The sequence below is a fragment of the Macrobrachium rosenbergii genome, chromosome 14 (genome assembly GCF_040412425.1).
Source record: "Macrobrachium rosenbergii isolate ZJJX-2024 chromosome 14, ASM4041242v1, whole genome shotgun sequence".
NCBI classification, from domain to species: domain Eukaryota; kingdom Metazoa; phylum Arthropoda; class Malacostraca; order Decapoda; family Palaemonidae; genus Macrobrachium; species Macrobrachium rosenbergii.
The window spans coordinates 45,557,126-45,699,770 of NC_089754.1; the positions used below are offsets into that span (position 1 = coordinate 45,557,126).

The window sequence follows — 142,645 nt, forward strand, 5'->3', positions numbered from 1 at the left end:
GTATTTATCATTGAATAATTAAAATATGCAAGTGCAGGATAACTAGAGTTTTGGATTTTATATGGAAACATTTCTACCAGGTACCCCTCAGGTTTCCCCTGCTGTTTCACTCAAGCGCAAATACACTCGTAAGGTTGAGTCACAGCGATCTCTCAAGATGAAAAGTCTTGCTTCTAATTTTGCTGCTAGTCTCTCTTCAATGGCTCCAACTCTTACATCTCCTTTGCTGACCACCACCAGTGTTGGAGAGACACTTACAACATGTAGTGCAGAAGAACTCCCAAGCATTCAGAACAAAGTAAGAATTTTTTTATCTCATGTGAGTAAACTGTATTGAGTCATTTTTACTTTGAGGTTTTATCATTATGATAGAACATTTTTCAGACTGACTTTTTATTGCTGATGGTTATGATTCTTGAAAGTTGAACAGTAAGTGTGGTTATCACTCTTGAAGTTTGAACGGTAAGTATGCCATAATAAGGTCAGAATCCTTGAATAATTTGCATCTATCAAGAAGCACTTTTATGTATTCTGCCTCCCTTATTTTTTGAGATTTGTGAAGTTTAGCACTTGCATGCTATTATGTTGTCAAAGTTTCTTTTTCATTATCACATTGAGTTCTACAAGAATATTTGATAATATTTATATAGAAACTAGACTTATTATTGTTAATATTAAAAGGTATTGTTTGTTTGGTATTTGTAAATAAAGCCCTTTTTCTATTTTTTGTATAACCTGCATTGTAGATGTTTTCAAGGAGGTATCCATCTGACTTAAAAAATGAAGAAATGAAAGACTCTAAAGTCAGTGTCCATTTAACTAGAAGAGGGAAGATACTAGACTTCCTGTAAAATGTGTGGAAAATAAATGTTTGGAAAGGTTTAATTCCTATTGTTTTTACAGGACAGTAGTATATTGAAATTTTTTCATTTGATCCCTACTTACAGTTTACCAACTGTAAATGTGTATCATTGTTTAGCTAGGAATTCAGAGTTGGAAGAGAAGCTGGCCACTGACTCCTCAGTTTTGCAGCCAGTATGTTTTTCTCTTCAGAACATATCCAATGCCATTCATTGGTGTGAGATTGACTTTGAATTCTGCAAGAGAAGTGCTAGTATGTAATCAAGGTGAGAAGTCTTGGTAGAATAGTATTTATAAGATGAGGAATATGAATTGACACAAGTAGTTTGCAGCTTGTGGGAAAGGAGGTGATTTGATGGGACTGATTTTGTCTTCTAAAATGGCAGTTGAGGTTAACATGAAGCATGCCTGGTTTTGAGCTCTGGCAAATTAACAGTGTTTAATGTAACTGAATGTACTGTACTGGAGTATTAAACTATTTAGTTATATAATATTAGTAGAGCAAAGTTTATCCTCCATTTTCATGAAATATTGTATCACCTGTGTGTTGAATGATTGGTTTATGAATAAGTAGCTGTGGAAGTTGTTTTTCTTTCTCATGGTTAGTAGTAATGCATTTTTATTTATTTTGGTATTAGTTTTTTGAGAATTTATTTTTATTGGGAAACTATGTAAGGGTATGATATTTGTAACTATTCATAGGTTGTATGACCTCTGTAATGTTTGGCTGTTAAGGTAGGCTTTTAAGAAATTGGGAAATATGTTGAAGTTACAATAATGACAAAGATAAAATCTTCATTAGTCATATATTTTTAATGCTTAATTTCATTTAATTTTCCTTTGATTATGAAAAACAGCTTATGAGCCTGCATTGTCAGGACAATGTATTTAGGAATGCTAGTACATTCTAGGGTAATATATAAGAAGAGAAAGTAAACATGGTAAAGAGTTTGAACACAATATTGTGGTGGGAGGGTAGGTTGTAGATGTATTTCCTCTTGTATCTTGGTGACACTGGATTTTAAAGTAGGTGCAATATTAAGAAACCAGTAAGAAGTGGAATGACAACAGCCTGGATGAAGTGGAAAGAGGTTGCATGACTATTGGCAAATGCAAGTATCCATTAGTAAAAAATATAAAACCTTATGGCACATGCATAAGGCCAATAATATTCTGCAGTGGGATGAGTTCTGACCAAGAAAATAGGGGATTTTTAGTAAAAGGTTGGATTAACTTCTGATTGCAAGGGGAAAATCATGTTTCAAATTAGTAAGTGGTATAGAGGTATTCATATCCAGAGGCTTGAAAATAGACTGAGATCTCAAAATCAAAGAGTGATATACAGTAGTTTGGACATCAGAAGGAAATAGGAATATGGAATCAGAGCAGTAGTAGATATGGAAGTACATTAGTAGGACAAATGAAAGTACAGAAAAAGGGCATGCATAAAGATTTAGACCAGATGGAATTAAGGCAGAAAGTACAAGAGAAAAGATTGTGGAGAGAACATAATTAATGGTATTGCCTTTATTATAATACTATCCGTGATTTACCATAGTTGAAGAGAATTTGTAGCAGCAGTGGGCAGTTGAAGAAACACTATTTGGAAAAGAAATTTAATTAGTATTTGTGAGAGTGATGGTGTGTGGTATGGTACTTTCAGATTATTTATTGTTATATTCTAGGAGTATTGAAGGCCATTTAATCAGAAACCATATTTAGACAAATATCTTTTAGAACAGTGTAGTAGGCATCATGGAAGGGTTATTCATTTTCACTTTTCATCTTGAAGATTACTAAAGCACCATTCCATGAAAAAATAAAGTTTAGAAAAATGCTTGTGAAACCCTTGTCCTGGCATTTTATGGTTAGAGTTTCCTGCTTATGTATGCTTAACAAGTTTTTATTGTAAGTGGTTTTTTTTTGAATGACTATTAGTTCTCACTTTTAATTTTACTGCTTTATGTTAAGGAGGCTCTTTTTATGTTGATATTTTTTATTATATGACTATTATTGCCATGCAGTTTGATGCCTTTGCCATTGAAGTCCTAGTAGATTTTTTCTTACGCTTGTGTTGAGTTTTCACACAACATTATAGTGTCTCAGAGAAGTCTTTCAAATGTCAACTGTGGGAGAAAAATTAGTGCCTTTTTAAAGTATGAGATGGTGTGCAGAGTATCGCTTAGGTTTTAACTCCCCAACAAAGACTGATATTTTCCTCATACAACATCTGAGTCCATTGTGGGAGGTATTGACTAACAAAATGTGAAGAAGGTAATTTTGTTGTGTACAGTACTTAGTGTGTAGTCTTGGTGGTGGAAGGACTTAATGTTCATACGCGGAGCAAACCTTCGGCCTTAACATTTGGATAAATCTTCTGGCGCCAGCTGGAAACCAGTTTAAAAACAATAAAAAACCATACATGCAAGGAATCTGTGGCATCTGGCATCTGATGTGCATATTTTCTCTGTGGGAAGTGCATAGGTGCCATATCAAGTACCACATGAATTCATGGAACTGTATGACTTTTAGCATTATTGATCTGACTGAGTTGTTTTTGCAGGTTTTTCAGATACAAGGTGATATTCAGTTTTCACTAAGTAGCTTGTCAAACTCAGTATCATCCCATAGAATATACTATGTAATTTAGAATCCTAATACTGCAACGGAATTAAATACTACAACTTTATTGCATCTTTGTTATTTTAAAAAAGGACCAAGCACTTTGTCACAGACACTTACTGTACCTCATTTACCAAACAGTTGATAGTGTTTGTCCAAAACAGTTATACATTAACACCTTTACACCATACCAAAAACAACATTTCAGTGAAATGCTAACTTAATTTCCTAATAAAGCTCATATCGTAAAGCAAGAATGTAAAGATTGGTAGTCTAAGTAATTATTACAAGAAGTTTCATATAAACCCATTTATCATGTAAATGTTTGTATTCACATCTGTAAATGTTTCTTGGAGAAGAAAATAGTCTCTGTGTGCCCTTGTGGACCATGAGGTATGTATTTTTTCACTGCCAGACAGGCACAAGAAAGGCATCTGTAAAGCAGTGGTATATAACCTGTAGATTTGATTTTTTCATGTTTTTCATTTTCATGGCAAGTCCTTCGGCAGTTGTTTTATCAGCTTTCACAGGTGTTAGATTCTAGTTGTCCAAGCAAAGCCATATTTTTGCAAAATTTTGAAAGGTGGAAGGTATTCTTATACTGTATATACATTCAAGTTTTGTTACTTTTCATGGAGTGAGTCACTAGTCATACTCAGAAAAGATATGATGTAAACACTTTGTTTATGATAATGTTGTAGTGGTTCCTGTATCTAATCAATGTGTAGACTTGATAGTAATAGACATAAGTGGAGGGTAGATGGACAGCCAGCTGGTCATAAGCTAATTCTAGAAGCATTGGATATATTGAAGGTGCAACAAACATGCCTGCATTACTTGTATTTGCTTTGGTTTCCATATCCTGCATGCTTTTTTTCTCCCTCTTACCAGCAAGCGGCTATTACTGGGACTACTCTGAATGTCCCTATGCCTTCCCCTTCTACCTCCCCAGTGTCTTCAGCCGCTTCATCAACTGTTGCAACGATATCCCTGGGATCAATAGCCTCGGTTTCACGTCAGAAGTATAAGATTCTTCAGTCTTCATCAGCTAACGAGGATCAGTATCCTTTTCAAATCTCAGCACCAAATGTAGAAGAAGACCCTTCATCTGATGCCTTATCATCCTTTGACAGTACATCAGGCATATTTACAACACTTCCTGTTCCAGTATCTGCAGCTTCATCATCTGGTATCACTTTTCATTAGATGTTTAAAAGTTCCTTGTCCAAACCCTTTTTCTTGAACCAAAACATTTGACAAATGAACAGTTTAAGTTCTGGCATCTCAACTTAATGGACAGTGGAGGGCTGGCCTCCCAGTAAATGACAAAATCTGATAAGTAACTAACACATGGTAGTATAGCTTACACAATACCTCTGAGCTTGTTTGTAGTTATGTGGAAATCTGTCATTCTTTCTTCCTGCTCTTGGTATGTAAGGTGATTTCATTTCATTTGATTATATTATATTTTTATTGTGGAGGTACCAAAGCACAGGTATAAGTTAGTAACTGCTTACTTTGAATAAAATCAGTGCAGTGCATACAGTACTTTTATTTTAATGATGCCTGCGTTTATTGTTGCATTTGTTTTTGTATTCAAGAACTTGCAAAACCTTCCTCAGTATTTGTCATTATTGGTATCTAAAAAGAAAGGGAATTATCACTAATGTCATAAAATAAGCTTCATATCAACAAAGCCCAGATTGTTGTAGTTTACCTCTTTTTCTAACAGATGCAACCATCAAAGAAGTGTATTCATATTTTGTTTTCCACCAAATCCTAATATAATAGCTATTTTGATTTACATTCTTCATTCAAGAAAACAATTGAAAAGATCCATGATCAGAGTATCATGCATATATAAAATTACATTTGACAGTTGCAGATGTGGAAGTGATAATCAGAGTAAAGTTGTCCAAAAATGTTGATATCCGTCAAACACCTTAAATCTGATCAGGTACAGTGTTATTGTAATACATTACATTCTGAATTACACGATAAACTACGTAAACTTTCCACTTGATTTTGAAATGGACACACTTATTTGAGTCAGAGGTGGTCAGGAATTGTATGATTATAATGATGTCAGTCTTTTTATAATGTCACACTTGCATTCGTTTTGTAGATGCATTGTTTATATGCACAATACAGTAATTACTTTCCTTGTTTTATTTGTGCATTTGTATATGAACTAAGAAATGCACTTCATAGCATCTGTATATACTTGTTAGTCATTGATGACAAAGAAGTACAATGTTATAAGTTGAAGATTATTTTTTTAAAAAAAAAACTTTATGTGGATGTGTAGTCAAGAAATTTACCCTCACGTATGTTTGAGATGTTAGTCATTGATGACAAAGAAGTACAATATTATAAGTTGAAAATTAATTTTTTTAAAAGAAAAAAAGTTTTTGTGGATGTGTAGTCAAGAAATTTACCCTCACATATGTTTAAAAATAAACTACCTTTAGAAGGCCTATGAAAATGAATTAATCTTTATGTATAAAAACATATATGTATTTAACAAAAATTTGGTGCTAGTTTAATTACAGATTCATTCATACTGAAGTGTAAATGTGGCACAGCAAAAATACACTTGGAGAATAGTTCAGCAAACACACTTGCACTAGACTTCCTCAGCCAGCTTGCTATGCAGCGAATTCTGCTAGACATAAAAGATCAGATTTTGATATGAAGTGCAGGCTGTTTATAAAACAGACAAACATACACTGTATGTTCTAGTTAGTGGGAGAAAGGTACATGGTGGGGCTTCATGGGCCAGTTACACATGAAACAAAGAAGCCAGGATTACAAGTTTAGACAGGGAAGTGTCAATCATGTTTGTTTCAGAATCTGCTGTCTAGGATGCTTGCCAGGTTGTTAAGTATTAAATATGATTTATATTTTTCCAGACTCAAACACATACAGTAATTATCACATTCTGATAATTGAAGTCCGTTAAGTTGAGGTGCCAGTGTATTCATAAGATGAACTTGAAAAACTTAATATTTAATATAAGAAATGTAAAGTTAGATCCTGATTGGTTATTATTCTGATCAGTACTTTTCAGCTCCTATGCAAGTGGTGTTTAAGCTAAAAAATCACTTTTTGAACCTCAGATAATGTATGTGATTGTATAGTCCTGTTGAAGTACTGTTAAGCTAAAGGTGAAGAAAAATTTTTGAAGAATTATTTCCCTGGATGAAATTTACTAGACAAGTATTTCTCTTTAAATAAACAATTTTAATATATACATAATGCAGAGGGACAAGAAACTTAAAGGAATGGATTAGGGATAAATGGAACTTGATTTTTGTAACTGTGGTACAGTTGTACGGCTCATATTTTAACCTCATTGGAGCTAGAGGAAGAAAGAGGAAATAGGAGTCACTGCTGTTCTTATGAGCAAACCCTATTTTGGTTTTATAATTTTTTATATGAAAATCATAATATACTACAAATTGCACATTATTACATCATGAACTTCAGAATCCAGGGCAGTTTGATTTTCTGTCAACTTCAGAATCCAGGGGCAGTTTGGTTTTCACTTTGACAAAGTTTACTACTGTAAATCATGCAGACTTCCATAGCTAAATCAGATATTCAGTGGTTTCAGCTCATTGTATTTGTGTAAAACATTTCAGCTTTATTTGGTTTTTGGTATTCCTTCAGGTATACATATTTTGAGAATTTTATATACATAAAAAGAAATGTCCTTGTATTTAGAATATGGGATAGTAGCATCTCTTTTGTTAATATAAATATTATTAACAATTTCAGAGCTTTCACAGCTATAGTATGAGTTACTTAAAGGAAATATCCCTTCATAAAGTTTGTCATTTTGTGTATATAATGTGCCCTCAAAGTGCATGTACACTACCATTTACTGTTATAGATGAAAAAGTATCAATGAAGGGTATGGTAATTCTGAAAAAACTGTTTTTAATCATCCATTTTCATGTCCTTATATCTCAGAAGATTCACCTGCTCAGTTTTCTGCTACATCACCTTCCTCCCCCACCTTGGAGCCCAGTTCCGAGGGAAGTCCTATACTGCGTCAGAGACTGAGTGTAAGTGCTATTAACGACTCGAGTTTTCCCTTCCAGGGTCAAGTTGCCATCTATCTTCTTGCATGTAGAAATGAAAGTGATGATATTCAGTGTAGGGGTTAGATTTTTCCAGAGATTCAGTAATAGATAGCTTCATTGGGCAGGATTAGAATGGTGATGGTATTGAAGTTTCTCACTTCTGAGGAGGAATGGCTTATGTAAATGAAAGTTATTGGATGTATTGATCAGAACTGGTGGTATTGAAGTGCCTGGGTGCTGTAATTAAAAGATCCATGAACAAAGACTGTGTATTTCTTATGTCATTGCCTCAGTGTTAGGCAATGGTTCCCTTCATTGTAATCAGTGCCATTAAAAGCTGATGAACATTTATCGCCATCAGTAATATTGCTTACATTCCACAGGATCTTTTGAATCCAGACATATGGAACCAATTCTGGGAAGAACTTTGGCAAACAGTTTGTTTAACAAATCAGACTTGTTTATGATGTAAAGAGAACATCCTAAGTAGTGAGATGTACAATATGTATTTGTGTTTGCAGTTTCTTTTGATCATACCTAGAGGAAGATTTAATGTACCATATCTGACTTAATATAATACAGTACAGGTACAAGATTTCATACAACAGACCCCAAGTGATAATTTTTTCCCATAGATTATCTTGAGGAGCTATTTTTTTTTTTTTTTTTTTTTAAGTAACACTATCTGCTGAGTACATATTAAATGTTTGAAAGATGAAATTCCTATAAATGTATAGAGGTAAATTCCTATAAATGTATAGAGGTTGCCTTGCAACCCATCCTTTTTTTCAAAGGAAATATATTTTAGGGAAGAATTCTATAAGAATACTATCCAGTTTCAATAGCGTGAAACCGACCCAAAATAAATTAAATCTTAGTAGTTTTCTGTGGGACAAGAGTAATTGAACTGTTGATTAAAGTCTAATAGTTTTTAAAGAAAAAGAAATTTGTTTGGTATAGTGTACTATAATGTTGTGATTTTCCCTTTTTCTTTTGAGTATTATTGAAAGTATTTTGCGCATGTGCATGTGTAATGTTAAAAGCTTAGTTATTGTGCATGTCAATGGTTTTATGCTTCAAGCTTTTTTAGTTACTGCATTTTGTTTACCTTTACTTTGAGCCTCCTTTTCTTTATATTCTCATACTTCACTACCATCATGTCAAGTTTCTGTATTGTTAATAATATATGTATATTTTTGCATACTTCTGCTGGTTGAAGTTTCTGGTGAGCAGGTTAGACAGTAAGTAATAAGAAAAATAGCTTTTCTTAAATGTGTATGCCATTATCCAGGGAGGTCTTATTGATTTTTGACATAAGGGAACTAACTTTCAGTAACAATTTTCAGCTTTGCTTTGAATAATTTTGCTGTGATGCATCACATGGTAAGTTATTGAAATGTGCCTTCAGTTCATTAAACATCTTCATATGTAATTGTGAAAGGTAATCCTCTCATATTGTGTACAACTAACCCTTGCAGCTTTTCATACTTATCACAAGAGTTCCTCCTTCGTAACAAGGTTTGGTCAAGTTATTTTCCTGTATTTACTTTTGTAACAATAAAAGGGAAATCTGATCATAAACATGTATACAAGTACAGACTCTTGTTTTACATAGACTTTAAGGCAGTTTACTGAGAATTGAAATGGGCTGTTTAATGTATCATGCCCTTGATAACACAGCACTAAGGGTGCGTACACATGGTCAAGCAGCATTCTTCGGACAAACAGTTACCATATTGTACTCTGTAGTATGGTGATGTCATAAATGCATATTTGAGATCTGACCTGGCAACAAACTGTGCTACCAGATATTGATGTATACCATAGCTTATACTCCATTTCCCAGTTAAAGTCTGGCCAACAAAGTTCGGAACCAATGCCATTGGTCAAGATGCAGTGTTTTAACTCTGAGCCGAACATTGGTGTTGTGGTCTTCAAATTTTTTACTTTGCAACAGACTGAATTTATGCATTACATATCTGGCCCTGTTGTGTTAGTCTGTAGTGATTGCTTCTGACGTCATCAGCACACCTTTACTTTTCCTATTGTTATCTGGTAACTGTTTGTCAGATGAACAGTGTTCAACCTTGTGTACAGTACACACCCTAAGCAAGCTTTTGCCAGCTGTCAGTCAAATAGAATTTACACTCCCCTCAACCTTTTTAGACTCTTCTGCTGCTGAATTGGACTGCCCAAAAACTTTTTCTCTCAAAATAAATCCATTAATCAAATACTACCTTATTTCTTTGCAGGGTAATCCCAGTTGCACAAACTTGTGCCAATTAGGATCATAAAGCCCTATTGCACAGCCCAGACCTTCTGTGATGCCTAACAACTGCTTACTTCATTAGTTCATTTTTCTGTGTGACTTAGCTATGTCAACATTGCTGCGTGTTCCTTTCCAAGGATTTAACTCTACTGTACAGGGTTTTTGCCATTGTGGCATCATGTAGTATCATATGCAGAATGTTGCATTTTGCCTTTATTTTAATGGTTATTCAAGGGTGATTCTTTTATACATTGTATGCAGAGTAAAGAAAATGAAAACTGTAAAAAGTTGCAGTCCTAAAAAGTATATGTTCTATGTCATTATGTATGAAGTTTTTAAGCCAAACACGCTTTTGTACTTCAAATCATCAAAGGAGAAATTCTAAGCCAAACCTAAAACATCAAAGGAGAAATTCTAAGCCAAAACTAAAACATCAAAGAAGAAATTCTAAGCCAAACCTAAAATTGAGATATTGTAAGTATCATATATATATGTTTTATCAGGTTCAACTTCCTGATCATTTAGAATGGAGATAATGGAAACAACAGTAAAGTGTTGAGAGAAGACCGTCTTTTAAACAAGATACTGTACATATAGTAGGCCCACTATTGGATTTATGTAGTTATTTTTTAATATTAGGGGTATCCTACCATCTTCTAAATATTCTCGAGCCCTTGAAGTTTTTAATTCTAATAAGGACCCTCATAAATTATATTCATTTTTAGTTAATGATACTGGTATTAATAAGTTTAACCAATCTTTAGTAAAAGAAGGGAGTTTAGTTTTATTACGACTAACAGCATCTTCATCTGCAGTAATATACTACTAGTAGGGCCTTTGGAGTGTTAATTTCACAATTTTGCTGACTTGATAATGTTTGTAAGGTAGGATAAAACTATATTTAATCCTTATATTGTAACATCATAGAAAAATCACTAACATTTGACAGAGGTAATTCTTTTGTGAAGACTAGAAACATTATTTAGGAGTTTAAAGAGCTTTCATTACTGGAAATATTGTAGCAAATCACACCAGTGGATATTTGGAACTGTGTACAGTAGTCCTTTGTAGGTCTTTGTCATATATAGTATGTTGTATTGTTCAGCCATTAGAACCCAATGCCTCAGTTGCAAAATCTCTGCACCACTTCCTCTTGGTTAACTTATGTTTATTTTTTTGGCTTCCTATTTGCTGTATTTCCTGCAGTTATACCAGTAGTTTGGAATTGGCCCACCATCACTCCTTGGGTCCACTCAAGACAAATGACATTTGATCATACACTTCTCTACCTTGCAAAAGGTTGTTACACCAGTTACTTAGCATTTTTATTTAGCAGCATGACATATGAAAAATGATGGTTTGTGTGTTACCAAACATCTTATTAAAAAGATATATTTTTAATATTTATATACATTTTCTTATTTTCTGTGGTACTGTTTGCTGGATTTGATAATTTGTTTTCTATATTCCCAGGATAACAGTAATCTTAGTAGTGTCAGCAGTTCACCCGGAAAAATGGCTGTAAAGAGTGTAAATTTCACTCAGTTGGGTAACATTTCTAGCAAAATGATAAAGGAAGTTCCTCCTATGTTTTCTCCACTGTCAGTGTCTGTGACTACAGCTGTTACCACTAGTGCCACAACTAGCACAACAACAGCCCCAGTAAAAAAAGTATGTATAATTACCTTGTATTTTTGTTTCCATTATTTAATTATGAGGAAGGTTTTCACAGAGTTTGTTTCCTTCTTTAATAATTAACCCTTAAACGCCGAGCCTCTATTTACAAAAACGTCTCCCGTATGCCGGCGGCGTTCGGGAGTTAGCGCCGAAGCGGAAAAAAAGTTTTTTTCAAAAAATCACAGCATGCTTAGTTTTTAAGATTAAGAGTTCATTTTTGGCTCCTTTTTTTTGTAATTGCCTGAAGTTTAGTATGCAACCATCAGAAATGAAAAAAAATATCATTATCATATATAAATATTGAAATATATGACAGCGCTAAAAATTTTTTTATAATTTTATACAAATCGTGCTGTGAGCAAAACGGTTAAAGCTAACAGGTTATAATTTTTTTTTTTATTGTACACTAAATTGCAATGATTTTGGTATATAACAAATTGTAAAACGATCAAAGCAACACAGAGAAAATATCATCACAAAATGATGCATGAATTCGTAACGCGCGGACGTAAAAAAATGTTTTTTTCAAAAATTCACTATAAATCGAAATATTGTGCTAGAGACTTCCTGTTTGTTGAAAAATGAAGCTAATTGATTGAATATTACTAGACTGTAAGTGTTTTAGCTTACAATTGCAGTTTTCGACCATTTCGGTTGAGTTAAAGTTGACCAAAAGTAGAATTTTTTCTATTTATCGTGATTTATATGAAAATATTTCAAAACTGATAAAAGCTACAACCATGAGTTATTTTCTGTTGTATTCTACATGAAATTGCGCACATTTTCATATATAAAAGTTTATGTAACGACTAATATAAAACGGTGCAAACATTACGACAACGTGTGAAAGAATTTCTGAGATGTTGGTCGAGTTACCGCGGAGGTAAGGAAAATGTTTTTTAAAAAATTCACCACAAATCGAAATATTGTGCTAGAGACTTCCAATTTATTGCAAAATGAAGGTAAATGATTGAATATTACTAGAATGTAAGTTTTAGTTTTAGCATTTTTATAATTGCAGGTTGAAATTTTTTACCATTTTTAAAAGCTACAACCATGAGCTATTTTCTGTTTAAATGTTGACATTTCGAAGCTTAAAAGTTTTGGACTAATGTAAATGATGCAAACATTTATCTGAGATGTTGATTTATGTGAAAAATATTTCATAAACTGGTAAAAGACTTACAACAAAATGAGTTATTTTTCTAAGAGTTTTAGCTTATATTCATTTTTACCATGTTAAAGTTGCGCTTGAAATTTTGGCATTTCCATATATTTAAAACTTTATGTTAATGACCAATAAAACATTTCCATGCAAACATTGTAACGACCAATATAAAACGTGCAAACATTACGACAACGTGAAAGAATTTCTGGCGCGGACGTAAGGAAAAAGTTTTTTTTAAATTCACCATAAATCGAAATATTGTGCTAGAGACTTCCAATTTGTTGCAAAATGAAGGTAAATGATTGAATATTACTAGAATGTAAGAGTTTTATCTTACAATTGCGTTTTTTTACTATTTCGTTCGAGTCAAAGTTGACCGAAGGTTGAAATTTTGTCAGTTATCGTGGTTTATATGAAAATATTTTCAAACTAATAAAAGCTACAACCATGGGTTGTATGTTGCTGTATTTTACATGAAATTGCGCACATTTTCATATATAAAACTTTATGTAACAGCTAATATAAAACAGTGCAAAACTTACGACAAAATGACGAAAAGAATTTCTGAAATTTTCGGCCGAGTTACCCCCGGCGTAAGGAAAAAATTTTTTCAAAAATTCACCATAAATCGAAATATTGTGCTAGAGACTTCCAATTTGTTGCAAAATGAAGGTAAATGATTGAATATTACTAGAATGTAAGAGTTTTAGCTTACAATTGCGTTTTTCGACCATTTCAGTCGAGTCAAAGTTGACCGAAGGTTGAAATTTTTTGTAGTCGACGTACGGTACATCCACTCGGCACCCAACAGACAATTTTAGTCGACGTATGATACGTCCAGTCAGCGTTTAAGGGTTAATAGTGTCACAATAATACTTTGGTTGTATTATGCTACATTATTGGCACGTTGCTTTTTTCAGATTGTTGGCAGTACCATAGTAACTCCTATGGGATGGAACAAGAGAGGTCGACCATCAACAAAATCAAGGCCATTGTTACATAGTCTAACTACAGCTAAAGTAGCAGCAGACATTCAAGGAACAAGTTTGGCATCATCCTTAGGAAATGTGATAAGTTTAGGAACGACAACCAGCCAAATCAGTGGTCGTGGTGGCATTGTTAGTGTCAGTTCAAAAGGAAGCACCCCAATCACCACTTCCATCATTTTATCCAGCTCAGATGCTGCAACTGATACACACCAGATGCCAAACCTAAGAAGTAAGTCTTCTATTCAGTGGCACCTCTCTGCTGTTAACAAATTCTGTTACATGTATAATAGAAGTGCAATGGTAACTTAACACAAGGCCTGACATGAATAGGAGATTGAACCACAAAGTAAGCAGTAAACTATTCTTTGGAAAGCTTGAGAGTTTAAGGAAATGCTAGAAAGCATTTCCAGAGCTGGAGTTAGAGGGGTACAGCAAATGCTTTTTGTATTGATATAAGAGGTTGTCAGGGACAGTGATGATAGTGAAGGATTTTGGTTATTTGCTTACTCTTGTTTACATTTATTGGCTTTTCAGCCACTTCCTGATATTTTTGAAAGTTATGGCCTTAGAATCCCTCAGACTTAGCACCTTGCTGTTGGATGTGGGATTGCAAAGAAATGACTCATAAAATGGCCCAAAGTAGTATAACCCAGTTTCATGGTACACTAAATCCCAGTGGATCTGTATGCAGTTAACTGCCTCCCTTTGTATGGGCATACACAGTTGGCTGCAAGGAAAAGTAAAGTTGGGAGGTGGGAGGTATAAGTATAAATAATGGATTCCTATGAAAAATGTCAATTTTGATTGAAAAATTTTTTTTTTTTTTTTTTTTTTACTTACAAACCAGTACTTATAAGGTTAGATTGATCAAGAAGCTACTACCCACACTGACTGAAACTTGTAGGATCCATCTTGAAGGGCTCCAGGGATTGAGATAAGCAACTAGACCTATGGCTCTGAAGTAGGGAATTGCATATATTATACTGAAATCCTGCAGAGAATCCTGGAAGTTGTGAAAACCACAAAAAACTGTCTTCAAGGGTAGAAAAATGCAATATGTGAGAAGACTTAGACAACGAAGAGTTGGAAGAAACATGATTCCAAAATCTCAAATAAGCAGAAACCACCACTTCTGAAGCAAAAGAATCAAACCATCAAAGAAAAGTATCACTAAAAAAAAAAAAAAAAAAAAATTTAAGTAGGAGATATGCACCTCCAAGTGCCTGCCATTAAAACTGAATATCTATATTCCTTGTACAATACAGAACAAAAAAGTAGAGGGAGCCTCCCATCTCATGGACATGCACTCCTTGTTCAGGTCTCATTGTATCCTCATATTAACAAATGGCAAATTTGAAGATAATTTACATTGTCCCCAAATACTTTTATGCAGCTTAAGCCAGTGAAGCTTGGAAATAAGGATTCAAATTTTAGCAGTCTCCAGGACACATGGTAGCCATAATGTCAGTTTTTTTTTTCAGCAGTAAGGCAGTGTGGGTGTGGAGTGTTAGAAGTGGGAATATACTATAAAGATTCAGGTTTATATATCAAGGAAATTGCTTCAAATTTACAGATATGAATGTGCCACTCTGAGTATTAATATTCCAGTCACAGGTAACTGTTTCAGGTAACTGTTTCTCATACCTCCCTTTCTGAGTGTTGCACTCTAATTGGAAGTAGCATATGATCAATTACAGTAAGATAGTATGCTCTTTTCCCTGAATTTACAAAGCTGGGACTGGTTGAAGGTTGGGAACAGAGTTCCAGATTTTGGCTTTCATATTTGTGCAGAGGATATAGGTAACTGCCCACTCACAAAGTAGTCATAGGGTCTTCTCTTAAACAGTAGGTCAATATGGGATTGTAGAGGTGGGAGTATTCCATAAAGGCTTGGGTTTTGTATATTTAGGAAAAATGTAAATTATTTTCAGAATTTGCTACTTGCTCTTATGAGGATATGCTGCCTTCAAACTGGTGTCACTGTGGGTGGACCGAGTCCTTCAGATGTTTTCCAAGAGTGCTAACACTCCAGCATGGTGGCTTTTTGGCCAGAATTTCACATTGGGTCAGATGGAGAGATACTAGAGCCAGTTTCCCTGCATACTTACAAGACTGAAAAATTAATACTCAAGGTGGACGTAAACAGCCATATAAATTAAAGTCAATTCTTCCCCCATTAATTCTCCACATAAAGACAAGGGTTTGTATCCTTGTAGCAACAAATTGCAAATTTAGAAGCTCAGTTGCATTTTTTCATTGATACACGGACAGTCCTTAATGTATATTCCCATCTTCAACACCCCACATTGCCCTGCTGCTGAAAATTGATGCTATGACTATTAGGTTCAGGCAGTTACTGCAAAAGGGAGACTCAAAATTTCACACCATGTTTCCAAGTTTCAACTGGCCCCAGCTGTGCAAAAGCATGTCTATGTGAAGACTCGGGTTTGTATATCTAGGAGCTGAACAAGGTCGAGTACATGTCCATTAGATGCAAGCCACTCCTTCTACAGTACTTTATTCTTTGCCTTTTAAGAACATGGATATTGCTCATAGATGGTTTGGCTTTGACACTTTAGGAGTGGTGGTTACTGCTTCATTTGGGGTTTCAGAATCAATAGATTCTTCCTCCTCCACCACCCTGTCTTAGTCTTACCTCTCATTGAATTTTTTCATCTCCAAGGCAAAGTTTTCTGAGGTTAATTCCCACTGCACTTCTCTTCTAGGATTTTCTGGAGATGTATAATGACCTTCCTCTGCTTCTTCAGGGTTTAAGTCTTAATGTATACACAACTCCCTGCTTCAGAGCCAGTCAGTTAAGTCTGGGGTAGTAGCTGCTCAATCCATCTCACCTTAATTGTGATTTGGACTGTGGTATAGGTAATGGGTTTATAAAGAAAAAAATGCAAAATTAATTTTTGCATACAAACCCATTACATATAATCATAGCTCCCACTTCCAAATTTTGCTTATTCCTTGCAGCCAGTTGCCCCTGTCCATATAAAGCGAGGTAGTTATACTTGGGGATCCATTGGAAATGCAAGGAGCTACATGTCAGCTACTGCTTTTGTTTGTTAAATCAAACAGATGTATCTGGGCTTTCATGTTTGTATGAGAAAAATAATTTTGTTTTTTGAATTAGCATTTGATGAAATCTGAAGTATTCTTGGCCAAATTGTTTTTGCTGAACGTAATGTTGAGATTTTATAAATTGCATGATTTGAAAAAAGTTAACCCTGACTTCATTACAACTGTAAGTTGCAGTTTATGAATTTCTTTGGGATGCACTGTAGATTTATTGCAGGCAAAAGCTGCTTTGAAAGTGTTAATTATACAGATCTAATTTATAATTTGTTTACCATTTGTAACCAATATAGATTTCAATAGCTTTTTCATGTAACATTCTGCAGTTCTACCCTAGATTTTTATCAGTGAAAGAAAAAGTATTTAAAAACATATGCTGTTCAGTAGGTGTCTATACTGTAATGTAAATTTATAATTACAGGTGGCAATAACCATAGTCCACGTGGAGGGAATGCAGGAGTCAGAGTTTATTCAGGCAGTCCAAAGGCAACTCCACCATCATTCTTACTGACGAATGTATCTTCAGCCTCAAATGTACGAATGGCTAGTCCTTCTATGGTCATAACTAATACAATGAATTTACCATCAGGGACACCTGTAGTAAGCTCTAGTGATACAAACACATTATCTCTTGGCATGGGGTCTGTAGTTGTTAGTGCTGCAGGAGTAAGCAGCAGTGGATCTGTGGTTGGAGCAGGAAGAGGAAGAGTTATTCTCACCTCAAGTCCACGATTAATACGTTCTTTTGTTGGACAGAGTGCTCGCACTATTACTACAACCCGAGCTTTAAACACACGCCCTACAGTTATGTTGGTTACTACGGCAACCCCACCAACAACAACAACTACCTGCAACCCAGTATCTCGAAGAGCATCAACTCTAACCACAGCTTTGACACCAGCTTCAATTGCTCTCTCCACCAGTCAGACTTCTTCCTTGACTGTTGCTTCATCAATCCCAATTAATTCAATGAATAAAACTGCATCAGTGCCAACAGGGGAACTAGCACTCTTAGTTGCAGCATCAGAAATGAGTGAAAGAGCAAGCGATTCTACTTCTTCAAATGATTTGAATATATGTTCTCTGGGAAATACAGTAAGGGGTGCAAAAAGTCCACCAGCTGTATTAATTACATCACAGTTAACTCCACCTGAGGAATCCCCTACTGTTCATGATAGTGGTAAAATAGTTGTATCACAAACTTTCACTACTATTGCAGATATGCAAAGTTCTGTTGATCCATGTGTTACCACAGTTACATCTACACTTGAAAGTAGTTCTTGCCCTTCTGTTTCACAGTTGCAACAAATAAACATTAGTACTGCTACATCAGGGACATCAATTAAACCAGGGTCCTCTTGGGGAACACTTACCCCAGTTACCAAACAAGGAGAGACTCCCATATCATCTATACTCCCTGTAACCTCTACTATTTTAACTAGCACCAAGAAGCTTAATTCCTGTAATTTATTATCAAGTTTAAGTACAGGAAAACAGTCAGGTGTAACAAGTACAACTAAACAGTCTGGTGCAATTACTACAATTATCACAACTACCAATACAACACAAACAACAGCTCCTACCACTTTAGCCAGTGCAGTAACACATACCTCTCATCCAGTCATTGCTTCAACATCAACCACAACAACTCAGGCTTCAACTTCTACTAATTCTGCTGTCAGAACTATTAATACCAGTACTTCCAAGTTGTCATCCATAGCTACAGTTGGATCAAAAACTATTATAACTAGTTCTAAGAATGAAAATATTGGCTTGAAAACTGCTGGTGCTTCACCGGTTTCTCAAAGTTCTGTAAGTGACAGTGAAAATGGATGTAGTGTAAGTACCTTGCCTTCAGTTAGTAATGCTGGAAATAGTGTTCAACCAGACCTGACTAGTGGGAGGACTGTGTCAGGTGTCACCGATGGAACAAATGTCGTTATTTCTAGCATTTCTAAATGTCCCTCCACTAACGATAGTAAAAATGTTACCAGTGATAGTAAAACCTTTATCACCAGTGACAATAAAACTGTAATTACCACATCATCATCATCCTTTGATGGTGCAAAAGCTTCATCTGATCCCATCACCAAAATGACTATTACAACTAGTGGAACCAAAACCATTGTTACCAGTGCATCAAAAACAGCTGTAACAACAAGCCCAAATAAAGCTGTCCAAGCAAATAATGCACCAAAAACTACTATTTTTACAAGTAGCACAAAATGTCCAACTACTGGTACAAAGACAGTTATCACTACTACTAGTGTCAAGTCAACCACTTCATCAGAAAGTAAGAGCAAGTCTAATGTTATTGGTAAAGCTTCTTCATCCAGTAGCAATACAAAGTCTACAACTGTTAGTAGCAGTAGTACTACAAAGGTTTTACCTTCTACAACTGGCAGTAACTTGAAAGGCAGTGGTAACCGTAATACAGCAAGTGAAACAAAGACCCCTACTTCTGGAGGTAGTACAAAATCTTCAAGTACAACCTTAAGATCTAGCCAGGGTTCCAAAGGTGTTGTTACCAGGACTTACAGAGTGGGTCTCAGTACTAGAAGCAGAAGAAGTGCAGGGTCTGTGCAAGAGGAACTTGACAATAGCAGTAGAAAATCTAGTACAAGAGAGTTATCACCATCCTCAAAGAGTCTCGGTCTTAAGCGTGGTCGTGCTAGAGGTAAAGGGAGAAAGTCGAGGTAATCTTTTTAATTTCTAAAATAACTCGTCAAAACTCGAGCAGTGTGTATGCGTAAGTGAGATTAGACTGTGTATGTTTTGTAGCCATATTTGCAGATCCACATATAGTATGCGAGTATTATCGTTATCAGTAATTGTCAAAAATTGTATTTATAAATATATTACACTTCTGTAAAACAATGGAAGTTACAATAAATTGTTTGATGAATGTTTCATTAAAATATTTTGGTATTTATAACCTTTTTTAGTTGCACAGAGCTCAGTTCTTATGGAATTGTGAAAGTAGCCATAAAATATGACAAATTTATTTTCCGAATTATATTTTGGTCAGCTCTAAACTGTTTTGAATTATAAGTAAAACCATTTATCAATGTGCATAAACTTTAACTTCAATTGGAAACTATTGCTTTTGCTTTTTACTACCAGCGAATATTGAGCATCATTGTCCATACTAAGCCAAGTTACCAACTTTTACTCTGCTTAATACATACACTTGAACATTGCCAGATGAATCACAGAAACCAAACGATCACATAGCCATTAATCATAAAAAAGAACACAGGAATGTTTGGAACTACAGAGGAGAAGATATCACTGCTATGGAACTACAGAGAAGATATCACTGCTACTCCAAAACTGAAATTAAAATGCCCAACAAAAACAATAAAGGTTCCTGAAGATGAACATGAGACGCGTTTGCAATGTAATGCTGAAACAGATTTGTAGCTCCATTAATCATAAAAAAGAACACTGGAATGTTTGGAACTACTGCTACTCTAAAGTTGAAATTAAAACGCCAAACAAAAACAATAAAACTTAAAGATGAACATGAGATGCTTTTGCAAAGTAATGCTGAAACTGACTTGTAGTTCCATTAATCATATAAAAGAACACAGAAATGTTTGGAACTACTGCTACTCTAAAGTTGAAATTAAAACGCCCAACAAAAACAAAGCTTCTTGAAGATGAACATGAGATGCTTTTGCAATGTAATGCTGAAACAGATTTGTATTTCTAGAGACTCTTAGGTGGAGCAGACAATTGAGGGAGACTGGCAGACAATTGAGGGAGACTGGTTTAACACCAAAAATGTAGTTCAAACTTCTGGGAAAGAAGTACAATACAGTATTGGGATTTGGGATAACAAGACAGAAACTGATATCGAATGAAACCTGGGATACAATACGGAATATCCAAAAGCAAAAGGTACGAGTAGACAAACCTTAGAGAGGAGATAAACAACAAAAGTAGAACATGCTAACTAACTGAGTCTAGATTAGTGAGGTTAATGAAAGATCAAGAAGAGAAGAAATATTGGAAAAAACAGGCTGATGATGTTGAAAAAGCCATGTATTCAAGGAGTGGCATTCGGCTAGTCCTCATAATTATTTTATTAAAATACTCTTAAGTGAAATGAAAGAAAACAGAAAATACTTGTCAAAAGAGGAACAAAGACAATGTAAGGAAGAACATTTTTGTCGTCTCATGAATGAGATATGAGGAAGATAATTTAAATAATAAACCAGAAGCTCTTTGAAATTAATTCACATTTTCTGAAGAAGAGAAATCCATAATAGAGAAACTTGGAAGCTAGAAACCACCACATTATTATGGAAATCTACTAGGGATCTTAGCTGAAACTGAGCAACACCTCAAATACTATCTATACTACTATCTATACTTGGAATAATAAGGGAGAGGAAACAATGCCTGATGACTGGAAATTGGAAGCCATAGCAAAGGTACCAAAGAAAGGTGACCTGACTAAGTATGCATATTCTCAGTAAGCTGGAGAAAGACTGATAAAATGCTTACAGATGATGGCTTTAAAATAGGCAGGAATTGCATAAATCAAATATTTGTTGGGACATAATGTGTAGCGTAGTATGGATTTTAAAAATCATCTGATGGCTTTGTTGATTACAATAAGGTATTTGACAGTCTTTACATACCAATATTATGGAAGGTCTTGCATAATTATGGAATTCTTGTTGAATATGTGAAGCTAACTGAAAATATCCATGAACACAGTCAATGTAAAGTTAATGTTGACGTGGTCTTGTTAATTACATTAAAAAGTGGGGTGTTACAAAGGACTATTATTTCACCATTGCTCTTTGCTCTTCAAAATTTAAAATGAAAAAAATGGTTGACGATGGAAGAGAAGGATTGGCATGGAATAACGATAGAAAAACCTGACAATATGCAGATGATGACATTTCAATTAGCAAGATGCCAATTATACACAAAAGTTGCTGAATAGAATGTATCATATATCTAGAGAAGAAGGACTCAAAGTAATGAAAGAGTATGCACAAAGGGACAAAATAACATTAGATGGAAAAAGATTAATGCAGCTGAACCTTTCTTATAGACAGGAACAGTGATGTACAGTACTGGTTCTCAAGGTGAAATTTAGAGAGACCGAAATAAGCAAATCAAACAATCAGCGGGCTGAATAAGACTTGGAAATCAGACTGAAACTGCATACTGTACTACAATTAAGATTGACATCAGACTGAAACTACAATTAAGACTAATATAAGTTTATTACAGTCTAAATCGTATGGAAAAGAATTGTGGAATGACAATGAAATAGTGGATCTAAAAGATTTTGTCAGTTTGAGAGGAAAGTTTTAAGAAACATTTTATAAGTTCAATGGCAGGATAGAGTTAGAAATGACACTAAGGGAAAGAAATTATACACGAGTTTCATGCATAGTGAAATGATAATGATATAGAGATGGAGATGGCTTGGACATGTCCTTCAAAGAACCCATGGGAGAACAGTACAGTACATAATAGTAAATGAATGAATATGTCATGAAATACAAGACTGTAAATCTGGGCACTGGGGGACTTTTAAACCCATGTGATGTACCATCGCAAATGAAAGTTGAGTAAATTAACCAAAACAAAATAGAAGAAAACAACCAAAATAATGTTTCTCAACTACAGGATAACAGACATTCTAATAAACATGAGAAACAAAAAATGATTGTACAGTAACCAAATTTTGTAAAAAAAAAAAAAAATCTTGAAACAAAGCTCATCAACATTACAAACAACAAACCAACAAAAGAGCTCATCTCAAAATAAGATACAGTACATCAAGAGAAGAAAAAAGCCATGGATCAAAATGAATATGTAAGGGAAGTATTCAACCCATCACAAGTACTTTTGATTTTGAGGTCAAAGAAATCTCAAGACCCTGGTCATAGTGCTACTTCTTGTCAAGCTTGATACGTCCACTTCAACTGGTACCAGCAACAACCTGCATATGCCCGGCAGATCCCCACAGGAGTAATCCAGGTTTCTGCAATTACTGCATGTGATTCCTCTGTGATACAAGCCTTGAACTTGTAGGATGCAATATTGCTAAGGTACAGACACATGTTGAACCATCATAATGCCAAACATCCATGAGGTAGGACTAAAGCACTACCATGCAAAATTAAGAAAAACCTAAGTATTGTATGTTTATACAGTAACATGAAATAAAAATTTAAAGCACAATTAACAAACATACACAATGAGGATAAAATGCAAGTGCAGTCAAATGTACTACTGTTGAGATCAAAATGGAGATTCTCACTCTTGGCTGACAGTATTCATAATAATGTAACAAAAAAGTAAACAAAATCTGACCAATATATCAAAATTTGGACATACATTTTCATGTAAGTAACATTAAATTTAATGCCGTTGAACCAAGAACAGATAATGTGCATGTGTGGGTAAAAAAAACTGCTTACACATTTTTCTGGAACTAAACAGTCAGGTGACAGCTTTTAATGGAACTTAGCCCACTTTAGCTACTGATATGTCACTATGCTCCTAGCTTGAAATATAATACAGGAAGGCAGAAAAACAATAAAAAAAAAACACAGTACTAGCACTGATATAGGAGGGGGAAAAAAAAGTTCAAAAGAAATACTAGCACTAAGTAAAAAGAAACACTAGCACTAAGTAAATTAATTTATATTAAGCATAATTTGAAAAATGTTTGCACAGTAATTAATCTAGACAGTACTACTGTATACAAACATTTTCATTTGAACAATACATGTACTATCAGTATGACAGTAAAGTGACAATGCTTATTTCACCAAGAACATAAATTCCTCCTTAGGGTCCCAGTATGTGGACTGTCTCTAAATTTCACAAATCCATCACAAACTCTTGGCTAGTCCTCTGTTATTTTGAATTAAGTTCTGCAGTCTTGTTAACAGATAAGGGAAATTTACAATGCTTCTTCATGAAACAACTAGCTGCTTAGACTTTGACAGTGCTTGCTGTACTGGACTACTTTCCATATTGGATCCCTTGGTGTAGCAGCATTCTGTTTTTCAAACTGGGGTTGTAGCTTGGCCAGTAATATTTTCTCACAAAAATGCACCAGTTATTTGTACTGTTTCAATACAACCCATAATATTTCTCATGGAAATATGTACACAATAAAAATATGAATCCTAAACCAAGTGGAAGAAAATTTTATTCATCAAAATGAATTTTAAGAAAACAATGAATTAAAACATCAAATCTTTGTAATGGAATAACAATTGAGCTATGCCATCTCATAAGCAATATAAAAGAAAAAGTATTTCATGATTTTACTCTTGCAAAATTCACAAGTAATTTTCATAGGAAATACATGTTTATAAGCAATTATTACTCTATAAGTAGGTACTGGCTACAAAGTGCCTTGTGCAGCATGGTTTGCAGTATTTAACCAGACCACTGAATATGTTCTTCTCAAAGAAAAATGAAATGGCAGCAAGACAAATCTACAAGATTTCATCATTTAGGTAAGAAGACACCAGAGAGGATCTATAAAATGTATATATAAAAATTACCAAAACAGCTGGAGATGAAAGGAATTTCGTAGAAAACCTGTAGTTTTCTGTTTCTCAATTTTCATCCATTTCTGAAAACATTTAGTTGCTCTTTCAGCCTATCTTTCCTTCTGTTTTCTATGGCTCCTTTCCACCTAGCTATCCAATTTTTTTTATAATTTCACCATTTTTCCACCAATTCTATCTAAAGCCTTTAATTATGTTGTGCTACTATTTTTCCCACACTGCTATGAACAGCCTTCAATTATTATCTTGCACCAAATTTTTCCTACACAGTCATCCAGTGTCATAAATTATATCTTGGTCCCTTTTTTTCAAAATAGCCATCTAATATCTTTAATTTTTATTGGCTTTAACTTTCACTTCTCATTTTTCAACAAATTCTTTGGGCCAACTGTATAATTCAGTGGTAGGGTAAAATACTTTATAATAAATACCTATACCTATAAACTATGAGCATAAAATAAAGTATACCAACATACTTTCAAAACAATTCTATACTGAGCCGCCCCCCAAAAATATATTTTTCTGTAAGGGCATGCAAAAAATGTCCTCACATCTCTAATAACTGAACAAAAAATCATTCCACTTCAAATTTGTTTTGTAGACCTGTCTACATTAATCTTACTGAAATGATTGTTTTGGAGGACACAACAGTAAAGTTCCTCCCTGAACATGATGAAATAAATTTTCTTATATCACTAATAGTAATATAAAAAAATTATTTCTCATTAAATCTCAGTATATAAAAAAACTATCTTACTAATATCCTTTTTACAGGGTACTGAATTTTCTACTTAAAAGTTGCAAACTGTTACCAAATGATTAACATAAACTATAAGTTAACTATTCCCACAAACAAACTTTTAAAGCAAGAAGCTACCTTTGAGCATCTACAGTACTCTCTTTTACAAAAAAGTAATTAAACTATTTTAATCCTAAAATTGCAGATACGGCACCATATGACTGTGCATTACTAGATATCTGTGATTAATAATTTTTACAATCAGACTATGTACACATAACTGACAATGGTCATAACACAGACATTGATAAAATTCAATTTTGACCACATTACTATACATAAACACTTAATTCAGAAAAATATCAACAGAAATATTGTCCTCAATTTGTGAAAAAATATGTCAATTTCAATTTGAAAAGTAAAAACAATGATGACAACATCCAAAATATACTAACTTTTAAAAGGTGCCTTGATCTTTTTTAGGGTTAAGTACATCAGATCCCAATCCAAAACAAAATTCCAAAAAATTGAAGTAATTTCAAAATAATTCTCCATGGTACCATACCACAATCCCTGAACATTACCACTTACCATTTTTACTAAAGTTTCAGCAGATTACAATAGGTAATTATCTCTTGGTTACCATTTATACTAAAGATGAAATTTACTTTCAACTTATCTTTTGTTACTCCCATCTGCAGGGAAAGCTTCAATTTTGGAACACCTATTAAATATGTCCCCTGATGCCTTTTGGGTTTAGGAGCTATCCTCATTGTTCTGCTTCCTTTTCAGTTGCTACTTATCCTTGCTATTATTTACAAATTTTCCTCCACTTGAAGATAAACTTCCATCTTGACTGTTAATTATATCTAGGTTTCTTATAATGGTGTTGACAGTGTCATGTATTTCATCACTACTGGGCACTTCTGGCAACATATTATTCACAGAACTTTCAAATGCACTCTCTTTCTTGTCACCACTAAGGTCAACTTGACTTTGCTGACTATTAAAGAATTCAGCAGTTTTTCTGCATTCTTTATCAGGGTCTTCAGGTTGGGAGTCTTTTGTATTCTCAACAAAATATTTCTGACTTAGAACACATTCTGCATCCTGAACTGTTGGTGGTTTGCTGCAGGAACACTTTTCTTTTCTATGATCTGCTTCTTTCATGGAACTACCTGAAGTGCAGTCTTTACTTAGGGGCCTCCTTTTTTCCCCATCAACTTCTGAATCCCTTTGAGGCTGCACATACTTTCCTTCTTCTTTTCTGTTTGTGCCTGCTATTTCAACATTCAGCTTACCATTGGCTGTCTGCTCCTTACCTGTACTACTATTTTTTAAAATCTCACTACAACCATTTTCATGAGGGATACCTTCTTCTATAAATGGAGTTTTATCAGCATGTGGACTTTCACAAGTACTTGGAGCTGAAAAAATATACCTACTTAGTAAAAGTTAAAGTAATAAAAATGAAATAATGTACTAAATTTAACCATTAACTAAAAAAGTTATATTACCTGATTTACTGCAACAACTGACCTTCTCTAAATAGCACCACTCATATACTGTATGCCCACAATCATTATTTTTAAATGTCTCAAGACTGCAGGCTTTTGTCTAACAAAATAGAAAATCAGTAGAAATACAATAGTAAATGAGTCTTCTGGACCCACAGGCAGTCATCCAACATCAACCACATTTTTTTGTGTAGTCAAGAAATAAGGGTTTGAGAACAGTAGAGCTGAGAGTTGGGAATTCACTATACAAGTGATGGGTTTGTAGTTAAAAATTAATTTTGTATTATACATCAATATTAGGTAGTTTAAGTAGCATTGCATTATATAAAAATTCAGTTTGTTTCATCACATTCTCATCACTCTCACATGCCCGAACAGCAATTTTGGTGGGAGTTCCAAGTCACTGAATATCCCACATTGGTGACCTATACCTGATGGGTATAAAAGAGCACTCGAGGACTGCTATGTGCCAGACCAAGGCTCTGGTACCTCTGCAGCTCATAAGAACAAACCCATTACAATGTACAGCAAGATGCTTGTGCTTGGCAGGTGTTGAGTAATATGCTAATTGCAGCCACTTACCATTTATGTGAGACACAGAGGATAATAACCTTGGAATTCTGCATTTCTCAAGACAACAACAACAAACTGATGGGAGGAAATGGAAAGAAGAAAATGATTCCCTTATGCCCTTCCTCAAAGGTAAACTTGGCCAGTCATGGCTACACCAAAAGAATACATAGCCAACCACTTGTGAGTTAAATATCTTAAATAAAAATTAGCAAAGGTGAATTAGTACTAGGTACCTGCATTCAAATTAGATGATACAACAATATTACATTTAAAAGCCACAGAAGTAGAGAAGGCTCTGATTTCATGAAATAGACCTCCTAGCTTTGTTATCTGTTACATTACTATATGTAAATATGACTTGCCTTAACCAGTGCAACCTGTTTGCATTACCTTATGGAGGGATACAGTTTGGTGATGTAATGGTGATGTAAATGACATCCCCCCATCGACATCCAACTTCTAGCAGAACTCTTTAAAAAAGAGAATGAATTTCACTGACCTTTCTCCAAAATGAAACACCAATAGAGTCTTCACTGGGAGGCTTCTTGATCAGAAGCACCACAAAGACCACAATACAAGTTATAAATTTGGAAACGATAGGTACAATTGGCCTCATATGAATGTCATTTGGTAAACATGCTTTTGGTCTTGTGTTGCATGTTAAGTGACTACTATTTACTACATTGTGGAGTTTTCAGATATCTCCATTGCTTGTTGTAATGTGTATGTAGCCAGCTGCACCTATAAGACACTCTTATCACTTTATCACTTAGGAGAGGTAGGTGGCCATGGCTGGAAAAGAAATGAATTTGGTATGAATACTGAAATAATGGTCAGGATACTGAAAATAGTGACCATGCATCAAAGAAACAATGCCTCAGACTCATGCAAAGTGAAGTAGGTGACTAATGGATGTCTGTAGGTCTGGATAGTTTGTGTCACACTACTACTTGCCATATTCACTTTTCTCTGTTAACCTTCATGTGGAAGAGTGAGAAGTAAGAAGGAGGGCACTGAAGACTATGATTATTAGGCTTATTATATAAAACTTATTTTTAAAACCTTTTCTTATAAGAAACCTTGTTATTGCCACTCTAAAGCTAAAATTATATGAAACTAGCAAAACAGCTGACAGGGTGTCTCTGTTTGATACAGTAAAACTTCTCAAGCTGAACATCAGCATCAAAATGACAAATTTTTTATCAATTTGTATTTTTCATAACTACAAACCTAAGGTCTTTACATACGGGAAAAATCGCTAAGAGCTAGCTGGATCCGGTTAAAAATAGAACAAGGGTTTGGTGACAGCAGGGTGATAGCCAATGGGAAGAGAGTAGGCAGAGTCTGACCTCTCTTTCCCCTATTGTGCCGCATGACGTACCAGTCATCTCTTTTCAAATGAATTTGGAAATAGATTTGCAGTTCTAAAAACCATTTTTGATGAGCAAACAATCAATGAGGACTGCTTAACTTCATGAATGTACATCAACCTGCTGGAAAAGAAGTACAGGTACATGAATAAGGGGTAACAAGAAGGAAACCTTGAACATCAAATGAGACCTGGGATACAAATGAACAGTAGAAAAAAGCTAATGATACATGAAGACAAATTTCTGGGATACAAATAAACAAAAGAAAAAAACAAATGATACATGAAGGCAAATTTCTTTTTATTGAATAGAACATAAAAATAAAGCCCTAATTAGTTTCATTAGTAATTATTCCCTTCCCAATATGTAGCTGATCTTTCTTAGTTTTCTCTTAAAATGACAACTGTCCTATGGGGGCAATTATCCAAGGATCAACTGTTCCAGACCCAACATACAATGAGGAAAAGTTTGGTCAGAAAATTAGTAAATATAAAAGTAAGATGGAGACCAATAGGAAGGCCTAGGAAATCATTGAAAAAGGATTTAGATGAAGACCTAAACATGATGAGACTTCAGGCAGAAACTGCACAGGACATAAATGATTCTATACTACTACTGTACAATGATATATGCTAACCTATCAATCCCTTACCTCCATTTTTACTCTCTATTATCGCCATTTCACTATCATTTCTGGAAGTAGTCAATGAAGAATTCTCCTGAGTTCCTAACATATTCTGTTTAGAAACTGTACTTGATATACATGTGCTTCTCTTTCCTATTGTGCCATGGTACCTGAAATAAGTGTTCAGAGAAAAATAGACCTAATTATATAAAAAGTACTTTATGCCTAAGCATACTATATTTTAGAAAAAAATTATGATCAGCCATTACAGATACTTGTAATTCTTGGCAACTCTTGAAGTGCTGCGGAAGCCTCTCAGAATTATAATCCAAAAATACACTTGCACCATAAATTACATTGTCCTTTCACAAATTATTTGTAGAAGGTATAAATGACTATTATATCCTCATTTTCTAGGTAATATTCAAGTACAAAATAAACATCACTTGAGTTGCTTCCACAGAAAGTGATTACAGGCAGTCCTCGGTTATCGGCGGGGGTTCCGTTCTGGGGGTGTGATGATAACTGAAAATTGCCACTAACCGAAAATCGGTGATTTCTGGCGCTTTTTTGGCGATTTTCGGGCTTATCGGCGCCGAAAAGTGCCGAGTTTCGGTTATCGGCACCTCTGTTAGGTATGTATTGGTGCCAATACCCAATTATCAGCGCTGATAAGCAGAAATTGGCGATTTTCGGCGCTGAAAATTGCTGATTTTCGTCGCTACACAAGCGCCATAAAACCGGATCACCATTAACTGAGCCTGCCGTTAACCGGGGACTGCCTGTAATTATCATGTAACAAGTTGTCTGTTTCAGAACTCAAGAGTACTGCATAACATATATTACATTTTTTACTTAAATCTATTATAATTAATTTCCTTGGCTGCCTTCTGTGTCTGTGTGGGTCCCTCCCCTCCCCCCTATCCTCCCCCTTTCCCTTTCCCCCTTCACCCTCCCCACCCCATTTCCCCACACACAGACACAGAAAGGCAACCAAGGAAATTAATATAATACTAGACAGTTTCTGTCAGATCCATTTCCTTTCATGGAAGAAATCCAGAATCTGTCTTTGGAACCATATCTTCCACCTCCTGGAGAAACGCCCATTGGATTATAATGTATTCTTAAATCTTAAAGACCCCAGGATCCTGGAGCCTTCAGAATTACCAGAAGCCTTAGGAATTGCCAAAAGCCTCCGGACACACACACAGACACAAAACTGACGAACGAGAACTGGAAGAAACTCCGACGGTATGAAGATACCTCCAAGAAACTTATTGATCCCATTAAGGCAATTGCTTTTACCAAAAATTGTATAAGAGAAAAACTATGTCCTAAAAGTATTGGAAGAAGTGGCCAGACATGGACATGATGGAGGGAGGTAGAGAAGATACTCTGACACCATAGAGAAGAACCTGCAGAAAGAATACAGCAACTTAAGAAAAGATGTTGGGAAGATTTCTGCACTAACAGCTCACTAAATATCCAACAAAAGGTACGTGACCTCCTTGAGTTAGAGGAGTGGAAATACAGACGGGTGGTAACAAGGAGGCACAACAAGAAGCTATTCAATCTTCTTGGGGGCCCCTTGAGAAGCGAGCAACACAAAGATGGCTTCATCAACCTGGCAGGAAACGACCTTACCCAACACCAAAGGTTCCTCCTGAACCTGGGTCTACAGTGCCACTATGCCAGGAAACCACACTCCAAAGCCAAGAGAATATAAATGGATGCCCTTGTAGATCGACTTTTACAACTTCGAGATGCATTAAAAACCTAAGATTAATAGGCGGTACATCGACGACATATTCGTCACAATACAAGAAACCGATGATGCCAGAAAACTAGCATATGCGCTAAAAAGAAACTTGGTGCTCAACTTCACCACAGAGCACAGCCAACAGAGGACTTTACTGTTTCTTGACGTCCTGGTAAAACAACAAGGCCAGTTTAAAACGACCGTGTATACAAAAGCAACGAACACTGGCCGTTGCCTGAACACACGAGGAGAATGCCTGGACGCATATAAAAAGTCTGTAGTGAATGTCTATGTCAATAGAGCCTTCACACAGCACATTGTGGAGAGACATACACAATGAACTTGACAGAATTCGCCAATTGTTGCCAAACAACGGCTAGGCAGATCAAACAATAGAAACTGCAATAAAAAAGACAATGGGTGAATTTTAGCAACCCAACACGACAATGAAAAAAGAGGAGAGTCTGATTATTTACCATCATCTACATTACTGCATGGATCTGCATACAAGCACACTACATGGGATAGTAAACAGAGGCATAGCCCCAAAAGCCCCTTATCACAAAATAAGCCTCAGTATATATAATAAGCCTCACCTTGTAGCAGCCCTAATAATGAAGAACAGCACTGCTCCGGGGGGACTGAAGGAGATGTGCACAAACGTATACAAATTCATTTGCCCAGAGGAGATGTGTAAATCTCAGCCAAAATTACATTGGGCACACTACAATGACCCTTCAGAGACATATGCTGGCTCATAAAAATGAAGGGGCCATTCATCAACATTATATAGATGTTCATGACGGGAAGCCATCTCTACAAGAGCTGATAGAAGGTACCCAGGTCGTACATAGAGAGGACAACTATGCTTGCCTCTTGATAGCCAAAGCCGTAAACATTGCTATTTAGAAACCTACCCTGAATTTGGACCAAAAACTGAACTGTCATGGAATCTGGACCAAAAACTGAACTGTACCTGAGCTAAGACCTGGACCTGAGCCCAAGGCTGGAGGATGGACGGCAGCTGGGGGGATGCTGGAAGTTCCCTGGCCTTGGAATCTGGACCAAAAACCAACTGTACCTGAGCTAAGACCTGGACCTGAACCTGAGGCTGGGGGATGGGAGGCAACTGGGGGCTGATAGAAGTTCCCTGGCCATGGAATCTGAACCATAAAATGATCTGTACCCAAGCTAAGACCTGGACCTGCACCCGAGGCTGGAGGGTGGAAGGCAGTTGGGGGGCTGCTGGAAGTTCTCTGGCCTTGGAATCTAGACAACAAACTGAACTGTACCTGAGCTAAGACCTGGACCTGTACCCAAGGCTGGAGGATGGAAGGCAGCAGTTGGGGGCTGCTGGAAGTTCTCTGGCCATGGAATCTGGACCAAAAACCAAACTGTACCTGAGCTAAGACCTGGACCTGAACCCGAGGCTGGAGGATGGAAGGCAACTGGGGGCTGCTGGAAGTTCCCTGGCCATTGAATCTGAACCATAAACTGATCTGTACCCAAGCTAAGACCTGGACCTGCACCCGAGGCTGGAGGGTGGAAGGCAGTTGGGGGGGGCTGCTGGAAGTTCCCTGACCCTGTAATCTGGACCAAAAACCTAACTGGACCTGAGCTAAGACTTGGACCTGAACCCAAGGCTGGAGGATGGAAGGCAGATGGGGGGCTGCTGAAAGTTCCCTGGCCATGGAATCTGGACCAAAAACCAAACTGGGCCTGAGCTAAGACCTGGACCTGAACCCGAGGCTGGAGGATGGAAGGCAACTGGGGGCTGCTGGAAGTTCCCTGGCCACTGAATCTGAACCATAAACTGATCTGTACCCAAGATAAGACCTGGACCTGCACCCGAGGCTGGAGGGTGGAAGGCAGTTGGGGGGGGGGCTGCTGGAAGTTCCCTGACCCTGTAATCTGGACCAAAAACCTAACTGGACCTGAGCTAAGACTTGGACCTGAACCCAAGGTTGGAGGATGGAAGGCAGATGGGGGGCTGCTGAAAGTTCCCTGGCCATGGAATCTGGACCAAAAACCAAACTGGGCCTGAGCTAAGACCTGGACCTGCACCTGAGGCTGGAGGGCAGTTGGGGGGCTGCTGGAAGTTCCCTGGCCATAGAATCTAGACCAATAACCAGAATGGACCTGACCTAAGACCTGGATCTGAATCCGAGTTTGGAGGATGGAAGGCAGTTGGGGGGCTGTTGGAAGTTCCCCAGCCCTGGAATCTGGACCAAAAACCGAACTGGACCTGAGCTTAGACCTGGACCTGCACCCAAGGCTGGAGGGTGGACGGTAGTTGGGGGGTTGCTGAAAGTTCCCTGGCCATGGAATCTGGACCAAGAACCAAACTGGACATGACCTAAGACCTGGACCTGCATCCGATGCTGGGGGATGGAAGGCAGATGGGGAGCTGCTGGAAGTTCCTTGTGTTGGTTGTCTCTAAGTGAAAGCTACCATCTTTTTCAATAAAGACTAAGCAACTTCATCTATGTGATTTCTTGGATGCAATTAGAAAATAATAAGTACTTGAGAATTAAGCAATTTGGTTACATTACAAAGAATAACAATACCTGGTTCAATAATTCCATAGGAAGTGTTTCAAAGTATGCTTTATCAAATCAGTTGTAGGCGCTGACAAAAACAATAAGCAATGCAAAGGATTCTAGTTACTCATGAACCCGACCTTACAAAGTTGCTTTACAGTTCTCAAAGATTAAAAGTTAACAATAAACAAGGAATTTAAACTACTTTCTAACATACAGGAAACTATGATGAAGTTACGATAGAATAATATCAATGTAAAGGAAATCATTGATGTTAAATCTCAAACAAACCTGGAGTGAAATGTGTACTTCTTCTTTCGCTCTGCCAAACTCATGTTCATGGCATTGTGGGCCTGCTGCACAGCTTTTAAGAGAAAACATGTTTGAAGAATCCTGCTAAAAAAAATTATGAAAGCAAAATTTACAATCTTGAAAATGCACCATTTCCAACAAAATTTAGGCACAATTCACAAATACAGGCGGTCCCCGGTTTACGACAGGGGTTCCGTTCTTGCGCCGCGTCGTAACCCGAAAATCGTCGTAAACCGGAAAATCGTCGAAAATCGTCAAAAATCATAAGAAAACCTTACTTTTAATGCTGTGGGTGCATTGAAAACGACGTAAACTGCATTATTATTGAGTTTTACATATAAAAAACCTTCAAATTATGATTATTCTGCCGTTTTGGGGCCAAATTTCTTCCGTCGATCGGCAACATGCGTCGTAAGCCGGAACATAATTAAGCCGGGAAATAATTTCTGATGAATATATTTGAAAAGCGTCGTAACCTCGGAACGTCGTAAGCCGGAACTGTCGTAAACCGGGCACTGCCTGTACAGTATACCTAACATGACTTACAAAAAATTAACAATATGAAAAATTTTTAATCAATTTGTATTTTTCATAACTAACAAACCAGAGCTCTTTACATATGGGGAAAATCTCTCAAGCGCAGCTGGATCCAGTTAAAAATAGAACAAGGTTTGGTGGCATGAGTGTATCAGCCAATGGGGCGGAGAGAGAGTAGGTGGAGCCTGACCTCTTCTCCCCTTCGCATACACTGTGACTCGCCAGTTATCTCTCTAACCGCCTTCAAGCAAGATATGCACTGCCCCTTCTAGCATAGAAGCCAGTTTTCTATGCACTCCCTGTTCATTCTATGCCTTGGCGTTATGGTTTTTTCATTCTATTTTTGTCTATGTGTTTCTGGGATATATTGTGACTATCAGTGTGTGTTTGCATTCGAGATGCAAACCCATGAATCATCTAAGAAGGACTTTGCCTCAGAGGAAATGTCCTAGGGTAGGTAACAACCCATGATTTTGTCATCTAGCCTCTCTTTGTACTGATCCTCATTTGACTTGTAGCAGATGCAGATATAATGATTTAATACAGTACAAGCTAAAAATCACCTCCGGTACAGTCTCACTGAAAACTTATATGGTACCATCATCATCCTCATCATTATTGTCATAAATTAAATTATATTTTTTTTCCTTTTATTGAGTTATACATGAAACAAATTCTCTCCATTCTTTTCTGTCCAGTACACCACAGACCATAAGATCTGAGTTTCCTCTCCCCTTTTCCATGATATTTTGGGCCTTCCTAAAGGAATTCACCCTGCTGCTTCCATTTGTTTCTTTACCCTATCAATCATAATCAGCCTTAATTGTAGAGTTGAATCCATTCAAATTCACAAGTCTTTAACACTCAATTAACCAAAAGAGACTAGTGCTGACTAATGTGCACCTTCCATCAATTCCCCATCATGTCTGTTACAGCCATGAGAAATCTCAAAATCTTCAATTACCCAAATTTGGAAAATAAACTTATCATTCATCCTCGTTCTTTTTTCCAATTTCCTGTATCTCCAGCTATTTGATCCCTTTTCTCAACTGTTCTCCTAGTAATTACCTGATTAATCACCAACAGCTTACAATACTGTTCTTGCTTATGGTCTGCTAGCCTTTCAGCTCAATTAATGTCTCTTCCTTATTGTATTTTGTATTTTGCCCTTTTTTTTTCAGTTTACCACATTTGCCATAAGACCCTACAGCACATTAAACGCACCCTTATTATGTTCTGACAAGTATGGCAATACAAACAAAGCAATTTTTTTTTTTTTGCATTTCATTCACAAGCAAATATTTAATTGAATATCAGCATACAGGAAGCAAGTATCTTCCTAGAACATTAAATTTCCTTGACTAGCATAGGCAACACATTAACTAGCCTAGTGAGTGCAGAAACAGACAAAGCACAGACATACAGACAAATTTTACAAATAACTGATTGTACATTTCTTTAATGTTTGGGTTCAGATTGATAAATAAATAATTATTGAATTAATAAATAATAATAGTTACCAGTATCCAGTTTTTTAAAACAATCTACTTTTTGGACGATTCTATGTTTTTGATGAATAAGTTATAACTCTTCAGGCCACCACTAACGTCTCTTCTTGCTTAAGTAATGTAAAGAGTCTGGGAAACACGTCTGCAGCATCAATTTTGCGACGTGATATATTTACAATTTCACTGTGGCCTCTAGAAAAATTATTTGTCTAAATAAAATGTATTTTCAAAGTCCACTTTACTGGATACTGATCAACAGAATATGAGTCATCCAAAACATACCACTTAAATTTAGTTCAAGGATATAAGAAATGTTGACACTGTGTTAGACGTACCGGAAAAATGTGTTAGCGTTGTCTCCATTTGAATTACACAAGTTACTTCTAACATTTATTTACTCTATTTTCATACCAAATCTGTCTCCAGTTTGGCAGTGTGAGTCCCAGAGAGGCGTGTGTGCAATAATAACAGAAGAAGTATAAATTTACTACATGTGATTCAAATGCACTATAATTGTAGTTTGGTTGGTTACACTTATTACATATAATAAGCTCACTTAAGAAAGCCATACAAGCATGCATAAATTTCTTAATGAATGGAGAAGACAGATTTGACCTACTCAGATAACATGTTATTCACAGAGGTTTTGATAGAGGGTAGGTGTCAGAAAATGTTGAATTCTATTGCCTTCGGGATATGCTAAATGAAGCAGGTACTGTATTAAGGGCACTTAGAAAAATATGCTTCAACTTGGATGAAATGGAATGAGAAATCTAAACTGCTGGTAACATATAATATATACACATACGTACATATATCCCAATAGTACAGAGGTAGCGAGAGAGAGAGAGCAAAGACTTACAGTGGTTACATAGGGACTTCTTTATGCTATGGCAGCATGCCTAATGACAAAGGACAGAGGAAAATATGAAAAGGCAGTAATATAAAACTTTAAGATTCTTTGCCAGGGTTCAGTAGGTGTCTGTATTAAAAATTATGGAGTGGTGGGCTGATGTGGTGTTTGACTGCTGGTGATTGGAACGAAATCTAAAAGACTGAGATGGTTTGGCATAATGAGAAGGAATATCAACATCATAAAATTAATCAAATATATAAATGTTAACTTAATAAGTTCTCATATACATACACCTACCTTTGAACTAACTGCAAGGAAGCGGTCATGAGTATCAGTTGTTCGGAATTTCATAACATTTTTGGACAAAACCCAACCACGGCTTACAGGCTCTTCAAAAAATGTGACATGATAGTATTTCTGAAAGCAATGGAATTAAGCATAGATAATAAATGAACCAAGAATAATATGAGCTTATTACATTATTATTACAAGCAACTGTTTTAAAAGACTACGTTAAACTTCTATGTTCAAAAGCTTAAAACAGCCTTAACCTACAAGAACCCCTTAGAAAATAGAATATGTATTATTCTAAAAATTCCCTTATGCTGCTACAGAACCAATGCAAAATCTGCAATATGTTTTTAAAAGAGACTAAAGGAACAGGATGAATACTAGTAGGAAGGCCAAGGAAATCTTGGAAAAAGTGGATAAATGAAGACCTTGAGCTAATAGTTCTGGTAAAAAGAGCACAGGAGAGTGGAGAGAGCTCATTTCTCTCTTAGACAAATTATTTCCTTGGTGTTGGACTTTTTCTGATGTGAAAGTATCTCAGACATCCCAGGTTAACACGGAGTCACCCTTCCTAGTGGACAACCTCATCTACTCCATGAAGATGTTATAGTTTTTATTTTGTGTCTGTATGTTTTACCTCTAATTACTGTTTTCCACAAATTCTGTCTTCAAACTAAGATTGCTGTTGTTACAATTTTTACTCATAGTTTTGGGAGGTTTTTGTGAGTGGTTACCAGGCACCTGTTGGAAAACTGGATTGTACTGAACAGAAGTCTGCAAACCAATTGGTGAAGATAGGCTAAACTTCAGAAGTTTAGTTCCGGGAATTGTAAGTTACATTTCTTTGTGTGTGTAACTTTTTAAATACCAACCACGATGACATTAGTGGTGGTAAGGGAGCATGATCATATAGAAATGATTGCAGCTAAGGCAATTAACTGTTTGCCTACTGTTATGATACTGATCTTCTGAAATACTCATGTGAAACCATTTTGATATATTATTATGCTGTTACCCAAAATTTGTGTAAAAGTACTTTCTCTTCTGATGCTCCCAATATATTTAAGACATGCTTTTAATGCTTTCATTAACAAAAAATACTGTGCTTTCTCTAACTGGACACTGTCTTGGATTGTTTATTCATAACACTTTCTGCTATTTTCCTTCCCATTACACTTGTCAGTCTCACTTACCAGACTTGGTTAGTTTGTTTATGAAATTTTTTATATACAGTAAACCCCAACATATTCATGGGGGTGCATTCCAGACACCCACGTGAATAGTTAAAATCCACGAATACTTACAACGCCCTCAAAAAATGCTTATAACTGCCTACCTTGAAAATTTAACTACCAAATGTATACTTAAAGTATGATCTTACATCAAATATACCTTAAATTATTATCCTATTACTGTATTAATCTTTGAAATCATATTATTAATATTATTTCAAAGTCATCTTAAACATTAGTACCCATAAAAATATATACATAAGTACTTCTAACAGTTCCAGCCAAAACAGAGAGTTACCACTAATTTATAATCAACCAGCCTTGTGCTGGTTCAAAGAGAGAGAGAGAGAGAGAGAGAGAGAGAGAGAGAGAGAGAGAGAGAGAGAGAGAGAGAGAGAGAGAGAGAGAGAGAGTTTATCTCTTTAATCTCTCAAGGAATGTTAATCCATTTCTCTTTAAGCAACTGACAACAAAAAAATTTATTTTTGTTTTTTGTCTTCCAAAGATGTATTACCTTTACTATGCATTTTTAAAACACTGTGAACACACACACACACACACACACACACAAACAAAAACAGTGCGCATATGTGTTAATACCAACTAGTTAAAGAGACTCAAATTAGCAGTATCTTTTACTGAGAGAGAGAGAGAGAAGGGCTGAACTAAATATCTATTTACCTATCTATTTACTTCTCACATTCTACCCTTTGGTGAGAGAGAGAGAGAGAGAGAGAGAGAGAGAGAGAGAGAGAGAGAGAGAGAGAGAGAGAGAGAGAGAGAGAGAGAGAGAGAGAGAGAGAATTATTATTTTTATTATTTAATGTTATTATTTAATTTTATTAAACTTAATATTAATATTTGCAAATTAGTACCATAAGTTATTATTTTATCATAAAATGCACCCTCTAAACTTATACAACAGGGTTCATTTTAATGAGGTCCCTTCTGTACTCCAAAGGGGTCCCCTAAATGGAGGGGAGGAAATGCATTTTTTACCATCTGTTTCTCTGTCTTTGTGTTGCATATTATTTCACCTTATTACATATTATTTAATCTTACAGTATTATTATTATTATTATTATTATTAATCTTAATAATATTTGAAAATTAGTAAATCTTTTTTATCATAAAAAATGTATATAGTCATGAAAATAACATCCAAATACGCTAACTGGTGAATATTTCTTGATGAAAAAGTCTGCGAATTGTCAAATTCTTCACAAATAATTTAAAGATATGTTCAACCAACAGAAAATCCAGCGAATCGGTGAGTCCACAAATCGTGAGAACACGAATAAGGGGGGTTTACTGTATGTCAATGAGAAGTAAAGATTCAAGAATAGCACATTGACAAAAAATAAAAATTTGTTAAGGCAAAAATACTGGAAGTCTTATAGTCTTGTCAACACATTACTAGGCAACCCTCAGCAGTTTTCCAAATTATTTGTTATCCAACAACCTCTGAGACCTGAGATATTCATATAACACATATTGCAGTATCTTATTTTTCTGACAATTTTTTCAAACAAGAATAAGGCAAAATCTCGTACAGTATACACATACTTACAACATTTTTAGCAGAATTATCAAGCCAATTATGTATTTGGAAATCAGGATCAATATCTACCATAGCTGGCCACCAGTCTGTTCCTGTCACTCTTGCCCATACAACTGCAATCGAAAAAATCATAACAACTGGCTGATAACTCAAACTCAATAGTGATACCTGTACTACATTTTCTAAAAATTAGGGACCTTACCAATGTATTCTTACAGTATTGCCAATCTGATATAGAACTCATAAATAGAACCAAGTCCATAAACACCATTTCTGGCCCATCACATCAGTGTCTTGAAGATAAAAATCACAAGACAAAGTGTACTGCAGATCAAAAAACAATGCTAAAAGTGGTCACTGAACAACACGTTTTAAGTATGCACCAAGCTCATAAGTACCCCTCACTACAATTCCCATTCTAGAGGTAGAAATGAAGATTTAATGCTAGGTGGTGTTGAAACTAAGCTTACAACACTAACTATGAGCATAACTTATGGGTAACTATGCAAACAATGCACTTCACATTATTCTGATTGGAAAAATGACTCACCGATGCTTATGACAGACATACTAATCACAAACAAAACAATCTGATTCTTAAAAAGAAACTTACCAAATCTCAAATATGATAAAAATCAACCAATTAATCAATTCCTGCTGCACCCTACGGTATGTATACAGTGAACCCTCGCTACTTCGCGGTTCGACTATCGCGGATTCACGACTTTGCGGATTTTTTCCATTACGTATGTATATTATAAGAGAAAATATATAGCGGATTTTCCGGAAATTTCAAAAATAGTCGCGATATATGAAGACCCAAATATTTCATTAATTCCATTAATAATTATTAATATCTGCTAGTACTGTTGGTTCATTGCATTATGACATATAATTCAGTACAAAATGAAATTAAACAAAAGATTTTTCAGAAATATTCATCGAAAAATTAAAATTAAAAGTACCGCCATATCGGCAGCCATATTGCTAAAAAAAACAGCGATGTTTCATCATGTTACGTGAGAAGAACGGCTTGCGAGACCGACGCGCAAGGACTGGAAGCTTCAGTATATACCCACAGGCACTCGGACAAGGCACGTGAGTGGTACATAAGAGAATATCTTATCACTGTTGATGTTCCATCTTAAATCACTGTAAAAATAATTAAAATCAGAATTTACGTAAAGCAACTCAAGGATACTGTACACTCTTTCATCACCAGCTTGTCAAGACTTAGTCAAGACTTAGTCTCATCCCAAGCTACTGTGCTGTAGTACACACACCATCTCTCTCTCTCTCTCTCTCTCAATGAAATATGAATTACTGTATCATAAACTTTTATGTACAGAATTAAAAATAATTTCATTGATAAATATGTTTCTTTTAGCAACTAAAAAAATTATTTTCCTAATTATTTCGTTAGTAGTGAGCAGCTTCAGTCAGCTGATTCTCAGAACGTAAACATTACAAATATGGGACGATCTTTTTTATGCATATTACTGTGACAGAGATCAAAATAGTAATACAGTGTTTAAGTGCATAGGAAGTGTTTATAACAGTGTGGGAAAGGTTATAAAGCCTTTAAATATATACCATGTATACATACAGTATATGCCTCCCTAGGGAGGGGCCAATGCTACTTTGTATGAATTTCACTTATCGCTGGGGGTTCTGGTCCCCATTATCCGCGATAGACGAGGGATCACTGTATAGCCTTTATGAATTCTTGCCACAAAGGTCGTCATGTGCCAGGACCAAACACAGTTGTAACTCCATGTGCTTTCTTGGACATAAGAAGTTTTATTCTGTGCATTGGCATCACTTTGCATGAACTCTAAAATCTTAAAATTTTTACCTACTCAACTACCTTCTATCACCGGTTGATTTTTTTTATCTAAAAATAATCAACAATGTGCCTGAGAAGTACGGAAATTAACAAAATTTTTCTGCCAACTACAGACACCCCCCACCTGCTGCCAAAGGTGGGCAGTGGAGTAACAACAGGAAAAACAATTTACTAGACCTCAAACTGTTGAAAAAGAATGAACATGGGTTATTATCACTACAGCCAAGGATGTTCTGGTACTGTGTAAGATGCTAAGTTTGTTCACCTAATCAGTGGCGACTCAACGGTTGTTCTTGGATCTAAAGTGGACGTTGCAATTTTCACTCACAGAAAAGTGTCTGGATAAAAACTTTTTGCCTATGAAAGACTGGCTGACAATGTCCAAGCGCATAAAATTAAAGAAGTATGATTATGCAGTGTAAACATTCTATACCTTTACTATCTTAACAATGCACTAAAGTCTAGTTTCATTAAATTGCTTGTCAGAAAAGTTAAATTTTTTAAAAGATTAATACTGTGCAGTACATTATTCTTTATAATAACACAATACAAAATAATATATTTAATTCTCACCTGAGCCTAAAATGTATCCATTATATACATAAACATTTTCTTTGTTCCAATCATCTTCTGGTGCAGAGCAAACATTTTGGTTTTCATCTGAAAATTTAAAAATAAACTTTAAAAATTATAAAAAATTATATATCACACTAATCTAAAAACAGTGCTTATAGAAAAAGGGCACAAAACTTTTCAATAAGCATAATTCACTATGCAATATAGCTTTTGTAATAGTAATTGGAAACAACAATACATATTGCACCATGATTAAAAAAACCTTGGTTAATGTCTTAATCATCATCCATAAGTTTCTAAGCCTTCATACTTCCTTAGTTACAACTTTTCTGACTCTTTTTCAAACCATCTCAAATTTACAATATCAATATAAAAATGAAAACGTTATACAGGCAGTCCCCGGTTATCGGCAATCCGGTTTTTAGGCACTTGTCCAGCGACGACGATAACCAGATTTTCGTCACTGAAAACCAGTTATCAGCGCCGATCGCCTCTTATCAGCGGCGCTTATCACCGGTTATCGGCGCTGATAGCCAGGGATCAGTGCTATTATCACCGATTTTTGGTTAGCGGCGATTTTCGGTTACCATCATACCGTCGGGAACGGAACCCCACCGATAACCAGGGAATGCCTGTACTTCCAGCCAATTCCACTGGTAATGCATGTTACATATAAGTTAGAATTTAATTAATTAATATGCACAGAAGCAAACATTCCTTAGACTAAATGTGAATTGTCATACATTAACCAAGTGTACTAAACTTATGGTTTGTCTAATTATTCATTACTATTTCTTATAATCAAAATCCAAGCACTAGCATAAACAACTGAATCGAGAAACAGCAGTTTGCCAATGTTAGTTACCGTAATTATCATGTTTATTGAAAGTTGCATTATGGTTGTTGACTTACTGAAAACTTGCTAATTCTCAATGATGAATTCCATTAGTAAAACTTATGATTTTGACTAATCTTTCATGCAATGGAGAAGGTCTTAAGAAAGTATAGTACTGTACTGAATTTAAGCTGCAGATGCTGCAGCTGATACAAAATTACATAATGTGCATGCTGCAAAATGTTTTGGAATAAGAGAGAGCAACGATTGAAACTGAGGAAATCACACCTTTACGTAATTGCGTACTATTTGACTTTTGCAAATAGCTCTGTATTATACACACAAGCGTACTATTTGACTTTTGCAAATAACTAATGTCATATTGGTGTAACTAACTGGGGCCAACAGTTCTCTCTCTCTCACTCACTCACTCACTCACTCACTCACTCACACACACACATACACATACACACATCCTCCCAATAAATTTCAGTTTTTAGAATTTTGGAAAAGGGATTGTAATTTACACTGCAGTGGGGTCTGAATGCAGTCAGGCCATTACAAATATATTCTACTTCTATATATATAATCCTAAACATATTAGGCTTTAAAATTTTACATTAATGTATGAATAACAGGTGGTTATTCTACTGTTACTTCACAATAAAGCAAAAAGACTTTACTTACTGTGATTGAGCTCACAGAACCATTTTGGTGGTAAACTTGCTGGGTCTATATTAGGTGGGAGTTTCCTCCACTTGCTGCAGGTATCACATTGCACCCAACTATCATAAGTTCTCTCAACAATATGAAACAACTCTTTCTGAAATTAACATGTTTGTTATTAGATACATGACTCAATAATAAAAACTGGTTTCACTGTATCAATCAATTGCACAAAAACAGAAGATGTGAGGACACAGTAACAACACCAAAAATTTAATAAAAAATAAAAAATAAAAATGGATATTTTATTATTAGGCTGTTCAGCCAGATCTCAAAAAGAAAAAAAAATTACCTAGGCCCTCGGGGCAAAGCTGTCAAAAATATCACATACATGCAGGTCGTGGGTTAAGGCTTTTACATGTGCTTCCTTCCACCATACCATGTGGTCAGGTTTTTTAAATATAGCTAGGTCAGTGAGCAAATAGTAAAAGCATGCAACTGCCATTAAATCAGTGCTTGCTATTAGTATAACTAAAGGCCAGTAGCCTAAAATTCATGTAACTTAACAACTAAAAATAATACAGCACACTGTTATACAAGTTGCACAAAAAAGCTATGGGCACACTACATCACACATAAAGCACTTACAGACAATCATTACCTTATAAGCTAATGTCCTTGGTGAATCATAATGTTCACTTGCATCTGAACCTGAAGACAGCTGTGGCGACAATTTCTGATCACTAGCCACTGCCTCTTTCTTTGATCTTAGTCGCTTTTTTATATTTTCTGGAATAAGCATATTGTATATAGAAATATTCAGAGATGAAGCTAATTTTTAAAACTATTAAAAATAAAAAACAAGATATTTTATAGTGAAACCACCGGGAATTTTGTTTTAACAAATACATTCTTTCATAATAAGTAATAACTTGGTAAAATCATTCTTTCATAATAAGTAATAACTTGCTAAAATCATTCTTTCATAATATGTAATAACTTGGTAAAATCATTCTTTCATAATAAGTAATAACTTGGTAAAATCAAACAATAAACATTACCAAAGAGATGGTAAACTTAGATTGTTGCCTATCTTGACATTATGCTGTACTGTAGTGCCATAAAAAGTGGAATAACTTAGCCATTTACTGTGAAACAAAATAGAATCTTTTAAGACTTTAGTGTGTTGTTTACATGCTTAACCCCAGTCACAGCATGCCTTATACATCACACTGAGGATGGTACTAAAGGTTTTCTGTGGTATTCCTTCGGCCCCAGCTGCATAGCTTTCCCATTTTACATTTCATTTATTCCCTTTAGTCTCTTCCAATCTAGCTGCCCAACTCCAGCTTCATCTTGCTCCAATTTTCATAGCTCATTCAAGAACAAATCCTTTGTGTACCCCCTGCGAGAGTCCAGGAGTGTGACTCAGTGGTCTCATTAAATCAAATAATAAATAACAAAGAATCCAGTCAGAAACTGTTATCTCAACTTAGGGCATACATTCTTAAATGCCCACATAAGATTTGCACACGGAAGCATGTCTGTGCAAGAATTAAGAACTTAAGAATTGAGAACTTATCGAAGTAACTTACTTGTTTTTCTAATACAGAAATTCAGCATTCTGAAGTTTAATTCACATACAAAGACTTCTCTTTCAAGGGCTTGACAAGAATTTAAATATTCGTTAAATTAACTGCTAAACATAATGACGAGAATTATTACACTTCATTATAAGGCTTAAAAATCACTCTAATAACACAAGGTTTAGTCTCTTCACATGTTTTCCATTCAAATTCAATGGTTATCCTAAAAAAGTGAGCCGGTTCATACGGTAAAAGGTCTTTATGGCTTAACATTAAAATACACGTCACATGAATGGGATTAGTGGATTCCAATAATAACAACAGTAACAATAGGAGTCCCTGAGAAACTAAATATTCAGCTGGTCCTTTTGAGTAACTTACTGTAAAGCATCAAATCAACCCCTTAAAATCACTTAAGACTAATAAATAAAGAGTCAATTTTCCTGAAGAAAACCTCAATAAATCTTTCAAAATATGTAAGTCTGCAGTAAAAATGCACTTTAATTACTTGTTACTAAGGTGTTCCTCTCACTAACAAACAGAATGTTACTAATATGCTTTCTCCAAAGTTCCTCACTGGGTTCCCATTGGGGACTGCCTGGTTGTCAATATGACATTTTTATTCTAAAATAATGTTTAACACATACTTACCTGTTAGTTACATATAGCTTTAGTCTTGACGTCACGGCAAAATTTCAAAACGCGCGGCAGCGCCAGTCCGAATATCGGGTGATCGCCCTTACCTGCCCTCTGTCGGGGTACTAGGAACTATTCCAACATGCTTCAGAATAATTTGCCTACCTGTCCCCGTGGGGAGGAGGGTGGGCTTTCGTATATGTAACTAATAGGTAAGTATGTGTTAAACATTATTTTAGAATAAAAATGTCATTTTAACACATACAACTTACCTGTTAGTTACATATAGCTGATTGACACCTTTAGGAGGTGGGCAATGACAGCTAAAAGAGTTGTTGGAAACATTAAGGTTATTAATGTAGAAAATTTCTTAGTTCCTCACCTGCTAAGGTAGCTGATTCCACAGTTACTGCCTCAGTAACCTGCTATCCTCAGAGCAACCGCGGGGTATAATGACCTGGTCGCAGATTGCTTAAGCTGGGTATCAGTCACCTAGGACATGGCCGTGACAATACCACAAGTATGCCCCTGCTCAGGGCGCAGCACAAACATCATGAATTACAAAAGGGGTCACCCAACACCAAAGAAAAAGTATAACCATAAAAACCAAAACCAACTGTGGGGTAAAACTAACCAACACTTACCCTCACAGACAACCGTAAAAAACCTTCACACTCCAAAAACAAGTAAGTAAAGGTAGGTTAATCCTCCTTTACCCCTTTACCCATTACCGTGCCAGATACAACAAAGGGCCCTAACGTGCTGCACTTTCGTCAAACACTGTCTGCACTTTGAGAGATAATGCAAAGCAAATACAGACTTACACCTCCAGTAGGTTGCTTGCACAATATCTTGAAGGGAGAGGTTCCTTTTATAAGCGAGAGAAGTAGAGATAGCCCTCACTTCGTGAGCCTTCACTTTACACATTTTCAAATCATTCTCTGAAATATTGGAGTGAGCTTCAGAAATCAGATCTCTAATAAAAAAGGACATGGCATTCTTGGACATTGGTCTAAGAGGGTTCCTGACCGAACACCATAAGGAATCTGAAGGACCCCTAATATCTTTAGTCCTTCGCAAATAATATTTCAAGGCTCTGACTGGGCAGAGGAACCTCTCCTGCTCCTTACCTACCAATTCCGACAGACTCGGAATCTCAAAAGAGCGAGGCCACGGGTGCGGAAGGGGTCTCGTTCTTGGCCATAAAAAAAAAAACAGTTTGAAAGAACAAATTGCTTTTTGAAGCAGAGAATCCTACTCTCTTATCCAAGGCGTGGATCTCACTGATTCTCTTAGCTGTAGCTAACAAAACTAAAAAGAGGGTTTTCCTCGTAAGATCTCTTAAAGAAGCAGAATCCATAGGTTCAAATTTCTCAGACATAAGCCACTTCAGGACTACATCAAGATTCCACGAAACAACTTTAGCATCTGACCTCTTAGAGGTACCGAAGGATTTAATAAGGTCCGTTATATCTTGGTTATTAGAGATATCCAAACCTCTGTGACGAAAAACAGTAGCCAGCATGCTACGATAACCTTTAAGTGTGGATACAGAAAGGTTCTTATTCCCGAGGAACAAAAGAAAATCCGCAATCTGCGTCACCGAGGTTCTGGAAGAGGAAATGTCATGATCTTTGCACCATGAACGAAACATATTCCACTTGGACTCATAGACCTTGATCGAAGATGGTCTTCTGGCTCTAGCGATGGATTGAGCCGCTTTCTTCGAAAATCCTTTGCTTCTGAGTAGACGTTCGATAGTCTGAACGCAGTTAGCCGCAGACTTGACAGGTTTTCGTGAAATCTCCTGAAGTGGGGCTGTCTGAGTAAATCTACTCTGTTTGGAAGGCTCCTCGGGAAGTCGATCAAGAGATCCATGAGAACTGGGAACCAATCCCTGGACGGCCAGAAGGGGCTATCAACGTCATCCTGGTGTTGGAGTGGTGCTGAAATTTCCTCAACACCGCACCTAACATCTTGAACGGCGGGAAGGCGTAAAGGTCCAGACCCGACCAATTCAGTAGCATTGCGTCCGTCTGGAAGGCTGCTTGGTCCGGGACAGGAGAGCAGAAGATTGGGAGCCTGTTCGACTTGTTCGTCGCGAACAGGTCTACCAGAGGTTGACCCCAAAGTCTCCACAGCGACTTGCACACTTCTTTCGTGCAAAATCCACTCTGTGGACAGAACCTGGTGCTTCCTGCTCAAGGAGTCCGCTCTCACGTTGAGGGCTCCTGAATGAATCTCGTTAGGAGCAGAATCTTGTGCTTTTCTGCCCACAAAAGGAGGTCTCTTGCTACCTCGCTGAGGGAGTAAGAATGAGTGCCCCTGTTTCTTTATATAAGACAACGCTGTGGTGCTGTCTGAATGAACCAGAACTGTTTGTCCCTGTACGAAAGGTAGGAAGTGTACGAGACTCAGGTGGATTGCTTTCAACTCCTTCTTGTTGATGTGCCATTCTTTTTCTGTCGCATTCCACAAACCTGAAATTTCTTTTACCCCCAACGTTGCTCCCCATCCTACTTCTGACGAGTCTGCAAACAGTTCGTGGTTCGGGTTCGACGGAAAAAGAGAGAGACCTTTCTCTAATTTTCTTCGATCTAACCACCACCTTAGATCCTCCTTGATACGGTCCGAGATTGGAAAGGAGAAGGAGTCTGGAAGCGTTTTCCTGTTCCATTGCTCCCTGAGGTAGAATTGAAGGGCCTCATGTGAAGTCTCCCCAGGGGAGACAAACTTTTCTATTGACGCCAGAGTTCCCAGGAGGCTCATCCAAGCCTTTGCGGAACAGGTATCCATATCCAGAAAGTTCTGGACTTTTGCAGACAGTCCGAGATTCTTTGATCTGACGGAAAAGCCAGAAAAGGAACTGTTTCCAGTCTCACTCCTAAATAGATCCTGGATTGTGAGGGAGATAGGTGAGACTTCTTCCAATTGATTAGAAGTCCTAGCTTCTGTGTCAAGTCGAGAGTTACTTTCAAATCCTCCAAGCACTGAGACTGAGACTGGGAACGAAGGAGCCAATCGTCTAGATAGAGAGAGATCTTTATTCCTCTGAGATGAAGAGCTTTGGCAACAGTGGACATAACTCTTGTGAATACTTGAGGGCTGTGGACAGACCGAAGCACAGAGTCCTGAACTGATAAGTCTTCTCCTGGAAAACGAAGCGAAGAAACTTCCTGGACGCGGGATGGATCGAATGTGAAAGTAAGCGTCCTGCAGATCTATTGAGACCATCCAATCCCCGGACGAAGAGAATTGAGGACGGATTGCGTCGTCTCCATCGAGAAACTGGTTTTCTCCACGAAAAGGTTGAGAGAACTCACGTCCAGGACTGGTCTCCAGCCGCCTGAGGCCTTTGGAACAAGAAAAAGGCGGTTGTAAAAGCCTGGAGAGTTGACTTCTTCCACGATCTCTATCGCTCCTTTTAAAAGCATGGAGTCTACTTCCGCACTCAGAACCGAGCATTTCTCTAAGTTGCTGGAATATGCTGTCAAAGCTAAAGGTTCTGTTGCAAGAGGGGGCCTCTTGAGGAAGGGGATAGAATATCCTTCCTTTAGCACGGACGTGGTCCACTGGTCCGCTCCGATCTCCTCCCAAGTTTGCCAGAACTGCTGAAGTCTGGCTCCTACTAGTGCATGGAGGACATGCAGATCACTTTTTAATTGAGGGTTTGATAGCCCTGGAGACAAATCTTGCTTTGCCCCGGAAACTAGATCCTGTACGGGTGAGGGGCCTGCCACGAAAGGGCCTATTTTGATTAACTAGAGGACGAGTTTGCGCTGGCAGAGAAGGTTGAGGAGCTTTTGGTTTACGAGAGGATTGCGCCAAAAGGTCCTGTGTGGACTTCTGAGTAAGGGATTTTGACACTTCGGCCACAAGTTCTTGAGGGAAAAGGTACTTCTTATCCAGAGGTGCGAAAAGAAGAGCCGATCTTTGAGTCCTAGAAACTCCACGAGCGACAAAAGAGCACCAAAGTTGTCGCTTCTTAAGAACTCCTAACGTGAAGATGGAGGCTAACTCAGACGCACCGTCACGAATCCCTTTATCTAAGCAGGACATAACAGAAGAGAAATCATCGAAATGCATTCGAAAGACCAAAAGACTTTACCTTCCTACCCAAAGCGCCAATAGTCCAGTCCATAAAACTGATGACTTCCAAAACTCGGAAAACGTTCTTCAAAAGGTGGTCCAACTCTGAAGGAGAGAAGAAAATCCGAGCCGAGTTCATCGCAGAGAACGACGGGTAGAATCAACGAGACTGGAGAAGTCTCCTGAGAGGAGGCAGAAGCTCCCAGAGAGAAAACTTCCCCAGTGTCGTAGCAAGCCTTCGTCTTAGTAGAAAGCTTGGAAGGAGGGAAGCAGAAAGTGGTTTTCCCCTGATCACGCTTGTCTTCCAACCAGGAGTTCATTTTCTTTAATGCCTTCTTAGCTGAAATAGAAAGCACTAACTTCATAAAGGAAGAGGTAGGAGGCTTCGAGTCTCTTGCGTACTGAGAGAGGGAAGCCGGAGCCACCAGGTGCAAAATCCTCAGGAAAATTATCAATAAAGAAGCGAAGAAGCTTCTTGTAATCCAGCGAGAGGAGTCTGGTTGCGTCTACAGGAAACTCTTCCACAACTTCTTCCTCAGACGAAATAGGAGAAAAACCTTCCGCTTGCACACACACATCCTGTGAAGGAGGAGTAGGAGCCTGAATAAGAGCTTGAGGAGGAGCCTGAGCCTGAGTAGGCGCCACAAGAGGAGCCTGAACTGGCGCCACAAGAGGAGCCTGCGCCACAAGAGGAGCCTGAACTGGCGCCACAAAAGGAGCCTGGGATGGCGCCTCACCTGGCGCTACCTGAGGCGCTTGAGCCTGAGAGAGCGCCTGAGCCTGACTAGGTGTACGAGCCTGATCCTGAGCCTGAACCAAAGGAGGATCAAGAGACACAGATCGAGGAGGAGCTTTCGTACTGGGCGCTCCGAGAGCTCGAGACGAAGGAGGAGGCATCAAATACACTTCAGAAGGCTTTGCTGGAGAAGAACCAGGCCTTCGAGCCCGCCAAGAATGCTTCCAATTTTCTTGTGCATCGCTCGAAGAAAGTCATGAGTAGACGAGGATCCAACTGGGGAACGATGATCAGTAGAGCCAGGATCGTGATGAGGAAGAGGCGCAGAAGCCACTTTCAGGCTTACGTGAAACCAAAGGAGAAACACCGGAACGCTGCTGGGCAATACCGAATGGGAAGTCTTATACCTCTTGGCGCACTGTGAGCCTTGCGCACATGAGCCTTGCGCCTGGGAGAAGATTCTTCTGACGACGAAAATCTCTCCGGACTCTCCCAAAAACTACAGGAAGGCTGTGATAAGCGAAATGGCTTCTTCTTCTGAACCGCTGAAGGCGAAAGATTCCTGGACCTCTTCAATGGTCTAGACTCGTCTGGAAATCTCCAGCCTCTGCGAGGCGAATCACTGGAGCTTGAAGAAAGACACTTCCTTGAGTCGCCTTTCCAACGGCGCTCTGAAATAGCCTGGGAAACAACAGGACTGTTCGAGGGGCGGCTGCTCGTGAGCAGACCCCACTCGCCTCCCTTGGACTTTCAGCATGTCTTCTCCCAGGAGCAGGGAGCTTGACAGAGGCTTAGGTCTAGGAGAACGAGTAGGCCGAGCAACCACCTCCTCCACCACACTAACACTTTGCACTGCACTTAAATTATTCACAATATTTTGGAAAGAATCCATACGCTCATGAAGGGATTTCACGTTAACGCCAATATCCTCCATGGCGCCCACAATAAGGTTAAATCTGGCGTCCATCTGGACTTGATACTCAGACACGTAACGGGTTCAGGGATATCAGAGTCAGGAATAGGAATATTAGTAGCCACCGGGATATTAATAGAAGTTTCCTGCATAGCTAAGGGAGATTCCGGTTTCTGAGAGAGAGAAGAAGAACTTTAGCTAAAGCTTTCCTGGCTCTATCTTTCTCAAGCTTCTTTACATACTTAGATAGAGCCTTCCAATCTTTTTCAGTCATACTGACACATTCATCACACTTCCTCTCATATGAACATTCCTGACCTCTACAAGCCACACAAATTGAATGAGGATCAAGACTAGCCTTGACCAACCTCGTCTTACAGCCTTTGCTGCATACCCTAAAGGTATAAGACCCAGAATCTGACATAATTATCAGAAAACCTGACTAAATAGGTGACAAATAACTGGCAAAGCCGCAAACCAACAAGAGAGTACTTCACCAAGTGAAAACAGCTCGATGTAGGCAGATACAATGAAATTTCGCTCGAGTACCGACAACAATGTCGCCGGCGTGACGGCAAAATTATTCTGAAGCATGTTGGAATAGTTCCTAGTACCCCGACAGAGGGCAGGTATGGGCGATCACCCGATATTCGGACTGGCGCTGCCATGCGTTTTGAAATTTTGCCGTGGCGTCAAGACTAAAGCTATATGTAACTAACAGGTAAGTTGTATGTGTTAAAAGTTTGTTTTCCGGACAACATACCTTGAAGGGAACATTTCCACAAGGGAGGTGGAATATTTCTTAACAGGTTTGTAATTAATATGAACACTCAGACTAGTACCATAGCTGCAAAAGTCTTTATGTTTCATCACTTAGTTAAGGAATGGTTCACCTTACCTAGCTTATCATTTTATCGCCTTAATGAAAACTAAAGGGCAAACTTTTTTTGCAGAAGTGAAAATAAACTTAGGAAAGTATAATTTAGATTAATATATGGGTCTCAACCTTACCATCAAATCTAAGCGTATCTTTACTCCAACAATTTCTCTTCTTTGCAGCCTCCTTAAACCTGTAAAATTAAATGCAGAAATTACCACTATAAACTGCTAATATTCAAGCATAACAAATTAACATTATATCTACTTTTAACGAGCATGCTGCAAAGTAGCTCTAAGGACTTATGGTAATATAGATATAGGTATAGATACAGGAATTAAACCTGGCACCCTTGGAGTTGTCAATTATTGAGATTGGACACAATGACATGAATTCTACAAGACAGCAATCAAACCAAATATTGAAATACATCCACTGTTTCTTAAGACATCAGCCAAGACAGTCCAAGAAGAGAAAAATGGAGTAGTAAGAGGGGAAAAAATCTATTTAGTTACAGTAAACAACTATGTAGAGTACAAGCAGTCATGTTTCTGCAGTTGCTCCATGATGTATGAAACACCCACACACACACACACACATACAGAGTTAAAAACTGTGTACACTATGTAGTACACTATTTGATAACATGAATAGACTATTTGATTTAATGAGGTATTAAAATCTAGTCTCAACATTACATGTATCAGTATTCATTGTATAAAAAATAACCTTTAAGCAGCAAAAGTATCCTTGGATACCAGTAATATTTTTCTTACTGTAGGAAGTATCACATCATGGGTCTTTCCTACAGAAACATGGTAATGTATTCAAATCTAGGAGATATTGTAATGACCAATGATTATGTAGTTTGAGCTATTCTTACTAAATTCTTTCTAAGATATGCAATTACCCAAGAGTAAAATGTTGGTATAACACCAACCTCAAAAGCTTACACTCATCATCATACAGCTATGTGCACATTACCCAAGACACACGAATGCATTTTCCATAAATTTAATTACACATACATACACATTATGTCAATATTCACTACTCCCCATACACCCATAAACTACTTAAAAGACAAAGCTAATGCATATATATTAAAAGAATTACCAATCCCATAAAAATGAGTTAAGTTATTACACTAATATGACACATACCACTACTAAGAGTAGAATTACTATTATATTGTCGAGTATTGCCAGTTACCAAAAATACTTCCTAAATCCCAGCTCACACTCTCCCTAGACTGTTTTGATTCCAGCAACAGCCCAGGTCTACGAAATTCTAGCTACAGTTCTAACAAATTTTTTCAGAAAATGAAAAATATGCTGAAAACACACAATGCAATGGTATAAAAATCATTAAATACTCACTTGTGTGACTTCATCACATTTCTTGATTTTGCCTGAAACTCCTTCCTTTCCTATGGATAAAAACAAAAACTACTTTAGGTATTTTGAATCCAAAGGTATTTCCTCCTAACTCAAAGGAATGCATTAAAAGCATAATACCTAAGCTGTGATAAATAGTGGGAGCTGCTGGGTGCAAGCTTGTTTTTGATTTACTAACAGGTAGGGCAAGTTTGGATGCAAGGCGAGTTCAAAAAAAGTTTCCAATAAAAAGTTCTAGGAGTAAATATCTCTTGTAATAAATAATCAAAAAAGCTAATTTTGTCAGTTTATCTCTTACTGTTTTATTGATGCCTCATTCTAATGTTTTCTTAAAGTATTTAAGAAAAATTATCATGATTAAATTTTTTTATAAAAATGTCAAACTTTGGAAAAAACGAGCCTGAGAACATAGAATAGAAACGCATGGAATTATGATGGAATTCATGACATTAGTGCTCTGTTTATCGTGAACATGCTTAATTTAACATTTAATGGTTTTGTCAGTTATTTTCATGTACAGTTGGATAAGTCTGAACTGGAGTAAAAAAAAAATGTAAAACATTATTTTTCCACAAAATGAACCTGGTATAAATTAGATGTATCACCTCCTAATGGTCTCATAGGAATGTATGAATTCTGAGAATGCCCTGGAAGATTCCTAATACCACAATATTAAAATAAAACAGACAAAATTACAGTACAGTTTAGAGGCCATTATAGAATTGAGAAATCAGAATCTAGTTTTCAGAAAGCTTGTAATGTTATTTAAGGGTAACTCAGTTTATGATAAATGTTATTCCAATTTGGAATTCACAAAAGCACCCTTCAAGATGCTATTAAAGGAGAGCACATAAACAATCTGGGGACAATCTCTTTTAACAAATGAAGAAGAATCAGTTTGTGCATTTCATAAAAATCATCTGGATAAACTGGTGTAACAGTAAAAAGAACAAAGAATAATCTCCCTGGGCATGACTGCGCAAAAGGGTTCCTGAAACAAGGTCAACATGTCTCAACTATTCAAGTGGCCAGAGCAAAAGTCACTCACAATATCATCGAATCATATGCCAAGAACATACCATGTCTCTTGATTATCACTGCTGAGCTTAATTTGCAAGTTGTTTTCTTTAGGCAATATCCTTCAGGATGGTTTTTTTTTACTGTGCAGCCAACTTCAAGTCATTAAAAACAATCTTTTATCTTCATCTGTCTCTCCTTTTAATTTGTGTCTTTTAAAAAAAAGTATCTTTTTTTTCTATCAGTTTTCTGTCAAGCATTAATGGGAATAAAATTATGCAAAGATTACAACAAAAGGGTTGCAATCATAATTACAAAAACACATCACACGCTTCCCAGATGCAAACACGCAAAAACTAAGTAAGAGACACAGGTAAGGTAGGCTGACTTGAACTGCTGTGTATCACAATTTTACATGTTTCCTTGCAATTATATTATGCTGTGTTCTAAATTTTCCCACCTTGTTCCATGGGACTTGGTAGATTTTGTAAACATGCCACAGATTTTACTATACATATCTAATGCTGAATAAGTAGCACCCACCAAAGATGGACTGTCTGTATACTTGTTTTCACATCTACAACAATTCCTGTAGGGACAATTAGATATAAAGGTAGGTACATGAACCTAAATCCTTTTTCCCTAGTATTTGCATAAAAAATTAAAATTTTTCTATATACTGAAGTCAAATGTTTGCTATTGTATACTGAACACATATAAAAACTTACCTCTGCATTTACATCTTTATTCATAACCTGACTAATTACTTCACTGAAGAATTTATCCCACTTGTTGTCCACCTTCTTGACAGCTGCATTTCCATTTTCTAGGTCAGCGGATTTTGTCTTCAGCTCACTTTTCTTGTCTTTTTTCTGTGTGGATGACTTTCAAATTATGGCTAAAGTTAATATGTTTGTACTTAAGTCTATAAGAAAAAACAATTTAATAATTTCAATAAAATGTACAGAGTAGCCACAAAATAAGACTACAATATACAAAATATATATATATATATTTCCTTGCATAATGTGATGCTTCTGACAAGATGTGACTGTGAAATATGGTGCTACTGATGGTGGTAAATTCCTATTTGAACATTGGCCTATATAATTAAGACCTTAAAATCACTGTGAACTTTGGTCTATATAAGAATGACATCGCAGTAACTCTGCATAAAGGCCACACTAGTGGAATGTGAATGCCTGTTATTAAGTTTCAATCTTGTATACAGGTAATTTTAAAATCAAGGGCAAAGTTGTATTTCTATCTAAATGTGGACTCCTGTATGTATGACCTTGACATTACTGTACAATATTTATAATAGTGGAATATGTATGCTAAATACATTTACCATAATTATAACCTTTGACATCTACCTTTAGATCCACTGTATGAACAGTCAAATCCCAATCACCCAAATATGATTATACAGCATTGACCAAACTATCTGACTAAATACACAGATGGCTAAACCAGATGATGTGTTTCTGTCCCTTGCAATGGCATTAATTTGACAGTGTGTATGTGCTTCCAGTCAGTCTTAACTGCTCCAGTAATATCCATTCTAAACCATCTTGACAGACTGATCCCATTTAGTGATGTTTTCCTTTGCTGAATGCAACACTCTTGAACTGCATAGAGATGGTTTTGCATGAATGCCATATCTGCTCTGCATTTGTTTCCCCTACATCTCTCATTTTTTTTTTTTTTACGAACTTCCAACATCACTTCATGCAAGTTTAGCTTTTTCTCTAAGATGTTTCAATTTCAAATCGGACTGTCATAAGGTTGCTTTTTCGTGATTCTTCTCCAACACCTAGAATGAACATCACACTAACCTCAAAGGAAAATGCTAAACTATGGTATTATTTTCCCTTGTTGGTTTGTCTACACACTGCATTAGATATTCCTAGGTGTGTAAGTCTGTTAAACACTGGACTGCATCTGCAGTTCCTCCTTTCCAGCCTATGAGCAATTGAATTCCTAATCACAATGAACAATTTACTTCTGATAATGCTGCTCAGATTAATCTAAACCAGCCTGGGGTCAGAAACAAGCACACATTGAACATACGAATGTTGCAAGCAACAAATTTAAACCATTATGTTCATTAATGGGCTTAGTCACTATAATGATAAGCCTGAAAGCTCTGATAAGCTTGAGGTACCTGGGTGGTTATATTTTGAAATCTATAATATTATCTACTACAAAATTACAAGTCATAAATGTTTTCAATCTGATTAATACAATAATATAAAGTAATACAACACTATAACAACCATAAAAATCAGGTGATTTCAAATAATTTCCATTCACACCATGACTCAATATTATAAATTTACTAAAAGTTGTACATGGATTTCATCAACATCAAATATCAGGAAGCCCTCTATTTTACAGACATTGCTGGCACACGGTTAACGGCGGGCTCAAATCCGGTTTTAACAAACATTACATGATTGTCCAAACTTCATCAACATCAAATATCAGGAAGCCAATCAATTTAAGATTTTTTCAGAATCTTCATTTTCATTTTCTCCAATTACTGTACAGAATAAGATTTCTGAAAAACTGTAAGTTATCAAATACAGTAACATGTAAATTTTACTACTGAAAATAAACCCTCGGTACTATCATCCCCATGAGAGTAAAGTACGATACAAGACTACAGCTTACCGCATCTAGATTGAACAAAACAGTTTCAGATTCCTCAGCATTCTTGTTATTCATTTCCTTGGTTAAGTCTTGCTTTTGTGAGTCTGAACTACTCCAATCAGTTTCAAAATCAGGAATTTTCCTATCTAATGGTACTTCCAAGTCAATTTCTCTGTGGCCAATTCCTTCTCCCATCCTGTTGCTCTCCAGTTCTATGGAACCATCAACAGAAATGTCAGTGTCCTCATTTTCCAAATCACATAACTTGTTATTTTGTTCATCATCACAAACATTGGTTGTCTTTCCTAATTTCTGTTCTGAAAGTGATGAACTTGATTTGGATTCCTTTTTGTCATGACAGGCCAACTTAAGTGGTCTTATAACTTCAGGATCCTTTATACTTTTCTTTGCATCAATTTTGGATAATAACTGAAATTTGGATGCTTTACACTTCCCCTCTACTTTAGTTTTTGATGATGCAGCGGCTTTGACACTGGGCTTCTTATCAGTTTTAATTGGTGTTTTGGCTTTGACCATTTCTTCAAGTTTATTCTTATATGATCCAGATGCTGTTTTAAATGTTAAAGTTTTAGCATTTTCCTTTTTTTCAGTTGTGGACAGGGATTCACAATGACTTGTTTTCATTGTTTCACTTTTATTAGTTTTGTAAGAAATTTCACTCTGAGGCTCTTTCATTCTCTCCTTTCCCTTGTCCCCAGATACAGTTTCATGCTGATATTTTCTCAGACTTTCAGTTTCCACTTTGTCATTTTCTGATGTTTCCAACACAGATTTCTTCACATCACTGTTAATCTGATTATCCTGAAAACTAGGTCTAAGTAACTGCCTACCAGTTATTTTGTTTCCTCCTTTGCCTTTGAAACCTAACACAGAATGAGAAGGGGCAAATGGAGGTGCCTTCTTTATTACACTGCTAGAAAATTTTGGAATCTTCTTTGGGACTGAGTTTTCCTCCTTATCAAGATCTCCCTTTGCGATCTGAGTTTTGCGACCACCAAAAACGGGCACCTTTTTTACTGCAGGGACAACTGTTTTTGGGGTATCAACACTTGAAAAGTCCCTTTCCTTAGTTTCTCCATGAAAAGTATTCAGTTTGTTAAGAGGGCTACAATTTAATTCATCTAAAATAATTTTGGCATCTGGCACAGAACCAGACTCAGACTGTCCCTCTTTTAGAACTGGTTCCAAAGAACTGGCTTTGCTAAACACTGAGGGTGTTGTTGTCTTCCCAAAATCAGTAATATTCTTTCCACGACCATTTGTTAATCCGGTTTGTTCAAAAGAATCAGTTGCAAAATCTCCTTGTTCTGCTTTTTTGGTACTTGTGGTTGAATGAAAGGCAGCCTTTTCATTTTCCAAATAAATCTCATTTTCTGTGGAAAGAACAAATGGATCCCCATCAACAATGCTAGCCCTCTGAAAAGGCCCTCTCTCTTTAGAGCCTGCTTTGGCAAAAACTGAATTGAAATTACTTGCTTTCCTCAAAGCACAAGAGCCTTTTAATCCACCTGAAGTAGACTGGGATGATGCCAAAGACATATTCCGTGCCAATTCCCAAGGATTCAAGTCTTCTCTTATGTTCTCAGAGTCATCCATCCTGAAAAAAATATCAAATAAATATTCAAAAGCTCTCTCATCTATTTAACTTAAAATTAATATAACACCACTTAGGGAAATGGGAGATATACAGTAATTAGGGATGACCAAGGGATATGTCACACCTTAGATACTGTGTACACATACATTTTACCTGTATTCAAGCAGCCTTCACAATACAAAATTTCTCTAACATAAAACTTTGTCCCTCGAAACACTGTAGTGGATTTTTGGCACAATGGATCCTGGGTACATATCTAGACTAATTATTTCTGAAGATAATAGAATACTGTACAATGTAATTAACCAAGAAGCACTAAAGCCACCTTAACCTTACTTACACTAACAATGCTTACTTTCAAGCAAGTGCTGCCTTATAATACAACCAAAAGTTATAAAGCACCATCATTCATCTATTGCATGACATTTAAATGTATTAACTACAGTATAAAAAAAAGTTTGCTTAGCTATACAAAACAAGGCCTTGGGATAAACTTGAAATATAAACTTTTACTTTTAAAGTAATTTGTATTTTTCATAGGTATACAAACTAGAGCCTTTCATGTCGAAGTATTCCTCAGCGTGAGCTAGAATGGTCTTTGAAACTTGGTAACAGCCAGGAGCAGCCAGTTGCTGAGATAATGCAGACGACATATCTCTTGAGAGTAGGCCCAAGCTGACACCCATGTGAATGCTCATGTGAAAACCTGATAGGTTAAACTGTTATAGTCCTTTTGTAGACAAAACAGAGGTAATTCCTGGACAACTAACAGATGGGCATCTGAAAATACACATCCTTCAAATCCACCAAAACAAGAAGCCGCCATCTCTGATGGAATCCAACAAAAAATGAGTTGTATCAATCTTCATCAAGTCTCAAGCACAAAACTCACTCAATAGAGAGGTGCAGTCCCTTAACAATAAGTTGATTTTTCATCCAGAGCACCACTGCAAAAGCTGGGGAACAGTCATCTACAACTTCTAGCATATTCTAGTCAAACAATGTCCTCGCCTCTACCAAGTAGGCCAGGACTTGCAAGATCCTGGAGGGTAGGCTGGAATTAGAGAACTACAATACCAATGGGTTAACAACCAGGAGACGAAGCACCTACATAAAGCCAAGTGTACTCTCACATCTTTGCAGCAGATTTTTTCTGTTTTTAACTAATGAAAAACCATACAAGCATGTCAGATATCAACAAGACATCAAGTGTCAACAACTCAACCTAGAGCAAGTCAGACGTCCAAACTAAATGGCCCATTCCAACTTATGCTGAAGAATACTCTTTAGAAACCAATAATTGCATCATACCATGTAAATCATCATATGGACATGAATACTCTTTAGGTCTTCTTTTAATACAAAAGCTTCTGTGCAATTTTGTGGAATGACAAAATCTCTTCTTTCATATACAAACATTTTATGACACTAGGTATATGTTAAATATGCAGTGATCAACACTAGTTATATGAAACAAAATCATACAAGAGTGCATGTGGAGGTCTGATACATTCATGCACTTGATTACCAATGTTGTATACAGGCAGAAAAAAAAAATCATACCATCAAAGTCAACATAATTGTACACCTCCCTATACAGTTTGGTTTCACCCCAGACTGGGAATATTCCAATGGGTTATATAAAAGGCAAAGGTTTGAAGTCTCATATAAACAATGGATTAGGCAGGCATCATATATAGTACTGGGGTAAATTTTTACTTCAAACAATTATGTACTGTATTGCATTCTGGAGTTGAAATCATGATTTTCCTGTGTTTAATTGTGCTCTGAACAGTTCTGAGATTCATTCCATAAGAAAATGAGTGCAGTAATTTCAGAGATGCTGAACCACCTTGGACCAACCCCCAACCTAATCTGGGGTGGCGGGACCTTACCTCTGGATCCCCCATCTAACTTAAACACCCTCTAGGATAGGTTGAGTTAAATCCATCCTTGTATTTTACCCATTTTATGTTTTCCCCCAAACAATAGGTGGTAATCCTACAGTTTAGGGGTCCAAATTCATGACATTACATACAGTCAAGATCAACACAGATTTATCAACCATTTACTGAATCATGGAAAACAATGGAAAAATGAGCAGTTTATCTGCTTACAGAAGCTGTGATTGTAAAAAAAACAAAGGGAACAAAAGGGGAACGTAAATAAACAAAAACATGCCTTAGGGGATACAAACCCATAGAATTTTGAGAAAATCGTAAATCTCTGCTTCTGTAAGCAGAAAAACTGCTCATTTTTTTCAGATTTATCAAAAAGTGGCTGCTGAAGAGAAAGAGCCCATGCCAGGTTCCTACCTGGTTCCTGGTTCCTAAGCGTTACTCCACAAACACAGTTGTGGGCACACTGCAATATTTATTCCTTTTTTTTTTTTAATCTCTGCTTCTGTAGGCAGATAAACTGCTTATTTTTTTAGCAAATATACTTCCTGTTTGCAGATCTGTTGAAAGAAATTGAAAATAGTAAAGAAACCTGAACACACACACAAGAGAGCAGTGAATTTGGACCCCTAAACTGTAGGATTACCCAATACAGCTACCCTCACTTACCAATTATGTAGCCTGGATTGTAACATATAAAGGGGCCCAGTGTCTCTAAAACGACCCATTTGTTCATGAAATGAACCTCAGAAGCATTCAAAGCAGACTTTAAAACATAGGAATATTTTATATTCTAAACTCCATAACGCAATAATGGCATACAGTAAAATAAACAGACTCTTTACTTAAGATACTAGTCTATCCTAGGCCTAAACATGATAGGCCTAATATACATTAACCAAATACACTAGCAACATCAATCTGGCCGAGTCTAGTAGTTTAGCCTGGGCCTACTGTTTCTAGCTTAACAAAACGTGTAATGGGAAACCCTGACCTTAAACAAAATAGGTTAGGCCTATCCCTGGGGGCTACGCTAGCCTCGATTTTTAGCAGGGACAAATAGGCTACTCATGATTTTCACGAATGTGCAATGTGAAAATTCAAAAATTCGACGTAAACCATTTATATAAAACATCAGCTTGGGCAAAATTATTTCACTCCATTCTTTACAACTTGTTGCCTACGGTACTACATTAGCCTAAACTAGATTTACGGATCGGGTAAGCTCTAGGCCTACAGACTCACAGTAATATTATATTAAGTTTTAGCATAACTGCTTTTTTCCAAATTATAATTACACTATAGAATGATACATGCACTGGAAACATTATTACTTCAATAAAATCACAAAGCTATAATACCTTAACATTAGCGCAAGGTAGACTAGGCCTAAGGATGTACGCCTGTTTAAACTTCTCAATGGCAATTTGAACTATTATGAATATTACAGTAAACATGTAATAATGCATATGAAACAATAAAAGAATTACCTATCAAATTCACTCAGAAGAAAGGCTCTTACAATAAAAAAATATCTGGAAGAAATTAAAGTAACTTTTTCGTTCTAACACTTTACGCACTCAAAGTCAACTCCAAGAATCCCGCGTTAGTCTAACAGTTGCCACATATGGATTTATTTGTGATTATTTTCAATTTTAAAGAGTGATAAAGACTCCATTGTCGAGACGCTGCTTAAAAATATAATAAAATCGAACGAATAGTATGGAGTGGAAGTCTTAAATGTTTTATTTAACCTAAGGAATATATATATATATATATATATATATATATATATATATATATATGTGTATATGTGTATATGTATGTATGTATATCCCTAGGTTAAATAAAACATTTAAGTATTCCATTCCATTCCAATGTATATTCAGTACATACACACACATACATATATATATATATATATATATATATATATATATATATATATATATTAAATAAAAACATTTAAGTATTCCATTCCATTCCATTCGTTCGATTTTTATTATAGTTTTAGCAGCGTCTCCACAATGGGGTCTTATCACCTTTTAAAATTGAAAATAATCATAAATACATATAAGGCAACTATTATACACACACACACACAAACACACACACACACACAACACACATATATATATATATATATATATATATATATATATATATATATATATAGAGAGAGAGAGAGAGAGAGAGAGAGAGAGAGAGAGAGAGAGAGAGAGAGAGAGAGAGACTCAATCACTGCTTAGATCTTCCATTTCTTAATGATTGTTTAGGCATGCATGCTTTCGGGAATGAAGATGAAATTATAAAAAATGTCAATAAACTCATTCGTTCACGAACGAAGAAAAGAAGAGAGTAAGGAAATGAGTGACAAAACTGGGTGATGGATGACTATGACATTTAGGAAATATGAAGAGAACATTGTGATTTGTTTAGGAAAATTAATAAATTGATAAAACCCATGGGAAAAAATAATTACGCCAGATACCAACAGGACTTACAGAAAGTAGATGGGTGTTATGATTTGGTTTTTGGAATGCATAAATGGGAAAATTTGTAAATACAGGAAGCCGTTCCCACCTATTTATACTAAGACATGATACAGGTGGGGAATATAAATTCAATTTCTCAAACTGGTTGATGGTTTTGGAACTGACACCCAAGATATGAGACTATTGTTTAATCTTGGTTCCAACGTGAAAAGCACCTGTAAATACAAGCTCTACTAATGGAGATAAGCGCGAATTGTACATTCCTTGCGATTAAAAGACTGCTTGGAATTCGGTAACTGCTGATGCATCAAAATTGTCATCTTATGCCATTTACATCATTGGATTCATTAGTAGGCATTGTATTTTCCCATATTTACCATTTATTTGGAAAATTAAGAAAAACATTTTCATGTGATAATCAAAGGGAGATGAAAGGGACAAAAGGACGATTTTAAGACGTTAGGTACACCGTGATGGAATAATTCATTGACTACGCGCAGGAAACTTGCTTAGAAGGAAACGACATAATCCCGATAGATGCCTATATGTCTTAATGTATTTTATTTTAGATATCGGGTGGCACTGGCTGTGACAAAGACAGACCTCAGGTACCACAGTCATCCAGTTAGTGTGAATACCTGCATGCTGAATTTGCTAGTATTGGGTTTCATCAGAAACTAGTTGAATTCTTGGTATTACGTCGAGACCAAGTCTTGGATTGGCATACTTGAAATCAGAACTGAAAATATGAAGTCTTTCAAGAAAAAATTGAAGACATCCTTTTTTTCTCTGAGTGAAATGACGCCATGGATTTGGCAAGTAATGTGGAGTACGCTACATGAATACCGAAAGGTCATAATGTCATTACATAATTGTGTATAAGACAAGTGAGTCTGTGGATCTCGCAGAGCGCCTTCGGCGAAGCGGGGCCTGACAAAAAAGTGAAAAAACATTACCAAGCAGTTACAGAAATGTATCAATGTTGGTAGACTTAATTTTCAATATAAAAAGTTTGAACAAGAGCTGGGTGGTGCCGGCCGATAACTGAGAACTGGAAACTATTTTGATTTGTAATGGCAACACGTAATGGCCTTGAATAATCGTAAAATTTTCTTCTCTCTATTACTTATAGTAATCATTTATATGAGAAAGCTTTGGGAGACATAAGCTAACCATGAATTATGATTTCCTCTCCCAGTGACCCTGCTCTTACCAGTAGAAGTATCAAAAATGAAAATCACGAATATTTGTCAGGATTTTAAATTGTTTCTTTTTGTGTATATAAATTTCAGTCTATGCTCGAATGAAAGGGAAGCCGCTATTTGAACAAGAGGGATAGAAAGCTATCTTTATAATTCACATTCACGGAAATACTACAGAAGCATTAAGTATTATTCCCATTGACTTATTAATTTATCAATTATCACACCCTGGCAACACGTCAGCTGGGAAACAAAACAAAAAAATTAGTGGTCGCATGAATTTTTTAAAACAATTACATTTAAATTAACATAACATATAAATTGATAGGGCATGAATTCGTTATCTAACAGATTTATGCTTAATGTAAAGGTATTAAAAATTCCTGTCACATATTTACTAGAATGATATTCTTACAAATATGAATTCCAGTTATTAAGTCAGTTAGCCAATCACATTCGAAAGTGTCACGCGGCAATAACATGGCGGGTACGAAGACCGAGTCTAAAAATTGCATAACTTTGAAAGGCTCTGCTCAACTGGTTTCGGAATTCTTCTGTAAGTTCAATTGATGTCCATATACCTTAAATATAAGTCTGTACAACAGAGACCTTGAATTTGACTGGCATCTTGTTTTCAAGCGCACACGAAGCTTTTAAAATCGGTTAGGCTGCCTCTTTGGTGGTTACCGCTGCGATGACTTGCCAAGACCTTGGGCTAAGGTATTCTGGTATTTAGTGCTTTAATTTCACTAATTTTCTACGATTTAATAGGAATTCTATGTTATATCCAATTTTAGATGAAGTGAGTAACGAGAAATCAGTTGTCATAGCGGAGGGTTACGTGGTTAATAGCCTAGCCTAGCATATACAGTACCAGCTTTCGGCATCGTAAGTAAAATTACCCCAGAGGTTATAATTACAGCCATGCTTCTTGCTTGCTTGCTTGAGTAGCTGTGCAGTCTTCATTCAGAGTTGGATATTAGGTTTGTCGAGTTATGGACCAAGGTTAGGCCTAGTCTAGCCTCTGACGAAGAAGTTTTCCAAGTGAAAGATATAGCCTAGCTAGAAATTAAGTAGTAGCCCACTGTAATACTGTCCTTTAATTTCCATCCGGATACGTGAATCATATATTTTTCAACGCTTCTCGTGTTTGTGGCTGACTGTTAGCCTGTTTTTGGTGCAGATCTCTTGTTTTTTATATTTTCTAGGACCCCAGTGTAGGTTCTGGGCAAACAGTTATGGGGAATCACTTGAGAAATGGAGTTTTAAGTGGGAAACCAGAATTGAGTGAATTATATCAGCAGGGGTGAAGCTGAACACTAGCAGCCTGGTTCCTGCCAGTCACTGACCAGAATATTTACTGCCATTTGCTTATGTTTTGCTTATGTTTGTGCTTTTGATATTTACTGTGTTTTGTTTAGTTTTTATGTACATCCCAAGGGGCTGGTACTAAACACACCACCCATTTAGCGCATAAACTGAAAGTTACCAAAACCAAAGGGGTGAGGTAGGCTAAATGTCTTCACATTTACCTTTATGGGATTGGTCTGAAGTGCATAAGCCACCAATTACAGGTATGCATTGTAACCTTACCTTTCCCAACCTAGGGTACTGGGCCTTCACCTAGCCATCCTAACCTGACTGTCAGTCTTGAAGGTGAAGTACAACCTTGTGCACCAGATCTTGACTGGCAAGAGGGTCACCCCCTTAGTATTGCACAGAATTGCCATCATTTGTCTGTGAACATGTGCCAAGGAAAGTAGGCAATCTTCTATGATTGGTTTTGTAGAATGGGTGTCTCATTGGTCGGAATGTCTGTTTAGTGGATATCAGAGTCCACCCTAGTCAATACAATCTCCTTGACGTAGGTCTTCGAACTAAAGGGGCTGGATCTCTGTAGTATAGGAAAAATGCAAATTACTTACGAAAATTTGTTATATTTTATAGCTTTTTCTCTATATCTTTTTCCATGTTAGGTTGCTTTTCTTAAGGGCTTCAAAGGCTTGTAGCATTATGCTTTTCTAACTAGGTTCACAGCTTCCATGTCATGTTATTAATAGTAATAATACTCTGGGAAGTTTTGTAACTTGTGGGGTCCAGAGTGGCTTTAATATCAGGTGAATCAGGGAACTATCCTAGGGTAGGCTGGTTTTGATTATTAGTTCGGAGACAGGCAGGATTATGAGGGTAAATATAGTGGTTACAGTTGGCAGGAAAGCCTCCCCACCCCGTCCCCCACTTTCTAGTCAGGAATGTCTCACTACCCTTGCTTTTATGTGTTTTCAGATTATGGGATAAACAGTATCTTGTACCAGCGTGGTGTATACCCTCCCGAGTCCTTCACTTACAAGCAGCAATATGGACTTACTCTCTTCGCCACTACTGATGAAAAGGTCAAAGAATACCTCGACAATGTCTTGGGACAAATAAAAGGTTTCAGTTAACTTTGTTTTTCATTTGTGTACAGTATTATACTTCTGTCAAATTATCTCAATTTCTGATGAAGTATTGTGTTAACATTCTACTTATTTTCTGTTGCTGTATTTGCCTTTTATTTGGAATTTCAGTGAACAATAAACTAATACATCTTGGGTAGATTGCTTATGTTATTGTAAAATAATGCTTTGACTTCTAAAATGTTCTTCATTCTTGTGATTTTATCAAATCTTTCTTTTTCCAGATTGGCTTGAGGCAGGACATGTGCAGAGACTTGTTCTTGTAGTAACTAATGTTGACAACAAAGAAGTTCTAGAGAGATGGAGTTTCAATATTCAGCATGAAGTTGGGTTTGGACCTCATTCAGCAAAGGAGTAAGTTGTCAAGTAACTTATAACATGAACAAAATTATCCTTTGTTGCTTCCAGGCTTTCAGAAATTGGAATGAAGTTTACTGTAATTACAGTAGCACCTTTGCTACTTTATGATTAGCAGCAGTGTGTTAAGTAACAGAGACCTGATATTATAGCCTGCACTTGAATATTTTCTAACCATCTCATAGCTAACTGCAATTCCACATAGTAACTAACCTGTGCTTGACACTTAACTTTCAGTTTAAGAGATTTATCGTGAAATGTATCACATCTAAAATGAAAGAATACCAAAAAATATCATATTAATGTAGCTGGTAAGTATGTTAGTCCACTGAGATGAGGTGTTAATGTGTTTATATAACTATTAATGTAACTAATACTGGTGGGATCTATCAAGTTGAGGTGTTAATGTAAATGTTTATATAATATCAATACAACTTACGCTGTATAAGATAATAGTTTAGTGTGAGTTCAGCAGAGGATTTTAATATTTTGACATATAGAGAAGAGATGAGAGTTTTGGTAAACTGATGTTGCCTTCTTGACTAAACTGCAGTACTTGTGGAAGAGCCAGGAATTATTAAGCCTCAAGACAGTAAAAGAAAGAGAAAAAAAAAAAGCGTCATACCGTTATAATGAGAAATTTAAAAATTCATCTGTTATAAGGAGAAATTTAAAAAGTCATCTGTTATAAGGAGAAATTTAAAAATTCATCTGGTGCCAAACACTGACCAGAGAGGATGTCATTATACCCCAGCCAATACAAATGAACTTTTCTTCTATTAAGACATAATTGAATTGACTAGGCATGTTTTGACACTACAATTTTGTTTTCTGTAGGGATGCTGTAGCAGAATTTTAACTATCTGGTCTTTGGTCTGCATTTTTAAAAACAAAAATATATTTCAGGGGAAAGGTTGGTAATAAGGAACTCAAGATCATTCAGAAAGAAATGAGAGATGTAATCCGCCAGATCACTGCCTGCGTCACATTTTTACCATTATTGGACTGTGTCTGTAAGTTATCAAATATCTTTTTTAAAGAAAGCATAATATTTTACATTTTTGAGAGTCTTCCATTTTGGTATTTCTTGTAGTTAAGTTGTAAATATTATAGTCTGTTGCATCCAATCCCAACAAAGTTGTAAATATAGTTTGTTGCAGCCATCTCCATCATTCATGTAGCCCATGTTTTTGGTCTTTCGATTTCCCCAGACATTGCCAACTTTTGTCCAAAAGATATAAATTTAGTAATATGAATTTAACACTTGACCTGAAAATAGTTATTCCATTGGTACTGTTTCTTGCATAGGTGAAAGCTTTCAGCTTTCCAAGGCCATAATTTTTCATGAAAATTAAGTTTATTGATAAATGATTTTTAAACATGATTGCTTATTATTGGTAATAAGTGAAAACATTGAAAATAAATTATAACAATTACATAATTATAACAAATTATATACAGTGAACCCCCCGTATTTGTGGGGGATGTGTACCCCCCCCCCCGCAAATAGCTAAAATCCCCGAATATTTAAAACCCCTTTAAAAACACTTAGAACTGCCCATTTTGATAGTTTAAACACAAGAAAAACCCTGTAAAAATGCTTATACCTGAGTATTTTAATAGCTTTATCAAAAAAGTGCATTTATTCATGAAAATTATATGAAAATACAGTAATTAGTGAATATTTCTCAGTGAAAAATACGGAGAATGGGCAAATTTTCCGAGAATAATGGCTAGATATGTTCCACAGAGAAACCCGCGAATGCGTGAGTCCGCGAATCATGAGAACGCGAATACGGGGTTTACTGTATCCACATTTTCTCAAAATGACATTGAGCACAGCCATTTTATCACACAAAAATGAACAATTTCTTTTTTAAAATAATGGCAAACATATGTATAATTCTTTGAAAATAATAATAAAAAGGTTTCGCTATGCAATAATTATGAAAGTACCTCATTTCTTAATAAAATCTTAGGATAATTTTTTATGAACATTACAATATTAATTAAATCAAGTGAAATGTCTTACCTGACGCTGTTGTTGGGTTTGGGGTCCTTTATCCTGAAATGGTCAGTAGTGGCTGTCTTCTGAGTTTTGCACCCATTTTTACTGCTAAGCATCGTGGTATTTTAATGGTAATGAAAAAGCTTTGTTATAAATGAAAATATGTTTAGTAGCTGTTCAAGGAGTGCGCTGGATGTCATGGGCAAGCTTAATTCAAAGCATCTGCTGATTTTTAGCCATTTTAGGTGGGTGTTTTGGTTGAGTTAAAGAAGTTGGCAAGTAAATTTTTTGGGGCTACTTTCACATGGATTTAGCAGATAATGAGACTGTCAGTGAGTTGGCCAGAGTGCTTGGGCATGGATAGTAACTATCTAGTTTCCAAGGATAATCACAGAGGAAGTTAAGTGTGGAGTTGTATACAGTGTTTAAAGTCACTGAAGAAACTGGTCTAAGGATTTTGTTTATGTATTTAAGCCTTCTGTAACTGTTTACTTTTTATTCCTTTTTTCAATATTTTTATTCCTTTTTTCAATTATGGTTTTATAGGTAAAAGGTTTGAAAGTATTTACGCATGTTTGTCTGAGTGAATATTTTATGTAAAATTAATTTTTGTTTTTTCTGCCTGGGTGACTAGCTGAAATGCCAGTAGATAAATCAGTCAGTTATTTTTTCTTACTGTGGAATATGCATGGGATTTTCCACATGCACAGAGTAGGCCATGTTAAAGTAATGGGACTAAATTGAAAAAAAAAGTTTTGATAAAATGGTCATTTTCTGACAGGAATAACTTTTAACTTGATTACAAACAATTGATTTTTTCCTGCAGCTTTCAACCCTCCAGGATTTATTTTTTCAGGTGCATTTGATCTACTCGTGTATACTAATGAGAATGCTGACGTCCCTGATAAATGGGGCGAATCTGCGCCATGCTTCATTTCTAACTCTCAAGAAGTCAGGTTGAAGTCCTTCTCCACTTCAGTGCATAAGGTTGATGCTTGTGTTAGTTACAAGAAAGAAAACTGATGTGAAGAAAAGCATCTAATGGTATTTAAAGTTTGCTTTTCATTTGCATTGGTCATGCACTGTATCTCTGCACCTTAAGCTCTTAATCTGATGGAGAAGGGATTGACTTCAGGAACAAGAAAGTCGTATATTTATGTGGCAGTAGAAGCTAAATATATTATATATAAATAAGAGGTGTTATTCAGTGTATATATTGACATCCAAGTCTGATATGCTTGATTTTACACAATTGGATTCTTTATGCACTCTTATATATAAAAACTACATAAACTGTGCACTTGTAAGTAGACAACATCAAGTATTTACTGCTTCATATCTATCCTGTAGCTTACTTGAAATGGTACTGTATTGCAGTGATCTGTTGAATGATAGTAATTGAAATTCATAAACTTAAGCACTTACATGTTAAGGTTGGGATTTTTCACAACTCAAACAGTTTCCATGTGGCAAATTATATTTTTCTACAATGAAACAGTTTTAAGGTATGCGCTTTATATTTTTGAATGCGATAATCACCTGCAAGAAGTTTTAATCAAATAGGGATTATGCGTCACATTTATTGAAGATTGGCCTAGTGCCATTTTCAGACTGAGCCTCATAATTCAATTTTTAGACAAATTGATTGGTACCTTTCTTGTCTCATATGCTTGTAGTAATGCAAAACCCAAGTGTAGTTCCTTCTGTACCCTGTCTTCTGTGTAGCATTAGTAACATTTCAGCCCTTGTTGTTTTAATTAAAAGTTTTACATTTTAATAGTTTTGTAAGGATTTATGCATTGCCGACAGTAAATCTATTTCATAAGAAATTATACCAAGGGTTAAGTGATTACTTCTTGCTGTTTTTACTCATTTTCACCTTTATATGTGACTTAATAGATTGTGGAAACGAAGAATTTGTGTCATTGTTTGTTTGACCTCCATATATGTGTATAGTCTTGGAAATTGAAAGAACACAACCTCTGTTAGAAGTTGTGTAACTTCCAGACAAATGCAGTTCATTTTTGAATTTCTATGTGGTAGAGCTGTGGGATTTTAGGTTTAAGTATTATATTTCAGTAAGATTAACTTTGTATTATTATTGATGGCAGAGATAGTAAGCAGTAAATTTTTTATATCTGACCTGCCAATAATGGTACAAATTGGGAATGTGGGAAAACTAGCTATACTATATGTGCACAATATGTACTTGTTGGTGACATCCCTCATATAGAATGAGGTGAAGGTAGTCTCGTTACCTGTTGGACCTAGAGGTTCTTCTGAAAGCCAAGAGAGGGCCCAGTGCTCCCCTCATGAACTTGTGGGCAAGTCAGAGGGTCCTCCACGCTAGCGGGGACTTAAGCTGTATGGATTACCTCCTGTAGCTTCAAGGAGATGGTGTTCTTGGATAACTCCTCCTTGTAATGTCTTCTACTCATGAAAAGGCACTTGCACCATGGTCTGAGGCTCTTTGTCTATCAAGAAACATTTTAAGGTGCGAAGTGGGCACTGACATCTTGCGTGCCTCTCCACCAACAAATCTTTGGAGGGAGGGAATGGAGAAACACTCAAACCTTGGGTTCAAAACTGAGGGATTTTGTGTCATAGCCATGAATTGTGGGACAAAAGAGAATGAGAAACACTACCACCCTTCTGAGTGCCTGACACAGCATGACAATCCATGTAACTCTCACACTATCTTGGCCATGGCAAGGGCTAAAAGGAAAACCATTTTGAGGATGAGATCCCTGTCAGATAACTGAGATGGGTTTGTGTAGGGCTGTCCTGACGCTCTGAAGTACCAATGCCAGATCCCACCTGACCTATGGAGGAGGGCTTGACTGTTCAAAGCCCCTCACATGCATTGCTGTTTCTGGGGAGGTGGACAGGTCCACACCATATAGGCAGAACACTTGACAAGGAGGATGAAGGTGGTGAAGGAGATGGATGTTTCTTGGCAGTCACCTTGTTCACACAAGACTTGCTGGAAGTCAGCAAGGGGCTGGGGAAGGTGAGAACCCCCACCTGCTTGGTTACTGGTAGTAACCTCCTGAGAGGCAGAAGCAGTGGGGAGGAGTTGAGAGACTGTACTGATGCTTGCCCATTTCCCCAGCCAGGGATTCTAACAACATTGAAAAAGGTCAGCCCAGAATACTTGATGAAGGCCAGACATTTCACGTTGCCGTAAGGATTTTGGTCGTTTCACCTCTTCCTTGTCTGTTGAAGACATAGCTGGTTTCAAAAATTAACTCTGAATTCACAGAAGCAGCAGCGCTGGGAGGGGGGGAACAGATATGGATGCAGAAGGAGAAAATTTTCTTGAAGGACTTGGCCTCAGGTGTCTGCTAGATGAAGGCTAAGATAGATTCAACACAATAAAACTAACTTTACAAATTAAATATTTAATTACCAGAAATCACTACAAATAATTTCCATGAGATTTACAGATTAAGGAATTACAAAGAAAAACCCTAACCAAAAACATGGTAAATCCATAATGAGCAAACAATACAAAGATATATAAAAAAAAAAATTGGATAGCATATCGCCTCAAAACTTAGCACTGATTCTTCATGCACATAACGTATCACAGTCACTTCTGAATTGTTTATGGATGTAAAACTAAACCACACTAATCTTACTACGATCATATTCATTACCCACCAGTGGCAATCTTTCTTTGCACATACTTTCTTACAATCTCTTCAGTAAATTGAAAATTCTAAATTCAAAGCATTATGAATTATATCAAAATATTACCATAACAAATTAAGCATCAAATTTGGAGCATACTCAAACTAAAGTTGTGGAAGGATTTGTGCAGAAATTCTAACAAGGATACCTTTTATCAAATATGAAACACTAAAGTCAATCATTCATAGTATGGACAAAACTTTACGTATCAAACGCTATTTTCAGTGTCTTATTGCTTACCTATTTCATTACTCGCCATTTAAGTCCAACTGAAATACAAAAGAAATCACAAAAACTATTTAAATGTATAAAGTATGGTGATTATAGAATAAACGCTATAAAACTGCCATTAAAAAGAATGTACACCTATATAAAAATTACTTGAGAAAGAACTGGACAAAACACATGATTAAAATGGCTGTATGCAGTGCATTAAAAATATAACTGGATGCAAAAGGTAGCAGAGAATACTAATATATGTGATACTGTACCATAAGAGCTGATAGGTAAATTTTATTAAATCAAGTCATTGTTAAACCTGTTTGCTAATTGGCTTTCCTAGCATAGATGACAAACTGTTCAGTTACAGTTTCTAGAAAGTTATTGGGGGAAGATTTTGCAATACTACACCAGTGCAATAATGCCATGCATCGGTTAAGCTTGAAGCTGAAGCATAAGTTCCTTCTCTTAACCTTGGCTAAATTACTAATTCTTTCGGGCATCAGTAATTTGTTTCCCTTAAGATTAAGCGCTGACTTAGCCAAGTTAAATTCATTTTAATACTAATGTAATGAGAGGCAAACACTAAAGTAACATAAACCTAATATCGTTTTCATTAATCGTTGTAAGTGCCAGAAATTACTGTATCCTACTCAAATTTACTAATTGTATTGGCATTGTATCCATCAAGCTCAAGTGCATCTCTTTAGTAAAAGACAAATGATGCCTGGAGATTTGGTGGTCCTTCTGTGTTCACAAATGGAGGCCTAAACACTAGTACAATACAAACTATGCTTACTTGTGTATTTGTCCTGGCTTCTAGTGTGACATTAAAACCAATGAGAACAAAAAGTAATGATGTACTGACAATGAAGACATCACATGCAAGACTTACGACACTGTACAAATGAACTTAAGAGTGAACTGGTAATATGGTGAAGTAAACTCATGTTACATTAATAAACCTATTATTAATGGAAAAAATACAGAGCATTTTAGTTACCAAATATTTCTGCATATAAGATGACCTTTAATAAATCCTAAAATTCAACCCTAAAAATTGGCGGTTGTCTTATACGACCATTCTAAAAATCAAACCTTGAATTCTAAGTGATGTTTATTGATAGGCTATCCTCTGCCTCGGTGCAATAACCACCGACATACATAAAAAGACTCATATGAAATAAACTGATAATAAAGGTAATAAAACCATTTTTACCTTATACATTATTGGCATATCTTCATAATAAATAGCCTATTAAGGAATAATTCCACACAAGTGATATCAACTTTTATCTATGCAAGGCCAGCTGCCAAAATGTAAACATCGAGTTATGGTTGCGCTCACAGCAACCTTTATCTTTCAGTAACTTTTCAGAAATTTTAATGGTAGTGTAATAAAGTTCATTTTGGTGGTAAATAACTTGTTGGAACAATTCAGTCATACAAACGATAATCGTCATATATTATCACGTTTGTACTGACAATGAAATGTAAACGTAATAAAACCATTCTTACCTTCTATACTATTGGCGTATCTTCATAATAAATAGTCTATCCGAGGAATAATTCCATACAAATGAACTCAACTTTTATCTATATGAGGCCAGCAAACAAAATGTAAACATCGAGTTATGGTTGTGCTCACAGCAATCTTTTACTTTTATCTTTCGGTAATCTTTCACAAATTTTAACGGTAGTGTATTTACAGTAGTAATAACATTCAGGATAACAAGATATGCATTTTTCATTAAAAATTCATTGTCATTTTGGTACTAAATAACTGTTTAGAATAATTTAGTCATACAAACGATAATTATGTGCAATAATTATTGTACAATAATATATTGTTAGGGGTTGTTTGTGATTGGCGATAAGACGTAAACGAAATACTGTAATGTTTCTCTTTTAAGCGACGTGAAAAACATGATACAGAATCCGCTTTGTTATTTTGTTTTTGAATTTCTAAGGGTTTGTAATATCATCATCTTTACATAACTAATACTTCATAAGATACCTGTTGTTGCAAAAGCTAGCCTATACAGTACACAGATGGTTTTGTAATTTAGCAGTCGTCTTATATTACAGATATGAGATAAATTAGTGAAAATTTGCCATAATTTTTTTTTACTCGTCTTATCTAAAGGTCGTCTTATACACGGAAATATACGGTATGTTAATGATTTAATTGTTACGATAACCAAACATTAAAGGCCAAAATAAGTAAGGTATGAAAAACAGGAAGTCAACTGAATGGTAGTCAGGACACATAACTTGATGAAAATCAAGGCATGAGACCCTTGACAGCAAGATGGATTCTCTTGTTAAAGGGTGAGGTCGCATTTGTCATAAAACTACCAATTTTTTACTAGCTTTAATGTTTGTATGACCTAATATAGGTGATTGGGCATACATAAAAGGTCAGAATTTGCATACAGTACAAAAATCTATATACAGTAAAATGGGGAAACATCCTCTTACTTTGGCAATTACAGTACTATTTAAAGGAGTCATTCTCTAACAAACGTGTTTTTTCAGTATTTATTCTGCACATCTCCAAGTACTGTTCATTATAGGGGATTATCGATTTATGTCAGTACAGTACTATACTTAAACATACTGTACTAAATACCAGTTAATATTTAAATTTACTCTTCAAATTATCAGTAACCAAGCATGACTAAAATTTAGTTTTCAAAAACCTGCTCCAGTGTTTAATATAATAGAAAAGGTTTTCTAGGTTACAGAAAATTAAGATTTTTATGAGTTTTAACAGTGGAAATATACATTAAATCATATCTGAAGATTTTAGATGCAATATTACTTTAGAACTTGAATATGTTGGTATTGTCAGCCAAGCAACAGCAATTCCAAGTACTGTACTGCAAATGCATAACAAAAAAGATACTACCTTATTACAATGACTTCTTGACTTACAAGAGGGTTGTGTTCCAAATAATGTTGCCTAATGTAATTTTCACGATTTACATTAATTTCCATAAAGATACAAAGGGCAAAGAGGTACAGCAGTTGCATTCCATGACCATGTAAATTCACAAAGCAATAGTTACATTTGCTCAGTTGACAGCAATGATAAGTAGACCAGAAATAACAGGAGCAAATATCTCACTGGGTCCCAGTGGGTGGGTCTTTGCTCTTACATCATCAATATCCTGAGTGATCACACCAGTGGCATCTGTTATACACACAAATAATTCCTGCTTGAGAATCAGCATGGCTGTTTTTGCTGTGTCCAAAGAAAAATCATTGATGCATTGTCAAGTCTGGCACCTATATCACATTCCCACTGTTAGATGCACTTCAAAATCTTAACAAAACATACTGTAATATACTCTTCACCAAAATCCTCATTAATAATTCTATTTACAATAATGTGGGCCTAACTCTGAATATTCTTTGTCTTGAAGTAAAATAAGAGTTGATTAGTAGAATAAAAATCTCATGAACCTTTAACCTGACTAATACTGTACAACAAGATCCTGTAGAGAAAACGTCACATGTAGTAAAGGAACTAGTGACAATTATATTTACATATAGATGCTCAAGTCTGGTGTTGAAGCTACCAAATAAATGCATTTATTTTGGCACTTTGTCAGTCAGCCGCTACAACGTGGTGTAAATATTGTGGTCTGGAAATTACACTGGGCTTCAGGAGGGGTGTTACTTGTCAGGATATTTAATTTTCAAGGTAACTGTTACTCTAAGCATCCATCAGTCTACTGACAGGAATTTTGTTACAACATATTCAATTTCAGTTTCAAAATTGACATTTAATACTTTGACATTTTTACTCATAATCTTATAGATAGTAGGAACAATTTCTCTTAACTTTAAGATCCATAAAAGTGTGCCTTCTAATTATAATTATCATTTATACAAGCAATTCCTAAATTTCATAACAAGTCCATAATGTTTAGATTTATTATTAATTTGTGTCTTATATTAACTAGATTTTTTATAAACTAAATGATGAGTTGAAAATGTGTGAAATATAGATTGTTCTAGACTCAATTACATTATGTAATGAAAACTCTAGATGTCCTCATAATATCATTACTTGATTTAGTATTCACTACATAACACTGCCACACAATCTTATCCAGTGCAACACAGCTTCAAACAATCAATAATTCAAGTTCAGACAGAAATATACTACAAGTAGACCTTCATAAATCCAACACCACTGGGACTTGAGGAGTACTGGATTAGTGAAAATTCTGAGTTACAGAATGAATACCTCATTATATAATCTGGTAATATTCAACTGTGTGTAATGTCTGACAGACACATTCCAAAAGAATTCATTATTTTATCATACACTTTGTGTTCAGTGTCAGCCCTGATTTTCTAGACAGTCCACTGTTAGGATAAGTTATATTTCACACTGGATCATTTGGTCACTCTTCACATATCAAAGTACAGTAAATATTGATATAAACTATTACTTGAGCTATATTTTTATCCACTAAAAATTGATAACATGAGAAATAAAGAAGAAAATGTTCTGTAGTGGTGAACAGAAGAAATATGCATTGTATTACCACTTAATGAAGTGCATCAAATCAATGAGCTACAACAGATGCACACATCCATGCGACAGTGAAATATAAACATTTAACATAAAATGCTCTTAGGGCATTTAACTCATTAACTAAAGTGAAAAACAACAAATATTTACTGTCATGATGAACAAATGTAGAAGAAATAATAATTTTGTCACTAACACATGAATCATATCAAATCACTGGCTATGAGTCACTTAGTGTAATCATTATTAATGCCCCCAACACTGCATGATGCAAAAGGCCTCCAAAATTTGACCACTGTACCTTTACTGTGCTTTATTTTCCACAAATCTCTTCTCATTTCTAACCTTCCTTCTCAATAGTCCTCACCCAAGTAGTTCTGAGTCTTTCAACTATTCTGGCGACCAAAGGAGTCCAGCTGATAAGACCACATTATTCTCCCATGGGTTGTGTGAAGGACATGTCAAAGCTGCCAACATCTCCATTTCATCATTATCTCAACTACACATGTAACTTCCATAATATCCCTCAAGGTTTCATTTTTAACTGTATCCTGCCATCTGACTCCTAATATTCTTAAAGATTTATTCTCTGAGAAAATCTCTTATATACACCAGTTTCATTATTGTAACATGATTCATATCACTACAATTTCAGTCTAATTGATTTCCAACTTAATCTGTTATACCGTACCTTAATGCATATTCTATCCTCATCACTGTTTTCCTTAGATTTATTTCAAGTCCCATCTCTCTAGATATATGACAGTATGTAATTCAATATATAAAATACTATGATATAGTACATCTAAGTATTTTAAAATCAATAACAGAAAAGAAAACAGTAGTTAAGGATTGTAACTATGAATAATAACATAAAAAATATAGGGATTAATAGCACACAAACAGTTATTTCTATGCTAATGCAAGTTCCATTTTGATAAAACAGATTAGGCTAGGCTTACCAAACTGAATGATCTTTTTGAAAATATTCACAGGCTGAGTACTCACCAGCTTAAAATTTGCAAACACCAGCCAGGAAGGATTCTTTTTGGTATTTCCAGTCATTGCTTATGTTTCACTGGCTGACTCCCAGGCCCCTTCCCATCAAGTGACTTATATATTGATATATTTATTGGTAGGAATGTGTATTTTTCCATGTTATGTGTTTATCATTACTTAACTGATTTTCTAGCGCACATGACAAACCATCAACAAGAGGATTCTTTTTATTTCCATTTATTCTTAACTTTCATTAGTAGCCTTCACTTTTCTTCCAACATGCCCACTACTGAGAATACACAAAGCTATTTTCATCCCATTATCACTTCAACACAGAGTCACACAAAGGGCCTCATAGCTACAAGTACATAACAAAATGAGAATAGTTATACAGTCAAAATCCCTTACTTTTAATGTTCACTAATTTAGATAACTTCCCATTAATGCAATTGGTTTGTATGTTGGTGTTAAAATGCATATTTCTTCTGTTTATTTTTTTCCCTGGCTTCTTTTCATTCCTTTTACTTTCAAGTGCAAATATGTGCTACGTTATAGCCTACCATATTGTACATTGTATTTTAAAGCTTATAAGAATAACTGATGTTTCACCTGCAGCCTCATGTTTTGGTGAATAGGATAGCTTTCTGTACTTCAAGTAAGATGTGCCACATACACAATGTGATGTTCACAGTATGACACGCACTTCCTTTATTCACTGGAGCTATAAAATGGGGTTAAATAAGACTACATGACATCAATTTTGGAAAACAAGCTGTGATCTCTTAGCAGCATGCCAACAGGTGAACACATATAGTGCAACCAAACCAATTTGGTAACCCATGAAATTGAAATTTGGGGTGAATTAGTGAAGGAATTGGATTACGGGTAAGCAATTCAGTAAATGTCTACCTGTATAACTATGTAAAGACGAAAGTTGTGCACTCAAAACAATTTTATCAATTTCAATATGATGCAAATTATAGCTATAATAATTCTAACTTGTATTTACATTTCCTGTTAATTCAAACCATTACATTGACAATCTATTACAGTACCATTAAATGTCTAATAAAACCCACATACAGTATGCTTACTTTTAGACTTCAATGCTAGAGCTGGTAATGGCTGTAAATTTATAAATAAAACATAATGAAAGATTTTATTTTGACATGCTATGGTTGTCTGCTTTTTCCTCTAATATACCTGGCTGTATGACCTTTGGTGATAACTGTTCTCACGATTGTAGTTTTGCAAGGAAATACATACGTAAATTATCTGCTTTTTGTATAAAAATTTCTACACAAATTATTTTTGTGTCGTTTATCATGGCTGGAAGTACAGTTTATGTAAAATTTTTACACATTGTAAAAGTATAGACTCATACTATGTACATTCTCCAAGGAAGGAGCTGTTCTTGCAATGAAGGGAAGAAGTATTGCATTATTATTGACTAAAAGTGTTTACTTCTAATTAAAATGATGGTTAATGATTATTTGTAAATGTCCCTCAGATCAAAAGCTTTTTAGTTGGCATGCTGGAAAGAACTGTACTGATATGTTAAGCCCTTCAAGCTTTTCATGCTGTGTATCATGACAAATCATATGTAGTAAAATTGCTTTGTACAAGGTACGAGTTGATTTGTTATCTCCCAAGGTTGTATGAGAGCTTTTTTTTTTTTATCAAGTTTAACATATCTTATTTAGTTCAATATCTAGTAATTCTATTCCTTTACAATATTGTTTTTAATTCAATATAACTTTTTTCCATCTAATACTGGTAAAAACTATTGCTTTTATTTTCTCCAAAGATAATTATAGAATAATGGGCATGCCATAGGTTTGAGCCAATGCAACGTGCATTTTGTACAAAAGCTAGAAAGCTAGTTGAGTGATATGAGTTTAGCAGACCTAAACATTCTAGGAAATCAATGTCCTTACAAAAAATTAAGTACTGTTAATGATTACCAAATAATTACTTTAACCATCTGTCCACAAAAGATAACTATCTGCTAGAGGCATGTGCATTGTCTATTTAAACTCACTGGCAGAGAAATGTACAGCTGTTTAATGTCAGTTGTAAACTGAATGACATTTGCTTTATAAAAGTTAACCTGCAATACAGTGGCAACTTAACAGCAAAATACTATGGTACAAACAGTTTTGTTTGATATTAGATGTAAAAAACCACTTTCCATGGGAAATTTCACAGTCTACAGAATGCTGGAAGAGGTATAAATGTGCCAGCATTTATATGCATATGAATAAAAATTTCCCTACCTGAGTCAAGATTTTTTTAATTGTTGCTGTTATCTTTCAAAGCTTAGACATGCTATCTATAAGCTTTATATTTTGGAAGTTACTGTTTTCTATTTACTTTGTTGTACAATACACTGCTTGTTAATAACATTATGTTATTTCCCAACATATACAGTATATGTATATTGTATATAATGTATGTAATGTACTTGACACTTCACTGAAAGCAAAGCAGCTACAAAACTAAAGGGAAAAAAAAAAAAACACCTACCTACTGATCCTTCTACCCAAAAATTTACATCTTCATCAGCCTAAGAGAGTTAAAAATGTTGACTCAGTGGTCTGGTTAAACTATTTGTTGATAATATACTAGAGATTCAATTCTTCCAAGAATTTAAACATCTGAGTACTAATAACTGAATTGGCTGAATGAACTGCAACCACAGCATGTGGAATGTTTTGATAATCTGAGGGATAAGTTTCCATAACACAAAATATTAAGAAAAGTACACTAATATGTTTACAAATATTAGTATTCATTGTTAAATGATTTTTTATGTGATTTGCAAAACTACAATGGGGTTGTCTGCATCAAGCCGAGTGGACAGGCACTGAAAATATGCTACCTTTGAATAAGACAAAAGAATATTGTACAGTAAATGACATGGGGAGAAGTTGGAGACCTGACCCCTATGGTACAGTTGATTTATTTTAAACCTGTCTGAAACACACATGATATGAATGCAGTTGCAAACACTGAACTCATAAAGACTTCACTAAAGCTACAACTTCAGTACTATAACGGTGCAAACATAAATCAAGCAATAAATCTGAATTATTTCCCACTCGTGGTCTTACTAAATACAGAGCAACTTGTGCAACAAAGGCTTTATACACCACTTTCTCTATTTCCTGTTATTAATATATGCATGGGTATAAAGATATTACACTGCGCTATTACAAGCATTATGAAAAACAGTTATTACAATTCAAATCTTAAAACTTCTTGGTCTAAAGTAAATCACACTTCTGTGACTATTTTCAGTTACTAATGATAACCCTCATGAAAAACATACATGATGATTTTGATCACTTGACAGTGCCACTATTCCTTGTTACCCATGTGAGGTCAAAATAAACTCCTTTACCTAAAAGAAGGATTTTTCTTACGATCCTTAACATTTGAAAGGAGCTCAGAACTTGCAACCACTGCTTGGATGAATTTACCTCTAAGTTTTAACATTTTTCTAAAAGAAAAATAATTATGCAGTGAATGATAGTATTTGCAACAGCAATTTATACCAGTCACAACATAGCTACCTTCTGACTTGCTGGTGATTATTCATTATATTATGGATTGTAATTCTTCCATTCAACAATGCAACAACACAACACTCACAAAATTCCCAATACAATGTTGAACCCAAAAACGAGTACTGAGAGCTTGAAATGGTAGTCAAGTCACTGAAATACTGTACTAAATAGATATGAATTTCTTCTAATGCCTTTAATGAAGCTCAGGATATATGATGTAAATCTAATAACACACCATGATTTGTAGTAAGATTCTGTACTGCATTTTATCACCTACTAGCATGATAAAAGCTTCAATTTAAGCACCCACCTTCCAGCACAGTAAAAATAAAAAATAGCCCTTTGCAAATAACAAACCTCTCCAAAACTTATCAATTTGTAAATATGTTAACAATACAAAGGTATATTTGGTCATCCATAGTGACCACAAAATTGAAACGGAATAATTTTCATGTAAAAAAATCACAAGTTTAAGCATTAATTATTATATCAAAAATAGCACCTCACTAATAAACTAAACAATGATACAGCGTATACCCAACTTTTTGGCTTATTATTGTGAGGGTTTAATGTGCAAATGGATCTTCATAAATAAAGACATGAAGTAAGTCAATGATTTGAAAAATATTTAGATAGTCTTTAGGAACCCAACACTTTTGGATTTTAATAAATATGTACATGGAACCTTAACCAACAAAAAAATTTTTTAACCCTGACTGCTTTAAAAAAAATCAAAATCAAATTCACACCCACCTACAATTCAGCAAAGAATTTATGCTAAAAGAATTATATACAATAAAATTTCTTTAAAGAACTGTATTTAATTATGATGCAATTTCAACAGCAGAAACATTTCAAAATTTTATGAGTAAATTGTACTGTATCTAAAATTGAAAAATATAGTTTTATTGACATGAAGAGGATAAATGGTACACAGTTTTCAAGAAAATATTGATATGTGCAGTGCTGACCAAGCCATAAACCACATATCCTTATTCTCATCAATTGAAAATCTTTCAGATAAGCATGTAACTTTTTAAAAGTAATAATTTTTTCATACAATGCGTTCCTTACAATTATCCCCACTTGTGGTCTTCATCAGCCTCATCATTGTGCATGCATGAGTGGGTCCTCAGGTCCCTACCACAGCCAGAGTTCATACAGCTGTGAGAAAAGCATGGTTGGGAGACTTGGATTCTTGGATTGTAAGTAATGAGTTTGTATAAAAAAATTAATTCTGTTTTCAAAAAAATTAATTTTTATTTCATCACAACCATTACTTATAATCAGTCTGCATCCCAATTCAAGTTGGAAATATGAAGCTGCACATAAAAACCCAGCCTGGCTGACTCAGGCCAGAGGGATCCACTTGAAAGCACCTGAGAACTGATCAAGCACAAACTCAATATCTTTCAGGTTGTGATACAGGTTGGGATCAGAAACCCTGGCATGCAAAAGCAACTAAATTAAAATAATCTCAGATACAGAGTCCCCTTTCTTTTACATCTAATGGGAAATGCTGTGGGAAGAAAAAACTGTACTTCAATAGGATACTCTCAGGAGCAACAAAGTACGGAACACACAAATCTATTAAGAGAAACACATGGGCAATACCCTAGTCTTTGTTGTTGAGAATATCATAATGTAAATGGAAAGATAAAGAACATGAAAAACTTTTATGGTAGCACTGGTATAAAAACAAATGAAGTGCTCTCCACTGCAGATGCTCTAATAACAAGTGAAATTGCTGTTAGGGACCAGAGGATCCACCTGCAAATGTGCAATGATGACTGCATTCTTTATTTTAGAAGGATTGTAGCATCCAGGTAATCTGAAGATATAAACGTGGTCAAATTATAAGCAACTGGTTTCTTGTGAAACTAATATTTTTTTTTAAATATATTAGCACTGACCATATTAAAAGTGGAACCAACATCTTAACCCCTCAAAGAGATGATGTTCAATTCCAGTAAATTGCCAGTTCCTAAATACTTTCACCCTGGAATGTATAAACTAAATAATAAAAACAATATCTCTTTGGACATCCTTGAAACTCTTAAATAAATGAATATTTGTTTGGAAATACTAACTCTACACAGCCTATCTTATATGGAATATAACCTTAACAATACAACAAAGATAAATCAAATATTATTTCTTGCATATATACATATCAGCAGAGCTATACATCTCTCCTTTACATGTCCCTTAAAACTTACTATTTTACAAAATATTATCAGGTACCTTCCCATGGAGCCAAATTTCCTGCTGAAAACAGGAGTGGTACAGTAGGCAATGGCAGACTTGATGCTCCTTCCCGACAACTACCTCTCTGTTGAACTTCTGGACAGATACCTTGAGCCTGAAAATAAACATTCACAGGCTTACATGGTCTGCCAAACTCACCTAAGGAGGAAATCAATTTCGAAAATTGGCAATGGGTAACATACAGCAGTCAATGTAAAAGCAGGTTTCAGGTAGTATGAAAAATAAAGTTACTGAACAAAGCAAAGATAATTTTAAAGTTCCCAAATGAATACTCTTTATTGTATACCTATGTTAAATTCAGTTTTTCTATTTGCTAAATGGCACATACTGTGCCCTTGGAAATAAAGCTCATTCTATGTGATCTCCAATAATTACGGATCCCGAGTTGCAGTGAGACGTTGGGTTTATCTGCATCAAGCATTTTTCTACAATATAAAATATTAACAGAGTACAAATCACAGTTACTTGATAGTAATGCTATGCACTGTATGTTGTGGTAAAATTCAGTACCATTATCTGCCATTTACATTAGTGATGTAAACAGCACCCAGGGGCCACCAATGGATTTTGATAGAAATTCGTCTGCTAAATGGAGAATGATATCATAATGGAATTTTTTTCTGACATGCCCCTAAGAAAAACATACTATTTTCATACTTTTAAATTAGCAATTATTGGGAGTGCTGTCCCACTTGTTTACAGGTCAATGTAAAGGTTTGCATTTATCCTGCCATATAAGGTAACCCTTAGTTTTGGAAAGATCTATTCCATACAGTAATTAACAATTATCAAATGTGCCAACATCAAATTATCAAACATGTCAACATCAAAGTAGATTGTAAACAATTATCAGTTATGTCAAAATCAAAATAAGCCTGTATACTAAAAACCAAGTCATATCCCATGTCAAGTTACTGCATGATGAGCATGAAGTCTACATTACTATACCAGACTACCAAATTAAATTCTACCTACCTTATTTGCACTGATGAATTCTCGCAATTTCTGGATGAGAATCTGGTTGGACTCATTAAATTTCTGGACACTGTAATCAAAAGATAAAAACATGAAATATTTGCTGATCCTGATATTATAAAATATGATTTCATTGGTAATATATTATAATAAATCTCTACTTCACTGTTTAAGTAGGGTACAAAAGTCATGAATTTCTGTTACCTAATGCATGATAATTATTCTTATAAAGTAGTTTAACCTGACCACTGAATCAAAACTTTAGTCTAAGGCTAGTCCAAAGATTGGTTTTCAAGTGAAAGGAGAAAACTGCAGAGACAAAACTAAAGTGCGATAAAGAGGCGCGAGGAGACCAAAAGAAATGGCTAAAAAATAATAATGAAAGCAATACAGCTGGGACCAAAGAGTTATAAAAATTGGGATTATTACCCTGTGATTTGGTTATTTAGTAAAGTTTCCTACCATGTTCCATTTCAGGTCAAGGGCCATTGGAGAAATTGTTATGCTACATTCTCTGGATCAAATGGAGTTGTCAATGTTAATATATATATATAATACAGTGCTGCGCCACTTTTTGCAGGGATAGGTTCCACAACCCACCGTGGAAATGCAAAATCCCCCCCTAAAATGCTTATAACTGCCAAATGCCTTGTACCCCTTAAACTAAAATGCTTATAACTGTCTATTTTGAAAGTTCATTGCCTAATTTAGTAGTTCAAGCATAAACATACCTTAAATTACCATACTAAAACAATTTAATATCAATTCAAACAAATCTGCATCCCAAACCATCATCCCAAAACACCTTAAGTCATCTTAGATTAGTGCCCTTTTAAAAACAACTGTTATTATTATGTATATATGCCCCGTAAAATGCTTATAACGATTTACTAATTCTAAAATATTAATATTAAGTAAACACAACAAAATATCTATAAAATGTTTGATACAAATTAAATAAATCTTTAATACAAACAAATAAATCTGTTTTACAAAATGTTTGACAACTAATCAAGTTACCCCTGTATACATAAGCATAGATGTTTTCTCTCATATTATTGAAGTCATCCTGTTTTCTTTATATACTGGTAAAAGCAATTAAAATTATCACTAATTTGCTTTTTTTCATAGAGCAACACTGTTTATTCACTAACTACTGAATTTTTTCATATTGTTTGTGACTAAATACAGATTTTTATAATAAAAATAATTTACAGTGTACTTACACTGTAGTAATGTTATCTACAAAATCCATGAATTAGTGCAAGTTCCCCTGCGGAAAAGTGAATAATGTGTTCCGCAAAAATCTGCGACAAAATGAAGCATGAAAAAGTGAAGAGCGAAAAAGTGGGGTAGTACTGTACATCTATTAATTTAATAAATACCCTAAAATTACTGTAACATTAAAATTTAAAGAGTCCCCAGCTTTAGTTTATCAATCTATGCATACAAAAGGAGATACATTCATTTTAAAGTTTATTCTGGCTATAACCACAATAAATTTTACGAATATATTAACAACAACAAGCATTTTCTGTTATCTATCATGCCTCTACAAACACTTCTAATTTAAAATTGTAGCACTAAAATATCCAGTAATCGAAAGAAAGTGTAAAGTTAAAAAGTAAATAATACAAAACCTTACCTATCAGGACTAAAAAGTTTATGCGAGATGATCTTATGAGATACCTCTTCATTAAGAGAAGCATCAAACAGCGGCAAGCCAAAATGGCATTCCAGCAAGTGCCACTGTTCTACAAGAGGGGCACCAAATTGCAATGTCATATTGTCTCTGCACAAAGAAAAAAATAATTGTATACTTTGAAAGAGTCTTCACAACTGGTGTAAAACAGCATGGATAAGTTTTGTCTTAAACTATTTTTTGTTTCATAGAAACCTTTTACAGTGTCTCATAGAATTTGCTCTTATATTTGAGTTGAAGAATAAAAAAAATATATGGTCAATAGTTTAAGGTAGAATATAAAACAGCTGGGGATCAAGGGGATTCTGAGAAGAATCTTAAGTAACGCCTCCAGTGTCCCAGGCACTGGACAGTTTAGGCAGTAAACCCTTAGGGAGAACAGGGCTTATTGACCATATTTCACAAATCAGCTTTGTCATTAAGTGAATAAAAAAAAATTAAAAAATAAAAGGTAAAACCAGTTCTAACGATAGAGCACACTTAAGTCAATACCGTAATACAAAATGACGAGTGAATATAAACATCATAATCAGGAATATAGATTAAAAAAATTTTCAGCTAAAGCAGAAAGAAGGAAGTGGATTTTCCTCATCAGGGGACCTCATCTGCCAACTTTGAGGTACTGGTGCTTGCAGCAAGATAAATCAAACTGGATATTGTTGTAATCACCAAGAATGACAAGGAAAAACCATTTAAGAACTAATGCATTGTGACTTTATGTACTAAAATTCGAAATACTGAGTTCATAGAAATAAATTAAATTGTTCTTATCACCTCATTAATCATAAATAGCATAAATTTAACCATGCACAAAAAAGCAGTTAAGTATATCTTAGCTTAACCAGACCACTGAGCTGATTAACAGCTCTCCTAGGGCTGGCACGAAATATGATATTTTAATGATAAAATAAGGTTTGTTCATACTTACCTGGCAGATATATATATAGCTGTATTCTCCGAAGGTCCGACAGAATTTCAAATTTCGCGGCACACGCAGTGGCCGGTCAGGTGGTTAGTACCCATTCCGCCGCTGGGAGGCGGGTATCAGGAACCATTCCCATTTTCCATTCAGATTTTCATAGTGCCGTTGTCTCCTGAGGGGAGGTGGGTGGGCACTACGAATATATATATCTGCCAGGTAAGTATGAACAAACCTTATTTTATCATTAAAATATCATTTTGTTCATGAAACTTACCCGTCAGATATATATATAGCTGAATCGCACCATTGGAGGTGGGCAGAGACAGCATAGGATTGAGAAACAAAACAATGTAGATGATTACACATCTTGGTTCCTTACCTTTTAGCATAGCTGACTTCGTGATTACTGTCACCCAAGTCTGCGTCTGCTTTACTGGAGTTTCCAACGAGGTAGAGACCTATATGGTTGGAGAGTTCCAGACGATCTGTCAACGGGGACGTGACCACTATGTGCCCAGATCGTAGCCCTCAAGAAGGAAGCAAAGAGACAAAAATAACCACCTGACCTACCAAACATCGTGACTAGTTAAAAACTAAGGAAAGGGAAGACTGCCCCCACAGTCTACCCACAACCATAAAAACACAACCAAAAGAATTTTAAAAACTATTCCTAACCATACATTAAAGGATAGGATGGGTACTGCCTCCTTCTCCCAAGATCGTACCAGCCGAAACGTAAGGGCCCAATGAACAGCAAGACTCATACACTGTTCTTACGTCCTTTAGGTAATGAGAGGCGAACACAGAATGACTTCTCCAAAAGGTGGCATTCATAATGTCGTTCAGAGCCATGTTCTTTTGAAAGGCTACTGACGTTGCAACAGCCCGAACCTCATGCGCTTTAACTTTCAAAAGATCGAAGTCACTCTCCTGACAACTCTTATGCGCTTCTTGAATGGTGGACCTCAAGAAGAAAGCCAGCGCATTCTTTGACATGGGGACGTCAGGTCTTCTAACCGAGCACCATAACCTGTCTGCAAGACCTCTCGACTCTTTAGTCTTGTTCAAGTAGAATTTTAGCGCCCGAACAGGGCAAAGCAGTCTTTCTGGTTCCTGGCCCAGAATACCCGCCAAACCTTTCAATTCAAAGGACTTGGGCCAGGGGTGAGACGGGTTCTCATTCTTGGCCAGAAAAGACGGTTGGAGAGAACACACTGCATCGTCTCCTTTAAAACCAACTGACTTAGATATTGCATGAATCTCACTGATTCTTTTTGCAGTCGCGAGAGCCACTAAAAATAAAGTCTTCTTTGTTAAGTTCCTCAAAGAAGCAGCATGAAGGGGTTCAAAAGGGCTTTGCATCAGGAACTTAAGAACCACGTCCAAGTTCCAAGATGGAACCAAAAACTGAGGCACCTTAGTCGTCTCGAACGACCTAATGAGGTCATGGAGGTCCGTATTGTTGGCGATATCTAATCCTCTGTGTCGAAAGACCGCCGACAACATACTCTTATACCCTTAATAGTAGAGACTGCCAGCTTCGGAACTTCCCTAAGGAAAAGAAGGAAGTCTGCAATCTGGCTCACAGTGGTCGAGGAAGAGAAATCCCTCTGCGAGTACACCACTGTCGGAATACTGCCCGCCGATTGATAAACTGCGATCGAGGATGTTCTCTGGCTCTCGCGATCGCTCTTGCCACCTGCTTCGAAAAACCTCTCGCTCTCGCCAGCATTTCGATAGTCTGAACGCAGTCAGACCGAGAGCGGAGAGGTTTTGATGGTATCGTTCAGTGGGGCTGTCTGAGTAGATCTGGACGAAGAGGTAACACCCTTGGAAAGTCTACCAGCAGCGACATTACCTCCGAAACCACTCCTTGTAAGGCCAATACGGAGCGATCAGAGTCATCCTCGTATCTTGCGGCGACGCTAACTTCCTGACCACTTCTCCCAGGATCTTGAAGGGAGGGAAAGCGTAAAGGTCCAGACGAGACCAGTCCCAAAGAAGGGCGTCTATTGACACTGCTCCTGGATCCAGGACAGGAGAGCAGTAAAGCGGCAGCCTGTTGTTCTTTGACGTTGCAAACAGGTCCACTAAGGGACGACCCCATAAACCCCACAGTTTTTGGCACACCTCCTGGTTCAGAGTCCACTCTGTCGGGAGCAGTTGATGACGACGACTTAGCAGGTCCGCTCTCACGTTCTGAACGCCTGCTACGAACCTCGTCAAGATCGTAATGTTCTTGGAACTCGCCCACAACAGGATCTCTTTCGCAAGAACGAACAGGGAACGAGAATGAGTGCCTCCCTGTTTTTTCAGGTAAGAAAGAGCAGTGGTATTGTCCGCGTTCACCTGGACTGTGCGACCGGACACTTGATCTTGGAAGAATCGAAGGGCCAGAAAAATCGCCCCTAATTCCTTCATATTGATATGCCAGGCCACCTGTTCCCCTCTCCAGATGCCTGACACTTCTCTCTTGCCCAGTGTTGCTCCCCACCCCGACATTGACGCGTCGGAGAACAACACTAGGTCGGGGTTCGGAAGGCTGAGAGACACGCCCTCTGAAAGCCTCGGGGATCCAACCACCACCTGAGATGCTCCTTCACTTCGAGGAAAGTTTGAGAGACAACTCGAGATTTTCCTTGTCTTCCCAGTTGTCTTGCAGGAAGAACTGAAGAGGCCTGAGATGTAGTCTCCTAGGAAAACAAACTTTTCCAGTGAAATGGTCCCCAGCAGACTCATCCTCCTCACCGAACAGGTTTCTTTCCCTAGGAAGGCCAGGACTTTTCGTAGCACAGCTGTTGGCGTTCGGGGACGGAAAAGCCCGAAAAGCCACTGAGTCCATCTGAATCCCCAGATACACGATGGACTGCGTTGAGGTCAGGTGTGACTTTTCGAAGTTGACCAGCAGGCCGAGTTCTTCGTCAGGTTTAAAGTTGCTTGAAGATCCTCCAGACACCTCTCCCTCGATGGCGCTCGAATCAGCCAGTCGTCCAAGTAGAGGGACACACGTCACGCCTGCCAGATGCAGCCACCTTGCTACATTCCGCATGATGACGGTGAAAATCATGGGAGCTGTGGACAGGCCAAAGCAAGAGCTCTGAATTGATACACCTTTCCCCTCAAGACGAACCTCAGGAACTTCCTTGACTGAGGATGTATCGGTGCGATGGAAAGCAGCGTCTTGAAGGTCGAGGGATACCATCCAATCCCCAGGTCTTAAGGCTCCTAGAACAGACTGCGCCGTTTCCATCTTGAAAGTTTCTTTCGCGACATAAGCGGTTCAGGCTGCTGACATCCAGCACAGGTCTCCAACTTCCCGACTGCTTCGGGACCAGGAACAACCTGTTGTAGAAGCCCGGGAACTCAGGTCTACGACCTGTTCTATTGCTCTCTTGACGAGCATTTGCTGCAGCAGGTCGTAAAGAATCTCTTGTTTTCCTGGACCGTCTGACGGGAGAGAGGTCCAAGGGCGAAAGGCTTAAGGGGGGGGAGAAAGGAAAGGGATCTTGTATCCTTTCTCTAAAACCGAAAGGGACCAACTGTCTGCCCCTCTCACTTTCCAGACTTCGAAAACGCAAAGCCTGGCACCCACCGGTATCTGGAGGAGAATCACATCATTTCTTGCCCCTACCTCTAGCAAGGGCTTTACCTCTCGAGAGGTTCTTTCCTCGAGAAGAAGGCTTCGAGGATGCTCCGGCACGAAAGGGCTTCTTCATCTTGGGAGAAAGTTGCCGGTTTGACGTCGTCGAGGTCACAGGAACCGCAGGGCGCCTCGATGACTGAGCCAACAGATCCTGTGTGGTCTTCTCTTGTAAGCTTGCAGCGATGTCCTTTACTAACGAAGCCGGGAAAAGATGATTGGAAAGGGGAGCAAACAACAGTTCTCCTTTCTGTGCCAAGGAGACGGACTTCGTAGCGAAGCCGCAGAATAGAGACCTCTTCTTGAGCACTCCAGTCGCAAAGTGCGAGGCCAGTTCGTCAGAACCATCTCGGACCGCCTTGTCCATACAAGACAAGACGCTCAAAAGGTCCGACAAGGAGATCGAGTCCTGACTCCGAGACTTAATGTCCAAAGCTCCAAGACACCAGTCAAAGGAAGTTGAAGACTTCTAACGTCTTGAAAAGGCCCTTCAAAAGATGGTCCATCTCAAAGAGTCCAGGAATCTTGGCCGTCGACAGATGAGCCCTCCTACTCGAATCAACAGCGAGGCGAAGTCTCCCTTAGATGAGGAAGGAAGGCGAAGCCCAAGTCTTCTCCTGTCTCATACCACATCGCCGCTTTTCCCGAGAGTCTTGAAGGGGGAAGGGCGAAAGAAGACTCTTGAGCCAATGGAGTCCATCCACAAATGGACTTTCTTGAAGGCCCGCTTAGTGGAGAGCGATTTAGTCATTTTCAGGAATTCGGAGCTTTCCTAGACTTAGAAGAAGTCAGTTGAGAAGGAGGAAAGAGGAACTGCCGGCAGAAACTTGTCAGGAAACAATTCCTTCAACAGCTTGCGAGGATCTGGTAGTCCGGCGGCGAGGACTGATCCTTCAACTCATCTTCAGACTCGAGACCCTGAGTCTATCTCCAACATCGGGCGGGGAAGAGCAGAGAAGTTGGAGAGGAAACCCGCCCCGCAGGGACCTCTGCTTGGAAGAGGAACTGGCGTGCAGAGCAGCTGGAGAACCAGGAACCACACGAGCCGACAGCAACGGCAGGTGGGCGTCTTGATGGGAGTCAAAGCGTCCATCGGGCGTCACGTCTGGCAGCATGACGAGCTTCTTGGCGCCCAGCCGGGCGTCACGTCTGGCAGCATGACGAACGTCATAAGCCTGGCGGCGTCATCAACAAAATGGAGAACATGGCGTCTAGAGCGAGAAGGGAGGAGGGCGTCCTGGGGTGGCGTCAAGGCGATCCTCCCCAACACCCTCTGGGGACGAGTCTAGGGTTCCTTTCACGACGGCTGGCGAAGCAGACGAAGGTGACGAACGAGGAGCAGGAGAAGGAGACCGCCTAGATCTCTTCACTGGAAGTCTAACATCCTTCCGGACGAGGACGGGACCTGGACTCTCTCTGCAATGAGCGAGGAGAGTTGCTGCTGCATGGAGGCAATAAGAGTCCTCGTTGGTGGCGCCTCTCTCTCTGGAGAATCACGGAACCTAGAGGCAGAAGGACGAGGGGCGTCCCTAATCCTCTTCTCTTGAGGAGGAGGAGAGCTCTTGGACGCTCAAAAACGTCTTCTTGGGATGACGTCGGTACTTCTTTGGGGAAACGCATCCACAAACTCTGGCGAGGAGCACAGAGTAGTAGAGAGAGAGGGCGTGAAGCGTCCTCCTCCCTAAAGCTTCTCTTAAGAGGGCGAGAGTCTATCTGACGGTTCCAACCCCTGCGTGGGAGGACGTGTCAGAAGGAGAAGCAGTCCTTCAGGACCCGAACACGAGATCGAGCCTGGGCAGCCTGGGAAAGCGTCTTCAGGACCTGCGAAGGACGCCAGACCGGTGGGGTTCCCGTCACCCTCCTTCGGCTTTCGACATGCTCTCTCCCTGAGTCCTGGGAGTCCAGCAGAGGTCCAGGCCTAGAGGCATGATGGGGCGGTCTGACGCCCCCTCCACTGCACTGGGGGCACTAGTCACTTCACAACACTTATCTTGGAGAGCTGACACTTTAGATTCTAAAGCACGAATCGATTCCATCATAGCGGAAAGCATATTAGTCTCCACTGGCACGATCTCAGGGGCAGGAGACAAAACCACAGGGTTAGGATCTAAAGGTACAGGGGAGTTAGGGCCGACATCAACACTTCCAAGAAAGAGAAGCACTCCTGGAGGAAGACCTCCTCAGTCGATCACGCTCCAACTTCCTCACATATTTATCATACGCTCTCCATTCATTTTCAGACAAAAAGCACATTCATCACACCTATCATTCAACATGCATATATGCTTCCTACAGTTAGAACAAATAGTGTGAGGGTCAACCGCAGCTTTCGGCAACCTCACCTTACATTCAGACATCACACACGCACGGTAACTAGCAGAGCTAGACCCAGACATAATGAAAATCTAAATCAAAACTCAAAGAAAAGTCAAAAAGCGTATGCCGATCTACCGATCCAAAGTCAAAATACCAAAAGACAATGAGATACTCAGTAATCTAGAAAAAAGCAAATCCTATGACGGAGGTGCAGACAACAGTTGTTGACAACACCGGCGACAGAGAAAATCTGAATGGAAAATGGGAATGGTTCCTGATACCCGCCTCCCAGCGGCGGGAATGGGTACTAACCACCTGACCGGCCACTGCGTGTGCCGCGAAATTTGAAATTCTGTCGGACCTTCGGAGAATACAGCTATATATATATCTGACGGGTAAGTTTCATGAACAAAATTAGATTTATTGTATGTGGCTAAGAGCCAACTGGTTACCTAGCAACAGGACCTACAGCTTATTGTGGAATCCAAACCACATTATGACGAGAAATGAATTTCTATCACCAGAAATAAATTCCTCTAATTCTTCATTGGCTGGTTGGAGAGTCGAACGCTGGGCCATCAGTGTGCTAGCCGAGAGCTCTACCCACCCCTCCAATGTCGAACTTTAACCATGCAGAGTGTACCCAGGTATACAAAGATCATTTTAAATAAAGATTCTTGTGTGGAAACCCATAAGTGATGCAAATTTTGTTCCTCTGTGAACTTGCATTAAAAATGGATGTAATGCCATTCTCTCCAGACTACTATGTATTGCATTTCTGCCAGTGTTTTGTTATAAGCTATTGACTGACTTCCATATTAAGTGCATTTTCATATATTCAGCTTCTTTATTTCAATCTTATTAGTTTATTCTTTATACAATAATGTTTGCTCAAGTGGTACTTACTTCATGTTTGCCCCTGCCACAGTAACTTTACTTTTGGTCCTCTGTGTTCTGTCTCAGCTTTATGTAAAACTGTATTTGTATGATTTTATATTGAGTGCAATATTCATTTTACCATTTATCCTTTTCCATTCATCCTAGGACATATTGCTGCTATTAAAACACCAATCCACTTCAATAAATGAACCCAAACAAGATGCTTCTCTATGGGATCTTACCATGAAAATATTATTCATTCCCACAGCCTCTACCCAGATTTCTCACAAAAAGAACTGATGTAGTATTGGCCTATCCCATATGTCTGACTTTGTAGGAAAACCAAGAAAAATTCCCCTTATTGTCATCCTGCATCATTCTTTGTTATTCTAGCCTTGCCATTCCAGCCCAGAAACAAGGACGACTGCCTTCTTTAACCTGCAAGTGCCATCAGGGCTTATCTTCGAATGACTACAGATTTTCAAAAAGGGTGGAGGGACCACTAATATGTGTTAGAATTAAGCGTCTACAAATACTCATCTCTTCATTTTGTATATGTCAAGTCATCTTGAGGGCATGTAATACTACCAAACCTGTGTCATCCAGCTTAAGTGTTAGGAGTCTGGAAATTATGGCTGTATATACATCTCTGGCTATTAAAAAGAAATCTGGAAACTTATAAAACCTATCACTTTATAAGACAATCGGACCTCCTGATCCTATGCAGCTTGCAAAATGGTCAGAAAACCTTGGAATTACCATTTTCTGCCAAAGAAAAACTTGGGAGCTCAGATGTGCAGATGGTGAGCTGGATTCTTCCTTTGTTGAGCATTTCAGAAAATGTGAACCATATGATGTCAGTCATAAAGTGATGGGTTTCTTAAAAAAATCTAAATTTTGTTCTGAGAATTTTATATCAAATTTTATATTTTTAAATGTATGAGGATTCGGATAACATTGGAATTCAATAGAGAGAAAACAAGTTAGGCAAGAATGGCGAGCACACATTAAACAATTAACTAAGTAAAGTGTTCCCTTTATCTGGTTAGATGTTTAACTGCAATGCTAATGATGAAATCAATTAAAAGCTACACTTCAACAATAAATGCAGCAACAATTGCAGGATAGAAAAAAAAATATTAAAATCTGAAATAAACCCACCTTTGAGAAGGCTGTCCCTCTGATTTCTCTAATACAATACTAGAGACATCATCAAAGCTCACTACTTGTGGAATGGAAGATGAATCACCAGAAGCTTCGTCACCAGCAAGTTTTTCAGTTCCTGTTTCATTTCCTGATGAAGTATCAAACGTGCCTGGATTATCATCAGAGACATCTGGGACATATGATTTGCTTGAGGATGTGGCTCCTTGAGGCATTCCAGTAGTGATTTCACTTGTGCTGAAGCCAGACACTCCTGGTGTATCAGCTCCAGGGAAAGCAACAAGTTTAATGAAACCAAAAGTGTGCTGAAGATCAAGATGCTGAGAAAGAACTTGGACTGCTGGATGATTCGTTTTTTCTGTGGATGAAAATCAGAATAAGCAGCTTAAAACACTGAAAATTTCTTTCCTTATGGAATAAAGTAACTTGAAAAGTAAAAATCACCTAATGATTAAACATGAACATTTGAGGTTTTGATAACTGTTCTTTGTGTGTTGTTGATTTTTACTTAAACTTTCAGTCTTAAAGGCTCTCGAGGTTCTTTTAGGTAACAAATCTATCAATATGATGGAATTACTGTCTCACTTCCTGATAAATAAAAAGCAGGAAGAATACTCCCATTTAGGGCCCGATAAATAAAAAAGCAGGAAGACTCCTCCCATTTCGGGCAATGCAATACAATCTCTACACTAATTTTATCTGTTTGTCAAAAAGGACAACAAAACTCTGTTTGTCAACAAGGATAACAAAACTATCATAATCATTAATGATATTGAAAAAGATCAAACATTTACTTCATCAAATGGAACATCACGATGGTACATGACCACGTAACAAAATCTATTGAAATTTTATATACCATCTGAATATTACTAACAGCAACCCTCCTTCCCATTACCAAAGTTCTGGGCATAAGATTAAAAATTCAATTTTAATTCATCTGTTTTATATGGTAACAAAATAGACAACCAAACACAAGTGCTTCAATGTTATTTCTGAAAATGATCAAAACAACATCCTTTGCATTCATGATTGCCAAGGAAGTTAAAGAAGCGAAACTGGTGGGAATTTTTTTTTAATAAATACTTACTAGAATTATCAAGTGGAAATGGAATATGCTGTATACAAACATCATGATACCACCCATATGCCTGTAAACAGGAAATGATGCCATTAATCTGAATATTCCTAAATAATACTGCAGATCATTGTAGCCTAAATAAATAACACTTTGCTAAGAAGAAAATCTCAAATTCCTGAAGCAATTTTATAGCTGTCCTGACATACAAACCATAAATTTTTAAGTCTTGAACATTATTTAAAAAATATGCCTACTGTATTTATATTTTTATGAGTAATTAAACATAGCATAAAATATCCACAGAGTATTTTTCCCATTCAAACTGAAGCAATGAATATTATCCACCTGATAAAAAATCAATTCTACTGCAGGTGTGATAACCCTCAGTAGAACATGTTTAAAAGAGGGTGTCCTACAAATTAATAATAATAATAATAATAATAATAATGATAATGATAATAATAATAATAATAATAATAATAATAATAATAATAATAATAATAATAATAATAATAATAATAATAATAATGGCAAACCCTATGTGTACATGCAACTCAGGGCATGAGTCAAATTCCAATTATAAATCACAATGGAATTTCTATTTATACTCCTCAAGTACAAACTAACAACAGCGAATATGTGATGAGCAATTTCTATCAAAACTTAGTGAACGAGCTTTCCACACATACTTTACTTTATAATAAAATTATCACTGATGCCAAGATTGGTACCACGTGACTACAAGACATTGACAACTGTTCATGGACATTTGCAAAAGACAGCAATAAAGGAATATCTACCAACTCACCATGATGAGGGTCAGAAGAATGATTTACTAAAAGTTAAAGGATAAGCTCACACTACCAACAGTCTGAGCAATGGTACCCTTTCACTGGTTAAATTAATCTTGAGATTGCATGCTGTCTTTCCTGCCAGTAGACGAACTTATCTCTTATTAAGAAGATAAATCTTACCTGAATAAAAACTGGAGAATGCATAAGTGCTTCATTTACTGTGGTGAACAATGCTGCAAGTGGAACAACAGTAGGGTCATGACCCCAAGGTGTCACTAAAACCTTCTCAAATCCTACTAGACATTCTGGTAATCTGCGTAAACGTTCACCTGAAAATAAAAATTTCAGTGCTGAGTTACTTATATATCTGGGGGAGGGGTATATACTTCACCATTATACTGTATTAACAAGATTTACACATTATTTGTTTTATGATGTTTCCTCTATTTTCACCTTTCTAAGCTAAGCTATTCTTTTATTAATGCTCTTGGGTTTTTCTTAACTTTTTATTTGTGTTTGATAATTATCTGCTACCTTATCTATCAATAAAAATTCGAAACCCAGCATACAGCATGATTCATAGTAAATAAAAACTCTAATGCACTTTTTCAAAAATATACATACAAACACGGCTTTTAACGAAGGTAGAGTAGAAATTGCAAGGAATTCTAAAGAAAGGAAGAAAACATTACATTCATTACTGAAAACTACATATCAAGCATGACATACAAAAGAAAGAATAAAGCAGACAAAGAAACTATAAAAGCATGAAGACCTGATGGGATTACTCCATTCTTCACGGAATAAATTTCTAAGTCACAAATAATTATAAAATTTTAAATGTATGATTTAACTAATGGTACTAAATATTTTGCTTTCATATTATTTTTAATGTAAAGGTACATTTAACATACCAATTTCTGAAAGCAAATATCTCAGTATGTCATGATCGACTGAACAGCAAGGTCAACCACTTTGACACGAACACTGACTAAAATATTTATGACAATATACGCAGCCATCAACAAATCATTTTCTTGTACAAGATTCCAAGATGAAAATTATATTGTACCTTTTGGCAAAAGCAATGACGGAGGACCTGAACCAGTTACATGGTACAGAAACAACTTAAACCATGTAGAATTTACTTCTGGGATAGCTGGACCAAAGTGAGGGGGAGTTTCACCATCAATCGCTGAGATTTCATAACTTAACGGGGCCATTGATACCAAAAACCTGTAAACATAAAAACATAACAATGTCAAAGAAAATTTCAATTAATAATAATATGCACATCTTAGCAACGAGTGGTGGACAGGAATAATAGTCACAATGTAGAAGCGAAAGGGTGAGAGGGGTGTTACAATTAAGGGGGAAAACACTGCTCAATACTATACTTTAACAAGTGTAAGAAGAGAGTTTGAATGAAAAGGTACAATAGGGTAATGTCACTTTAAAAGGGAAGAAGCAATATGGTTTTACCAATTATTTATGATCAGACAACTCAGAGTACAAGAGAAAAAACTTTATGGGCATAAGGGCTGTAAATGAAGTAAGAGAAAACTTACATTATTATTACTAGAGAGCAATTCAACAAGACCAATAAGTCACTTCTTTACCTACTTCTGCCACAGAGTGAATTACATTTTTGCCATTTATTTGTCATCATTCCCTTTGAAAGGTGGAAACTGGAGAAAGGTTAGGTTCAAAAGAATGTGCAGCTGGGCTGAAGAGACCATATAGAACAAGCCAAAGTGCTACACGTTAGAAAATACAAGCTTTGTTAAGGCATGACTTGAAGTTTGGGGATAGTACCTCATTTGAAAAGTATACCACTTTACCATTTGTTTTCTCACTTGTATTGCTGTTTGTACATGCTGACATTACTGCTCTTTAATCTATCCTTCTTTTTATTTATTATTTACCTGTTATCATTTCATATTTCACTTATCAACATGGGTTTTCTATTCTGTGGAAACAAACTTTTCAAGCTGATGGCCATATAGGCTTGCCCCATAGGAACAGTATTCATAAAATTATACTGTGTTTTATGCCTTGGTTTGACCATAGATTGACAAATGCAATTTTGTAAAAATAACCTTGCATTGTCTTGTGTAATCCTATTTATTTTAAAACATTCTACACGTCTTATTTAGTTCAATACTCACTGGTAATTTTTCTTCAAAAGTCTTGCGGTTGTGGCTGGATCTAAGTTACTAAGGCTTTCCCAGCGGATCAAGTCTAAGGCATGGGGGACTTCCTGACCAGGTGCACATAAGTCCCGATTGTGACGGAGGAAAGTTACTGAAGTGCGGAGGGTTAATGCGTGCTCAAAATACCTCTGAGCTTCACCTTCTGAATCCGACCTTGAATCAAATAAAGACTGCTATTTATTCAATGACCATTAAATGTTACCATAATGTGCCTAAAAATGTTAACCAAACTTATAATAAAGGAATTAAGAATACAACTGCAGTTTGTGACATGACCATCTAAAATTACAGGTGGCAAAATGAAGGAAAACAAAGGTAGAGAAAATGGACAGCTGGGTTAGAAGAAACTAAAAGGAACATATAAAGTGAAAGGAAGAAAGTAAGGCAGCTTTTTTTTTTTTTTTTTAGAAAAGTGAAGAGACAGGTGACCAGCATCACTGGTCATTACAAGAAAAGTATTGACCTCCCTTCTTAAATGTTAAAATATTTCTCTTGCAATAAAGAAACAGAGCTCTACACTTAGAAGTGAAGGTCAATTGTACATAAAAGGAAAAAAATAACTGATGAAATATGTAGTGAAATTTTTCACTCTAAATGTATGAACAAAATAAACATAAAAACATGTCCCTTGAAGTTAATACTTCAGTGCTATTTTGTGATAAAGATGTCAATAAAAAAGTAATACAAGAAAAACCTAAGATTATAATGTAATTGCTTACCTTTGTATCTTGTCAAGTTCTGTTAAGAGAGAATCCAAGCCCTCATCCAGCATTTTACCTACTTCAAACATGGTGACAGCATGGCTCTTCAATCCCTGTAACACAAAAATTCTTATCAGCACTTCAAAAAATAATTCTGGTTTCTGAGTAATTTCATAGGACTCAAGTAAAACAAAAATATCTGTAAAGATATAAGCCCAGTGTTAAAAGCAGAATGTAAGGAAGAGGTAGAAATGTTTAAAAGGAGGAAGAGTTTAGTGGAGAGACAAAGACTGAATATCCAAGCAAATCAGAGCTCATGGCAATTGGAGGAACTTGTGGAGAGATGTCTTATCAAGAGGCTGGAAAAAAAGACAGATCTCAAAGATGGAGATGGTTTTGACATGTGATGACAAAGGATGAAGAACAGTTAATCAGGAAAGCCGTAGATGTTTAAGGATGAAGAAATAAAGGAAGATCCAAGAAACCATGTGGAAAGGGAACAGATGAAGTGCATAGTCATCAGATACACCATAACAGCTGGGTAGTTACTACTAACTGACAAGTCACAGAAGGACATGCATGAACAGTCACTCTTAGTTCATTAAGTTTCCTCTGCCTTAAAGACATCAGAGGGCACATGACTGGATAGTTTGAGATGGAAAATTAGGTCTGTTTTTGCCAGAAATATTACATATCATACAGTTAATGACATCCTACAGGGATATTCTGGAATTCAAAATGTAACTAACCAGACCAGACAACAAATGTATTCACAGTCACCAAAAATATATAAAAAATAATGAGAACATAACAGGGCATTGGATATAATTTTCATTAAAATCTTGAAATCTGCTTTGAAAATAATAAATGATCTCCAAAAGAGTTTAAGACTAACAATTTATGAAATAAGCACAACTTGCATACACAGAATCTGAAATAAATCTCACTTTGCTTTAAATTATTTATAAATAAACTGGACAATATAAACAATAAAACTGTTACCTTTCTTACCTGAGATAAATTGCCCATCATGAGGAATGCAGTTAATGTTGAATCATAAAGGAAAGCTATTCTTTTGGCCTGGTTATTGAAAGAAAATAATGCTTCATCTGTAGGAGTTCGAGGAGTACAGGAACCAATGTCATCACCCTCTCCTGGCATGCTTTCTGCTAAAGCTGATTCTAACTCTAAGAGAAGCAAATCGTCTGCAGTAGTTGGAAGCCTGGAATATATAAATACTTTAAAACAAATGCAATACTGACAGTATATAAACAAAAATTATACAAATATCTTTACAGTTGCTTTTGTTATCATACAGAACATAACACAAAAATTTTACATTAAACCATGACATCAATTCCTCTATAAAAAAATAACAAAGAAAAGGGGGGTAAATTGCAGTCAGACACACCAAGCTAAACACATGAGGTGAGGAAGACCTGTGCTCAGAGAGAAATTCTGAGCCATAGTTGACCAACCAGTCCAAACAACTCCCCACGATCAGTGATGACCAAATAGTAGAGGGTGCAGGGGAACAGGCTTGTGCATACACACCCTTGAGCCAGTGGCAAGCTGTGAGCAGGTGGAAAGTGGCATTTTTACGAATGACGAAACAGATCATCCCGCGTCCAAAACAGAGTAGGTTGGGACTGGGTACTAAATGTACTCAGCAAGGCCCATGCCAACCTAGCCAACAGTTCATCAGTACCCCATGGGAGACTGAATGCTACTGCCTCCCAGAGACTGGGAAGAGTGCTCACTGGAAGTTCTACAGGACTTCTTGTGGGAGGCCTCTCCTTCCTACAGGAGGTACACAAACAAGATGAAGAGAGAGGAAGAGCTCAACAACAGGGAGAAAGAGGAAAGAAAAGTGCTTGTGTTTCCCCTCCTTGCTCCTAGCTGCATCTTACTCTTCAATGAGGATGTAGTACTAGTTGATGACCCTGGAAATCTTCCTGAAGATGCAAGATTGCTACTGGAAGCTCAACAGTGTTGAGCTCCTAGAGGTAGTATCAGCAGCAGATGTGGCGGATGAAATATAATAAGGCTATGTTTTATTGATCCCTCACCTCATACATAAACCCGCCTCTCGCCTGAGATGGATCTGTTCAGTGGCAAGGGGGAGGCTATCTACTCTGCCAAAAATCCCCACCAGCGGTAAAGTCTTTTCTACAATGGAGTAGTAAATGGTAGGCATCCACCCAAAATGAGGGGATGAAAGTTGACTACCCTTGCTAATATTCTTCTTACATCCAAAGGACAGCATTTTCTCATGTTTAACAAAACACTCAAACCAAAACACAAGATTATTTTAGCAGTCAGTGGGAGCTCAGCAAAATGGTCTCCACCTGACAGTGGCAAAAGAAAAAGTGCTTGGATATGGCAATTGACTGAGGGATATTCCCCAGCTTAACCCCATAATCACCAGTTAACCAACATGTTCCCAAGTGCTATGACTTTTCCAGATGGCCCTGATGGATACTTTCTAATAAATGGAAAAGGTCTATATTTCAGTAGCAACAACTATGTTTTCAATAGAAACCCACAAGAAGTAAGGTTCTTACCTAAATGGAACCCACAGTCCATGAAAGCATATGCACAATGCTGCCAGTCAACCAGTAGGCAATCTTTATATTCAGAAGTGTTTAAAATTAATGAAGATTATGAATTAGGATTAGGTAAATGAGGTATTTGTATTTAAAAATCAATTTTGTTTTACAAAAGAAATAGTTTTCTTTGCATACCACTTACTTTTTGGCTGAAGGAGCTATGGATGATTCCCAGGATGGATGCATTTCTAGAGATGACATCTCTACATTTTTCTTGTTGGCAAAACCCAGTCGGCAAAATAATGATACTGCCACCTTAACAAGCGCTAGATCAATTTCAAGAACTTTTGCTAGCTGTAAAAGAAGATAAAAAACCATGTGAGAAACCTAATAATCTTTTAGCTTTTTCCACTGTCTCCTTTGCCAACTAAAAGTAACCAAGCTTAAAATTAATCTCTGAAAACACACCAAAGTTCAGTGTCAATCCAAACACTTAATCTCATATTGTCGAACTTCAGCACCACAAGTCTTACAAATACAAAAACCCAAAATTTAACTGCACTAATCGGTGCATGGTGGGTGTGATTTAGTCCAAATTTCAGATAGTGAAATAGTGCCTAACAGCCCAGAGTTAGACTATTTATAAAGTTGTTATGGAAATGGTGACTAGTATCCCAGTTAGGCTATTTATTAACATTTTCCTGAATACTTTAGGGACATTAAGACTGAATACAAAAGAAGTTCCTTCATCTAAAATTGAAGATGCACAAAATATTTAAAAAATACAAAAGAAAGTCCCAGTGCCAGTAATTTTAATAAAAACAATTCTTTTGTTATTTCATTCATGTAATCACAAAAGAATTGGTGAGTGGAATAATTTGCTTACCTGGAGATAAAGTTACTGAATGTCTACTATTATAAATTACAGTAGTTTAACCAGACCACTGAGTCATACCTCTAGGATTATGTGAGGCTCACTGAAATGATTTGCTCTCATATGAGATGAGAGTTGGAGCATGGTAAAGAATTTGGACAGCCATGTGGGAAGAGTAAAAAAGAAGACAGCAATGTAGTTGGGATCATGTGGATATTATAAAGCGCCTTAAGTACTATCTATAGTTTATCACAGAAGCAAGGGACTAAAATTCCCATTGATGATTACCAAGTGACATAATAAAGTCCATTACAATGAATACATGGCATGATTTGTGTAATGATGAAACAGATATTAACAAACTGAAACAGATTAAGCACAGTAAGATTACTGCAGTCATCAATGTAAAAGAAAGATATGTAGATTACAGCTGCCTTATATCACCCAATTCCAGTTTGATTAAAAGAAATGCAAACCATAGCACCCAGTTCCAGTCTAGATACAATGAAATGAAAATTTAACAATAAAATCTGTTTTGCTAATGCCCAAGTTTAAATCGACTGAAAATTACAAGCATTGGACACAAATCCATTAAAAAAATTACATAAAAACAATTTATATTTTCAGTTTATCAAATCCCTTAAAAAATTACATAAAAATCATTTATATTTTCAGTTTATTAAATGATGGATTTTATGACTGTAACTGTCTACATAAATTTAATTAATCTTACTCCTTTTATATGAACAAATGCTTTGGGCCAGCCAAGTTAAAGCAAGGATGTTGTAACCCTTTGACCTCTTTAAACCTTTGTATAATGTTAACCTGGTGGAAACAAGGCATCAAAAGGCCTAAACATGATGCGATAAGACACTTCACAAAGAATGCAACAACACTGAAGTTGAGGAAAAAGAAGTGATAGAAACCCAGAAAAATACCCAAAACAGTAAACAGAATACAAGGAAGAGAGCACCCTGCTGCAAATGGAAGATTTAGAGAGAGTGAGAGCAGAATTCCTGATTAAATGGACTGCCCTTGATTCAATCTTGTCAAGAAGAGAAGCAAAGGAGAACCATACCAATTATGTTAACTAAGTACAACTATAGCTTGTGATTTTACACAAACTTGTCTGAATTTTTAAAATATATTTTTCCTGGGAGTTTGATTAATATGGCCATGCTACTAAGTCTTTGCTAAATTTGCTAAACAATTCAATCCTCATGCAAGTGTACTTTTTCTTTTACTTAGGTCAACTGGAAGAACAATAAGCTATCTTACCTCAGAAACAGGTGTGTGTTCATCTATTGATACAAAAATCTTGTACATAAGACTTTCAAGGTAATCTCCAAGGACACGGTTCATAACAAAACCTTCTAGTGGAGGGACTGATATGCAATCACTTGGACTTATTGGAACCTCTAAGTACACTAACCCTTTTCTGAAATTGCAATTGAAATATTAAAAAGGAATAACAGACATTGAAAAAATTTTTAATACTGCTATGATTCCTTTTACTGCACCATCATTGTGCAGTAATAATTAAAAAAAAAATCATGGAAATCATTTCTTTGTGTATCTTAAACAGTATGTCACTGATGAAATGACAATCCATAGTGTATTTTGCAAAACATCTTTTGCTAAAACACAGAAAATCAATTATATATTAACAATAATATTTCACCAACAAATCCACTTGCTTTTACTTTACTTTTGCCTAATACTGTACCTGAAAAGGTACTGTTAGGATAGTATTGTTCATTTCCATAAATGAAATACTGCTCCTCTCCTTTCTTCAGCTCTTGAAAGCTAAAGAATTCTATATTATTTTAGTAATACAGTACTTATAATTCATAACAAGAAGGGTCTTTTTGTCTTCCACATTAATAATACTAACAATACTATTAAAGCTACCAGTTTTCAGAATATGTTGAGTGAAGTTTTGCTCAATTTCTGGACCCACTACACTTTTTGTCGAAGTACAAGAACTTAAGACACAAATCATTTGTAGATTGGGTGTAAAGGGTATGGGTTAGCTTCAGATTTACCCATTTCCTCTATTCAATTTGCCCAGTATCAACCAACTGATAAGTTTGTAATTTGTTAGGTCAATAAGATGGGAAACCCACTAATCTAATATAAAGTACTTTTTGACAACAAATAATAATAACTAAGGCTTCAGGACTAAAATGACAATATTACACATGCTGTATACTGATTTCACATAGTGTAGTATTCTTAACACTAATACTTACGTATATAAGCTATGTACACATTCCTTGTCTAAGTCACCTGCCCTTTGAGATCCAACATCAATTAGGTAATCAATAACAACTTTTTCTCTTTCCTTAACCAAACTCTGTAAGAGAGAAATACATTTTAATACAATAATACCATAGTCATGCAACATCAAAAAATAAGTTTATATATCTTTAAGGAACAGTAATTATTCTGTCACTGTTATATAAACTTATAGTACATCAACAGGTAGAGTAATGAGCTTAATTTTTTTAATAAAATTTATTTTTCCATTTAAACCCCTCACTCATATGGCCCACATTCACGATCTTTGAAATAACCCCGGACACTGTACCCTTGTCTAACAGACAGATGATCAGCAGTAACACAATGCATGTACCACTTGCAGCCTTGGGTTCCCATCAATAAACTATCTCACTTTGCATGTTGTCTGGATATGAGGACTGCACGAGACAAGAGGCTGGAAGAGTTAATTCATTATCTGAACAGTAAGTCTGAATGAAAAAGATTTTGTTCTTATAAAAGATTTGTTCATTCTTACCTCATCATTCACAGATACCTGAATAGCAATTCTGACAGGAGGACTGAGGGTCATTATTAGTGATAAGCCTCTTTTATTTAGTGTAAAGTATGAACACCTCTGTTAGTATAGGTACTGACTGATTCAGGAGAATGAGGACACATTATGTATATGTGACTGGCGCAAGGAATAAACAATGTATAAGAGAGTGACAAAACAGATGAGAGGCAGAATAGAAGGAAAATAATTTCAAAAAGTTTTTCCACAGAGGTAAAACTTGGCCTTTCTGGTTCCAATGTATCCAGCCACTTACGAGTTAAATCCCTAAGGTCAAACACTACAAAGGTACATTAGGACCACCATGTACCAACATTTAAAACCGTATTCACAACCAAATTACTTTTAAATACCAAGGAAGCAGAGAAGGCTTAGAATGTGTATAGTACTAAAACTCTTACTCGCACCATTTTGCAATCAGACACAATACTGAATGCTCTAAGGATGACCTTGAGCCAGCAGAAGATTGTTCTCTGAGAATTTTCTTGACATGACCCACAAAAAAGTAACAAAGGTGTAGTTTCTTATAATTAGCACTTGCTAACCATGAGACTTGCAATTTGGCTACAAATAACTACCTTCTGATACAGACACCACCCTACTCACAAACAAATTATGTTCCAGATGGCTGTTTGTATGTTGAATTGTTTGTAAATTGGTTACTGTGCATGTCATGCCTAGTTAAGTACAGTAAGATATAAAATCGATATAGTCCAGTATGTTTTTTCATCCTAAAACACAATACTGTATGCTGTACATACAGTAAGTACAGAATAGGTACACAAAACAAAATTTAAACTTACGGGTGGCAAAGAGGAGCGCGCTGAACACAATTTTAATTTGCGATCTGGTTCGTTTGTGTCTCTGAATGTTTGTAAGTTGAAAGTTCGTAAGTAGGGTGGTGTCTGCATATATAAAAATAAGTTTTATCACTTACAAAAAGCATACATTAAACCCCGATATGATTAAAAATTACCTAACTTCATATTACACTCAGCAAAGGAAACAAAACACGCAACAAGGAACAAAACACAAGAATTACATGAGGATGAAAATAACACACTGGATGGCATATAGCACTATATTTTGAGCCATATTTTGGGGGAAAAAGGTGGTCTCTTGTGCCACCTAATACATTAACTAAAGTCAATGATATGAAAGCAATTTACTAAAAATCATTGCCAGTGCAGAAATCAACTCAGCTTTGTGAATATTACATGGCATAAGTAAGAAAAACTACAAAACCAGAGGGAATAAAGGGGGCAGTAAGTTACTCATAGTAATGTCACAGCATCAATCATCAACTGCCGGCTAAAAGGTAACAAAATGCAAGTATCTAACAAAATACCTGGCAATACATTAAGAAAATAAGGCAGCAAGATGGAACTGTACTGTTACAGCGAAGATAATCCATGAGAGGCACAGCACACAACACAGAGGAAAACATTTAGTGGTCCTGGAATAGCAACAGTAGGTCTCGACAACGGCGAGGCACAAAGAAGTATGGATAAGCATGGTGTCATGGATACTGTGAAGTTGGAGAAGCATGCACAGGTAGATATATCTTGCAACATTTTCAAGTTGGTGCAGCTGGAGACATTTCACACATCTATGGCTATTCATGTCTGGTTTGTTTGGGTTAACAAAAATTAATTGAGTTAATAATAACAATGACAACTGCCCATCACCACAAAAGGAAATGTCATGGAATTCTGCTCAGCTTTTAACAAGCAATGCAGACAAACAAAAAGTGGGACAGGTGACTGATGGGTAACTGAGGGTCCAAGCATTCAAGTTGTCATGCTACTACTGATCTCCCTGCTAGAAAAACAACGGAGGGTCTTTGCACAGCAGGTGACCAAGAATGTGGGCATGTATGAGTGATGGGGTTATAATGAAACATACTGTTTAGCATTTTTATAAAGGAGTTAGCTATTCTAAATGCTATACCTTTATATACTACTACATACACATTATTAAAGAGAAATTGAGTAATGAGATATTGCTTGTACTTCAGAAAACAAAATATGAAAAATGAAACCACCTACATTTACCTTTACATCTTCTTCTGTGACACATCCAACACAAACCATCCACCAAGGTTCAATAGTTATTTCACAAGGGAGCAGTGGTAACAGATCACGAACATTCTTTTTCCGAAAAAGTTTACGAGTTGAGCGGCACTGATTCATGAGGTCGATGTACTGATTTCGACCAATACCCAGAAGCCTTAAGCCTGAAAGTAAAGCCAAACACTACATTAAAAACAGGAATTAATCTTATGGCTCTTATTCTCCAAGTGAAAAAGACAAATATTAATGCCACAATATTCTCAAAATTGTTGGAATACAACTACTGTACAGTACTATTATATACTGTACATTTCTATTATTTTTGAATTAGCATTCCAGTATCTCTAAGTTTCTATATAACTACTTGAATCCTTAAACTTCAATAAAAACAATTTTTTCTATACTTTAGATTCCTATGTACAAAAGTTCCCTTTGAAATTATGTCACATAAGAAACTCTAATTGATGCAACTTTGCTTACCTTTGCAACATTTTTTTTCTGCAATTTTTGTTTTAGCATTACTTAATAAATGTCTTTACTACCTCCTATTTAGGCAGAGAGACAAAGCTCTGAATCCTAATTACAATGCAAAGAAGCAATACTGTATTTAAATGGAAGATGAAACCTCCCAAACTAAATGAAAAACTGTTACTGATTCATCATAAGATAGTTCATGAATAAATTAACTGCATGACACAAAAAGTTATTCACAGTGTTTCATCAGTTTGGAAGTGGGTAACATGCTGAAACATTTAAAAGATGACAGGACCTTTGTTTTCATTAAAAAAGGCCATGCCTCTTTGTCTCTATTACTGTATTTCAACATACAGTGAACAGAGAACTGCCATTAAGGTATCTTGACACTATAAGTACAGAGTACTTATGGTAACTTTGCCTGGACACCCCCCCCCAACAAAAATATGAGATTAAAAGCAACAAATATCTGAGTTAACACAAAAACATTTACATAATACAGTATATTTGTTAAGGGAACAATGACATTTACAACACAGAGAGCAAAGTGTGTACAGTATAGCACCTTCAGTACGAGATACTGTCTGATGGGACTCAAGAATTCTTTTACTAATTGAAGAGTTTTTTACTAACACTGCACTGTAAAAGGCAGTAAAACAAAGGTCTGTGCATTGTACTTTATTGTTGTGCAACTTACAATCAGCTGCTGTGAAGTTTGGAAGGGAATCATAACTCTTCTCAGCTGTCATGATATCAGTGAGGATTGATATGTAATACTGAAATGGTGTGACACGAAGTCCTTTGACCACCACATCGGAGAGATGATATGGATACATCATCAAGTGGGAACGACTATATGACAAGACTTCTTCATAGTAACTTCTTTCATTTTTGATGATTTGACGTACTGAAATGATAGAGAAGTCTAGGTCATACAATGAAGAAAAATCTTAAATAATTATGAACAAGAATACTGTCCTGAAATCTGCTGATATTTTAAGAAAAAGGGTTCGTCATACACAACTGACTGGATTGACTGTACTACTAATAAAAACTAATTAATTTTGCAAGGAATTATAAACTTGCAATATAAGATTCCTATCCAATATGTGATCATGGAATTGTATTTAGACTGGTCACAATTTTAGACTGTGATCTTGTGGAAAAAAAAAAAAAAAAAAAACATAGTATATTTCAGCAAGTATTCTAGATTTTTTCCTGAAAATGCAGAATTAAAATTAAGCGAAAAAATCTTCATAACAGTCTTTCAATAAATGGTAGCTTCACTCAATATATGTCAGTTACCTCCTATAAAATGAACCACTGTATTTTCAGTCAGTAACTATGCATCTACTGCAAACAAATAACATGCACACATGTACTTTTCTTCTATATGTGAATTATATAAAAACTTTACTTAAATAATTCATAATTTAAAGATATAGTAACAAGAAATACGGGAGAGGCTTACCAAGATTTCCCCTGTACCTCTGCTGTGTCTTGATGCTGTATTCAGCAACATGTTTCTCATATTCCTTTTGAGAATTTCCCAACAACTGAAAAAATACAAAATCAATTAGGTCTCCTTGTTCTGAGTGAGGTTGTCAAAACATATCTAACTTATTTTGGAAGCATTACACCACTCACATCAATGGACACAAACCATATTTTGCAAACTCCTTTGGTTGGTTGGCAATGAGGTGAGCAATGAAGATAGCCTGGGATAATTACAAATCATATTCTATGTCAGTTTTGGTTTTAGTAACTTAGCCTGAACAGTATTATTTTACTTCCAATCAGAACTGGAATATGTAAATTTGGATTACTACTGTATTTCAAGGAATTGCATTTAAAAAAGTTAACGTTTCCTCTACATGACTTCAATCACAAATATTTATTATCCAGGTGCTGTATTAGCATGATGTACAAAATATTATGGTGGAATATTTACTTCAACACTGGGAAGGCTGACAATGATTTTTCTAGCAAATTTTTGTGAATTTTACACTGGTTTTTAGCCAAAATCTCTGATTTTTTATTTGGGGTTAACCTATGAGCCTCCCTCAAGGGCTCATAGGTTTTTTGTATGAGACTATGGTGTATGGATTACATCCCACTCTCGAAGAGTGAGTTCCTGGGTTGCTTACAAATGTTTGAAGCTCGTCCAGAGCATGGACACCTGAACTGAGGTGGAGTTGTCCAAATCCTTTAGCAGGAAGACTTGGTAAAGGGCTGAACAATAGCCCTAATCTGCAAAACCTGAGCTGAACTTGCCTTGGCAGAGGTAGACATGATAGTCTGTGATCTGCTGAATAGTAGTTCTGATTGAAACAATACCCTATCTCATGACACCAAAAACAGCCTGGTAAACATCTGCAATGGACTGATGGCCAGTACCAGAATTCCTGTGTACAGCTCTGAAAAATAATCCATCTCTTGAAGGAGTTGTTAGATAGCCTCCAGCTATGAAATGCAACAGACTCCATGGACTGGTGGTACCTCAGCTGATGGGGATACAGCTGGGCTGTGGCTAACAAGAGGCCACCAAGGTCAACTTGAGACCAGATGTGACCACTTGGGATGAACCCTGGCAAATACTGTAATTATATCATGCTTTGGCAGAAGAGACAGAGTGTCCTTCTGCACAAACACATTCCTAGGGGAGATTGTTTGTCAGTCTGTTAATTTGACATATGTATAGGGGTAAGGCCTCAGCATCCTTGGGAGCAAAATACTTTTGATGCTACATCAGAAGTAGGGTTAGCAGCTTGGAGGAGTGACTGAAAGTGACAGAGTTCTCAGGTGAGCACATCTGGGAATCAACCTTCCCCAAAATGCCCTGTGAAAGCCGACTACAGTGCAGCTGATATGATGGTGTAGTCTGCAGAGCAAAATACTAGGTGGTCTCAACAGAGGACACTTAGTGTTGAAGGAGCCCTGTTCATTTTCCCAAGACCACTGTCCTCCTGAATACACTCTAAAACCTCTTTTAAGTTACTTTCCAATTCTACCTGATGTGGTTCCATACCCAAGGGACCCTCAGGCCTACAGGATCTATTTCATCAATTTCATCTGATAAATGGTAACATATTTTATACAATAACAACTGTATACTTTGACATGTCTCAAATTACTATATAGTAACATCTTTTGGAACATTGAATGGTAAAGGGAAAAACAAGCCCTTAGTTAGGTTGTCCAATTTACTCCCCAAGTCCAAACAGTTCTCTCATACACTCTTTAATGGTAATTTACTTCGTTCTGCGGCTGAGATAATATACTGTGTAACAATGATGATAAATAAACTATGATGCACTACCCTTCAGAATTACATAGCAGATAACAGATTATCACACTGAAGATGGCGGAAGACTAAAACACCAAAAGTGTATATCACCAAATTTTATTAAAACTTTGAAAAGATGATAAAATGTGAGGAGTTGCACATGTTAACTCTGCGGGGTGCAGTCTTCTTAAAGGCAGATCAAAGATATATTTCAACAGAGATAAAGCCTAACAAAACCTTCTCTTAATCAAATGTATCCTGGGGCTCCATGCCCTGACCTTACTGATGAGGGGGAGGGGGATGCTCCTGGATTCTAAGACAGTTAGCACAGAGCCTAGAAGAAAAAACAAGTATGTAACTGTTTTTCTGCATTACTGAAAAATTACAATTAGCCAATTAACGGAAAACATATTTCAGCTTATTTTTAGGCCTTTACGATATACACTGTTTCAGTTTCTTGGTGACCCAAACTGGACTACAGCCCCTGGCCTGTGAAAGATCAGATGCCCTAGGTCAGGTAAGGCTAAGGACACATTCCTGTAATTGCTCTTGTGACAGTGGTATCACTGATAGGCTAATGTTCTCTAATTGATACTGTCAGGGCATGGACCACATTTAATTCTGACCGCTCAACTTGTTTAGCCTAAGCATTTTAGACCAATCTTGTTGGTATAACTCAAACACTTTTAGTTGGCCTGCCTTCCACCTTAAAATACCATTTTTTCCACTAGGGTCACCCCATGTGTGGATTGGAATTGGAACTGGAATATATAACTTAGGCCAAATGCCAAGCGTTTGGACCTATGAGGTCATTCAGTGTTGAAAGGGAAATTGAGAGTAAGGAAGGTCTGAAAGGTGTAACAGGAGGAAGACCTCGCAGTTGCACTACGAAACAATGGTTAGGAGAGGGTGGAAAGTAAGATGGAGGAAGGAGAATATGAACAGAGGTACAGTAAAAGGAATACAGTCTAAGGGGTTACAGCTAGGGGCAGATGGACGCTACAGAGACCCTGAAGTAATGACGCCAGTGCACTACATGAGGTGCACTGACGGAACTTCCCCCCCTCCCCACGGGACCATGAGTGTCATGCAGAAGTGGGTGGATAAACACCAAAATGAGCGGCTTGTATTAACAATATTCGTATATACGACTTATGCATTTGGCTAGGAACTAAATTATCATAGTTTCACCGTCTGCGGTAGGCTGACGTGAGGGTTTCAATAGCCTGCCCGGACCCGAAGTTTTATGTGGCTAGCCTACATGAAATGTCTCGATATTCCAGCATATCCCGGCCTACCTGTTTCACATTCACTGGAAGTTTGTCCCACGTACAATTCTGGGCAATATGGGCCTCAATTTCTGATGCCATGATTGTCTTGAGTCAATTAAATAACTATCACATATTGCAGTTAAAATACTATAATAAAACTTCTAATTTGGCACCAATGTTTATGTAGCAAGACTATAGACGACAAAAATCAACACTGACACTTCGGAATCTATCGTCGTGATACCTTGGTAGGGATTTACTTGAGTTACACCTTAGGATACGTTCCATGTGAATCTTTAGCAGTATTTACATAATTTTCCCCAAAATACTAAAAATATATTATATAATACATGTTTTATTTCACTATATTCATATTATAAAAATATTTTTATGAAAATTTATATTCAAGAAATAGAAATACTTTTAAATTTTTCTATTTTTTCCTATAAAATTTGTAAGAAATACAACCACCACACATAAACACTTTCACTAAAGCCTCTACTAATGTTGTCAGACGATCTAATATCATAACCTTGCTATTGGGATTAGTTGTTTATAATCCAAATGAGAAAAAAATTATTGCATTTAATTTAACCCTTATGCACCAACAGTACGCACAGAGACATATGAACTATTTATTTATGTATCCAAACCAGGTTCTTCGGATTAATCTAGCGATGAATTCATGAACACAAATGAAATAAAAATATTAGTGCCTGCAAATTTCCTTCCGTCTTTATGACGTCATTTTTACAATGTTGCGTCCCAAACTAGACTTTTTAGGCTCATTTATTAAAAAAATCACAAGTAGCATCTAATAGATAATGTTACTGTAAATAACATATGATGTTATTATAAATAACATAAAGCGAATGTTATTTATAGTATCACAGTGGTGCTTAAAAGTCACAAATCTCCCAGTGATTTAATTACCAGCTGAAGTCAGGAAATGTTTAAAAGGAAACGACAGCGTGCCAAGTGCTTTCGCGCATTTAACACATCTTCGAGGGTAAAAAGTGATAAAGCTACAGAAAAAACACTTGGCACTCCGTTGTATCCTTTTAAACATTCCCGAGGTCCTAGAACACTGTCGCTCCATTTTAGACATTGCTTTTGGCTTCATCTGAGTTCACCGTGGATACAGCCTTCTTATTCGTTCCTTTCGGAACAATGTGTAGGCCTACTGATAAGTTTCGAAAAATTATGAACTTGCATTTTCTTTCATATTGCATATACACTGTAAACACGCAAACCAAATGCCATAAAAAGAGAATGTGCTACTTTGACAGTCATATTTTTATTACTTTATGAAAAGCTATATAGATATGTTAAATAACAATTTTTATGATAATGTGCGGCTGGGAAATGCCAGACAGCTGGGCGGGTGTTAGGAGGCCTCATAAGAAGAGAATGGGCAATGCACTGTATCACTCAAGCAGACAGGCAGTGATACGTATATCTATAAAAACTAAGCTATACTTTACTTCGGAGAACTTTAAAACAAGGAGAACCCCCCCCAAAAAAAATACATTATAGTTAATTTCTAAATGAATTCACTCGCTCTATTGAATTCTTAGCCAACATTATAATCAACTGCTATTTACAACAGCAGGATGATGCTGCTAGTCCATAGGGAGAAAAGCGTAACAGGGAATATATATATATATATATATATATATATATATATATATATATATATATATATATATATATATATATATATATATATGTGTGTGTGTGTGTGTGTGTGTGTGTGTGTGTATGTGTACACTGTATATAATGTACAGTATATATACAAACGCAAGCTCTTGGAATGTGGATAGCTGCACTTCTGCCCGAGGGAATGAAATCCTTTGATCCCCGTATTAAGTTGGAGGACGTAAGCCTGAATTAGACTCCTGTGGACAAGGTCATGAAAGAAATACATGAAAAGGAGGAGAGTCGGTAATCTTAGGAAAAGGAAGTGGCCAAGGAGTAGGACTAATAACGTGAGTTGGTTGATTTGTTTGTTTATTCTGTTTCTCTGTTCTTTTGTTTTCACATTTGTGTTTAATTCTTTCGGAAGCTTGTGAATGTGTGTGTGGGTGCGTGCGCGCGCGCGTATGAGAGAGAGAGAGAGAGAGAGAGAGAGAGAGAGAGAGAGAGAGAGAGAGAGAAAACATGGCTAAGACTTCATTCTTCGAAGGATGGTCACCAGATCAGATTTGGTTCCATGGCGTTCCTGCCGAGTCCCGGTTAATCTTATCTCTTAACCTTTTTACCATCTTACGTCATCAGTGATTTCTATGAGCCATCGAACAGAATTTAAATATCATGTTCGTTAAGATATTAATATTTATATTATATAAGCTTGTTGATGCACGCTACGTGCGCTGGAACCCGGAGCTGTTGTCTTCCCTACCCTTCCAATCCCCCTACCTACCCTGCTCCCCACCTGGGAAGGACAAACAGGTTTGCAGGAGGGTGGGTGTCTCCCCTACCCCCCATTCTCCTACCGACCCCGCCCCCACCCGTGGCGGACAGACTGGTTCGCAAGGGGTGGGTGGTGTGCATGTCTCCCCTAATGTCACCCGGGGAAGACAAACAAGAAAGATCCACTATTATTATTATCATTATTGTGCAATATGCCAAAATGTCCTATATATATCTGGATGTGTTGGAATTTTTTAGTAAACGGCTGTCCTGTCACTTCGTAATGTTGGTAACAATTTGTCCTGTCACTCATTTCCCCTCGGTGCAAAGCATATGCACTGACCATATGTTAAAGTTTCTTGTAACTTAGTACAGGGTATATCAAATCATCATCATTATCATCAATCCCGTGGCTGTGTGATGAATAGAGGCTCTGTGGTATTTCCTGTGCTTTCATTTCCACGAATCTCCACTCATCTCCAGCATCTATTATCGTACTTCTCATTCTTGTGAGAACACGGCTAACACCGTCACGTGCCATTCTCATCATTATCTCATCTACATATGGAACTTCTATAATTTCCCTTATGTTTTCATTTCTCAATCTATCCTACCATTTGATTCCCAATAATATACTTTCATTGTCATACCGTTTGGCAATGCGGACAATATTAGTATTTAGGTCTATTTTGTTTCCAGATCGTATTCAGCCCTACTCAATAGAATCTGTATTTGATATTCTTATTAAACTTTTAAGACTCAGCCTCATTAATTGTTTATCCCTATTGTGTTGTATTTTATCCCTCTGTGCATATTTTATCCTCTTTATTTCAGATTTGTTCCAAATTTTTCATAAGTTGCCCCTCTTTCGATTCAAGGTGCATTTAGTGCGTATAAACACACTCACAAATACATGCACATACACACGCGTGCGCGCACTATGAGAGAGAGAGAGAGAGAGAGAGAGAGAGAGAGAGAGAGAGAGAGCGTATGCAAAGCGCATAATGTTAAATAAGCAAATGCACGCATACACTATCTTATAAACATTATATAAATTACTGCACGAAAATTTGAGCTTGCTCATACAACTGTTAATGAGAATGTGCAATCCGTAACCGAAGGATCCTGGTCTTCATTCTTGGCATCGCCGTGGAAAGACGAATTTCGTATACGACCCTGGCCCATACAGTCAGTGAGTCAAGTTTTATTCTAGGCTCTTTGGTCAGCCGGTAGAATGTCAAGGTAACGGCGAAGCGTAACGTGATAAGGTTACTAAATCTAAGATAGTTTTCGATATATGGATAATACAAACCTATTTTTTAATATCATTATCACAATACGTAGTACTGATAAAAAAAGTCCCTTTTTTTCCTTAAAACAGAGTAGTACTATTGGTATAACGGCGTTCTCCCACCTTCTCATTCCCGCCAAACTTCGTGATAAGGTTACTAAGTCTAAGACAGTTTTCGATATATGGATAATACAAAGCTATTTTTAATATCGTTATCACAACAAGTAGTACTGATAGAAAAAAGTCCCATTTTTTCCTTAAAACAGAATAGTACTATTGGTGTAACGGCATTCTCCCACCTTCTCATTCCTGCCAAACTTCATGATGATCCATGGGTGAAAAGGCGGATCAGAAACATAAAAAAAAAAAAAAACTCACGTTAGACTTAAATGCCTATGCCTCGTAAAACCAGAACCTGATTTATCTGTTTGTTTTATTGTACGTTAAGACAGGATCCCGTGGGCGCGCTCTCATGTGAAAGAAAAGCAGAAGTGGGCGGGGATCCTTGACGTCATAGGTCAGGCGTGATGGTGCGGTGTTGTCATCCCTCCCACACACACGTATCCCCGCCGAGAGACACCATGCCAGCCGTCCGAATTCCAACGTCCTCTCAGCTAGTTATTATGATTTACCTAAAATTTAAATCTAGACTGATGTTCAGCTTATAGATTGTCATTATTCGTTTTTTTATCATTAGTAACTAGAAACAACACGATGCTGTGCGATCTGCAATGAAAGATGAAACAAACCAATACAGTAGTTTAGTTGCCTTTTAGCGTACTGGCTCTGCAATACAACACCGTTTAACTTAAATAGCCATTGGCTTCGTGATATATCTTCAGAACATGTGGTCCTTAAAGGCCTCCTCATTTGCCGTAAATGCTTTCAAAACGAACATTGCTAATAATTTATGGGACTGTATATGTCCCCAGAAAGATTCCATTGTCTTGCATGAGATAAATAGGGATTCTAAACATTTAATTCAACCAGTTTTACTCTCAGGACAATATGAAATCCTAAGAAAACTACCTATGATTATTGAGTATCAAGTTAAAAGTGGAAACCAGCATATCTGGAACATTACCGGTGTCTTGTCAGCTTTACATGAGCAGTATTACCAGTGTCCAAAATATTTGTGTCAGGCGTTATTTAAAACTAAAAGTTAAAGGTTGTCAGGCAATGTGACATACACGTTTTTTTAATGACTGCCTATCAAGGGAGGATTTAGAGGGGATGGGGTGGGTAATAAGTAATCTTACTGAAAAATATGACAGATGAGAGAAGTAGGACTAATGGGGGACGGATAGTGCCGGTGTAGACAAGGATAAGGCTGTGAATCAAGCGTTCGTCATGAAGCAATCACGTAAGAAGTTTGAGAGTAAAAATAAAAAAAAGTAACCTGAATGGTGTTGAACACATATGGTATAGAAGGTGGGTTGCTGAGAGCATTTAAAAGTTTTTACGATGAAAGCAAAGCACGTATTAGAAAATGTAGATGGGAGAGCGACTGGTTCGGTGTGTAAAAATGAGTCAGAGACAATACTGCGCAACTTGTCTGTGGTTATCTAATATCTTAATGGTTGAAGTGATGCAAGAAGCAAGAGGAGAGAAATCACACGTATGTGCAAGGTTGTGGAGTATGAAGATGAATTTTGAATAGTGTGTGGAATAGTTAATTTTTGCAGATGATGAGGCACTAATTAGGAACAGTAAAAAGAAGCTTCAGAGACTTGTGAAAGTGTTTGGGAGAGGAGAAATTTGAGAGCAAATGTGAGCGAAGTTAAGAGAGTAAGCAGACATTGGAAGAAGGAGAAAGAAATACTAATATGGATATTGGGAAAATCAAAGTGGTTGATTCACATAGTTAATTTGAAGATTCGTGGTAGAAAGATTTGTGTAGGTGAAATAATGGCTAAGAATGTTCTGAAATGGTTGGTCAAGTGGAAAGAACGTAGGACTGTAAGTTAGGGAAGAATACGTAATTCTGGACTGTTATGAGATAGGAAGAGAGGAAGACCCAGTGAAAGGTGTGAAAGGGGGATTGGAAAGGAAGTTCCTTAATATGCAGGAAATGCGAGAGTAAATGCAGGATAGAGATGAATGGAGCAGTGTGCGTTTGCTATCTGCTGATAAGCCTTCTGTGTAAGTGTATGAAAACAGTATGTGGAGGTTTTAGGCCCTGGGCTTCAGCCACAATTCAACTCGTAAATATGAATATGTCGGTGACACTTGTGTTGTTTTCTCTGGAACCACTCCCTGTTGTGGGGTAAGAAAAGAAATATAAATGGAATGTTGAGTGGTTTACATTTGCAAATGCTGCAGTTATCTGAAGATAGCAAGGAGAAGCTGCAGAGATCACTAAAGGAATTTAAAGGTATTTTGAAGAGGAGAATAATGGAAAATGAAATGTAGCGTGAATACGCTAATAACAGTCAACTGAAAAGGGGACGATAGAAAAATTAATGTTCTTACGGTTAAAAGAAGAACAGAACCATGACTTATATAGGTATTTTAGAGTAAATATACTGGATCTTGGCAGGATGAAAAAAAAGGTGTTTCACAGAATAGGAGAAGCAAGGAAAGTATCTGGATGTCTGCAAATGGTTTAGATGATGAGAAGTGTCTTCTTATGCAAGCAAATTTGGAAAATACGAAAGGACTTGACAAGCCAACCCTCCTAAATGGACATTGGAGGGTAGAAACTGACTATAAGAGAGAGAGGAAGGTTGAAAGGGCAAGATGTAGTAAAAATGTTGGCCTATATGAAAAGCTGAGTCTTTAGGCCATTTGTGGGATTGTGGTGAATCTGGTCACATACCAAATGGGTGACTTTCAAGTCCAATAAATTCTATTCCTGTCACAATCTCTGGTGTTACTAACTTTTTCCAGCTCCTATATCAAATAACTTCATTGGTTTCTACGGGAACCACCAATCACACTAGAACATTCAGCTATCAAGCAAACAAGGCCTCTGTATCTGAAGCCTTACCTGCAACGTGTTTTCTGCCACTGCAACTCCTCATTATACCCCCTTCAGGCAATGATTAAAAAGTTGCCTAAGAAATCAAGGAGTTTCTTGATAAGGGACTTGAATCGTAGGTGTATCAAACTCAGTTAAGTGATTTAATGAAGATTTTAATACAGTTTTACGGTAGAAGCGTTACTTTGAGAATACCACAGAGCCAAGAGATAGGACTCAACATGAATAACTATAATGAACCCTAATTGGTAAATGACTGTAGCAATCAAGTATCATATAAAATTTGTAAACCAAAAGTCTACGTAAAAGAGTCAGAGAAGGGCATTAAGATGAAGATAGTCAAGTGGATGGTGTGGTATTCCACGGGGTTATGAAAAATAATTAATTGATGTAAGAGCTTCAGTGAAAGGGAATGGACAAGAGGAGATTTGAAAACAGGCCGGAAAGGATAAGGATAAGCGGAGATCCGTTAAAATCAGACGAAGGGGAAATGTAACATGAAATCGTTGCACACAAAGGTTTATCTGGAAAGGACGAATAAAAAGGACAAAAGGTGGGACGTGCGAAAATGTCTCTGGGATTACAGGATGGTGAAGAAGAAGAAGAATAAGGAAATATTTGAAGGAAGGAGGACAGGGAGACCGAGAAAATCCTGCATAGAATGGGTGAAAGATGTCGGGGGGAAAGGGTGGGGGGAGGGGAGGGGAGAAGTGCATTAGTATGCATGAAGTGCGATACTTTAGGTTTGGTGGCGCAGTGCAGAGCGCAGTGGCTCTTGATGGCGAACTCGGAGTCTACGCACTGTTGACGAGTTCTGCCTCCTGCACATCTTTTATGCAGCCTGAAGGCTGAATGAACTGAGCCACTCATTGTCAAGGGAATCAGAGTATATATATATATATATATATATATATATATATATATATATATATATATATATATATATATATATATATATATATATATATATATATATAATTTATATATATATCCTTCAGTTGACTGTTTTCCCCTACTAATCGTTGTTCATAAACTTGGCTTTCTTATGCCCATAAAAATCTAGATAATCTTCTATGGGTTGTTTTTTGTCATCAATAAAACGAAACAAAAATATTTTATGAAGAAAAGAATGACGTACAACGAAATAATAGCCTTGTAATATCTTTGTAATATATATTTATTCTACATAACTGTTATTTCGAAAGGCACGTACAAGTACTAACTGACTTTTCAGCATTGCTTTCGATACTTGACATCGTGTTTAAACTTCACAGTTTTAATTGTCCGATTATCATCGATATGAACTGAGTATAGAATTTAGGCCAAAGGCCAGGCACTGGGACCTATGAGGTCATTCTGAGCTGAAACGGAAATTGACAGCGAAAGGTTTGAATCAATTGTTAGGAGAGTGTGGAAAGTAAGACGGAAGAAAGAGGATATGAAAGGAGGTACAGTAAAAGGAACGAAAGGGGTTACAGCTTGGGACCAAAGGTACGCTGCAAAGAACCTTAAGTAATGCCTACAGTGCACCTCATGAGGCTCGCTGACGGCACTACCCTCACACGGGGTTCATTGATATGATATATATTCACCATGGTCGCAGAATGAAACACAGTACGTTTCAACAAGTATTCTGAAATTTTTCTCAAATCAAGAATGGAAATTTAGGAAAAAATTCTCTTCATAACAGACTTTCACATACAACTAATACAGTGGGTTTGATAAAAGAAACAATAGTTAAATTTGTCTTTTATATAAAGCAGACATGAAGAGAATTGTGAATTCAAATTAAAGGAACACCTAATTTTTGTTGAGGTTTCCTAGCTTCCAAAGAGTTTTGAAACTGTTCTTATAAAACGGAATGCTCAAATGTTTATTTGTTTGCGTAATCATTTTCATTTTGCGTATACAGGATACAAGACCGCTGCACTGACGTGGGGTTGGCTTTTATACGCAGGCGTTACGCAAATCTTTCTGTATAAATAAACGGTTTTCTTCATGTCTTCTCGGTATCTTTTCGTTTAAACTGAAAGAAATTTAGACAATTGATTTACTTATTCGTCGAGTAGAGAAAGCAACCGCTATTAGTCCTAGTGAATGATAGACTTATATTCGCTGAGAAAAAGCTGCTACGGCACCACCTCGTGAAATATTGTGTAAGTACTGTATATGAAACAATTAGGTACGTGAAAAAATTGCTACGTGTCCCTTCCCAGAGCATGGGGTTCACGATTTGCAAGGCAACGAGGAAATGATTTTGGGTGAACGCCAAAGCTGGTGGTGGATTGCCTCATGACAAACGAAGCCTCTCTGGGCACAGTTGTTGCTAAGCTCTCACATTTCGTCTCCCGTGTGTTGCTAAGGCTTGTGGAGGCATTGTCCGCTCGCTTTTTCTGCGTGTTCATTCTTTTAATTGATTTCGTACTTATGCCTTAGCGAGAATGAAATATACGCTCGAAGATTTTTCTTAGTTTCTTGTAAATATTTCGAGTTTAAATTTGTTTTATACGAACCCACTTTTTTTGAAGTCGCCAAGTGGCTTCTCTCTCTCTCTCTCTCTCTCTCTCTCTCTCTCTCTCTCTCTCTCTCTCTCTCTCTCTCTCTCTTCTGTCAGTACTATTTTGGGTACTGTTCCGTTGAGATCCAGGTGTCAGCTCCTCATTCATCAGATGATCTCGTGACACCCGTCAGGTCGTTTCTTCCCATGCTCATTAGTCATGCTTAAGCGATGTATACCGTATTACAGATGTTGACATGTATCCAGGGAAGGTGGATGGATGTAAGAGAAGACCTGAGAGACAAACAATAGTTAGAGGACGATGTGTTTGACCGAGCCAGGTGGAGGAAAGCTGTCAGAAACGTCGACCCCCACTCAGAAGTGGGAAAAGATGCAGAGAAAGATATGTACCCAGCGTTTCATTTTTCCCTGTGGTACATCTCTCTCTCTTCTCTCTCTCTCTATCTCTCTCTCTCTATATATATATATATATATATATATATATATATATATATATATATATATATATGTGTGTGTGTGTGTGTGTATGTATGTATGTATATATACTGTATATATATAGTTTCTGTTAAGTCATACTATGCCTTTTTGACCTAAGCCTTGAATTCTGTACAAGGTAGTGAGTCACCTGTGGATGATGGCAACCAGGAGTGGTGTCAGCACTATGGATCTCCTGACAACATCTTTATTAACAAACCATCATAGTCTAGAAGTGAAGGTCAAACGTCAAGCCGGTTTTCATTAAACTTTAAGATAACACAGATCTTGTCACTTCTCACTGACGAGCCAAAGTTAATGTCGGACTGCGTAAGGGAGATTGAGCCTTATCTTAGGATGGCTCTCATAGTAAGATAAAAATATAGATAACAAAAGGATTGAGAAAGCGACGTTATACTCGAAAGAGTTTTGCTGATCAATAATAATCCAACCTTGACATTTTCAGCTGAAATGTTCGCTTTTTTCAAAGTGAGAACAATGGCGCAGCGCTTTCTTCAAGATATGAAGGAATGCAGAGTGAAGCAGTGTACTTCATTCAAGTCTTTGATAACCTAGCCCTTATCTAATGCTTCAGCAATGCGCATGCTTTTTGTGGCTACTTATCTGAGAGCAGGATATCCTGTTTATCATTAGATGAACTCTTCGTTGTATCAGATCCACAGTCACGGAAAAAAAGTCACATTAATCTTTCCTAGATAGTGACCCCAAGGGTTTTATAGTACAAGCCCGTTGGGGATTACCGTAAAAAACAAAGAAAGGACAGTAGATTAATAACTTTTTCCCGTGGCTTTTTTTCTTAGCCAAAATTGTGACTTTTTTCTCCTGCGACTTTATTACCGGCCACCGTTGCATCTACACTGTGATTTCACGTTACGACATTTTTAGCAAATACATATAGCCTATGTACTTGACGTCTATCGCAACACAATACAATATTTTAATGTTTGTTAGAAAAGGCTTGCTTGGCAGAATCATTCGACCACCCCAGGTAACTTTTGTTATCTCTAGACGTCATTTTTATGCTGTCTAGCATCTGGTGGTACTAGTCAGTGCGGCGGGTTATCGCTGGGATTCTGCTGATTCAATAGTTTCTTGGTGATAAAAGAGCTCAAACATATTTCAGATAACATACTGGCTGTAGTTATGACAGATGTTCCAGCCAAATTTTAAGTACCATTGCACCATGACGGTGGGTTTCTCTGTAAATCAGTATTACTCCCAAACACTGGAAGCAAAAATTATTTGGCAAGAGCCACGTGTCAACTGGGAAATAGTGGCATAGATATCTGAGATATATCTGATTTATCTCTCAGGTGGCCGGTAATAAAGTCACAGGAAAAAAAAAAGGAAAGAAAAAGTCACAATTTTAGCTAGGAAAAAAAGTCACATTAGTTTACAGACTTTTGTTTATGTTTTTACGGTAATCTCCAACGGGCTTGTACTAAACACGCCGCAAAGGTGGATACATACCGGGTTAAAACCCTTGGGGGTCACTCTCTAGGAAAGATTATTGTGACTTTTTCTGGAATTTTTTTCTGTGACTTTTTTTTTTTACCTGGATCTCTCCGCTCCATCCCGTAAAGAAACTGAATGAGATTATCAGAAATTACAAATTTTCCAGCAAGAAAACTATCACAATTCGGACTAATGGTCAACCGTGTTTGAAGATTCACGTAGCCGTCCGGACAAGCCAAGATAAATGTCCCCAGTTCCACATACTGAAATAAAACCGCGCCCAGCTGAAGTACCAGAGCTCTGCTGAAAGTTGTCAGGAAGCAGATAGAGTTTACAGATTTACTAAGAGTAAATATAAGAACAGTAATTTGAAAACAAAACTACGAAATATATCTTAAGCTTGGACGGCTTACCGTGAGGCTGCACTTCACTTCGAACAGATCCTAAGCTGAATTTTTGTGACATAGACACAGCAATTAGATATGCCACTCACAGCCAGCACGCTTGCTGGCAGATTGGTGGTGGATCTCAGGATGCTTACTAATTAACGTGAGTAATTAGCGTCGCAGCACCGATGGTCTTGCCTATCTAATTCTTTTCATTTGGCACTTAATTGATTCCGGAAGTCAGTAAGACTGTTTTCAGTCTGTTACAAAGCTCTGCTCAAATCTCACTCCTACTATCTTGGTGACTACAGCGGCAACAAATAGCCAGTTCTTAGATTCGGATTTAGTACTAAAGTATCACACAAAACTGAGCATGTGTGAGCGTAGTTTAACCAACGCCAAAAGATGAATGAAATCACTTTATTTCAATTTAAGAACTCCAAAGTCCGTACAAGATAGTTCAGTGAAAATACTTAAACAGGAATGAATTTATAGTGTTTCTCTTTATGTGATGTTTAAGCATTTTTATCACGCCCTTCAGTTCAAAATATGTGGCTCGATAACGTCGTACCTCTCTAACAGTCTGTTTTACGATAAAGACAGACTGTAATTGAGCGCTTGGTTTATAAAGACTGTTACAAATTATTACAATCAACAAGGAAAATTATACGTTGCCCAGTAGCAATTTTAATTTAACGCTTAGATGTAAAAAAATAAAATTGTAGGCATCAAAATGCGGTAGATAGATATAATGACAATAATCGCTTGTAATATTTAGTACAAATTATGTGTTGTAACGTTCACACACACACACACACACACACACACACACACACACACACACACACACATACACACATATATATATATATATATATATATATATATATATATATATATATATATATATATATATATATATATATATATATATGTGTATATGTGTGTGTGTGTGTGTGAACATTACAACACATAATTTATACTAAATATCACAGGTGATTATATATATATATATACAGTATATATACGTGTGTGTGTGTGTGCGCGCGCGAGTGTAAGCATGCATTTTTTATAGTCAATATTTGGCGTTCGACGTTGAAAAATACCCGGAAATAATAAAATAGCATTTGTGACTAATCCGGGTCTCATTAGCGTGAACTCATTATGCATTCAGCATTGCCCATGTTCATTAAAACAGGAACACTTGTGCAGTTACGATTTTCTCTAGAAGTTAATTTCCGTGGAAAAAATAATTTAATCTCTTTTGCGACTGAAAAGCAATTTTTTTTCAGTATATACACTGGCGCTTCCAATAATCACAGATATACACGCAGTTCTATAAAAATAAATCTGGTAAAGATTAATATTAGCTGACTATACTGCTTACTAAATAAAAATTGACGGTGATTAATGAACAAGAATAAACACTGTCTGTTGCTGTTGGCTGATAAATAAATATCTAATATTACCTGATTATAGTTTTGGATACAACACATCAAAATTATCTGATATAGTGATGACCAAACAGAAATAAAAGTTGTCTGACATTAGCTTTTAACATAAAGATATTAAACCTTATCTGAAACTGGTGCTTGAAAGAAAAAGTTTTCTGACAACTGTCGTTGGAAAACAAAAGTAAAAAAACAAAATATTCTTACTGCGCATTATTAGGCTCAAAACTTTCAAGGATAATGAGTTATCGATCCGCGTTTTTAATCTTTAGTTTTTCACTAAGAGTTGCTATGCATTGAGAGGCTCCTACAAGTCAGATTTTCGGATTCCTTTCCAATTTATCTTCGTTCAGAAATGTTTTAGCACATATGGTGTGTTACGGTTGCAGTAATATATTGTATTCTATTTAGCTCGTGCTTTGTCAGGTCCAGGGCGAGCAGTCTTAGCTCCTGGCTAAAAATCCTTATTTGAGAATGAAAGGATTGGAAATGGAAGTATATATATATATATATATATATATATATATATATATATATATATATATATATATATATATATATATATATATATATATATATATATATGTGTGTGTGTGTGTGTGTGTGTGTGTGTGTGTGTGTGTGTGTGTGTGTGTGTGTATCACATCTATCTTGTACACACACGCATGATATGGAAGATGGAAAATTTCATATCAAACTCATTGGTTTTAATTACATTTGTAGTCTCGTTTTCACCCCTTCTTCTCTATTCTAAATTTCTGGCTAATTTAACTTTCTCCTTTGCAGCAGTATAATAGTGATAAGCTATATTCAAGCCACTTCTTTTCTGTCTATTGTAACTGTCAACTTGGCCTTTCATTTCCTCAGTAGGCCTATTAACCCATAATCGTCTTACATTTCCTCAATAGGCCTACTAATCCAAAATAGTCTTCAATTTCCTCAATAAGGCTACTTACCATAATCATCATCCATTTCCTCGGTAGGCCTACTAACCCATAATCGTCATCCATTTCCTTAATAGGCTTACTAACCCATAATCATCTTCCATTTCCGCAATAGGCCTACTAACCCATAATCGTCTTCCATTTCCTAAATAGGCCCACTAACCCACAATCGTCATCCATTCCTCAATAGGCCTACTAACCAATAATCGTCATCCAGTTCCTCAATAGGCCTACTAACCCATAATCGTCATCCATTAACTCAATAGGTCTACTAGTCCATAATCGTCATCCATTTCTCAATAAGCCTGCTAACCCATAATTGTCATCAATTTCCTCAATAGGCCTGCTAACCTATAATCGTTATCCATTTCCTCAATGGGCCTACAAACCCATAATCTAACGACTTTTTTTCGAATAAACTTACGATTATTCTCCTGTAGGAATTATACATTTAAGACAATCAAGATAGATAACGCGTACATATGTTAGCATATGATGCGGTTCGGTGAATGGAAGTCTTATGCACAGATGGTTCATCCTAGATCGAGCAGTTTGAGGATAAATGTGATAGTGATTGTATTCGTTTCCTCTCCGGTTTTCCGGTAAACTGAGTTAAGTCCTGAGTTGCAGTGTTGCTTGTTTTCAGTTTAAAAAACTTCGCCGTTTTCTTCATAAGGTAAACAAAGGTCGGTATTGAGGACTAAATGGTATGTATATTCGGAATGATGATAAATACAAAGGTTTTAGTATCTTTTTAATTCATTTTTTTAGACTAACTAATCTTAGCAGTTTAGTGCGATTCAGAATCCTTAATTGTATTGGTTTCTTTGTGGTTCAGTAATTTGATCATATTCAGAGGAAATAATAAACAAGTAATAGTATAATTATGGCTTCATTTTCATCACCGTCAGAAGAATTTTACATTAGTACATGTTCTTGGGCTTCACAGCAGGATAAATTAGCTCGTCATTTAATGCATGACTGATTGTGGTTCTATTTAAAAAAAATGTGGATGCATGATAATGTAAATAATTTTTCATACCTACTGTAGTTTATATTGGTTTATTAACACACAATATGGTACGAAATTTTACTCAAAGAAATTTGTTCTACATTATATGTGGAATGTAGACCTACTATGAGCCATTTGATGACCTGTGGTACCAGCACTTGTGGCTGGTCATATATATATATATATATATATATATAAAAGTGAATATATATTTATGAATGCTTTTATGTGTTTTTATGTTTGTATATTTGTACTTTTGTGTACTATAGAAATCCGAACCGCTTGGCCGATCTAAACAAAATTTGGCAGGTGGCCATCATTTGACCCAACTTATACAATAGGGTCGGTTTCAAACCCGTACCCCTTCCCCTTCCCCCTTCCCTTTGTAATTTATGCGGTAACAGCTAGACCGATCTAGACAAAATTTGGCTGGGGGCCATCATTTGTGCCCCTTCCCCTCCCCATCCCCTTTCCTCCCCATCCCCTTCCCCCTTCCCTTTGTAATTCATATGGTAACTGCTTGACCGATCTAGGCAAAATCTGGCTGGTAGCCGTCATTTGACCCAACTTAAATAATAGGGTAGATTTCAAACCCGTACCCCTTCCCCTTCCCCCTTCCATTTGTAACTTGAGTTGCAAATAAGCTGTACGGGTTTATCATACCTCATTTAAAGTACTCGATGCCACAGCAATATATTATTGAAAATGCTTTACTTTCCTGTGACTGATAATTTTGTATCAAGGTTTGTGTTTCGGTTTAGTGGGAATATGTTTAGGTTTAGTGGAGGTATGTGTTTAGGTTTAGTGGGGATGTGTGTTTAGGTTTGGGGGGGTGTTTATGTTTAGTGGGGTGTGCTTAGGTTTAGTTGGGGAGTAAATGGGACAGTCACCACAGTAATGTCTGGATAAAATGAACAGTCACCACAGTCATACCTGGAAAAAAGGGACAGTCAGCACAGTAATACCTGGATAAAAGGGACAGACAGCACAGTCATACCTGGGGGACGGTCACCACAGCAACATCTGGATAAGTTGGACAGTCACCACAGTAATACCAGGATAAAAGGGACAGTCGGCACTGTAATACCTAGAAAAAAAAAAGGTCAGGCAGCACAGTAATATATGGATAAATGGGACAGTCACCACAATAATGACTGGATAAATGGGACATTCACCGCAGTAACATCTGGATAAATGGGACAGTCACCACAGCAATAACTGGATAAATGGGACGGTCAGTACAGTAACACATGGATAAATGAGACAGTCATTACAGTAATATCTGGATGAACAGGACAGTCAGAACAGTAATATTTAGATAAAAGGGACAGGTAGAACAGTAATATCTGGATAAAAGGGACAGTCAGCACAAGAAGTTGTTACGAAAACAGGGGCTGGGTCTAAATTATTCTCTTTTTTTTTCCCTTTACTTCTGCTGTTGTCAACATTTCGTTGGGAACATTTTTGGCTCGAGTCCTTTGGCAGAGAGAGAGAAAGAGAAACATTGCCACGTGATTAGAAGGGTTTCATGAGTAAGCACCAAAGTTAACTAAGGAAAACAAAAATAAAAGTAGTGTGAGGAAAGAATAATCCAGTGTTTTTATATTTAAGTAATGCTTCAACTGGCATTTTATCATGCCCTTCTACCTTAGAATTTTTTACCAATCAGATAAAAATCAGCGTTCGAAGAAACAATCGTGCTCAGGAAAAACTGAAAAGCCTGTTTGCCTGTACGAGACAGATAAATGTAATTCAGTATCCGGATTTTCTTAGATATTCTTAATTGCTAATGCATCCGAGATGTCGTAAACTTATCTACTTTGAAAGCAATTCAGGAAGATGCTCTCGGTCAAATTTAAAGAAGATTCATTCTTTGATTGTGTCCCTCTCTGAATCTGGTTCTCGTATGATAGATAGAGTATTATCATGATAAAACTAAATCTTGGCTGTGCAGTGTTCTGTCTTTTTTTTCTTTTTAATAAAAACGTATTTGAAAAGCGTTCCTTTCTAAGGGTGAAGGCAGACCTTCCCCCTTAGGTAAAACATTGGAGAAAACAAATTTTTCTTATTAGACAAAATGTGAAGCACTGAAGAACGTCTTGCCTTTCAAGCTAGGAATCTCATCTTTTTAAAAATGGATACTTAGTTCAGCAAAGTAACGTCATGTCTAGGTACCAAGAGAGGGTTGACTGCAGTGTTAATGCCCTTGCCAGCATAAAAATATGAAAGCGAGTGAGAGGCGGTTGGTCACATTGAAGCTCGAGAAACCAAGAGAGTGAGTGAGTGGTCACATTGTCATCTGATCTTCGAGAGATCGGTCTAAAATGTTCTCAACCTCCGGCCTGTTCTTGTCTAACGCGCCACTACGCGCACAGAATAGGTAATAATGAATGTAATTCATTTTATGAACATACAGGAGACAATTTTGCGTTTTAATACACACACACACACACACACACACACACACACACACACACACACACACACATATATATATATATATATATATATATATATATATATATATATATATATATATATATATATATATATATATATAAAGTGTGCATGGGTGTTCGTGTAACTGGCTACTTGTTACAAAATTAAGCTGCAAATTACTCAGAAAATGCTTTACGGCTTCGACCTGTGACGCAGCATTCATCGTCCATTTATTAATGGCTTCAAAAGATGAGCACACGCAAACGAACCGGCAAAGGGAGAAAGAAAGAAAGAAAGAAAGAAACAAATGCTGTGGGTGCATCACGAAATCCAATACACATAATCGAGAGTAAACCATTACCGTCTAGGCCAAATTACATGTCTGGACACTTTAATTCTAACTTCGAGGGTGGTCACGTACTCAGTACACACACGCACATAATATATATATATATATATATATATATATATATATATATATATATATATATATATATATATATACATATATATATATACATATATATATATATATATATGTGTGTGTATATATATATATATATATGTGTGTGTGTGCGCGCGCGTGTGTTTATATATGTATGTATGTATACAAGTAGTCAGCTATTTTTAAGACGTTTAACTCCTACTTAAAAAAATGAACAATGAATCTTATTCTGGAGCAACTAATCATCATGAAATTGTGTGTGTGTGTGTTTGTGCGTGTTCATGTAAATTAGTATGTATGTGCAAATATATATGTATACAAGTAGTCAGCAATTTTCCAAGGTAAATAACGCCTAATTTACAAAATTCTCAATGACTTTTTCAGGGACGACTAATCAGCATGAAATTGCGATGATGCATGCTAAGTAATGCAGCGACAACGTGATGAAAATCACGAGAGCTGAGGTAAGAAGAGGCAACTGACTTGAGAATGATGCCACATCGTTCTATAATAAAAGGGGGATGGAAACATTCTCTTATCATCCTCTGAAAGTTAAGGTGGAAAGCCCCATCGAGGCGGCGGGAGGTGGCTCTTGTAAAACAAGATAATTGAAAGTTATTTTGCATGTTGTCAAGGTGTTATAAAGGGAACATGGAGGCAGGAAAGAATTTCCGAGGCGAGGAGCAAGCAGTAGAATTTGCTCTTTTGTAGACAAAGGCTACGTTTCCCGTTGGTATCGTATGCATTAGAATTTCTTTACTAATAATTGCATAAATATCAACTTTCTGCTCTTTGATTTGAATGTTTTTGAATTGTATATTCAAACGTAATAGTGTGCGTATAGAACCTTATATGTGCACTATATACAGTATATATATATATATATATATATATATATATATATATATATATATATATATATATATATATATATATATATATATATATATATATATATATATATATATATATATATATATATATATATATATATATGTGTGTATGTGTGTGTGTGTGTGTGTAATAGAAACTCAAATACATTCAAATAAAGTTAAACAAACTCGATTGACAATAATTATGAAATTTGGAGAATCTGGCCAACTTCGTCGTAGGCTCATTTTTACAGTTTTTACAGTATATATATATATATATATATATATATATATATATATATATATATATATATATATATATATATATATATATATAAACACGAAAAAATATAGAATACTTATCTTATAAAATATTTATCTAACGAAGAATGAAAATATGAATTTTCTTCTTAAGGGTACTCGAGTTCCTTTTCCAAGCTATGGCTAATGTATCGAGCGTCACCTACGGATTCGTCGATGAAGTAATGCTAAAACTTTTCCCTTTCAACCTTTGGGAGGAGAGAGAGAGAGAGAGAGAGAGAGAGAGAGAGAGAGAGAGAGAGAGAGCTTGTATGTGACATCTACCATAGGGCAAAAATCTATTTCTAAAGAATTTCCTGTTATGTCTCAGTTTATATATAGACCTATAAACCTCTTTGCCAGTTTCATAATTCCTAATAATAATCAAGCACTCGCATCTGTAGGAATATGCCAACATTTGCGCCCTCTCTCTCTCTCTCTCTCTCTCTCTCTCTCTCTCTCTCTCTCTCTCTCTCCGCATACATGTTTCATTTATCTTTACCAATTTATCTTATGCATTTATTTATAAAGTAAATTAACTTGAGTGTTATTTCAGGATACATCTATCTTTCAGAGCATTTTACCCAAATGTGCTTTTGCGTTATTTTATAGAAAGTGGCTTCATTTTGCTCCTCAAGGTATTATATTCAATTCAACACTAGGTCGTGTGCTTTAAAATGTACACGTCTCTTCACAAGTGTCATTCAAGCACTCTAAAGCGAGTTTTTCTGGTTTAGACGAGTAAATCCTAAAGAAGGACTGTGAACCTGACCGAGAATGATAGAGAACTTCAAAACCAGCTCTCTCTCTCTCTCTCTCTCTCTCTCTCTCTCTCTCTCTCTCTCTCTCTCTCTCTCTCTCTCTCTCTCTCTCTCTTAAAGTTTGCGATACTGCAGCTCGATTCCGAGTTCTCTCTATCTCAGATTCTAGGAGGGAAGCAGTTGTTTTCGAAATGTAGCGTTACCCCACTTCATTTATCTAATTTTATAGGCAACCTTTAGTTGGATGATAATCTCTCTCTCTCTCTCTCTCTCTCTCTCTCTCTCTCTCTCTCTCTCTCTCTCTCTCTCTCTCTCTTCTATCATCGCAGGCACGTGTGAAGCCAACAACCTTGATGGAACCAACAGACTTCGGAGAGACCGCTGAAAATTCATGCAAATTTAATTCTCTTTCATATTTTATTAGGTTAAAACGTTGTTTTATCACTGCCCCAGTGATATTTAAGCTCGCATGCGGCTTAATTAAAAGGTATTTTTACAAGCAGGTTCTGAGGTTTATCATTGCACGGCATCCAAGCATTTCTTTGCAGAAGTTTATCATAAATGGCTGGAACGAGCAGTACATGGTAGTTCTCGAATGTGACTAGGTCTATTTTTTCCATATATAGTTTAATGAAATAGAATACGAGTTTATTATTTCTATATACAAATAATAAAACGAAAGGATATCTGAAGGAAAGTTTGCAACTGCACTACGTCTAGAGGATTTTTTTTTTTTTTTTTTAACTTTTCGCTGACGAAAGGACGAGGTGTACTCTCCTGAAAAGAGGGTCGTAATGTGAAAGATGAAATGGCTAAGATTCTATTAGGACTGGGTGTAGTAATCGGATGCTAGGACTACTGTAAAACTGAGGAGAAGAAGAAGAAGAATACTGATGATCAGTAATTTATAGAAAAGTGCTTGACGCTGAACACATTACTGTAGTAATTTTGAATTAAACTGAATGATATAAATAGAAAGATGAAGAAAAAAAATTAAAATCTGTACCAGAAAGTGTCAAACATTCTAAATTCTACAGATTTGTAAAGAAAACCATGAGAAGTTATACATGTAAAAGGAAAAAAAAAATTTTTTTTAATATCCAGAAAGCACAAGAGCATAGACGATATGACACATTTTATGCCAGAGTTGATAACGAGCATTGCCGAAGCAATGGAGCTTTTGGCATTGAGGCCTGACACGCTTGAGTCAACAGTAAAAAAGTGATCCCTAGCGGAAATTGAGTTTTGCATGCAAATTCCTACTCAGACACATAAACGTGATGTGTTTATTGTGCATTTGATCTTGCTTGACACCCAGATAGTTGGACGAATAGATAAACTATTGTATCCGGTAAGAGATTATGCACAGTACTTGGGAGAGAGAGAGAGAGAGAGAGAGAGAGAGAGAGAGAGAGAACCACCCATTGTTGAAATTTGTATCATGCTAAGTCTATTTACGAAAGCGCTGAGAGGAATCATGACGCTGGAATCTGTGAAAATCTTCTTTGAAAGAGATGCAACCGTTGCGTTGGAAAGCTCTAACTGGTATTTTCCCCACAAGAAATGTAGCACAGAGAGTACTTTAACCTTGGCAACAAAACTGGCGCTTGATGGATGTTGATTATTATCTTGCGTCTGTGAATTTTATTTTCAGGACAGATCTTTTTTGTACCTCCCGTTCTCTCAAACTCGCGTGACTCTCAACTTCCTCTTCGATGCGCCTTCTCAACCCTGACAACAACTCTAGACTCAAAATAGCGTTTAGCTGACTGAACAGCTTTTTTCAGAGCGATTATGACTGAAAAGAAAGAAACAAATGAAGCAACTGCAGTCCTGGGGGACGCGCATCTGTTGTTTATATTCTGATCATTATATAATTAAGCCTCTTGTGTTCTCCCTTTCTTTTTTTCACCACCTGTCACCTGGTACCAGCCTCGACCGCATGTGCTGTCAAGGCCACTCCTTCTCCCGCCCTCCACACTCTCGGCTTTGCTGCATGCCATTCTTTCCCTTCCCATTATTAGATGCAGATTAATCCGACTTGGTCTCTCATTGGCTTCAAGCCATAGTCGCCCTTAAGACAGGGATTTACGCTCCATGTTACATAACGCAGTTTTAACCTAGTGTTAGGTTGTTTAAATGGCGTTTGTAGGCAGCGCTTTTGTCATAACATGCAAATCACCCATCTTTATTGTTCATGTGTGCGGTTATGGTATTAAAATAAAACCAATTCTTGTGGTATTTGTTGAAAAATTAAATGCCAGTTTTTAGTTTTCTATAAAAGAAAACTGTTGAGATGGCTTTGTCTGTCTGTCCGCACTTTTTCTGTCTGCCCTCAGATCTTAAAAACTATTGAGGCTAAAGGGCTGCAAATTGGTCATCCACCCTCCAGTCATCAAATATACCTAACTGCAACCCTCTAGCCTCAGTAGTTTTTATTTTATTTAAGGTTAAAGTTAGCCATAATCGTACTGCTGGCACCAATATAGTTACCAATAACACAGGCCACCATCGAACCGTGGATGAGTTTCATGGGTCGTGGCTGAGCCACCATCGGACAGTGGCTGAGTTTCATGGGCCGCGGCTGAAAGTTTCATACAGCATTATATGCTGTACAGAAAACTCGATTGAGCCGAAGAAACTTCGGCGCATTTTTTACTTGTTTATAAAAAGAACCCAAGTATGTTCCATTCCTTATAAGAATGTTCTGTAAGGTACAATGCGGAAGAGCCTGCAATAGAAATTCTTTGCCCTAGACTCACGTACTGGCGCGCTCCCAGTGGATGTGTCTAATGCAGATGACTCGACTAACAACTAATGATAACTGCTGTAGGGGATCAACCATTAAACTTTTTATGAGGAGCACAACGAGCATAACGTCCTCGTTTGCTGAGGCATTCCAATAACATTCTTGCAGTATTCATTTTATACGGTATAATTCGATCGACCTCGATTAACCAACATTGTTAGAGTACGCTAGAGCCAAAGTGATAATATTTTTTGTATTGATTATGTGTATTTTCTGGAGTCACTGTAATACATTCTAAGTGACATGTAATAGCTAGATGCTGTACTAATATAAAATCAAAATTAAAACAATGTAAATCATATTAAGAGCTGAATGTTGTTGATATGTTGGTGGCATTATGTACATACAAACTTTTGTTCGCAGAAATCGGAATCCGATCTGCAAGAGATGTACACGTGCAGAAATGTGTGAGTTTCATAACAGATACGTTAATTCAGCCTAATCGCAGTTTTGCAAGAATTATTGTTGTGCTGAGATAAATCATGCAACCTTGGGCCGTGAAATACGTGTGCCATGGGGCTTTTTATACTGGTGCTAGTCCCAAGCTTCGATAAAGGAAATGTGCGGTTCACGTCCTTTTTAACTTGCACCAAACTTGAGCGGTATGGTGCAATAGCAATAAATTATAATGAAAACTGAAAACTAACACAACACGCAACAGTAAAAAAAAAAAAAAAGGTGGGAGGATGTTGTTCTCAATCCAACTCTGTGGGTAGACGATTTCGTTGACAACAAATCGAGAACTTTAAACCGACTTCTCCCGCATGTTTAATGTGCTAATCATCTGGAGAAGGTCACCCAGTGAACACTGCCTTTATTGCTGAAACGTGTCGTCTTTAGAAAGAAATCGCTGTACAGTGTTAATGCTTTTACCGCATCAAAGTACAGTAGATGACAAGGCGGGGCTGGCGGACACCAACCGCATATCAGATCATTGAACGGTTGTAAGTTATTTATAAACACCTGCAGTATCTCTTGCAGCCGCGGAATGGTCATGTCTTTCCTCCTCATCTCTGTCTTCCCCCTCTCTTTCACACGTCCTCCATCTCTCCATTTTAAAAGGAGTTGTGTGATTAAATGCTAGGTGGTTACGATTCCGTCAAGGTCAACGCTTTCCACTCTCGTCGTTTCGTGAATTCAGATCCTGCGTAACACTCCCCAAGATGGTGGGTAGTTTAGCTTAAGTCACGGTCTAGAGCAGGGATTCCCAAACTGGGGTACATGTACCCCCAGGGGTACATTTGCACGTTTCAGGGGGTACATTTGGTCTGAAGAAAATAATTACTACTGTACAATACATGGTGTTGTAATCTGCACTCAGATTGCACTTTTCTCAATTTCTTCGTGTTGATTAGCACAACTTTTATGTAATCTACACATGCAGACTCCATAAATTTAAAATATCAAAATATTAAAATGTTCTTTTTTAATATTAAGCTTAATTTTAGTGTTAGGGGTACATGGGAACCTATAAAAAAGCCCAAGGGGTACCGAGGAACAAAACGTTTGGGAACCTCTGGTCAGAGAGCGTGGATTAAGCCAGCCTTATGAGGGTACAGGCCCTTTTGTTAAGGTATGAAAGGGAATAAATGGCCTGGTGTGGACCACTGGACTCTTACCAAAGAAGAGACAGAAGAGACGACCTACTCCCTATAACCGAATTGAAGTAGATTAAAAAGAAAGCGTATAATGCTGTATGAAACTCTCAGCCACGGACCATAAAACTCTCGGCCGCGGCCCATGAAACTTTCAGCCACGGCCCGGTGGTGGCCTGTGTTGTTGGCACCTATAGCGGTGCTAGACGCACGATCACGGCTAATTTTAACCCTAATAAAATAAAAACTACTAAGGCGAGAGGGCTACAATTTGGTATGTTTGATGATCGGAGGGTGGATGATCAACATACCAATTTGCAGCCCTCTGGCCTCAGTAATTTTTAAGATCTGAGGGCGGACAGAAAAAGTGCGGACGGACAGACAAAGCCGTCACAATAGTTTTCTTTTACAGAAAACTAAAACTTGCGGAAACAGCAAATAAATCAGTATCAGTCACTAAACAAATAAACTGATCTATACGTAAACAGTATCTAGATAACAGAATAAACCAGTATTAACTGTCAAAATCAGCTTAAAAAAAAAGTTTTATCGATAACATAAGTGACCGGAGTGATAAAACCTCTCCAGTGATAATCAAATTAATCATTGGAGGCTCGGTCGGTCACGATATTTGGACATCTTTGGGGAGCATAACATAGCTAATCAGTTAACAATATATATATATATATATATATATATATATATATATATATATATATATATATATATATATATATATTCATTTATTAATTTATGTTTGATCTAGTGGTTAGAAAGCTTGTCTCACCAGCGAGAGGGACCAGGTTCGATTCCTAAGGGAGCGGCATTACTCTATGGGCCTTTCCTTATATTACACTGTGTCACTGTTGATCTAAGTAACAAATATCAGTGGTGATTTGTAAAGCGAGGTATAGAGTGGCATAGGGCTAGCAACCCCATTGCAAAAATGCTTGCTGGAAAAAACAGAGACTAAAACCTTTTAGCAGCCATTATCTCTGAGGGTATAAGGCATATATATATATATATATATATATATATATATATATATATATATATATATATATATATATATATATATATATATATGTATGTGTGTGTGTGTATATATATATAATGTGTATATAGCCTATATACATTTTTGTTGACTTTCGTAACCTTCTCCCCTCTGGATGAAAAGTCCAGTACTTCTTTCGTGGTTTATTGTTTCCTTCGGGCCTGGGCTATAAAAGGATTGCATTCCAGCCCCATTGATTACTTACGAACTTGCATCAAGTTGTTTCCATTTTGTTCAAGGCCTCCAGCAGGGGCTAGGTTACTAGCGTGTTGGAGCAGATGCTAGGATCCCGGTTCGATACTCCCCACCTCAGAGAGAGAGAGAGAGAGAGAGAGAGAGAGAGAGAGAGAGAGAGAGAGAGAGAAGAGAGAGAGAAAGAGAGTCTTTCCCCTTGCCGGTTAAAGACCCCTATGAAATGAATAAATGGGGCACGGTTAAATCTCCTACCTGATAAGGTAGGTGATAAAACTTTATTGAAACTGCCACCAAACGTTTGGACTGCTATGGTATCTTCGCTGAGTGACTGAGACTCAAAAGCTATCAGAATTAATAGGTTTTTATTTTTCTTCTTCTTTCAGTATCGTGATGCCTGACCTATACGGCACATTACTGTGTATTCATCATGGATTATTGGCAACCAAACTTTTCCTTCTATTTTTGTTGGTGACTTGGCATCATCTGCAAACACTGGCAGCGGTGAATGCACATTATCCAATGCCCTGGGTCTATAAAAAATGTATATACAGGTAATGAGCATTTAATTCTCCTTATATAGCACTAGCTGAAACATAGTACTAGCTGAAACATAGTACTAGCTGAAGCATAGTACTAGTTAAAACATAGTACTATTTGAAACATACTGACCACATCTCACGGGCAACAAAAAGTGTGAACTATTGTTAAGGAGAAAAATGTAGAAAATCATGGGAACAACTTGGCAAGTTGAAGAGTGGTCAGTCTTCTAAGTTTTCAGCACTGATAAACAACAGTTAAAATAACGGGACTAATCATAATCGTGCTACCAGATATGGTATTTACTTCAACCCACGTTCCAATAAAATGTGACACTGAAATATTTAAGATGTCTTTTTTGCGTCATTTGTCGCAATAAGCATGAATACGTGCATGGGCTCGGATGAAAATAGACTAAGGAAACCAACGCGTAATGAAGATAAAGGAAGAGGGGTTCCTGAATATGCGTCGCGTAGACGATTCAAGAAGTTATTCCTAGATTCAAGAGGTTAGATAAGCTTACAAGAAACAAAGGAAATTTTATTAAGAAACAGCTATGGCGCCGAAGCCGAGATTACTCAAGCAAATTATATTGTATCACGGATGAATAAACAGGGGTCCACTAGATGTACCTAATGACGACAGATAGGAGAGGCTCCAAGAATAAATTTAGAAGATAGAAAGTAATATGAATCTGACTACGTAAGTATTCCCTCTTTGAACTGCAGCTTTGGAAACAAGGAAAAATTGGAGTTTCACCCACTTCATTTTCAGGGAAGTAAAGTGCAGTGCCTTATGGAACAAGCAAAAGAAGCAACGAAGCCCACCCACGTATCGTGAAACTCAAGTAGAAATACTCCTGACCCTTCAACTTTGCTTCTTGCCAGTAAAGAAGCTTAAATCGTCGTATTTCAGTACGAGAGGCAGATAGGTATATATATATATATATATATATATATATATATATATATATATATATATATATATATATATATATATATTATTCAATCCTTTTATACTAAATATATAACCTGGTATATGCAACCGCCAGGTTCTAGTTTTTAAAGCTTAGTAGTGAGAGAGAGAGAGAGAGAGAGAGAGAGAGAGAGAGAGAGAGAGAGAGAGAGAGAGCCAAGGCAGGCTATTAAACCTCTATGCAGACCCTCTTTTATGGATGCTTTGCCTGCCTGTCTGTCTGTCTGTCTGTCTGTCTGTCTCTCTCTCTCTCTCTCTCTCTCTCTCACCTCACAAATTTTTGAAACCTGTTTTAATCACCATAAGATTTGATAGGACGTTATCAGAATGAAACTGATATTGCTTCTCTCGCTTTCTTAGTCCTACGCACTCTGGTATATTCTTCCTGCAACTGATATTTAAACCCCAAAAGGCAATTTACTTTCCCTTTGAGGGTCCAGTCCGGGAATGAGTACAAATTCCTGTCAGGTGCCAGTTACTCACCTTGAACTACTATTGCTTTTGTTTTATTACCCGGTGGCCTTGCTGGTCTCTTTCGGTGTCCCGTAAGACGTATAATATCTGTATGATCAAACGAAATGTCTGTTTATTTGTTTTTTTCTGTTTGTAACTTTGTGTATAACAAGCACAGTCTAATGAGTTATAAACTCGACGTCTAGAACTGCCGTTGTCCAGCCCGGGGCCAGCTTGTCCTCATCCATGGCAAAATGAAGGCGCCAGCTGCATGAAGGTAAGTATTAACCAGAACCCGCTAAATCTTGGTGGGTCCTGATAGAAACGTCCCTCGTGCCGGCACTTGTCTACTCGACCCTTCACACTGCCATCAATTTTGTCGATAAGAGCTATTTACACAGCACTCGCGTAACGCTAAGCAACAGAGGAATTATTAGGTTTACACCAGCACACGCACACATTAGTATATATATATATATATATATATATATATATATATATATATATATATATATATATATATACATTATATGTATATGTATATATATGTGTGGGGCGGGGGCTGTGTGTTTGTGAGTGTGAATGTGCGTGTTTCTTTCGATGGGTCTAGTAGTTGTTAACCC

At 36.7% G+C, this 142,645-nt stretch overlaps 5 protein-coding genes across 16 annotated transcripts in view; 3 read left to right on the forward strand and 2 right to left on the reverse strand.

Moving 5' to 3' along the window:
• Rcd1 (Reduction in Cnn dots 1) overlaps positions 1–19,676 on the forward strand; it is a 35,423-nt gene extending 15,747 nt beyond the window's left edge. For 2 of the 4 annotated variants that reach the window (XM_067116765.1, XM_067116768.1), the window contains 6 exons: positions 81–298; positions 4,375–4,672; positions 7,459–7,553; positions 11,314–11,511; positions 13,606–13,903; positions 17,180–19,676. In XM_067116765.1, the coding sequence (XP_066972866.1) occupies positions 81–298; positions 4,375–4,672; positions 7,459–7,553; positions 11,314–11,511; positions 13,606–13,903; positions 17,180–19,458 (3,386 nt within the window). In that variant the 3' untranslated portion in view covers positions 19,459–19,676. The remainder of the gene's footprint in view (positions 1–80; positions 299–4,374; positions 4,673–7,458; positions 7,554–11,313; positions 11,512–13,605; positions 13,904–17,179) is intronic. The other 2 variants (XM_067116767.1, XM_067116769.1) reach the window with 2 other exon arrangements.
• Positions 19,677–23,927: 4,251 nt separating this feature from the next.
• LOC136846078 (neurofilament heavy polypeptide-like) lies at positions 23,928–62,709 on the reverse strand. Of its 5 annotated transcripts, none has more exons than XM_067116773.1 (13): positions 62,573–62,709; positions 57,588–59,184; positions 55,640–55,783; positions 53,877–53,926; positions 52,632–52,690; positions 44,322–44,449; positions 43,682–43,817; positions 42,157–42,243; positions 39,747–39,850; positions 36,951–37,070; positions 33,732–33,836; positions 29,169–29,311; positions 23,928–26,483 (listed from the first exon to the last, which is right to left on the reverse strand). In XM_067116773.1, exons 2-12 carry the CDS (start codon positions 59,181–59,183, stop codon positions 29,258–29,260), a joined length of 2,583 nt encoding a protein of 860 aa, XP_066972874.1. In that variant the 5' UTR covers position 59,184; positions 62,573–62,709; the 3' UTR covers positions 23,928–26,483; positions 29,169–29,257. The 5 variants fall into 5 exon arrangements, with proteins under 5 accessions (XP_066972874.1, XP_066972871.1, XP_066972875.1 ...); XM_067116770.1 differs by having other exon boundaries at positions 55,640–55,795; XM_067116774.1 differs by having other exon boundaries at positions 24,585–26,483; positions 33,732–33,833.
• A 2,475-nt stretch (positions 62,710–65,184) lies between these two features.
• On the forward strand, positions 65,185–71,513 carry mad2 (mitotic arrest deficient 2). Its single transcript, XM_067116781.1, has 5 exons — positions 65,185–65,335; positions 67,066–67,212; positions 67,460–67,589; positions 68,499–68,605; positions 70,457–71,513. The coding sequence occupies exons 1-5, from the start codon at positions 65,260–65,262 to the stop codon at positions 70,621–70,623; spliced, it is 627 nt and encodes a 208-aa protein (XP_066972882.1). The 5' UTR covers positions 65,185–65,259; the 3' UTR covers positions 70,624–71,513.
• Positions 71,514–79,548: 8,035 nt separating this feature from the next.
• LOC136846079 (protein FAM91A1) lies at positions 79,549–114,905 on the reverse strand. 5 transcript variants are annotated; one of them, XM_067116777.1, is made up of 18 exons: positions 114,671–114,880; positions 111,558–111,642; positions 110,784–110,993; positions 109,589–109,776; positions 106,960–107,063; positions 105,986–106,145; positions 104,036–104,187; positions 102,296–102,506; positions 101,303–101,397; positions 100,539–100,736; positions 99,443–99,606; positions 98,551–98,699; positions 97,586–97,646; positions 96,493–96,853; positions 87,518–87,664; positions 85,873–85,942; positions 84,849–84,991; positions 79,549–84,460 (listed from the first exon to the last, which is right to left on the reverse strand). In XM_067116777.1, the coding sequence occupies exons 1-17, from the start codon at positions 114,740–114,742 to the stop codon at positions 84,866–84,868; spliced, it is 2,553 nt and encodes an 850-aa protein (XP_066972878.1). In that variant the 5' UTR covers positions 114,743–114,880; the 3' UTR covers positions 79,549–84,460; positions 84,849–84,865. The 5 variants fall into 5 exon arrangements, with proteins under 5 accessions (XP_066972878.1, XP_066972879.1, XP_066972876.1 ...); XM_067116778.1 differs by having other exon boundaries at positions 83,658–83,793; positions 84,874–84,991; XM_067116775.1 differs by having other exon boundaries at positions 84,292–84,460; positions 84,874–84,991; positions 109,595–109,776; positions 114,671–114,905.
• Positions 114,906–129,072: 14,167 nt separating this feature from the next.
• Positions 129,073–142,645, forward strand: part of oys (oysgedart) — a 41,893-nt gene continuing 28,320 nt past the window's right edge. The window contains exons 1-2 of the mRNA XM_067116787.1: positions 129,073–129,261; positions 132,856–132,935. The gene's annotated coding sequence lies outside the window, so the exon portion shown is untranslated. The remainder of the gene's footprint in view (positions 129,262–132,855; positions 132,936–142,645) is intronic.

Bases quoted from the DNA above. Each gene is read 5' to 3' on its own strand.
- mad2 (XM_067116781.1), top strand. From the start codon at position 65,260: ATGGCGGGTACGAAGACCGAGTCTAAAAATTGCATAACTTTGAAAGGC. The intron at 65,336-67,065 runs GTAAGTTCAATT...ATGTGTTTTCAG, and splicing joins ACTGGTTTCGGAATTCTTCT to ATTATGGGATAAACAGTATC. The intron at 67,590-68,498 runs GTAAGTTGTCAA...AATATATTTCAG, and splicing joins GGACCTCATTCAGCAAAGGA to GGGAAAGGTTGGTAATAAGG.
- LOC136846078 (XM_067116770.1), bottom strand. From the start codon at position 59,183: ATGGATGACTCTGAGAACATAAGAGAAGACTTGAATCCTTGGGAATTG. The intron at 37,071-39,746 runs GTAAGTATGTGT...CATTGCTTTCAG, and splicing joins ATAATTCTGCTAAAAATGTT to AAATACTATCATGTCACATT. The intron at 33,837-36,950 runs GTAGGTGTATGT...AATTTTTTTTAG, and splicing joins TCCTTGCAGTTAGTTCAAAG to CAGGATTCTTCAAACATGTT.
- LOC136846079 (XM_067116775.1), bottom strand. From the start codon at position 114,742: ATGGCATCAGAAATTGAGGCCCATATTGCCCAGAATTGTACGTGGGAC. The intron at 100,737-101,302 runs GTAAGCAATTAC...ATTTGATTCAAG, and splicing joins GAACTTGACAAGATACAAAG to GTCGGATTCAGAAGGTGAAG. The intron at 84,992-85,872 runs GTAGGTAGAATT...GTTTATTTTCAG, and splicing joins AATTCATCAGTGCAAATAAG to GCTCAAGGTATCTGTCCAGA.